The sequence below is a fragment of the Leishmania martiniquensis genome, chromosome 18 (genome assembly GCF_017916325.1).
Source record: "Leishmania martiniquensis isolate LSCM1 chromosome 18, whole genome shotgun sequence".
NCBI lineage: Eukaryota > Euglenozoa > Kinetoplastea > Trypanosomatida > Trypanosomatidae > Leishmania > Leishmania martiniquensis.
This window is the reverse complement of record NC_090153.1, coordinates 6,366-140,971: the sequence shown is the minus strand read 5'-3', so window position 1 is coordinate 140,971 and position 134,606 is coordinate 6,366. Positions and strand designations below refer to the sequence as shown.

Genomic DNA, 134,606 nt, shown 5'->3' with positions numbered 1-134,606 from the left:
CCACATCTGGGGCAATTAAGGTGGTAGTGAAGGGCCAGTTCGTTCGTAACGCCAGCACGCACCCGTTCACCCAGGAGGTGGAGTTGCGCGAGCTGGAGAGGAACACGTACGGCATAACGAGCGATAAACTGAGCTACGCGGCAGACGAGAAAGCGGCGCGATCGGCGGTGAAGCCACTGCTGAAGGCAGCAGCGCAGCTGAAGGTGATCGCTCCTGTTGATCCCGTGGATACCGAAGAGGAGACGACAACAGACGCACCTGGGCCCTCTGCCAAGGGCGCCGACGCTCGTGAGTCGGCTTCTCTGGCGAGTGCCGCTGACGTTGCCGCCGCCACCCCCGCCCCCGCGGAGGAGGCGGCTGCATCCGTCCCGGCAGCCATCAAGAAGCCTGCGAGCTTCGCAGAGGCGCTCCGCCTCCAGAAGGTGGGCGGGGGCGCTGCCTTTTCGAACATCGCGGTGCGCGTGACGGACAAAAGCGGGGTAACCAAAGATAAGAAGGCCACAGTCAAGAGTGCAAAGGCGGGCAAGGAGAGCAAGAAGGTCGCCTCGCCATCAGCCGTGGCTTTGACGCCAAAGCTAGCCAAGAAGCCGCACAGGGCGTCAGACTCGTTGATCTACTACGACATAATCCTGAAGGAGCTGCCGGAGTCGATGACAGAGGAGCAGGTGCGCGCCATGGTGAGTCCGGTCGCCGATGTGAAGCTGGTAAACCTTGTAAGGAATGAGAAGCGTCGCCGCAGCAAGGAGGCCGCACCGGAAACTATTGCGTTTGCCTTTGTGCAGCTGGAGCGCCCTGCTGATGCCACGGCAAGCCTCGTGAAGGATGTTGTCGCGAAGTTGGCGAAGCTGAACAAGGACATTCGCATCGAAGAGGTGCGCGAGAAGAAGCCGGCCTCTGCCAGGCTTCGAAAGCCGCGGGAGGGTGCCGTGTCGTCTTTGAAAAAGGTGAAGGCCTAATCATCTGGCGCACTACGGAGGGGTACTGCCGCCTCATCGCATACCGCTCAGCTGCACGGCTTGAGGGATCTCTGGACGTCGTTTCCTGTTCGACTATTCACCCCCCTTCTGGCTATGCATGTCGCCTTATCCCTTTTTTCCCTCCTGTCCTCCTGTCCTCCATGCCTCCCCCCACCGTGTGTATGTGTGTGTGTGCAGGTGAGCATGCTTGTGCAGAGGAGCTGTGACTCGCCGTCATGCAGTCCGTACAATTGCGCCGCGCTGCCTCTGACTTTCATAATATCTTGCACAGTAATGTGCGCACATGGTGCATGCATGTGTGACTGAGTATTTTGTGTGCTGATTCCCCCTCCCCCACGCTTTCTTCCCTCTCCCCTCCTCTCTCTCTCCGCCTTTTCTGTCTGTTGTTGGCATGTGCTTTAGCCAATCGGAGCCAATACAGACACACATGTATGCATATATATATATATGCATACATGTGTGTCTGCGTATTCAGTGCATCGGCGAGAAAAAAAAGCAGTGACAGAGGTTAGCGGTCGACCACTGAAAACGGAGCGAAGACGAACGCAGCGATAAACGTTTTTCTAGGTGCCAGCGAAATGCGCCGATGCCGACCCAGTGCCCCTCTCATCGTCGTTTCCTTTTTTTAATTTTTCTTCCCCCCCCTTCTCGCGCTCGGTAGGGTGCGCATGCACGTCTGTCTGCGTGTGTAGTGTACATCTGTGTGCGCAGGAGGGTGAGGGTGATGCGGATGAGGATCGAATAAGCAGATAAGGACCGCGTGACCTAATGGACAAGAGATGAATAACAGAAAAGCATCTAAGAAAGCGGGGGCGAAGCGCCCCGATAGCGAACGTCTTGTGCGGTTTTGGCACACTTGGGGGCACATCCGAGACGATGGAAGGGGGTCGAATTTACGGGGGAAGGCGAGCCGCAACCAGCCGATGCGATACTGTAGCGTACCTCATTTTTCTTTCAATTCTGCTGGCGTCGATGCCCCTGAGCACTTTTCTTCTCCTGCCGCTCTCTCTCTCTTCCATCTTCCCCTCCCTCTCCCTCTCCCTCTCTCGCTCTGTGTGTGTGTGTGCCTTTCGTGGACGATGGGAGGGTGCCTCGTGCTCCTCCTTTCCCAGAGCTGCGCAGGTCGGCTTGGCAACCTTGTCGTTTCTGTCGACGAGCAGCGGCGCCGGCCCACCCGCCCCGGTGCGGTCGACGCTTTTCTGCGATCTTCGCCAGGGGGAGTTGCAACACTGATTGTCGCGGTCGGCCTCAAAGTTATCAACGGGTGCCTCGGCTCTGTCTCTCTTTTCTGTGACTGTTCCCTCTTTTATTATTAATTTTTTTCTCGTTATTTCTGTTGAATGCCTTCGCCCGCCGCCATCGCATTCTCGCCTGCGTTTTCTCCCATCATCTGCTCGTCAACTCTGTTGCGTCCGCCGCACGTGGAGAGCACACCTCTCCCACCCCTCCCCCTGACTCTCTTCTTCGTAACGGTCAAGTAGAAGAACGAGACCCTAACATATCAAGTTTTACACAAATAAACAACGAATACGCCAACGCGCGCACTCTACTCGGCTCACGTCATCTTCGCCTGCGGACGGACGCTGGCGCTGCCCTGCGCGACGCACAGGTGAGGAGACGGGGAGGGGTGAGACGGCGCTCTTCCAACAAGGCTCGCGTCTTTCGCGCTTCTATTAGTCACCTCTTTTTCATCTCCGTCATACGTAACTTCGGGCTCCCTTCCACAGCCGTGCGAGGCACTGTATCTGGCGCGTTTTCCCTCGCTGCGAGTCTTTCTCTCTATCTCTATCATCTAGCGGCGGATTGCCGTCAAAAACGTCCCCGCAGAGGGGTGCGTGCCGTCGCGATGAAGGCCATTCGCACCATCGGCTTCACCGGCACCATTGCGAGTGGAAAGACTTCCCGTTGCAAGCGCCTTGTGGAGGTGGCGCAGCAGCGGCAACAGCATGTTAGCACTGCTACCGGCGCTGTGGAGTACAGCGCAAGCCCACCTTCTGACCTGGACTGTGATAGAGAGGTGCGCCCGCAGGCGATCCCGTCTTCCAGGGTGAGAGTGCATTACATCAACGCTGACCTGGTCGGCCATTACATCTACGAGCCTGGCAAGCCGTGCTACTACGACTTGCTGCAGCACTTCGGCACTGCTGTCCTGTCGGCGCCGGCGCCAGTTGAACCAGCGGGTCATACAGCAAGTTCCTCGGCCCCAGGGCTGTCGGGGGCGGGCCGTGGCAGTGGTGATGCCGCGCCATCAGGAAAGGCGGAGCCCCGCATTGATCGCCGTGTACTTGGTGAGATCGTTTTTTCTGAGGAGCGAAAACTGCAGGAGCTGAACTCCATTTGCTGGCCATACATCACGGCCGCTATCAAGGCCGAGTACGAAAAGGTGTGTGCGAGTCTCAGGCCAACATACCCGCCTTTTACGGAACCGGCCAGGAGCTCGCCCTCTAGTGCGAGGCCGCCCACCGCCGCTGCGCCGCCGTCTCCGTCGCCGTCAACGGCCTCTGATGCCGCCGCTGTGACAGCGCCGACCGTCGGGCTGGTCATTATCGAGGCGGCCTTGCTGTGTGAGATGACCGAGGTGCTCGAACTGACCACCGATCTCTGGATGACACACTGCAGTCCGGCGACGGCAATTGATCGGGTGATGATGCGCAATCACATCAGCCGGGAAGCCGCCGAGCGGCGCGTGGCTAGTCAGCTAGATGTAGAGCAGAAGCTGCGTAAGCTGCGCCACCTGCCTTACAAGGGGGACATTGAGGTCTTCGATACCACGCAGGTGAGTCTGGCGGAGGGGCTCAAAGAAACGGAGGCGGCCTTCGATCGGTTCTGGAGAAACAAGATCGCTGTTCACCTGTAACAGCTTTGCCTATAAGGCCCAATGTGCTCCTCTTGACCAGGCGCTGTATCGGGTTTTCTAACCGACGCCGCGGCACGCCTCCTCCTCCCCCTCTCCCCTCCGACCGTCGTCTTTGCCGGGGTGCCCCACTGGCAGCGCCTCTCTCTTTGGCTCTCTCTGTCTCCCCCCTTTCCGCCACACTTTTTCTATTGCTCTTCGTACCATATGGAGTACGTCGAAGGCACTTACCGTCAGACGCACACGCGCACATGCGCGCAGACACGCGCTGTGATGGATGCCATGGGTGTGGCACCACCACCTGCACCTTCCCCCCTGTCACAGCTGTGATAATAACCGCTTCTCTCAGCTCTCCGTCTTGTTCGTGTCTCCCTCCCTTTTTCCCTTCGGTTGGACGCTCCCGTTTTACCATCTGTGTGCGCTATCGCTGGCGTATGCGTTGCGCGCAGACACGCGCATCCTGTATCAGCTGGATGAGGATGGAGAAGTCCTCCTTGTGCTTTTCGGCCCCTCTTGTGCGTCTTTGTGCTCCCCCGTCTCCTCTTGCAGTGATTTCGGTACGCCTATGCGAGTGAATTCAGCGGCTTAGTGAGGTGGTGTGAGGGTCAAGGGCAGGGAGTCCCAGCTCTCTCCCTTGTCTTGGCTGCTGCTGCTGCTGTTATCGATTGCCCGCCCCACTTCACGGTCTCTACGCAAGCAACCCTTTACCCCCCCCCCCCCCGTGTGTGTGTGCGTGTGGGTGAGGTGATGTGCCGCATAGACCGAGACCTCTGCCCTTCGCCTCTGTCGTCTTTTCTGCTCTCCACAGTTGTAACGTCATCGCCATCTCTTTTCGCTTGGAGTTGCTTCGATGCTCTCTCCGATCTCTCCTCCTCGCCTTGCACACCCGCCACACGCCCCCATGGGGGCGCCTCGCTCTAACGATCGGCCTTTGGATACAATTCGTCCCCCAGCTGGCCGATCCTCATTCCACCTCCTCTCCCCGCGGCTCGTGGCTCTTCCAGCCCTTCGTCCACCTTCCCTCGTCGTCTCTCCATCGGTGATTTGCCTTCGCACATCGGCCTCCTCATCGGGAGTGGGCGTGGCCGACACGGCAGTGGGGGCAGGAAAGCAAGAAAAAAAACATGGGCAAAACCCTTCTGTGCATGCTGAACACACACACACACACACCGCGGAATGCACGGTTGCACTGCCACGCACCCATGCAGAGGCGGTGCGCCGAGGTGGAAAGAAAGGACCAGCTCACCCATGCCTGCATTCTTGACCAACCTCAGCCCCGCTGGATCTTCGAGCCGCCCTCGCCTCTGCACTCCGCCTTGACAGTCGTGCCATCCCGTGTGCGCTCGAAATCGTTCTCCAGCACCGACACGCGCTTTTCTGCATCTCGTTGGACTTGTGCTCTTAACTTCACTCCTCCACCTCCTTCAATATTCTTTGCTGAGTCTGTGGCGGCGGCACTGGTACGACCTTTGTGCCGCTCTTTCTCGCTTGCTTGCATCGCTGTCTTTGCCCTTATGGGCGTGTCTGTGTGTGCACTCCTGCTCGCTCTGTATCTTCACCGGACAGAGGCACGCCCGCTCTCTTTCCCTCCCTGTAGTGCTCCGAAAGACGTGCGCACACCCATTACCCGCTGCTGCAGTTTGCTCTTCATAGAAAACGTACTGCTTCCTTTATTTTTTTGTTTGTCTCGCACCTCTCTGTCGTGGGCAAGTCACAGCGGAGGCACACACGCGTACGCCCACCATTCTTGCGGAAGAAGAAAAAAAAGGACCTTGTGACGCTCGCAGATTGTCAGTTGCTTTGGGTTCGAGAGTGCTCGTGTCGCGCGTGCTTTCCTTTCCATCTCTCTCTCTCCCTGTGTGTGTGTGTCTGTCGCTGCTGCATCTACGGCCGTTGACAATGAGTGCGCCTGTGAGTGTGGAGGAGCTGCGAAAGCAGATAAAGGCAGAGCAGGACGCGCATGCAGTGGCCATGGCGCATCTGGCCGAACAAACGCGCACCTTTCAGGCAGTGCTGGCCGAGCAGCAGGAGGCCTTCACAGACCTCATCACCCGTGTCACGGAGCTGCGTGTAGCGAAGGGCGAATGCTTGGCTGCGGAAGCGGCCGGGGGCGCGCAGCGCATGACCTTCAATACTGGTTCTGACCTTCTTGACGGTTTCTTGTACAGTCTGCAGGAAAAGTTAGAGGATCCGGCGTTCTCGCTCGGCACCTCCGTTCTGCAGAAGCTGGCGGCCGCTGCGGCGCAAGCGCTGACGCCTAAGGAGCCGGGGCGCGTTTCGGCCCTCATGACCAGCAACACATCTGCCGTGCGTACTACGGGCATCCTCGTGCTGTTTCCCAATGACGTTCGCGGCGTGCGACAGTGGGCGCGGAAGCATTTCAGCAGCTGTGACTCGTGCGCCGCTCGGCAGGCGCAGGTGCCGGCGTGGACGCCGTACCGCTACGACAGCAAAGGAATCGGCTTTGCCGCAGCACCCAAACTGCGAGCAATTCCAAACAAGCAGTACGGTCGCATTACCATCTCGCTTCTCCACGAGCTCAGCGTAGCGGATCGAATAGACACCGAAGACCAGCTGGACATCATGCGCATCACGGCGTTTGTGCACGTGCAGTCGTCGCAGACGGGACAACCGTTAGCAGATGCAGCGACCGCATGTGCGCAGATGACAAGCAGTCTGCAGACCTTCTTGGCAGAGACGATGGCGGAGCTCTGCAACACAACCCGTACCTCTGCTCCGTGGAACACCGGCGACAACCCCAACGGTGAGCTCTCTGCAGCTATTGAAATTCTTCTGCACCTGGTTCAGCCACGCACCCAGGTGCGACCCGTGCCGCAGGCTGCCTTCAACTCCGCTGGCGCTCCCTGCACCCTTGCGCAGGTCGAGGCGGCGTTAAGTGTGCCGCTGCACATCTCGGCACTGGCGCCACTTCTTCAGCTGCTGGAAGACCCGGCGCAGCGCGCCTACCTGATTCACCACGTGCTCACGCCGCTGGCACGGCGCATTGGAGACGCTCTCGGCGATGGGGAATCCGCTGTCGACTACACTGCGATCGGCCTGCAATTTTTCGAGGCGTTGCATCGCATTGCCGTGCATCAAGGCCTTATGGAGGCTGGCGGGTCGGGTAGCGGCGGCTGCGGCGCGCATCATCCGTCCACCGCACCCTCTGCAGGCCGCAGGGAGGGAAAGGAGACGGCACTAGAGCCGATTTATCACATTCTTCATGCACTGGCAGTCTTTGGCACCACCGTCGACGTGGAGATGCTCATACCAAAAGTCCCCGCAAGTCATGTGTCGCCGGGACAGGGCACAAAAAGGGCGGCACTACGCTTTACTCGTGCGCTGCTGCAGCAGTTTTCAGCCCCGAATCCGCTGGTTGTTCCTCCAGGCGACGACCCCGATGCTGTGAACATGACCATTAAAGTGCTGCGAGCCCCGACAACCTTCCTCGAGATTCTGAATCGCGCCTTCAGCAGCAACCAGCGTCTTCCACCGACTTCCCGCAGCAGCGCGCTCGACACGTTCATGTCGCCGAAGTCGAAGATCAGTCTGGGCTTGAAGCTGTTCAGCGAGCTTGTGGTGGAGGTCTATCGACCCTATCACCCATGCACTGGCATCACCTTGGCAGCAGAGAACGGTGTGGGTGGGTGTCCTCGTGCGCCACCGTGCGCGCCGGTGATTGACCTTCCTCCGGACGTAGCGGCGGCCAACTTGCGTGTTGCAGCGTACGTCGCGCAAAGTTTACAGCGCCTGGAGCAGCTGGGGACGTCGGCTGTGGTTGCAGAAGAAGGGCGAATCGAGAAAGAGGGCAAGGCTTTCCTGCAGCGTGTGGGGACCGCGATGCAACGGGCGGCCCCTGCCGAGGAGTTGTGCAGACAGTGGACTGCTGCGCAGATTACGGTTTCGGCGGTGCCGAAAGTCATAGTAGATGTCTTGCTGCCGTTCGCGATGACAGAGATCGATGTGCGCTCGGCAACAAAGCCGCTGCTATACCTGCGCGTCGTCTACAACAGCTAGGCGACTTAGGTTGGATGAAAAGCACGTCGGTGTGCTACGCGAAGAGGGGCTCAAAGGCACAAGGTGAGTGAGATGGTAGCATGAGCAGAACGAGTTTTCATGCATGCCGCTGCTTTGGTGGACGGTACCGATGAGGCCGCCGTCATGCATGCTTGCAATCGCCGCCGGCGTCCTCCCTTCTCTCTCTTTTTCGTTTGCTCTTCCCTCACGATGTCTGTTCTTTGCAGGCCATACGCGTGAGAGGGCAGTGACCTCTGACCCCCTATCCTCGATTTCCGCCTCTGAATCTTCACGGGCCAGGCGAATCCTTTGCTGGGGTGTGAGCCTCTCGCTTCGCCGGCACGCACACATGCACCGGCCGGGTGCCCACTCGACTCGCCTTGAGCCTTTCCGTATTGTTTGCCCGTTTCCTCTCTTTCTGCTTTCTGTTGCTCATCGCCTGGGCCGTCCCGCCCCTTTGGCAGTAACGGCCTCCGCGCTTCTCAATGGCCACTCCTCCTACTCACGTGGTGCACCAGTGCGTGTGCGCCCCATGCCAGAGTGAGGCATCAGCTAGACAGGGACGTTTTCTTCACCCTCCTCCCTCCGCTGAGGTGTGCGGCTCCCCGGTGGCGGAAGAGCGCGCCTCCGTGCGCGGTGCCTTCCCGGGTGTCCCGGGCCCCACACGCTGCGTCTGGAGACGCCGAGCCGCCGCCTCCCCCCTCTCCTATTCCCTCCCATCCCCCGCCAGTGCCGAGCCACTGCTGGCCGTGGCGGGGCGGCAGTGCCTTGGCCGCGTGGAGCGCTCAGGGCGGTGGATCGCCGCGGATGGCTGCGGTGAGGTCGTGAGCTGCGTTGCCCTGCAGCGACCCGCGACGGAGCACGTGCCCTTGCCATCCATGTGGTAGCCGAGCTGCCCGCGTGACTCGAGCGCACCCGCCCTCCCCTCTGAAGGGGTGCGCCGGGTGGACGGCGGCCGGCGCCACGCGAGCTGCTGTGTGGCAGCCTGCGGAGCGTGAGGAGGGAAGGGGGGTGGGGGCAGCGGTGGAGGCAAGTGCCGTGCACAGGTGACGGAGTCGGACGCGCGGCTGCAACGCGCGTCTCCCCAGCTGCTGCTGCTGGCGCTGGTGCGCCCCACGCGAGGGAGGTGTGAGCGGCCGGGCGGGGGTGTGGGGAGCGGAGCGCTGCATCGCAGAGAATAGGCGTACCAAGTTTTTTTTTTAATGTGCCGCTGTGATATGTAAACGTGAGAGGCTTCCCTACAGTTCTCCGGCGCTCTTGAAATGGTGTGTAGACATGTGTGCGCTTACGTGGATGAGCTCTTTCTGCTACCGCGCTAGGCGGTGCCACACTCTCAGCCCTTTCGGTGCGCTTCAGGCGAGGGTTGGGCCCGTCTCTATGGCCCAATCCTCTCGTCGGCTCTTTCGCTCTTCAAAGTACCTTGGCGGTTTCCTGCGGATCATGAGAGGCAATTTTGCGTTTCTGAAGACGAGTCCAGCCACACGGGTGGGAAGAGCGAAGGAGGCTTGTGCACCAGTATTTGTGAAACGATGCACAGTGTGTGTGTACGAGACCGGCGACGGCATCAAGGAGATGAAAGAAGAAGTTTGGAGTCCATGGTGGTGACTGTGTCGTCCCCTTTCCTCACAACGTTTCTTTCTCTGCCTCCTAGCGTGCAGCAAAAAGCTGAAAGTGACGTGCTCGAACAATTAGGAATACCGGATGTTGAGACGGAGGCGTGAACTCACCTATCGATGCATCAACAGGCACGTATCAAGGAACGGGTACCTCCCAAAAAACTCTGCGGCGCTTCCCTCCCGGTGCGCGTGGGCCTCCGCTGCCCTTTTTTCCCTCGCTGACTGAAGGCTTTTCTCTTCCAACTCGGCCCCTCCGTCCTCTTGTCCCCCTCCATTGTGCCCTCTTCTCATTTGCTCACCACTGCTTTGGATTTGGCTGCTCAGCGCATCGAACAAGAAGTCGTTCGTTCCACTGCTGCCTGCGACATTCCGATCTTTACCCTCGTCACGCGCGCACCTCTCGGCCTTTTCCCACTCCCCTTCACATCCTCTCTCCTTTTCTTCGTCGTTTCTCCTTCGACTTGTGCCTGCACCCCCCCTGCCCGTCCCTGCCCTTCTGCCCATCTGCCCCCCTTCCTCTCTCCCTCATCTCCGAATTTCTGTGGACGTGCTTGTGCGTGTGCGTGTGACGTGCTCCCTTTCTGTTCGTCTTGCGCCTTCCTACCGCTCGAATTGATTGCCCGCAAACTCACGCGAACAAGAAATCTAAAGCTGAATCGGCGATCGCCCGCTGTCTAGAAAAGTATCCCTACACCTCCAGCGCCGGCTCTTTTTTTTTGTCTTTTTTCTCTCGTATTGGTTTCCCTCTATATCACTTCGCACTCGCCGCGTCTCTGACCCGCCCTCCGCCCCTCTCGTTCCGGTGGTACCGGTGCACGCAGATAATCGGAACCAGGAGGGAGGCTTTGGGCTTTGTGCTGCTTACAGATCAAGTAGCAGCAGAAGAGAGGCCACGTCTCACACCACTCTCTCTCTTTCCTCCGCGACTGAGTGTGCCTGCTCCGAATTTTCACGTCCCCCATTCACCGCCTCTCTGCTCCTTGTTGGCGCGCAGTGGAGGGCAGGGGACCAGCCGTGCAAGAGAGAGAGAGCGAACGACCGTCTCACCACAAGCGAGAGGTCCGCGCACTGAAGCGGCAGTGCTTTCACGCAGACAAATAGAGAAGAGCTCAACGGGCAGACAAGAAAAGGAAATCGTTCCTCCTCGGCTCACACCGAGGCTCGCATGCACCAAAGCCATTCGTGATAACACAGCTGCATACGCAAGAGGTCACTCTGGGTACGCATCGACGTCCAGACGAAGGAAAGGGCGGGCCCGAACAGAGGAGCCTTTCGCCCTCTCTCGTCTCCCTCTCTCCGCGTCCTCCAAAATACGCCGTGCCCCCCCCCCCTCTCCCCTCCGTGTGCCTTTCTGCGTGTGAGGCGGCGCTTTATCATCCTTTCGTTTCGCTCCCCCTCTTCATCTCCTTTCCACCGGCTGGCTGATCTCTTCTGCCTACCCGCTTGTGTGCTTTCGGTTGTCTCGCTCCGGCTGCCCGTCCCTTCTCTGTTGTGGGGCTCGTCGTGCCTGTGTCGGTGTGTGTCTCAGCTGCGGGCGGCTCTTCTCCCCTCCCATTGCCCCTCTCTCAGCCCCCTCCCTCCCCCCGCTCTGTCCCTCTCGTGCATGTGAAGTGTACAGGTTGACTAGGTCGTGCGCGTGCGTGTATGTGTAAGCCTGGCCAGCGTATCTCTTCACCTGTCCCCTTCTGCATCGGCGCGTAGCGCGGCCGTGTGTTCCTCGCTCTCACGCTCTGCGTTGGTGTGCACGCATCATCGTTTCCGCGCAACGAGGGGGTCGTCAGCCTATTGGTGTATACGTCCTCCTCCTCCCCCCTTCCCCTACTCTCTCTTCTTTTCGCAACAACGCCGTCCTTCTTCGAGAAGCTCACTACCAGGCTCAGCCCCAGTAGCAGGAGAAAGAATACCACCTCGTCTTCCAGTCACCCCCGAGACAAGATGTCACTCAACGCAGCCGATGCGGCTGACGAGCGAAGTCGTAAGGAGATGGACCGGTTCGTGGTGGAACGCATGGCTGGGCAGGGTACCTTCGGCACGGTGCAATTAGGAAAGGAGAAGTCGACAGGGGCGAGCGTGGCGATCAAGAAGGTTATTCAAGACCCGCGCTTCCGAAACCGCGAGCTGCAGATCATGCAGGACCTCGCCGTGCTGCACCACCCCAACATTGTTCAGCTCCAGAGCTACTTCTACACCCTCGGTGAGCGCGACCGCCGCGACATCTACCTCAATGTCGTAATGGAGTACGTGCCGGATACGCTGCACCGCTGCTGCCGAAACTACTACCGCCGCCAAGTGTCCCCGCCGCCGATATTGATCAAGGTGTTCCTCTTTCAGCTGATCCGCAGTATCGGGTGCCTGCACCTACCCTCCGTAAACGTGTGTCACCGCGACATCAAGCCACACAACGTGCTTGTGAATGAGGCAGAGGGCACGCTGAAGCTTTGCGACTTCGGCAGCGCAAAGAAGCTGTCGCCGTCAGAGCCGAACGTGGCATACATCTGCTCCCGATACTACCGCGCCCCGGAGCTGATCTTCGGCAACCAACACTACACCACGTCCGTTGACATCTGGTCTGTGGGGTGCATATTCGCGGAGATGATGCTCGGTGAGCCCATCTTCCGTGGCGACAACAGCGCCGGCCAGCTGCACGAGATTGTGCGCGTACTCGGCTGCCCGTCTCGGGAAGTTCTGCGCAAACTGAATCCGTCTCACACGGACGTGGATTTATACAATAGCAAAGGTATTCCGTGGAGCAACGTGTTCTGTGACCAGTCGTTGAAGGATGCGGAGGAGGCGTATGATCTTCTTAGTGGACTGCTGCAGTACTTGCCGGAGGAGCGCACAAAGCCGTACGAGGCACTGTGCCACCCCTACTTTGACGAGCTTCACGACTCGGCTACAAAGCTGCCGAACAACAAGGATCTCCCCCCAGACCTCTTCCGCTTCCTGCCGGGCGAGATCGAGGTCATGAGCGCAACGCAGAAGGCCAAGCTGATCTGCAAGTAGAGTGGGGAGGCGAAACGAGTTTGGGCGGGGAAGGGAGGAGGCCGTTTTCAGTGCTCGGGCCGAGATGACGGCTGAGTGCCCTCACAGCGGAACAGAAGAGGCAAACGAACGAATACGTGGGCATGCGGCGTCGGCGGTGCCGCGAGTGCCGTAGCGGGTAAGAAAGCAGCAGAAGCCGGCAGACGAAGACGGTGGTGGCGGGGTGGGGGAGAGGAGAGGACGGGTGGAAGTAGGGGGGGCCAGCGAGCGGTTTCTCTGCTGTGTTTTTTCTTTTTATTACCCCTTTCGCTTTTCGTTGTTGTCACCTCCGTATCCCTTGACGACGCCTCGGCGCTCACGCACTCGACGACGGACGGATGCAGCTGAAGGACCTTTGCTGACTAGTATCCATCCTGTGGTGCGGCGCCACACTGGCCGGGGTCGCCTCCTTCCCCTCTCCTTGGTATGCCTCATACGGGCATGCGCTTGCACTCGTTTTCCCCTTTACCGAGGATTATCGAGGCGGGGGACTGCGGGGGTACTCCCCCTCGAGGCGGCTGTCTGCTGGCCTTTGCACTTTTCCTTCTCATGCCTCGAAGAAGTGGCAAAACGTTTGTGTGTCGGTGCGTCCGCGTGTACCCCACTCCCTTCCCCATCTCGCATCCTGTCACCACCCTCCCCCTCACCTGCATCGGCGAGAGGACACGCCGCATTCTGCTCTCTCTCTCTTCCCTCTTTCATGACATGGAGAGGCGCGCAGCCTGCACGTGTGTGTTGGCGTGTACATATGTCTTTCCATCGGCCCGCTAACTTCTGCGGTCTTGTGCTTTGGCGGCTGTCTTTGGTGTACCGGATCGTCTTCTTTCCTTTTTTGTTCGCGTCTTTAATATATATATGTGTGTGTGCGCTGTTGTTGTGTATCTACCGCCTTGGGTGATTTTCAGGCACAGAGCGAACGAGAGAGAGACGCACGCATGCACTCACGCACACACACTGGCGTCTCGCCGCTTCTCTCTTCTGCCTGTGTGTTTCCTGTTGTGTGTGTGTGTGTAAGTGCGTTTCGCTCGTCTCTTCCCCACCTCTGCCATCCTGTGCACTCCTCCTCTGATGCTGGCGAGGATGGACCAAACGAGGAGGAGAAGGAATGTGAGGGGAGGCGAACGAAGGAAAAGAAAAAAAAGGAAGGAGAGAACACAATGAGGTGTGTGAGAGGGACTTGTGGGGCGTGGCGCCGCCCAGGAAAGAAGAGTGTGGGAGAGAGAAGTAGCGAAATAGAAGGGCCGCGCGCGTATGTGCACCTATGCGTCGGCTTCGGTGCACCTCGCTAATGGACTCGCTCCCTCTACGCCTGTCTCTCGTAGTCTCTCATGGGGAAGGGGAGGGGGGGGCATTGCCATCGCCTTCACCACCATCAAGAGGGTATGGTCGGGGAGGTTCGCACATACACATACACGTTAGCGGCGAAAGGGTAGCGGGAAGTCATGGGGACCTTTCGATCAGCACAGGTCCAATTTTTTTTTCGACCTGCGCCCATGAAGCTGAAAGGGGTCTATTGTGAACTCCTTTCGGCAACCATGGTGTTCACCCCTCGTTGCATCCGTCCTCATTCAATGCGCCGATGTCATGCATGTCCACACCTAAGCACAAAATGGGCCTCTCGGATTTCGAAAAGCGCGTGACGCGTGTCTCTCGATGCTCTTCGTTTGCTGTGCACAACTACCGATAGGTGTATGCCCAGTCCTCCGCTTGTGCCCTTCATGTATGCGCTCATGTTCCCTCGTTCGCATCTACATATACGTCTGCGGTGTGCCTTTTTTTTTCCACCTGCTACTCGTAGCGCGGTGCTTCCCGCGTCTGCGCTTGTGCCCCTCTTCCTCCCCCTTTCACCCCCCTCCCCTCCCCTCCTCCTCTCTTTCGGCTTGTTCTTCTTCAGCCCGATATATATATATATGTTTCTCTTTGCTGTTGGATTTCTTTTTTCAATATTTTGTATAGGATTAGATGCCCTCTGTCCGTCGTCAGACTGCCCTTTCGTCCCGGAGAGAGAGAAACAGAGCAAAACTGATGGGAACGCGAAAATGGACTGGAGCAGGGGAAATCTTATGAGTGAGCGGCCGCCCTCCTCATGATTACGACCATTACACACACACACCTCTTCCTCCCCCTCCCCCTCCCCGCGCGCCCCCTCTTTTCCTCCTTTCCGTCGTCTTTCCTCGTCCTTTTTTTTCCCGCACGTCATGTACATAAACGTGCACCCGCTGGATGCAGCTAAAGGACAGATGACCGACAGGGATGGTGATGCTGAGGAGCAAAGACCGATGACGGTTGTGAATGCACTGCTGTAGACAGACGAGTGGGGGGAAGTGCGCGCGACAGAGGATGAGAAGACAAGGGAAATGGTCACCAAGACAATCGTGATTTTTCTCGCCTGCGCGCCTTGATGCGTGTATGCCAGCTTGTGGCGGTGATCTCTTTTCTGTGTGTCTTCGAGAGCTTCTCCCCTCCTCCCCTCCTCCCTTTTTTTCGTTTTCCCCTGTGGCCGATTTCTCTGCCAGATAAGGGCCACGCCGCCACGCCAGTCTTCTCCAGGTGCCATTCCTGGCCCTCTCTCGGCCGTCTCGTGGATGCGATGGTGAGGCTGCTTCTCTGCCGTTGCGTTTCTTATCCGCTCTCCTCGTGAGGCATTTCCTAACGCCTCTTGCCGCCGCCGCCGCCCTTTTTTTTGTCTCGCCTTTGCTTCGTTCCTGTCACCCTGTTCTGGGTGATGTTGGCTATGCAGAGGCGTTCCTGTTGGGCGCTCGTCCTTTCGATGCGTGCGACTGAACCTCTGACTCTCTTTCTGTTTGCCAACGTTCTTCCTTTTTTCCTTTTTTTGTGCGGGGTGCGCATAGGTGTCTGTGTGTGTGTGTGTGCACAAGCGGCGCATCGCTTTTCCCTACTCAAAAAAAGCCAGCGGGAAGGGCGGAGGCGGCTTGAAGACAAAGAGCGCGGAGAGGAGAGTGAGCAGCCTTTTTAGTGGGACTCCTTTCTGCCCTGCCAATACATATATATATATATATATATCGACTTCTATAGCTGTTGCGCAGGGGAGGGGGGAGGAAGGGGGTCGCACTCTGGCTGAAGATGCAGAGGTGTGTTTAGCCTCAGTAGGTCGCATTGCAGCTGCTGGGAAAAAGAGGAGGAGTGGGTGGAGGGGTGGAAGGATAGCGTAAGGTGTTTGCCTGACCTCGTGCCTTTCTCATTTTTCCCACGTTGCCTCTCTGTCGCCAAGCTTCATGAGCTAAAGAGCGTGAGATGAAATGTACCTAGCTCTGCCTGCCTTGAATGCTGTTGTGTTGTGGTGCGTCTGTGCGGAGCACTTTTTCTTTCCCTTCTCCTTCTTTCGAAGTTGCCTATGTGTTATATGCATGTGCGTTTCTGTGTGTGAGGAGGGAGGGCTTTTCTTGTTGACTCGATCTTGCACCGGCTGAACGCGGTGTTTACTCGGGGGCACGCTCAACGCTTGGTGTCTCTCTGCCGGCGCCTGCGAGTGCTGGGCGTGTAATGTCTAACGGAGCTCGTGCGATTGTACTCAGGATTTGTCTGTGCTTGGTCGGCCCTGGATGTTCCTCTTCGTGTGTGTAAGTGTGTGTGTGTGTGCCCTGCGAGGGTATCGTTCTCGACTTTCGCTTATGTCCAGGTTTCTCATTCTGGCTGGAATATGCGATGAAACAGCGGAGAAAGACGAAGGAAAGAGAGCGGTGCCTCTCTCTGTGTATGTGTTGTGTGTGGTGCCTCTATGTGGTGCGTCTATGTGTGTAAGGGGTCTCATCCTCTTTCGTCTTCGTCCTCTTGTATGTACTTTTTCTTTTTCCCGTTTGTTCTATTAAATGCGTGTTGTGCGGCTTCCCTTTGACGTATGCTTTCGTTTTCTTTTTTTTGTGTCGATGGCCACGTCGTCTCTGAGGCTCACAACTCTGTCTGTCTGTCTCTTTGTCCCTTTCAGTTTGTGTGTGTGTGTGTGAGGTCTCTGTCATGTATGTCTCGGTGTGCGTTAAGCGTTCCTCTCCCGTTTTCTTCTCGTCTTTTTTTTTCGCTCTTGTGTTGTCGCTGTCGGCGTTCGTCTCGCCTCCTCTCTCATTGCCGCCTCTCTTTCGCTCGTTCGCTGTTGCTCTTTTAAGCGTCTTTTCACTCCCTCTTACCCACCCCCACCCCTTTGCCGCAGTGACAGCCCCCCTTTTTTCTTTTGTTGTTCCTCCGGCATCCATCATCAGCATCACCACTCCGGCTGTGTCGTCAAAGGCGAAGGGAGCGATGGGCAGTAATCGCTGACCCCTCCCTCTTCGGCCTATCCTCTGTTTTTAAAACCCTCTGTCGAGCGTACCTGCACGTCATTGCTCTCGCTTTCTTCCTTCTCTTCCTCCCTTCTCTCCTGTGTGTGTGAATGGCACTACGGAGAAGCGCAGTGAGGAGGTAACGGGTGGGCGCGCCGTTTCTTTCCCGTTCACTGAAACACGCGCTAAGGCGCATCCGCAAAGAGGCCACAGGTAATACACAGCAAGACGTGCGGGTGTCTTTGAGGCTCTCTGTTTCGGAAAGGCTTCCGTACGCGACGGCCAGTCAAGGCCTCTTTCTTTTACCCGTGCGTCTGCGGCTCCGGTGAGCACAGCGGCCCTCCCCTCCCCTCTTTTGTTTCTCTTGCCGCTGCGGATCGCCGCTGGAGGGCCGAACAGAGGAGCTGGACGGAAGAGAAAAACGAATAAAAAAGATGACAGGGACAATGGACCAACCTGCGAGCGGTAAGCGCGGCACGCCCATTCAAAATCGATAGAGCCGCGCATCCCCATATCTGTGATGGTGTCTCTCAGGGGCGCTGACGGTTGTGTGGGTAGTGGGCCCCTGTGTGTGCGTTTACTCTCCCACGTGTTAAGCACCTCTGGCCAATGAACGAAAATGAATGAAGGCGCGAATGGCGATGACAGCAAATCCGCGTGAGTGCCTTCCTGCACAGGTAACAGCCGATGCGAGCAAAAAAAAACAGAAGGGAAGGGGACGACAGAAAAAGGGACAGGCAAGCACATCTTGAAGTGCATAAAACGCAGACAGACGGGCGTGAGCGGACCCTATCGCAGACGCACACTCACACGTGAAGCGCACAGAAAAATCAAACGGGTAAGCTTCTGACGTACTCTGCCCAATAAAAAAATTTAGTCAAGTGCAGAAGGGCGCAGAAGTGAGCCACCACCCTCACGCTGAAGGCGCAGCCCGGTACTCAGCAATTGCCACGGATGGAGAATAGGTGACGGATCTTATGTGGCAGTCGCAGAGTGCCGTGCACGTGTGCGTCTGCAATGAGCAAGCGGGGCGAAGAGGAAAGAGAGACGTGTGACGGACAAAGAAAGAGGAGGGGAGGTGATTCGAGGGAGAGCGCACGTGAAGTACCCACCGGTGCATCTCGCTTTGCTTTCGAGGCGGCTGACAGGAGAAGGCTGCATAGGGCGCATACACACACACCAACACAAACATTCTTTGTGACTCTTTCATCGGGTGGCGAGCCGCTACTTCGTCTTCTTATTAGCTCTTCTCTCGGCGCACGTTGAATCCCCTATCCCCATCCTCTCTCTCCGTGGCGCTGTTCCTGCGCCGGCCAGCATCCAGTTGCCACCGCGCCTCGCTTGTCGTGCTGCGGTGAAGGGGGTGAGGAACGTGACCTCACGAAGCTCTGAGCCGACAACGCCAAATGCCATGCCCATTTTCCGGCCGCCGTGTGCGTCAGCCCCACGGCGGTGATCGTACCTCCACGAGTTGCCGCCGTCACGGCTGGATGCCGCGGAACAACCTGCAATCTGCGCCTTCTTCGCTTCCGCCAAGACCGTCGCCATGCTTCTACCGCTTTTAATCCCTGCCCCTTCCTCCCCTGCCCCGCTCTTCTCTGTTCTCTTATCTTCGCGCGAATCCTCCGCTCGCTCGGCGACACGCGTCTCCCGCGCCCGCTCTTTGCCGCGACACACATCCACATCGAGTCACACCCGCCCTGACGCCCGAGCTCCGCGACGGGTGGCATTTTTTCCCTTTCAAAGTGCCCCACTCTCTGCGATGCAGCGCTCCGCTCCCCACACCCCCGCCCGGCCGCTCACACCTCCCTCGCGTGGGGCGCACCAGCGCCAGCAGCAGCAGCTGGGGAGACGCGCGTTGCAGCCGCGCGTCCGACTCCGTCATCTGTGCACGGCACTTGCCTCCACCGCTGCCCCCACCCCCCTTCCCTCCTCACGCTCCGCAGGCTGCCACACAGCAGCTCGCGTGGCGCCGGCCGCCGTCCACCCGGCGCACCCCTTCAGAGGGGAGGGCGGGTGCGCTCGAGTCACGCGGGCAGCTCGGCTACCACATGGATGGCAAGGGCACGTGCTCTGTCGCGGGTCGCTGCAGGGCAACGCAGCTCACGACCTCACCGCAGCCATCCGCGGCGATCCACCGCCCTGAGCGCTCCACGCGGCCAAGGCACTGCCGCCCCGCCACGGCCAGCAGTGGCTCGGCACTGGCGGGGGATGGGAGGGAATAGGAGAGGGGGGAGGCGGCGGCTCGGCGTCTCCAGACGCAGCGTGTGGGGCCCGGGACACCCGGGAAGGCACCGCGCACGGAGGCGCGCTCTTCCGCCACCGGGGAGCCGCACACCTCAGCGGAGGGAGGAGGGTGAAGAAAACGTCCCTGTCTAGCTGATGCCTCACTCTGGCATGGGGCGCACACGCACTGGTGCACCACGTGAGTAGGAGGAGTGGCCATTGAGAAGCGCGGAGGCCGTTACTGCCAAAGGGGCGGGACGGCCCAGGCGATGAGCAACAGAAAGCAGAAAGAGAGGAAACGGGCAAACAATACGGAAAGGCTCAAGGCGAGTCGAGTGGGCACCCGGCCGGTGCATGTGTGCGTGCATGCAATCGGTGCATAGAAGTGTGATCGAGTCCTCTGCGTTCCGCTTTCTTTACCCGCTCGTTGTTTATATCTTCTCGTCTCCCATGTCCTCTGACCTTCTGAGGATAGGTTGGTGCGCGACTCGGCGTCCTTGAGAGGCACACCGCTGGTGCCTCTCACTCCCTCGTCGGCTTCGTGCCTCCAAATGTGGTGTCGCCTCTTCCACTGGTGCCGGCGCTGTTGCATCGCTTTACTTCTCTACTCTTTTGTAGTGCAACGGCATTTTCTCTGTGTGAGTGATTGTCTGCTCTCTCACTTTTTTTTTGAGCGTGGCATCTTTGCCGTCGGGTGTGGCGCAGGCGTCTGGCTGGGGCTCTTTGGCGAAGGGAGACGACGATGCGGGACACTGAGAGGAGTTAAGCCAGGGTGTGGAACGAGAGCGTTTCGCTCGTGCCTCTTCCACGTCGCTCGAAAAGCGCTCTTGGTAGCTTTCGTCTGCACACTCGCGATAGTCAGGACGCTTTCCGCCACGGGCCATCTGCTTCGGTGCTCCCTCCCCGAGGCTTCTCTTTCTCTGAAAGGGGCAATAACTGCCATATCTATTCTCGGCGCCTTTTTTTTCGCGTGACTGTGTTGGGGTTGGGTCTCTCCTCCGCGTGTTTTCTGGCGCGTGTGTGTGGGCTTGCTTCATCATCCAAGAGAAACGTGGAAGGTGCCATGCGAGGCCAAAGAAGCAACCAAAAGAGAGTCGGGGAGTCGACGAGGCGCGGACCCAGCGTGGGCGCTCTCCCCGATAGCGTCGCACAACGTCGAAGATGGAGATGCATCGTGGCCTTCTCCGAGGCGCCTTCAAGGAGCGGAAGCCAAGGGAGAGTGCACCAAAACAAACATCACCGTCAGGCAAGTGTGCATAGGCAGCGTGGCGTCTGCCGGGTGGTGGTGGTGGTGGTGGCGTGAGGGCAGTGAAGAGCACCAACTGCTACTCATCGAGGCGTAGGCGCTGCTGCGAATTAGCGCCAACGGCACATTGATTCATGCAAAGTTGGTCGTTCTCATGGCCCGTGGTAGTTAGGTCCTCGTTGCCTCTGCTGCTGCGGTGCTGCCTCCCTCGTCTCGTCACTTGTCCCCCTCTGTCCTCTCGCTCTTCTCTTCGGCTTCACCAGTGAGCTCACACGCACCTCAGCGGTGGACTGAAGAGTCACCTGTCGCATCCTCACATCGCGACACCGCCTCAGCTCGACATCTGCAAAGAATGCAGGGGGGCTTGCGCCGTCTGGCTCCCCAAACCTGGGGAAATGGTGGCGGCGCTGTGGTGTCATCAGCAATGGCCATGCAGTCGCGCGCTCTCAGTGTGCGCACGGAGGACTTTTTCAGTAAGGAGGCTATCAGTCACGCCCGCCGGATCTCTTGGGCGCCGCACACGACGGAAAAGAAAGCCGGCGCCTTCGCCAAGCTGGCGCGCTCAAACTTCAGCGATCCGCTGCCCGAGAGCTTTCACGATGAACCATATTTCGAGGAGGAGATCGAGGCGTACCGTGCTCACCATCGGCCCGATGTGTACGTGTACAAGTACAACGTCTCCCCAACCCACCTGTCTCTTCGTGAGTAGCGCAGGAGGAACCTAGATGTGGCGGGGAGGGGGCATGTGTAGCCCTGCTATGAGCACCCGTTCTCTTCTGCTCCATCGACGCTGTGGCGGCTGTGATCGGATACATGAGCGCTTCCTTTTTTTTCGGGATTCTTTGAGCTGACCATTGGTTTCTTTCTGCACATGTCAAATCTGTGCGGTGTGCGGCCACGACCCAAAGTCGGAGTTGGCGCGGTCACTCTGTGCTCTCCCCCACTCCCCGACTGCGGTTGTTGGGGGTATTGGTGTCCTCTGTGTCTGTTTGTCGGTATAGCATTATTGTTTTTTTTCGCTGTCGGCATCGGAGATATTTGCGCCGGTGTGCCTGTCGTCGCCAGTGCACAGGATGCGCTACGGCTTTCGGTGTCCCCTCCCTCACCCTTCTCTGTAGCGCCCCGAGTCGGAAGCAGCTCTGCTTACACCCGACTCCCCCCTGTTTCTCTCTGCTCCCGCCTCTTGCGCCGATGGTGCCCTGTCTGGAGGTCTTCCGACAGGGTGCACGCCGCTGCTGTGTGCCCAGGCAGTCGCCCCCGGTAGAGGCGGGGGTGGTGGATGATGTCTGTCGAAACCTTTTTTATCGCTTGCCTCTGAGTCCCTTGCATTCTCTCGCTCTGGTCAACACACCTCTCGCGGACGTTACACAGGACGGACAGACTGTTGGGGACGCGCGCGCGTGGTAACTGCCAACATGTGTAGTACACAAGATTTGATCTTCTCTGTAGTGACTCTCCGTATCTTCACCCTTTGTTTGCAGTCGGGGTCGGCAGGGCACGCTGAGCGTCATGCGCTTCTTCCGCCGGACCCTCGCAGTCCAAAGCGCGACTACATCGTTGGCTGTGTGCACTGTGACGCGCCGCCTTCGAGAAGGATGTGTGAGCCCGCCAGGCCGCACTCCTCCGCCCGATGCGACATCAAGCGGCGCAACCGACCCCGCCGCTGCGCCGCCTCCGTGTTCCTCCTCGACCTCTTCAAAGGCCGCCGCCGCCGCTGTGCAGCTGGATGATACGGACGAGTGGATCATGTCGTTTGTGCAGCACTCCGTAGACAGCGGCCGCCACTCACAGGAGGCTGCTGACTACTTCCGCAGTATTATGCACGACGAGTCAGATTTTCGGCAATGCCTGCTTGAGGCACGTCGACTGATTGGCGGCCAGGACCCAGAAAGGCTCACTCGCTACCAGCAAGGCCTGTTTGCCGATCGTTTAAGCAACTTCATGAGCGGCATCGCCAGCGATAAACTGCGCCGTGCACACGCAGAGGAGCAGTCGACGAAGCGCTACACGGAAGACGGCACCCCGACAGGGGAGAACTATTGGTTCGAGGCGGGGCATGTGCTTTCGTCGCCTGCCGTCCCTGCCGATGTAAAGGATGCCATTCTGAAGGATATGCAGCGCGACCGCTCTGCTAAGAGCCCGGCGTATCGGCAGCCGGCGGAAGAGGAGCAGCTTGCGGCCGAGGACGACGGCTACGCAGCGCATCTGCGGCGGCAGCGCCACAAGCTTCTACGTGACCCTGTTTTCAAGTAGGTAGGAAAAATTGGCGCGCGGCCGTGAGCGTGTCGGCTGCTTCGCGCGTGCGCAGGGCCCATCGGGGTCGACTTGCAGCATTTTTGTATCTCTGTGTGTTGGATCTGTGTATCTTCCTCTCCATCGCTCGCGCGGCGCGGGCATGTGCTCGACATGAACATCCCTTTTCGCAGGCAGGGGGGCTTGATGCTGTTGGCATACGCGTTGTGCCACTCGCGGGCGGGTCTCGTTGCGGTGAACGCGCATTGCTAGTCGGTCCTTAGAGGAGGAGGAGAGGGGCGGGAGGGTGCAAAGGACCTCAGACCCTCGTTACTGCGGCATCTTTTTTGTTTTTTTTTCTTTCAACTTTGCGATAGCGTGCGCAGCTCCTTCAACCGTTTCCCCCCTCTCTCTCCCACTCGCGCTACCCCACATCTCTGCCGTAGCCTCACCTTCATAGGAGTAACCGGTACATTGGGGCGCACAGGCTCATGCCTCTTACCCATCATTATGGCCAACGCACGTCACATTGCGCAGTACTTTGCGGATCGTCACACCGCTGCCATGGCGGCGGTGTTTTTTGCATACGTGCTCGCTGTTGTGTGGTGTGGAAACACAGGTGCGCACGAGGCCCAGCAGCGCATCTCGACTGTCGCGTCTCATCATCACAGTATCTTCGGTACTCCCTGGGCTGCGGAGCGTGTGCTCTCCACCACGGCGGTGGTGCACAGCGTCTCTGTGGCTATTGTTCGACTGACAGAGGCAGACGCGGAGTTGCTGCATGGCGGCCCTCTCAGCCGTCCTGCGTCACAGGCCGAGAGACAGAGACAGCTACTCTCCCTCCCCTCTCGGTGGCAATACTACTTCGCCGTCGGTGACTTCACCCTCATATCGGCTCCGCCGCGCTTGAGCGCCAGTGGGATGCTGGAAGATTGGATCGCGAAGATGCAGTCGGTCTACCCGACATGCGTCTTCGCCTCTCTTGCAGCCAGCTCTGGGAATGAATCGACAGTGAATGACGGGCGGCTGCTCACCCTCACCACCGCATGGCAGTCGCATCGGCGCGCGCTGATGGGTGATCAGCGCCAGCAGTCGCTCCGCGTCTTGCTTCTGGACAGCCTTCCGGCCCCGGAGACACTGCGAGCGAATGAAGCGGCGACGGCAAGGGCAACTGGTGAGGGCGACGGCGGCACCAAAGACCCCCTTTTTGTCTTCGTGTCGGAGGATGCGACCCGCAGTTGGTCCGCGGCCGTCGACGCTGCGGAGCTGAGGCGCCCCCCCACGAGGCGGTGGCGCAGCGGCGCGTCGAGCTTTGACGCGTGGGAGGAAATGCTACGGGTGACCTCCATGCCCGCAGGAGTGCTCCGTGACGCCGTCGCTGCCGCTGCCGCGTCACTCGCTTCGAACGACCTTTCACCGTCTCCACTCTCTCTTCTCGAGCCTCTATCCAGGAAGGAGGCGCTCGTGTCGATGGCGGCAGCGACGGACGTCGCAGAGTATATTCCTCGACTTGCCGCGGACCTTGCTGATACCTACAAGGCGCCATACATGATCTTTGCGTCATGGTGCTCCTCGGCCGGTACCTACGGCTGGATGGGTGCCAGGATGCCGGAAGGCAACACCGAGAACCGAACGCTGGTGCTTGCGCTCTGCTTGCACAACAACGAGCTGGTAGAACTCATACCGTCGCGGCGGCATATCTCCCGGCTTGTGCAGTGAGCGTGCACGACTGCGCTGCATTGGAAAGATTTCTGTGAGCCCATGTTGGCGGCTTGCCGTTCAATTTTGACACGCACTCCCCACTGCTCATCTCACCACGTTGCAGGATGGCTTAGGTGCCGCCGCCCTGCGCCCTGCGGTGCTCAATCCACTTGTCTGACAAAACAGTTGGTGAGACGTTTTGGTGGATGGAGCGGGTGTGCAGCATCCACGATTCTTCTGGAAGATGCGCTCATCACCTTTTTTTGTCCCCATGCCCATTGTGTCTGTTGCCCTTCTCACCAATCAGATCATCGGGTCTCTCGATGAGGACGGAGAGAAGCTCTGCGCGCTTCGTTTCGACCAGTTCAACCTCGCAGATGCCGGCGTCCCCATCAATCGTCTCCCCCAGTGAAGTAAAGTTGGCGATATCTTCACGTTGAATGGCTCTGTCGCTGAACGGAATGCACCACGGGGAGGCGGCTGCGTCTTCTCCCCTGCTGTCTCTCTCTCTCTCACCGCGGCAACCTCCCTTCACCTCTCCCCTCCTGGATCGAATCGACTCTGCAGCTTTTTCTTTTCCGCTTCTGTCCCTATACGAGCCTTTTCTCTACGTGGAGGAGCACGCACGCACGCGCATACACACGCGCACAGATACGCAGACATCCCTTACACCCTCATCATGGGGAAGAACCCACCGAAGTGGCTGCCGGGTGAGCGCGTGAAGGAAACGATTCTCCTTCAGCGTAAGTCGGTCGAGCAGCTGCGTGCTGATCGTGTGCTACGCAAAGACAAGCTGCAGGAGCGCCGTGACCGCCACAAGAGCAAGCTAGACGCGAAGCGCGAGCGCAAGCTTTCGACGAAGAAATTTATCTCTGCCCAGACTATCCTTAAGCACGCGCAGCGCAAAGAGAACCAGGGGCGAAAGTTTCAAAAGATTGGCGAGAAGGTAGAGGGCCGCCGCCGCCGCGTGAATTTCGGGGAGCTGAAGAAGAGGCTGCGTGAGAGCCCGGTGCGGCTGGTGGTGCGCGCCAAAGGGTCGCAGATCCCGCCGGAGGTGGCGTCAGCCTTCAAAAAGCTTGGCCTCGCGAAGATTTACTCGGGACGCTTGATGTGCTTAACTCCACGCACGGAGAAGCTTATCGAGCAGCTCACGCCCTTCTCGATTGTGGGCGAGCCGGACAGAGCACAGCTAGAGTCTCTCCTTCGCACCCGTGGCTCCCTGTACAATGAGGAGACTCAGACGAAGCGACTCATTAGCGGTAACCTGCTGCTAGAGCAGGCACTGGGTCAGTACAATGTGCTGTGCATTGAAGATCTTGTGGAGACGATTGCGACGAATGGGGAGCACGTAGAAGATATTCTGCGCCACATTGCGCCCTTCGACTTCCACCCGCCTCGCCAGCTCTTCGTCGAGCGCCACCGCTCGGTGCACCAGAAGCTGGAAATTGTCAACAAAGACTCCTTCGCCGCGTACCTCTCAGACCAGCTGCAGCTCACAGCGAAGAAGCAGCGGAAGGTTGCCACAGCCGCGAAGAAGTCTAAGACGGCGAGTGTGAAGCGGAAGGCCTCTTAAGGTAGCGGCACCACCTTCAATGCGGAAGGATGAGACAAAGAGAGCCGACTAGGAGGGGCCCTGATGGAGGTCGGCCATGAGCAGTGCTTGAAGATGCCCCCCCCCCTGCACGATGAATGCGCGCGTGCACAGACAAAAAAAACAGTGCCAGCTCTCGTGTTGTGTGTCTGGCGCGCTGGCTTATGACGTATAGATCAGTGTGGGCGAGAGGGGGGCATTCGTGTAGCACTGCCTGTCCTGCCTGCGGTGCAGGCCGAAGTAGCGCCTCGCTGGTACGTCGACGAGTTGTGGACGCGCTGCAAGCTTTGAATGCGTTGTATGGGTGGAGGGAATCGGCTTGCGCCGCTCTCTTGCATCTCACCGCCGTGTGAGGAGATGATGCAGAGTCCACGAGCGCAGGAGTGCGTCGCCGTGCTCTTCCTCTTTTAGCTGATCACACGTTTTTTTTGCCTGCCTATGACGGAAGAAAAAATGAATTCTCTCTTCTCGTGGCGGCACCCCCACCGCGGCGCTCTCCTCTGTTTCTTCTGTTTAACGCCATAACTGATGCACTGGCGACAACGCATAACCGAGCGCAGTGGACGGAGAACTTATGTGTATCCCCCCAATGCGCTCCCACTATGTGTCACCCTCATGACATCTGCGGCGGCACTTGCGACGTGGGCTCGACCATCTGGGCGAAAGCATATAAAAGCGATAGAGCCTCTCGGCTCTTGCTCCAGTGTGTCTTTGTAAGCAGTGGCTCTGACCTGCGGCACCGCCAGACAGCGTATCGCCTAGGGAGGACGCGGCGGATGCGGATCGAGAGAATAAGAAAGGGGCGACTTGGCTTTTTTCACTGGACTACATGTGTGCTCGCTCGTTGTGCATGCACGATGAGGGCGCGCCTTTGGTGCGCCACTGTGCACGCCCCTTTCTCTTGTAACGGTCTGCCGTGGACTGCACCTCTTCACGCGTCAAAGTATGCCTCTGACTAAGCGATGCTGACGCACGTGTCACAGGTGCGCGCGCGCACGCGACATAAAAAAACGCACCAGGCACCAATGGTTTACAGAGAGGGAGTATTCTCATCGGCGGCGCGCAGGAAGGGGCTGATACCCAACGGCGGCGCGCTGCGCCCTTGTCTCGGAGCGAGGTGGACCGGCTGATGGCCAGGGCGAGGGAGGGAGGAGGAGTCTCGGAAAGGGGGAGGGGCGAGAGTAGAGGTGGGGTAGCAAGTAGAGTAGGAGGGAGGAGGAGGGGCAGGCGCTGGCCAGGTGTGACATGCTGGTGCCTACCCGCACTCGTCGCTGCCTGGAGTCGGCCAAGAAGCCACAGACCTCCCCCCTGTCCACCACCCGCATCGAGTGGGACGTGACATGTACGTGCAAGTTGACTGCCAAAGAGGCCTGCATGGGCGCACCCCTCTCTCGTGCGCTCTCTCGGCGTGCGAAGGTGCTCACGCGCGCCTGCGGGGGCCTCTCTGGTGGATCGCTTGCCTCCCCACATCCTGACTTACAGCAAACACGCATGCAGCGCGCAAATCGTTTCATGCAGGCAAGCATCGTCATCGCCTCGCCCTCTCTCCCCACCTTTTCTTCCTGTCACCTGGTGCCTCCCAAGCCGTGGGCGCGCTGCGCTTACACACACTCCTCCCTGCCCAAACGCTCACGGCATGGCTCCGTGCCACCGCTGCGCATCACGAAGGACACACGCGTGCTGCCGCGGTCACTTGTCTGCCATTTCGCTGCCTTTGCGCATCTCTCTACTCTCTCTTTCGCGCGCGCCATCGCTTCGGGTACGTCCGTGCTGCGTCTGCGTTAGCTACGGCCTGCACGTACATCCGGCGGAAGCGGCTGCGCCAGGGAGTAGGACGTGTAGTGCGCTTTTCTCTGCTCCCATCTCCCTTCAGAGTCAGATACGCGGATACATGCGCACATAGGCGCGGCCACGTGTCAGGCCTTGCTGACTTCACCAGCTCTCCTCCGTTCAGCCGTTGTTACTGCGCACACAGCTTTCCTGCCATATCTCATTTCCGCCCCTTCTCTTCTCACCGTCTCGCCACTGCTCTATCGTTTATATTCATCGCTTTTCGCTCTCTCTATCGGCTTGCCTGCTCCAACTGCCCTCCTCTCCCCCCTCTTCTCCTCTCTTCCCTCCTCTTCTTTGACTCGCCTCGGCTGCTGCGGTTGGTGCGGCATTGCGTTCATCAGTAGAGAAGTGACCCTCTTTCACGGTCATCAGCACACACTCGCCACCGCGCACGCGACTCTCCGTCTCTCGCTTTTCTCTTTTCGCCTTGTCTGTGTTGGCGTTGCGCTGCTCGATCGACGCCTACGAGTCGACGCTTCCCAACGAATCCGCCTCCGCACGCACGCCTGTACGCCCCTCCCCCTCCCGCTGGCAAGATGTCAGGCACTCCCATGCAGACCCGCTTTGGGTGCTACATCGGTAACATTGACCGCTCCGTCACGATTGACATGCTGAAGCAGGTGTTCTGTCAGTGCGGCACGATCATCGACTGCTCGCTGAATGGGCGCGAGGGCGACCCGTACCGTTTTGGCTTCATCGACTTCGCCACAGAGGATGACCGCGCGCGCGCCATGAAGTACAACGGCTTCACGCTCGTCGGCCGCAAGCTGAAGGTCGGCGTGAGCAAAGGTAACGTGAATAAACCGGAAGGCTTCGCGACGGGTAACGGCATCGGCGGCGGATACTCACGAATGGGCGGCAACCGCCACCACCAGAGCGACGGCGGTCTGATGATAAATGCCAACGGCCTCTCGCCGCAGCAGCAGATGGAGGCACGGCTGCTCCTCCAGTTCCTTCAGGAGGGCAAGATGGACCCGCGGCAGCTGTCACCAGCGCAGCAACAACTGCTTATTACCTGCCTTGGCCACGGTAACAACACTAACGCGGCCAACAGCAGCACAACGAACAGCGTCAGCAGTGCGTTGGCGTCGACTCAGCCCCCGCCGATGGGGAGCATGGGCAGCAGCGCCATGCAGTCGCCACTGCCGCCGCATTCGATGCCCACTAGCAACAATATGATGGGTGATGCTACTGCGTTTATGTCCAACTCGAACACTGGCAACGGCAGTGCCGGCACGGGTATCCCCATGATGGTGGGCGGGGCCCCCCAAGGAATTCACATCAACATGGGACCCAACATGATGGACCCGATGAGTGGGGGTTACGGGATGGCGCCAGTGCGCCCACAGCAGCAGTCATGGGGTGACATGCCCATGAACGGGCCGGGCATGTACACGCCCAAGATGTGTGTGCCGCTTCACAGGCCGCCACAGCAGATGCCGATGCCGTCAGTTCCGCAGCAGCCCTACGGTATCACTGTTGGTGCTGGACCGATTAGCGCACCTGGCGCGGCAGAGCACAACCGCGGCTCCTTCATAAACCCCCCACCAGCTGCCGAGACGCTGAAGCTGCGGGAGAAGCAGCGTGAGCAGTTCTTTGAGGTGGTCCGCAGGGACGCGGAGAAGTATGAGCGGAAGCTTCGTGAGAAGAAGGCACACTCGTCGGCCGGCGGCGATGCCGAGCGCAGCGGTGATAGCTCTGCCTCAGACGATGAGGACTACAAGAAACCATCGAAGAGGTCGAAGAAGGGTTCATGCAAGTAGGTGGTAACGCCGCGGCTCCGCCAGGTACTAAAAACGGAGACGAAGAGAGCACCCCAGCGCACACATGCTCACAGAGGCAGCGGTATGTGTGTGTGAGCGCAGGCCCCTCCTCACTGGCTGCGACGGCAACAGAGCGGCGATTTGCTATCGCCTGCTTCGTCGTCGTGAGTCCTCTCGCTTTGTGTTGCTCTTGTGCGCAGGTGGGACTGCCGTCATGCCACTTCTCCCGGTAATGTCTGCGGATGCTTTCTCCATTCCAAACGCGCTCTCCAAGACGTCTGGAGGATGGGCAGCGGCTAAGGTGTGTGCATGTGTCTGTATGTGGGTTGGGGAGGGTATGTGCGTGTGTGTGGGCGATAAAAGATGCGCTCGACTGCTCTCTTTTTCGACATCGCACACGTGCAGAGCGATCAACGAGTGCGCTGCTGCTGTTTCCTGCTTCATGCTTGATGAGCTCCGCCTCTCCTCTTCAGCGGCCCCCCTTCCCCCCTGAGTGTCGCGGTGCGGTGGGTGCGGTAAAGCGGGCCCGTTCACGAGTATATATGCGCGCAAGTCGTGTGATGGACTCGGGAGAGGAGGGGGAGGGCGGCTATAAGTGCGCAGTATGCCGTCTCCTATACAGCAATATATATATATATACGTATGGGTCTCGGTGCGCCGGTGCTTCTATGTGGGCTGCCAGCAGGGGCTGCAATATGCGATACGGCGGTCGATGGCGGTGTCCGCTTCTGCGCGCGCCTTCTTCGTGTGCTTCGCGTTTGTGGTGTGTTTTTTAGTTTAGGATTATGTGTTCGCTTCCTCCCCTCTCATCTTTCCTTCAGCGCACGCGACGGATTACGTCTTGGTGAAGAGTAAAGCCAACTAATGGCATCCGCCACACAACGTAGGATCGAACTCTCAGCGAGGGAGTGCTACTATAATGTTTCCAGCGGGTGCCGTCTCTTGTGTCGCGCGCGGTGGGCGGCAGCCGTTTTGCTGCATGCGAGATACCCTGTGCGATGTGGGGCTACAGGGGCAACGCCAGATCGCTGTATGAGCCTTGCCTGTATGCAAGTGTGGTCCTTTCAAGGATGCGTCTGTGCTGACTGCCGCGGCGCGGACCTCATAAAGACGCCTGAGAAGCCGCACCTCGACTGTGGAGAGAAAGACGTTCTGGCGCTTGTCTCTCCCCTTCACTACCACAGTGCTTGCGGGAGACCGCTGTCGGGTGCCCCGCGCTGCGAATGCCATGATGTCTTCTGCGAGGTTTTTCATTGTCTACTCTCCTCCTCCTCTGGCCACCTCCCGCCGCATGCGCACGTGTCGCTTGCCACGTCGCCTTCTGTAATGCTGCACTCACCCCCCGACACACACAACACACACACACACAAACGCACTGTAGCCACCCCACACAACCGTATTTCTCGCCATTTATCAACGCAATAATTTTGTGGAAGATACTCTGTAAGCGTCGTCCTTCTGTTTTTTCTCTTTCTTTCAACCTTATTCTGTGCGTGCTGGGGTTTGTGCCTGTGTTTGTGTTTGAGTGAGTTGTACCACGACGGGTGCCACTGGTGTGTCTCTCTTCTCGCCTCTGCGTGCTGTGGCTGCTGCCGTTGGGATTTGAAAAACGAAAAAAGACTGCCGCTGCTCACCAACAACATCGCCGCTCCTGCCTCGCCTTGTTTCTAGTTCGCAGGCGTAACACGGTAAGGTAGTGCTTTGCGACCTCCAGCTGATAGCGAAGCCCCTCTCCCGCCCTGTGGTGAATAGCAGAGTTTTCTCCGACATAATGGCCAAGGTCGGTGAGGGTGATCCGCGCTGGATTGTCAGCGAGCGCACGGACGGCGCCAACGTGAACTTGTGGCACTGGGAGGAGCGCGACCTTTCTCAGCACACGCACAACAAGCTCAAGAGTACCTTTGCTGATCATGCGATCCCCGTCCCGGCGAACATGGCGAAGAGCGTCGAGTACCTTAAGATCGAGGATGTGAGCGAAATCTCTGGCGACGTCACAGTGGCGCAGCGCAAGGGGAAGATGATGTGCTATTTCGAGCTGAAGATGACGCTGCGGTGGGCAGGCAAGATGGCTGGCGCGGATCAGACGATTCGGGGCAAGATGGAGGTGCCCGAGGTCGACCACGAAGAGTTGAAGAACGAGTATAACATTCTCGTCACGTGCCAGGACAACAACGCCGCGGCGGAGCAGCTCCAGTCGGTGGTGCAGGCGGCCGGTCGCGCGACGGTTCGGGAGGGGATCGCCGCCTTCTTTGAGGCCCTCTTCGCCGAGTATCATATCGGCAAGCAGCTGAAGAGCGGGGCCGCCATGCCCCCGCCCCCGCCTGCGCCAGCAGTCCCTGTGACTGCATGCACGTCGCCCAGCCCAAACGCGGCGGCGGATGAGAAGAAGCCCACGACGCAGTCCAAGTCGAGAGACGACAGCGTTGGGGAGACATCCTTTTCGTGGAAAATGCGCTGGGGCGTGCCTGCGGCAGAGCTGTACGCGGCCCTGACGGACCCGAACAGGGTCAGCGTATACACACGAAGCCCCGCTTCCATGGACGTCAAGGCCGGCGGCCAGTTCAGCTTCCTCGGTGGTGTCATCACGGGCTACTACGTGGATGTGCAGCCCTCGATCCTGATCAAGCAGCAGTGGCGTCTCAGCAGCTGGCCTGTGGGTGTGCACAGCTCGGTGGTGCTGCAGCTGGTGAAGGAGGAGCCGGGCGTGACGACTTTGGAGTTCGCACAATGCGGCATCCCTTCTGGTCAGCTGCAAAATGTGAAAGAGGGGTGGAAGGCGAACTTCTTCGGCGCCATTAAGGCTGTATTCGGCTACACTCTCGAGTACCTTTGAGCAGTAGTAAAAAAGAAAGCAGGTGAGCGCACTGGTACATGTCTGAATGATTTGTACCTCCTGTGCCTTCACCCCACTTTTTTTTTTGCTGCCGACTCACTCAGCTACCCCACATCTCTCTCTTTCTCAAAGGCCGCATAAGGACACAGGTACATCGAATGCGCACATGTGCATCGTCATCCGTGTGTGCATGTGTGTGTATGTGTTTTCGCAAGCACCTACCCGCCCTTCCCCTTACCCGTCTCTTTCGACACTATTCCTGTGTTTCCCCCTCCACTTTCTATTTCCTCTCTGCGCGCAGCTTTTCTTTTTGATATTATTATGTGTGTGTGCACGTGTATCTTGTGTGGGCTTCTCTCACCTTGTTTGCGTCTGTCTGTGCCTCTGTGCCTGTGTGTGCCTGTGTGTGTGTGCGTGTGTCAACGGTGTATATTCGCCGCGCGCGCATCACTCTCTTCTCGTCTGGTCTTGGAGGAGAGGATGATGCGCGAACGCAAAGACACGAAAGGGTCTAAGAGAGAAAAGAGCGAAAAAACAAACACACACAGAATAAGTGAAGAACAGACGCACCCACGCGGCCCGGCGTACAACCGGCCGATGCGGCGAGCATAGTGCGTGGCGCTCATTGCATTTCTTTTCTCCCTCTTCTCGGACTAGCGGATTGGCGTTGTGGCCCGAACGGGTGCTGAGACGAAAGAAGAAAATAGTCGAATCGGGGGAGCGCATCACAAGTGGCCGTGCGTGTGGTGGTGACGAGAGTGCCTTCTCTCTCCTCTCTGATCGCACGCCGGCGTCTCTCTTTCCCGTTCTTTTCTTTCGTTTCACCCTGGACGAGAAGTCGCGTACCCAAACCTGGTTGGCCCCGATGGCTCCTTCATCGCCCTTTGGATCTTTCCTCCTCCCCCCAACGCCTTTCTCCTCTTTTTTTTTCTTCGCCATGTCGTGGGTCGCCACGGATCGAATCATAATCGAACGTCTTCTCGCCCTTGGCGCGCACCTCTCAGTATTCGCTGCGCGGCGGCAGCGACGGCCACGCCATACAACAACAGCCAAATAAAAAAAGAGCCATCCCCACTTGTCGGCTACGTTGGTCCCTCTCTTCTCCTCTTTTCTCTCTTCCGTGACTCCTTTCGACTCTTAACTGTCGCGCCTGTTTGCCGATGTGCGTCGCCGGCCTTCTTGATCTCGTTGGCCCAAGTCGTTGTTTCCACTGCAGTCTCTGAGCGAGCACATTTTTCGCTCACCTCTCCTCCCTCCCCACCGCTCTCGCACACCCCCAACTCCCTCCTCTGTGCGAAGACTACCACCCTCCTCTCGCAACCCCCACCCCCTGCGTTCCACTGGTATTTGTGTACTGCGTCCTCACGCTCGTAGCTTATCCGCTTCTCCCTGTATCTCTCTGCCTCGCCCTCTCACTCTCTCACAACCTCTTCTTGCGGAAGAAAACGGCGGCACCTGCATCAGCGGAGTTGACGCCACCGTGCGCCAGGTATCCATAATGAGCGCTGACAAGCAGGTAGTCATAATCGGGGCGGGTCCCACCGGCCTCGGCGCTGCGGTGCGTTTGCTGGAGCTCAAGCACCCCAACTTCCATCTCTACGATGGCGGCACCGCCCCTGGTGGCCTCTCACGTAGTGTGAAGGATGAGAAGGGCTTCCTGTGGGACATGGGCGGCCACGTCATCTTCTCCCACTACGCGTACTTCGACGACGTCATGAACCTCGCCATCGCCGACTGGAACACGCTCCAGCGCGAATCTTGGGTGCGCTGCTCCGACACCTGGGTGCCGTATCCCTTTCAGAGCAACATTCACCGCCTCCCACCGAAGATGCGGGACGCGTGCCTGAAAGGGATTGAGGAGGCGGAGGCAGCCCGTGCCACTGCCGCGCAGGAGAAGCCGAGGAACTTTGCCGAGTACGTCTCGCGCCAGTTCGGGGAGGGCATCGCGGACATTTTTATGCGCCCGTATAACTTTAAGGTGTGGGCGGTGCCACTGCATGTGATGAGCACGGAGTGGGTTGGGGAGCGCGTGGCGAATGTGAACGTGGAGCGCATCAAGGAGAACGTTCAGCTGAACCGCGATGACCTTGGCTGGGGCCCTAACGCTACTTTCCGCTTCCCCAAGGCGGGTGGCACCGGCGCCATTTACGAGGCCGTGTGGCGCATGATCCCAGAGACGCACAAGTCACTCGGCCCGCCGCACCGTGTCACGAAGGTCAACCCCATCACGAAGACCCTAACACTGGCGAGCGGCGAGGCAGTGCAGTACGACGCGCTTGTCTCCACCATGCCGCTGGATGATCTGCTGCGCGCCATAGCAAGTGGGCTAGAGGAGGAGGATGCAGAGGCAGCGTCAAGGTCGCTGCTGAGGGCGCCGCGCCTTCGCGAGGTTGCGGACCAGATGATTTACAGCTCAACCCACATCGTCGGGATCGGGGTGAAGGGGCGCCCGCCGATGGAGATGCAGACAGCGTGCTGGCTGTACTTCCCGGGCGACGGTATTCCATTTTACCGCGCAACAATCTTTTCCCGATACGCGGACACAAACGCACCGGCGGGGCACTGGAGCGTTATGCTGGAGGTGAGTCAAAATGATGCGTACAAATCAGTCGACGCGGACACCATCGTTGAAGACTGCATTACTGGTCTGCAGAGGGCGACGTTGCTCCGACCGGAGGACGAGGTCGTGTCTTGCTGGCACCACATCGAAACGAAGGGATACCCGGTGCCGTTCGTCGGCCGCAATGAGATGCTGGAGGAGGTGCTGCCGGTGCTGCGTGACACCCACCAGATCTACTCACGCGGCCGCTTCGGCGCGTGGAAGTACGAGGTGGCGAACCAGGATCACTCCTGGATGCAGGGGGTGGAGGCGGTTGGGCACATTTTGCACGGCACATTCGAAGACACTGTGCATGCACCAGAAAAGGTGAATAGCAAGCGCAGTGAGGCGCGCTGCAGGTTAGCGGCAGTACCCACTCTTGGAGGACAAAGTTCGTGAATGTGAGCAACGGATATCGAAGGATTTTTTCTCAGCTGCATGTCGTCTGCTTCGCCTCCTTGGCAGTTGGCGCGGCCGACGACAGCATCGCGTGCAGCTGTACGGCGCTGAGGGGGACAGAGGCCGAGGGAGGGGGAGGGATAGAGGAGTAGTGTTTGGCGAAGCGCCGTAGGGGAGCAGGGTCGTGGGCGTTGCCTCTACGTCGCCTAATCGCTCCCTTTCCACGCAGCAGAGACGTGTACTACCTTGCGCACATGGCGCACGTCAGCGTACCAGGCAGCACACAAAACACCGGATGGCGGGACTCACACTTCGAAGCGCATACCCCTCTTTGGCCGCATGTGCCGTTTCGCTGCTGCACTGCGCAGCGAGCGCCCTTCCCCCCCTCCCCTTCTCTCTCCACGGAAAAGTACGCTGCTTCTACGGTGGGCCATAGGGGCGCCGGGCTACCTGGACGACTACGTTTCTTTTTTTCTTCCCCCCACCGGCTACCACCCCAGGCTCTGTCTGCACGGCTGCCCCTCCAGGCCCGCCCCATTTCCCACCTTTCAGGCTCTTCATGTCTCTTGAGCGTCTGTGTCTCTCTTGTTTCCTGCGTTCGCGTGTCCGGGCCTCTGGCAGCAGGGGGGGTGAGGGTGGGCTAGATTGGCCTCTGCCTCGCTCCCTCCCGCGCTTCTGGGCTTTGCGCGTGAGGGGCAGAGCCGGGGACGAGGCACGCCTTGACGTGCTACACGCTAAGCAGCATGCGATGAGGAGGAGGGTATAGCCAATCACATAGGCGCACACCTGCTGCTTTGACCGCACAGCCAGTCGCTGCAAGAAGGAAAAAGAAGCGAGGAGAGAACGGGGAACTGAAGGGAACGGGGGAAGGGGGGCGCGCGCGTGTGTGTGCGTGGCGGTACGCTCGGCAGCCGAGCACACACATCACCGCTGGTACAGCATTTTCGTTGCCACGCAATGAAAACGCAACCGGGGCGCCCCCTCACCTCTCCTCCCCCATACCCCGCCAAGAGCCAAACGACTTCCTTTTGAGGAAGGGTGACATGCCCACGAGGTATGGTAAGGTTGCAGCGACGCATCGATGCTGATGCCGGTGGCCAGGCCCTGGGCATCGAGGCCTCGGCGCGACCTGCTACTGGGTATGTATGCACGCCATTCATGTAGTGTGCACGCTGCCTGTGTGGCTCGACGGCATTGCAGCTGACCTTTACTGTATACTTGTGTGGGGAGGTTGGACTGAGTTGAGAGATGCCGCATGTGGCGACATGCGAAGCAGGAGCAGGTGGGCACTAATTGCGGCAGGAACCGTGCGTAGATGACCGGGCCAGCGCGTTGCTGCAAGGTGTCTCTCCAAGACTGCTGTGCACCCCTCGAAGGGCCAGCGACAGGCAACGCAGATGCAGCTCAGCTTCCATTCTATGGCTACGTAGGCTCCGGAAAACAAGAAAATATTCGAGAGCCGCCGCCGATATCGACGCAGAGCGCGGGCGGTGGTGCCGTGATACCCTTTGGTGCGCCAGAGACAGGCCACTTATTCCGTTTCGTTCATGGCTGCGTGTGCATTTTTCGGGATCTTCTTACGCCTTAAACTGCTCCCCAATCGATTTGCTCGTCGTGCGTTTGCGTTCTCCGCCGCGTCTCCTCTTTCTTGTGCTCCTCTCCTCTTCTGTGCGCGGGAAGGGAAGCCGGGCGCGTACGAAGCTGAAGGGACGCAGGTGCCTTAGCAGACATGCCCTCTTTCCAGAATCGCTGCTTCAGACAATTTTCTTTTTTTTGCCATTTTCCTCACGGCTCCACTTCGCCGCTCATCTTCGAATGCGGGCGTTGACGTTTAAGGGCTGGAACGAAGCAGAGAAAGGTTCTTAAAAAAAAGAATGCAGTCGATGCGCAGCAAATCGTACCCGCGTGCTCACGAAAGACGTCTTCCCTCATCTCCCCCCTCTCCGTTTTTTCTTTTTTCAAGGGGGTCTTTCTTTCGAAAGGGTCACAGAAAGCGGAAGTAGTCACTTATGCATTCCTCTCAAAAGATTCTTTCTCTGTCCTCTGAGGTATTTTGATCTCGCGAGAAGACGCCGGCGCCTTCGCCACGCCGGCAGCGCTCCGCCCCGTTTCCTTCCGCGCATCTGCCGTGTGTGCGGTGCAAAGCACACCACGAGCCGAGCGCCACTCTTCTTTCTTTCGTTCCTCCCTCCCTGTAAAGGCTCTCCGTCTGCCAGGCGGATAGCCTCTCCCACCCTCTTCTCCTCTGTGCACCGACACTCCGTTGCATTCTGACAGAGAATGATTTGCTGCGAAGCGCAACGGATAGAGTAGCCGCGCACTGTGAAGCGGGGTCTACGGCGAGCTCATGCTTAGAACCGGGAGGCATGGCTGGTAGGTGTTGCTGGGGTATTTCAACGCACTAAGGGCACTCTCCGCAGGCTGGTGTATTATCCTCTTTCCCACGCGCGCTATGCCCTTCGACGCCTGAGCATGCGCGTTTCATACAGTCCTCCGTCTCTGCCCGAGTTTTTTTTCTGCACCGACTCCCCCCTCACTCCTCCTCCTCCTCCCTCTCTCTGCGCTTAACGCCCGGCGATTTGGATGTGGCGGCTCCCCTCCCTCCCACACAGTTGTCACGCATACCGCTTCTCTACTTGATCCCCAGGCTTGCGTTTCAGGCGGTGCGCTGAAATCCTTCACTCTTATCTGTGTACGCGTCTCGCTCTCTCTCGCTCTCTCTCGTTTTGATCTATTTCCCCATCGGCCCACTGTTGCGGCGTCACTGACATCCATTAAACATTTTTTTCCGTGGCTCGTTTCCTCCCCCTTTGGGCATTTTCGCTTTTCGTCGTAGTCGCTCAGGCGGCGCTTTATGTTTGGGTTTCCATTGCTGTGGAGTGCTTCCCCTCTCGTGGCCGTACTAATCGGCCTCGAGCAGCACAAGAGGCGTTCCCGCCCGCCGATTTGTGAGTGTATTTCCCCAGCATGAGTAAGTGAGCTTCTGGTGAAGAGGTGATTGGGGAAGGGCAGGAGGGGGGTGGAGGCGGAGGTGAAGCGGCGGGCGGCGGATCCCCATTCAATGACCAGCCAATCGAAACTTGCTCAGGCCTCTGGAGGTTTCTCACTGGAGCATCCCTAGCCGACTCGATAACGCTCTCTCCGATCTACGGAAAAGATACAACCTGTGTTCGGTACCGGAGCGCGCTTCTTATGCCTGGTCTCCAGCGTGTGTCGCTGCCCACAAATCGAGCGAGCGCCTTCAGAGGCGACTGGCGGTCGTGGGGTAGAGCCGATGACCTAGAGGCTGTTAAGCCGATGCCAGCGCCATGCAGACCTCGCGGATACGACACAATGGCATGTACTTCACTTTACCACCCCCTTTTTTCGAACGCCCCCTTTTTTTGCGTACATTATCACATATCAAACCTTGCAGGACGCATCGGCTCCCCTCTTTTTCTACCACACAACGCTAAGAGAATCAGGTAGCAGGTCTCACGGAAAAAGAAGCATCAACTGCACGCAGTCGCCGCATCTCAGGTGGAACGGCAGGGGCTTGGTTGTGCTTAAGGGTACCCTAAACCACATTTGTGACGCTTAGTGGCTTTAGCTCTCACCCCCTTGTGTATATAGCGAAAGGCAGACGTACTCTGCACAGCGACGGGTACACAGAGGGCACCTACCGGCGCAACAATAACAGCCACAGGCACGGCACAAACAGGAACGAAGTATTCCAACGGGGGCAGCGGAAAAGGTAAGAGCAGCAGCAGACACACCGGCGTCATTGGGTACGATTCTCTGCCCCCTCTCCTGGTGTGGCTTGATCGAAAAACGGGCGAAGAAGGTCCCGCTAGGCCGATCAACAACGCCGACCAAGACGGCGCGCAAGAACACACTCAGTCACACCCACCCACCCACACGCACATATATATATATATATAGTTCAACTGCTGCACTGTGTAAGGAGAAGAACGGAAAACAGAAGGAGGGAGGAAAAGGATCTGGTCAAGGCTGCATTGAAAAAAGGACCGGGAGAAAATTTCTTCTCTCGCCCTTTTGCTCGGCTTGTGAGCACACACACCCGCCCATATATATATATATATGTATATATTTATATGCCAGTGAGTGCTCTCAGGAGGGAAAGTAAAAAAGTAAAGCCGACAGAGAAACGACGGGAGTGCGAAAGGACACACCGGTACGGAGCATCAAACATAACAGCCAACAAGAGAAAAAGGACGACCAGAAAAAGAGAACACACAAAAATCGTACACACCCGAGCCACAAAAGAGAACGAAAAGGAGTGCTGCGGAGGAACCGAGACGGGTGGGGCAGAGAGAGAAAAAAACACACCTAAACGAATCGGAGCGAAGCGAAGGAGCCCGCCAGAAAAAGAAAACATCAGGGAAGCACTGCCACTCTCTCTCTTTTTATCTTGAACTCGTCAGGGTAAGAGGGAACAGCAAAAAGGAAAAAAAGTCCGATTGAGGCGGGGTGGTAGTGGGAGGGGTAATACGGACCACTGTCACGAAGAGGAGAAGGTTGAAAGCTCGGTGCTGTTTTGCCGGTTCACACCCAAGCTGAGGCCGTCACACAGCGCACCACCAAAAAAGGAGTTGCTTGGCGCAATATATATATATATATAACTCAGCAACAAGAGTGAAGGGGTGAAGTCGAGAGGTTCGGGTGAGCCAGCGGGTTCGTCGCAAGGGTGAAAAGAGCCAACGCCACGAGCGCAAACGAGGAAAGAACCCATTCTTGTGCGGCGTTTCCGCCACCTCACGGGACTCGTGTGGTGCTTTCGTCACTCCTCGCCTGTTCTGCGTCGACCCTTCTAAAGGCTTTTTCCCCTCTGTGAGTGGTGTGGACTGTGTGAAGCACACTGAAAGCATGTGAGGGAGCACACAGCTGAGAAGCCACATCATCATAAAAAAAAGAGAGGAAGAAAGCGAACCAGAACTCGGCAACAGGAAGGAAATAACGACGGCATTCGAGCTCACGCACCCCCCTTTTCTCCACCCGTTGCCTCTCTCCCGTCTGCCCTTTTTTGCTCTCCGGCGTGCGCGCGTCTTCTCTTGACTTTTTCGTTCTGGTCTCTCTCACCCTCACCCCACATTCACTGCATTTTTCTCTTAACGCTCTCGCTTTACGCTGCCGCGCTGTGTCAGTGCCAACGTCTGTTCCCTCTCTTGGCTTTCCTCCCCTTCTGTACGTTTTATTCTTTTCCGTTTTCCTTTCTTACTCTCTTTTCGCGAACTGCTGCGCTGTTTTCGTTTTTGTTTTGCGTTTGTTATCTCTCTCTCTTGTGCTGCCGTGCGCTCCTGTACTCGAAAGGTTTTTCTTCTTCTGCCCTCCCTCCCTGCGTTGCTGCCTGCCAGTGTCCCCTTGGAGCACTCTCTTCTCTGCACGATCTCTATCTTGTCGCCCTCTTCTTCTGCTTTTTATTTATTGGAGGGGCGCCTTTGCTGTTTGCTCTCCGTCTCTCTTCGTCTTTCCGGATTGGTGGCGGTTTTGCAGCGGCACCACTCCTATTCAGTCCTCCCCCTTTTCCACTCCGCTTTTTTTCCTGGTCGTATTTTTCAGGATATTCTTTGCACTCCTGCTTCCCCATCCGACTAGTGCCTGTGGGCCATTCGCCCTTATTTTGCTCTCTCCCCCTCCCCCTCCCCCTCTCCTGTGGTTGCTCTGTCGCCGCTGGCGCCCCATTCAGTTTTCCCACCACACCACAGTTCGCCTCCTGACGTATTCGGTGCTGCGTCTTCACTGCTTTTCAGGCCATTCTGTCTAAAACGGCGAGGAGGGGGGCGTACCTTTGGCATCCTTTTCGTTCTGTTTCCACGGCAGTTTTACTACTCCCCCCCTCTTCCTGCCTACCTCGTTTCGCCTTCCCACATCCACTCCTTCCCTTACCACATTATCTCGTCTTCCTGGCGTGGCGAGTGGCCTTGCTTTCTTTCGCCCATTTTTTTCGACCTCCTCCTCCCTTCTTTCCTTCACCGCGTGGGGAACAGCCGCTAATAGGCGAGCAGCTGACGGCAATCTTCCGCCCTTCCCTCCCTTTCGGCTCATCAGGGGACTCTGAAAAGGACCGAGCACGAGAAGAAAGAGAGCGATCGAGAGGGGAAGAAAAAAGGCGACGAAAACACACCACGATAGCCCACGTGCAGAAACGTATTCTTATATACCTTTTTTCTCGATATATGTATATATATCAACTGTTTTTTCTTTTTGTCGCCGTGTGCGTGTGTGCTGTCAGCGGCTCTCTCCCTCTCCCTCTCGCTCACTTCTCCCCCCCAACTTGGGGCGCGTATCTTTCACAGCCCATCTGTACAAACAGACATATATATATATACGCGTATATACACACATACTGCTAATAATACTTTATACACGTATTTATACGCATACAGGTTTCGATTCGCTCTCACCTCCAAACCTTTTCTTTGAACTACCGCATCAGCCTTCGCGTCAGCCACCTGTGTTTCTTTTCTTCTCGCCTTTCCCCGTTTATCGTCACGATCATCCGTGGCTAATCCTTTTGCCCTCTTGGCCTATACGCAATTCTTTATATACGCTAAGGTGTGTCTCTTGTGCGCAGGTCAGGTCTTCTCCTACCCCGTCCACTCCTTCTCTATACCATTTCGTTTCTTTACCTCTTGCTTCCTCGCTTTTTCACGCTGTTGGGCCGTTCGGCTCGTCCTCCCGTCTTCCTTCGCTCCCTCTGTTCTCTCACCCTCCCAGCTCTTTGCCGGCCACCCCCCCTGCTCCCTACCTCTTCCTTCCATCCCTCTCGACGCAATCTTATATCGATTACCTTTCCTTCGTTGGTCACACGTGCCCACTTCCTCTCCCTCACCTCTGCTTTTTTTTCTGTGTGTGCATTAATATATATATCTGCTGAGTCTCAGCACTGGCAGGTTGTTAACTGAGGCTGCTTCTGACACTCTTACCTTTCAACAATAGCACCAACGAACAATCCCACACCTTTTAAATTTATTTTGTGAGCGCCTTCTCAAGTCTATATCCACCCATCTTGTGTCACCATCACCCACTCCCTTGTCTCCTCCTTCCGCTCTGGTTACTGTCTCGACTTGCCCCTTTCTGCCTTTCGACGCCTCCTCTCCCTCTCTGCCTTCCCCTCACTCCTAACAGTGTCGTCGTCTTTCTTTTTCTCTTTCTCTGTGTGCGCTTAGCCCTCTTACATCCGTCCTCGTCCCTTCACCAATAGAAATACGTCTCGCTCTTTCTGTACATCGGCGTACAAGGAGCAGTATAAATATATATATATATACACTATATATACTTCATCTCTACCCTTTCCTTTCGCGCCCGTCTTTTTCCCTTTTAACCCCCTCTCTCTCCCTTTCCCTCACACTGTTATTTTTTGATTTTCATTTTTCTGGGTGCCCCACTCTTTCTCTCCGGTTACATTTACGTCGCTCCGCGTCGCTCATCTCTTCTTCTCCCCGTTCCGGTTTTTTTTCTCTTCACTGCTCGTCGTGCCGCGTTTTGAGTTCACGCAGGAGCTCATCTCACTGCTCGCTTTTTTTAAACTCTATTTCAGTCGTTACTGAGCTCAGGAGACGCGCCTGGTGTGTTATCACTTCCCCTATCGTCGCTTTTTCTCCTCTGCTGCTCCACCGTATTGGCCGTCAGCGGTTGCGCCCACAAAAAAGCAAACAACGGTGGAGAAAGGCAGCGCTCCCCCATCTTATTCCCACGCTCGCACCTGTTTCTTGTGACAGCTCGCGACAGGAGGGAGCCTCAGCTAAGGGCAGCGAAGGCGAACAACATACCCGAGCCGAGACGTATTGGGCGGCTGTGGTAGCAGACCCCCACACAGACGGGGAGAGAACAGCAGAGCCGCACTCCGCAACCTCTTCCTCCTTTCTTCTTCGTAAAGGGAAGCGGACAGTGAGGTTGTGTGCAGGCGCGCTGGTCCTCAGGGATTTTCATTTTGTCCATTAGAACGTCCGTCTACGACGGTGGTAGACAACGCATTCAAGGGCCGACGGCCATTCACCGGACCTATCGACGACGCCCTCTCCTCTCCTTGTTGGCTGACGCGTGTTCGCTCGTGCTGGCACCAGGAAGAAAGTTCAGTAGCTCGGCATTGTCAGCAGACGGAGCGACGCACGCGCGCACGCACGCACGGGCACACAGAAGATAGAAACGCAGAGTTCTTTCTTCGGCGCTCACCGCCGCTCTCTTTGAGCTCTTTTCATTCATTCTTTTTTTTCGTTATTCTCCTTTTGCGCTGCCCACTCATCTCCATTTTCTCCCCTCGTTTTTCCGTTTTTGAACATTCGCCCTCTCTCACCCTCTCTCACTCCCCTTTCCCCCCCATTCGGCCTCCACGACGCAACACGCCTCAGTGTGTTCTCTTCGCTCCTTTTTAGCACCTTTCTCTCGAAGGTGAATCGTTTTTTTGCTTTCCGTTATTCTGCCTCGACCTGCCGATCTCTCGCTGGCGGTTTCCCGATTACGATCTGTCCCTTTTATCGTTGGTGTAATTGTGTCTTGGTTTCTTCGGGTTTCGGGTAAGGGTCTCTTTCCCTTCTCTCTTTCGTACTTCGTCACATCTTTCTGCGATCCCTTTTGCGATCGCGAGTGTTCGTTGAAGTCTCTCAGTGTTTCACAGTTCGGGGCTCACTGCCTTCGGCTTCGTCCGATTCTCAAAGGCATTTCTTTTTAATCATTTACACGGCATCTCTGTAACGCCCTCTCCACGACTTTTTTCTCCGTCCTCTGCGTTTCGCTTGCTTTGCACGTTGCTCTCACGTATTAAGCTCTTGCTAGATTTCTCTTCAACACAACGAGCTCTCTCTCTCTGTCGGTGGTTAGCTCTGCTTGCTGCTTGCCTTTTTCCTTCTCTGTGGCACACCGTTTTCTCATCCATCCTTTTCGGCGTGTCGCCCTGCCGTCCGTCCCTATTGGTGTCTGTGTGGATCTCTTTCTTGGGCGTGTGCCTTTTCGATTCGCATTCTTTTTTTTCGCTCTCTCGCTGTACGTCTCTTCTCCTTCCTCTCCCACTCACTTGCTGCTTTGCTAACGTGTTTGCCTGCTAAGTCTCACCTCTCTCTCTCTTCCTCTCTTCCCTAGGCGCGCGCGCATCACTGCTTTCGCGCGTCAGTGAGGCTTGGGGCGAACGACGAGCTTGCGCGTGCTTGTGTTAGTTGGGCGAAGGGTGCTGAGATCGCCTCACTTTTTTTCCATATATATTTATGACTCTCTTTTTCGATATTTTCTCTCTCACTTTGTTTCTCTTGCTTGCCTCTTCTTTCAGTCTTGGCGGAAGTGCGTCGAAAACGTCTTTGACGTCTATTCCATTGCGCACTCGCTCCGTTCGCGGGCTCCTCTTTTTTTGCTTCCTTTCCTCTCTGCCCTCCCCTCCAACAGCCTCTTCACCCACAAAGAAACGTTTGTCTTCAGCCCCATTGCCTGCATTGCTCTTTCAGAGCGTGTTGCTGGCTGCTTTCCTGAGGAGGGCGCACGCAACACTCCCGAATAGCCACAAGAAGGCAAACGCAGCCGCTCGCACTCGCTGTGACACAGGACGCAGAGAGAAGCGGCCTCTTGTGCCAGAGAGAGGGGTCATATTCGTTTTTTTTACCCAAAGAAAAGAAAGGGATGAGCTACAGAAATAACGGGGCATACAGCCGTGGCCGCCCATCGGCTGCCGCCAACGCCGAAAGCAAGCTGAACCTGCTGGTCCGCTTTCTTGATCACGGCGTTGATGACAAGCAACTCCGCAGCTTCTTCGAACCCTTTGGCGATATCGCCTCGTCGATGGTGATGCGCGACATCTTCACTGGCGAAAGCCGTGGCTTCGGCTTTGTGCGCTTCGCCAGCAACGCCGACGCGACTCGTGCGCTGCGCGAGTGTGATGGTAAGAAGCTCGGTGGAAAGGCTGTCAACGTAATATGGGCGAAACGGCAGCATGACGATACGCCAGCTGGACAGGACCGGCTGAAGATGAACAAGCTGTTCCTGCGCAACGTGCCGCTGGAGGTTACGGAGGCTGAGCTGGTTGAGCTGGTTCGCGTGTACGGCAAGGTGACGCAGGCCACGCTACACAACGACAAGATCCCGACCGTACGTAACTCGCCGGCGCGCCGCATCGCCTTCATCGTGTTTGCGGACGAGGGGGCAGCTGAGGCTGCGCTGCGCGGCGTCCATAACACCTGCCCGTTTCCCACCTGCGGTGGAATCCCTCTAATGGGAAAGCTATCGGAGGACTATAAGGCAAAGAACGCTGGAAGTGACAACAGCAGCAGCAACAGCAGCTGCCAGAACTTCGCTCCCAACTATGTCCCAGCCATTCCTTTCACGAACCACACACGTGTGCCTCCCATGTTGGACTGTGCGTTCTGCAGCTTTACACCAAAGTTCGTCACTGGTGCCTGCTCCCCAACACCCGCGAGCAGCGTGCACCTCTCCGACTCCGCCGCGGATGACCTACTCTTCTCGCCGTCAGCCGTCGCCTCGGGCGTTTCTAACACAGACGGCGCCATCGCTGAACAGGAGGCGATGGCACGCTACTCGCCGGCTTTTCGTCTATCAAGTCTTCGCGCGCCTGCTCTATCGTCGCCAAAGGTCTTTCGCCACAACCCCTACGCGGCATCGCTGATCGACCCAAGGAGCAACTCCGGGTAGGCGATGGGGGGGCCCGTTGCCTGAGCGTACGGTGCTGCTCCACTGGCAGGCGCACGATCGTAAAGGATAGGAAGAGGCCCAGGACGATGTGCTGGAGTGCGGGAACACGACGCGGCCCAACGGGTGTGCCGCTGCGTTCTCTTTTTTATTATTATCCTTTTCGCCTCCCACGGCGCCTCTTTGAAAGCGGTGTCATTGTTTCCCCAAGGAAGGGGAGAGCATCCAAACCGCACGGCGGCTCTCGCGGGTCGTTCCGGCCTACTCCAGCAGCAGCCGTACTGAGCGCCAGGCGGGGGCCTTGGGGGTTGCCTGCGTGGGTTTTTTTTTCCTCATGTGCGGATATATACATATATATATATATGTGTGTGTACTGGTCGGCGCCTTCGCGTGCTCTTTTCTTTGACTGATCGGTCTTCGTGATGGCTTTGATGTATGTAAACGGAAAAGAAGAGAAAAACGGAAGTGTGCGATGTCGCCGACATTTTCATTTGTGCGCGTCTGCGCTGTCCCCTCTCTTCACTCGTGTCCCCTTTTTTGCATTGTTTTCTTCTTAGTGTGGGGTCTCTCTTCGTCTCCTCTGACCCCCTTCCCCCTCCCCCCGTCCTCCTCCTCTCTCTTTTCGCTCTGACGTCGATGTAATGCGGTAAAAACGTATTTGGCGAACCGTTCTCGGGCGAGGTGAAGTCCACCTCACCACGCACGGGGTACGACGAGGGCAAGCGAAAAAAAGCACTAATTAGCACTGGCAGGGAAAGGCACGCTGATGGCACATGCAGGCACGAAAGCACGCATGCGCATCCACGAGTAACGCGGAAGTGCTGTCCTGCTCGCCGCTTTCCCCCCCTCTCTCTCCGTGACTTTTCCTCCAACGAGTCGCGCTGCTCGCTGTTACGGCGCCGTTTTGCGTGGAGGCAGTCGCAGAGGGGGGAGACAAGGCAAAAAAAAGGAGCACAAGGAGGTGAAACGAAAAGCCTTTTTGAGCTGTGACCAAAGACAGCCACACCCAAGCGCAATGGCGCACGGGGAGAGCAGTCACAACGTGATCAGAAGTGGAATCGATGGGATGCACCCACAGCACACACGACACCTACGCGCACAAAGGGCATGAGAGGGCCATTTTAAGAACGAAGTAAAAAATGGTGGAGAAATTCATTGCGAGGCTGATTTCGTAACCTCCTCGTTTTCCCCCTTTTTTCCGTCTCTGTTGTTCGACGTAAGCGTTTTCATTTTTCAGCTCTGCTGTTTGTGCTCATCTGCTGCCGCTGCAAGAGAGCGCACTCGCCTCTCTGCTTCTTGGTGCTGCCGGTATGGGGCAGCGAAGCTCTCCTCCTGCAGAGGCGTGGGACACCGACTTCGGAAAGTAGACATATATGAAAGCTGTGACGATCGCGAGTGCGCATTCGACGAGGCAGGTACAAGATATCTTTTATGGCTCCCTTAAGCCTCTCCGCGCGTATGCTGCTCTGTCTCTGCCCTCTCCCCCTTCCTCTCACTCTTTTGTGTGCGTCTGTGGGCGCGTGCATCGCAGGAGGAAAAAAGATCTCTTCAGGCCCTGACATTTCGGTAAGACACTCGGAGGCAACGATTCATACCGACTTTTTTCAAATAGTTTTTTCAATTCTTTTTGGTTTCCACGGCTCTTTTTTTGGCCATCTTTTGCGTATATGCACACCCGTGCGCCGCGATGTACTCCGACTTCTTCCGGCGTGTGTGTGTGTGAGCACGTGTTGTAGGCCACATAAATCGACATGTGGACCACAAGAAGAGCACGGAATAGATGTATGTATAAGGACGAACAAGGCACACACCCCTCTCGCCATCTACTCAAAGGGAGCAGACAAGAGATACACACGCACACGCACACAGACACACGCACACTTGGAGGGGTGAAGGAAGAGGCATCGGCGTCCGCGCGACTTGGAATCGGACTCTCTGCAGATGAACCCGCACACACACACACACTCACATATATAAATATGCTTTCTTTTTGGCAGAGGTTCTTTTTCTTTATTCATTTGGTAACGCTTGCACACTGTATCCCTCAATTGGGATACTCTTGCTTAGTGATCCCTTTTTCACCCTCTTGTGTGTGTGTGTACTTTTCATTTTGCTGTGTAATTCCTCTCATCTCTTCGGTTACACATCGCTTCGCTTGACAGCTCTCTTCCTCGCCGACTCCCTCTTCTTTACCGCTTCTACTCGTCTTTTTTTTCGTTTTGGTACTGCTATGCTGATTAGCACCTTCTCTTACTGCTGTACACGCCCCGCATCCAGAATGCTTCTCTCTCAGTGGAGCGCAAGCGAAGGACAGAGCCTTCGACTCGAACCAACAAATAAAGAAGATGTGCGGGGGGGCTTTCCGTCTCGTCGTTTCGTTGACAGAAGTGCGCGAGGCCGCGGCATGCCCATCGCGCACAGGATCACTGCTCTTTCGATTGTAAGCGTTTTTTTGCTTTCCGTTGCGTGTATAATTTGATCGATGCATCGATCGCTTTTGTCTTCCGAATTTCCGCGGGTGTGCGTGAGTACGTTTCCACATTGTTTCTGTTGCTCTACCTTCTGTGGCCCCATCTTTCCTCCTCTTTTTTTTGTCGGAACGTTTGGCGCGTCTCTCTCTGTCTCTGTTTTCCCTGTGCTCCTTTCCTTCGGTCCCTGTTCGTGGATTTGCGTGTCGGTGGGGCTGTACCACCCGCCGATCTGTTCTCCCGCGTTCGTTTTCATGTTCATCGCAGTGTATGCAGGCGCACGGCGGTGTACGGTGGTCGTCGTTCCTCTCTCTTTCTTTTTGCTCTTCCTGGTTGCTCTCTCCTCGCCATTGTGTGCGTCCAATTCTCTTAGCCGCACTTGGCTCGCCAACATCCCCTTCCCCCTCCCCTTCCTTTCTCTTTCCTTGACCAAATCAGCTCATTTTTCTCTCCTCTCGGGTCTGTGACGGACGTAACGTGCACCGCTGCACAGGGGGTGGGACAGACGTGTCTCGTGTGTGTTGTGTGTGTGCAAGTGTGCGTGCCCGAGGTGTGCGCATCACAGCACTCGCACGATCATGCAGCTGCGCCTTTCCGCCTTTTCTTAATTGTTCACCTTTGCGCTTCTCGGCACGCGCCCTCCCTCATCCGACGCGTACTGACCTTATGCTTTTCTTTAATCCGCTTATTCACCTGAGTGTTCGCTCTCTCCTTTCGCCGTGGCTGTATCACCTGCTCTCTCTCAAACTTGCCCTCCTTGCTCCTTGGCAGCTACAAGCGCCACTGTTTGCCCATGCCATCGCTGCCGTGTAGAAAGAGAGAGCGGACGAACGCCTCCGCTCGTGGGTGAGGGGGGGTGGCCCCCTCTTCCCAAGAAGAGGGACGGAAGAAAAAGCGTGCGCACAACAACCAGCGCACTACTGTATGCTGCTGCAGTGAAGAACAAAATGCTCTCCGCGAGCGAGAGGGGGAACCACGAGTGACAGTCGGGGCCCTCACTTTTCTTCGTGGTGTTGCTCTCTCATTTTTGTCTTCCGCCTCCGCCACCCCTGCCCAATCGCCGACAGTGTTCCGCGTCCTGCTTGCTCACGTTTATTGCAGAGCGCCTTGTGCTCGAGCCGTTGAACGGTCTTTTCGACTTCTCTGCTGCTTATGCGCCTCTCCGCTTTCACAAAGCCTCTTCCTCCTCGCTGCTCTCTTTGCGCTTTATCTTTTGTCGCGAGTATTGGTACAAGGAGGGGTTGTTGTGGTGGCGATGCGTCACAGGAGGATTGCTACACCAGCAGAAGAAGCAATGGAGGTACCGCCGTGCATGGGGTCGCCAGAGTGAAGGTGTAGCAGGTGATTACTGGTTGGGGTGCCGACGGGGGTTCTAGTAGCGAGCGAGTATCGGCCACTGGCGGCGTCCAAGTGGGTGAATGGAGGACAAGCTGGTGTAACTGCACCGAAACAAAAAAACGCGCGAGCATCTCCTCTGATCCTTCCCAACAGCCTCTTCTCTTCCTCCTCGTAAAGGGGAAGCCATCGTGTGGGATACAGAACGATGTCCTTCCATTGCAACTTCGTACGCGACTCCTTCCCGTTTTTGACATACACACACACACGCACTGTATATATCTGTCATCCTTCTCACGTATTACGCCGGACGGATCCAATGAGTAATGCCCGAATTCTTATCTCTTTACCTCTCTCTGCCGTCTCTTCGCTCAAGCTCTTATTTGCGATCGTTTGCGTTGAATGAATCACTGCCTTCGGCTACTTGTCAGGCGCAGAGCACGTTCTGCTGTGCTCTGACCTTTTCCTCTTGCTCTGCCTCTCCCAACCTTTCCCTCGCGTGTTTTTGCCTTTCCGCTCGCTTTCTTGAAGTTACGGCCGCTTCTCTCACCTTTGCCTTCCGCCAAAAGTACCGCCTGTCCTGCCAGCCGTTACACGCATCTTTTTTTTTTCCTCTCTGCTGCGAACGATTACAGAAGTCTGGTGGAGTGTGCGGCGCAGTCAAGATGGCAGAGGGACCGCAAAAAAAAAAGTCGCGAAAGAGCGCAAAGGAAGGGCCCACTTTTCCAATTGCAGCGCGTCGCTCCGCAGGAAGATATCAGAGAAGTGTAGAAGAGCGTCCTTTTCCGGTCCGGCGTTGCTCGCGCGATTGCCGGCCATACTGTTTCGCCGGGAGCCTCACTGCGCCTTTTAATACGTTTTTTTTTTTTGTTGGCTTCTGATGTTTTCTTTTCCTCGTTCGCTGCTTCAGCTGACGGCTAACGCATGTAGATGCGTGCGCCTTCATGTATGCATGCATCCCTGCCGACACGATGAACCCCTTCTCTTTTTCCGGCTCCCTTTCTTCGTGATCCGACTCCCACTGGCACGGTTGATGTCGCGCACCACGTGCTATTCCTCTCTCCTTTCTCTTTTTGAACGCGCCTGCTTACACTCGTACCGTAATGCGCATTCTCTTTCGCTCACCGGTGTACACCCGCGCCGAGTTCACTTCTCTTTTTGCCGTTGGTTCGTCTTTGAGCTCTTTTTTTTCGCTGCTTCCTTCCCTTCCCCACTTCCCCCGCTTGTTCTTGGACACATACCCACGCAGGCACACGCCTGAACAGCTTTTCACACATGAACGCATTGGTGCACCATTCGCTGCGGGACCTTTGAGCAGATAGCTGCACTGCCCAGGGGAGGGAGGGGCCATGAAAAGCCGACAGCAGAAAAGAAGGTGAATGTCGACAGCCCATGAGCAATCAGTGCGCGCAGCTGCAGACCCCTCGACAACAGCAATGCGATATCTTCCCGTTCTTCCCGTGTTGTTTGTTCTAATGTGCTGACCAGGCTTCGATGTACCGTATGCGCCACGCAGAAGCAGCTGCAACGGCAACAGACAGCAGTCGCTCGCCTTTTGTTTTCTCCTTGCCCTTTTCATTCTTTAATTTTTCTCCCTTTCAGCTCCGCTGTCTGTACTGCTTTCAGTTTTTCAATTTTTCAGTTTGCCCTGAGGTGTTCCTACAATCCCTTGTCACACTTTCACAGGCGCCTTTCCGCTCTTTCAGCCCTCCTCCAACCGTGCGCTGAGCGATCTCCTAAGGCGGAGTGGCGCACCCTCGTTCGCGGGGACTGCTGCACCCCCGCCCCCACATCGCCAGTGCCTCTGACCCCCCGCCCTGCTTCAACATGAAGGCACCAGACCCGCTGCTGCGCTCCGTGTGCCACATGGAATCCACGGGCCGCTCGACGGTCAGGGTACACCGCTTCTCACGCCGCGAGCGGATTGCGTGCACCTCCATCGCGCTGCGCCGGCTCCCCTCATTGGGCAGCTATCGCTGTCTCCCGTGGCTCACCCCTCCCGGATGCCGCTTCTGGACGACAAGCTGCGCGCTGGCACATGCCTGTGCACGGCTCCCGTCGCCGCCCGGCTAACGGCTGCCTACCAGTGGTGCGCCGGTATCGGTAGAAGGCATAGTGGCCCTCCCCCTCCCACCCCTACATGCCGACAGCCACGCTGGCCTGGAGGAGCAGGGGCGGTGCGCGATCGGTACGGGGGATCCCGAAGGTGCACGCGCGCACTGCAGACGGCATCCGCTGCGCCCGAATGGGCGGGCTGCCGCTGCACAGACGCCTGGAGCGTGGCGAGTGTGCCGCGCATCGTCTCGTCGAGTCCCGCAGAGCCCCGCCGTGTGAGCGGCTGCACCCCAGATGGGGAGGTGCAGCGGCTCGCACGCACGGAGGGCGAAGCACGGCGCGCGGGCGGGGGTGCGGGGTCTGTGGGGGTCGTGACGTGGAACTGGCCCGCTCCCTCCTCGAGCCGACCCGCTGCGCGCCCGAAACACATCCTGCGAATGGCGCAACAGCCGCCACCGCGTCCGCCCCCCTGGAGGAGGGCGCTGGTGGGGGCCCGCTTGGATGAGGGCGTGCCGCCCGCCCGGGTGTGCGTCCAGCGTCGGTGGCGCGGCACGCGCCCGCCCGAGGGAGAGGGCGGCGGAGAGCGGGAGGAGCGTGGCCGACGCAGGGCACGATTCGACGGCATGGCGGCTGGCTCTAGGCGGCGCGACTGTGGGGCCGCGGTGCAGCAGAGGACGATTGCGTGATGTTGTGGGCGTCCGTTTGCTGTCGACGAAAGTGGGTGAGGGTCCGTCGGGAGAGAGTCCGGTACGATTTTACTGTGCACGCGGGTGCGTGCAATGGTTCTTACTGCACTCGTTGAAGTCGCCGCATTTTGTTTTTGCTCAGCCTGCTGGGCTCTGCGTCTGGGTGAACGCTTCTTTGGAGACGCGCACGTGGCGTTTAAGGGGACCGCTGGCGTGACCGTAGCATACTCAAAGTGCATGCGCGTGTTAGCCGGTGTGATAGTTTTATGTCCTTAGTTACACATGAAAACTCTGGCACCTGAAGGAACGCGCAACGGCGGGGGGGGTTCCATGAAGGCGCATGCGCTGATCAGCCGCTCGTGCGGGTGGATCTGCTCCCGTTGTCAGCGGGGCAGGCAACACGACGTCTTTCACTTTTTTTTCGGAAGCGGGGAACGCTTGCTGCCTTTGCTGTCTTCATGTGTTTTGTATGTGTGCCACGATAGCGAACGTGCGACAGGAAACGTTCTGCGATTTTTTAAAACTGCACGTAGAAGGGCAGAAATCGAAAGTAGGAGGAAAAGCTACGACAGTTAGAGCAGACAAGAATGCATTCGCGCTAATCGGTGTCGAGGTGTGTAAAAGTGCTGTTTGTGTGTGCTTGTGCGTGCGCACACGCGGTGCCCTCTGGATGGCGTCGCATACGCAATCGGTGAAAAGCGGCCCTGAAACGGACACTCGCCTTTCGTCTCCTTTGCTCTTCTCACGCTCTCCTTTTTTTTTTCAAACCATCCTCACTCGACCTTTTCGGGCGCGTGTTCGTGTCTGTCTCTCTCTGTTAGTGTATTTAAGCAGAGGGCTTTGTCGTGCATTTTTTTTGCTGTTCGGCTGCTTTTGTGTGCGTGTGTGTGTCAACTTCCCCCCTCCCCCTCCTTCTTCCTTTCTCTCTTGGCGCTGTGTGCGCGCATGTGCGGGGCTTCAGATTACGCGCTCGTTCCCCTTCGTTCTTTCGTTGCGTTATTCTGCCGTTCCAATCAAGGGCAGCGGGGCGTGTCTTTCACTCTTGTAGTCTTCGTATCCTTGGGCCCAGTCAAGTTCACGAACGGGGTTCCCCTTCACGGAGGGAGGAGGGCCGCACAGCAGAGACGAGGCTCAGCAGCTCGCTCTTTTAAAAACACTTTGTTCCCAAGTGGCCTTTGCTCGTATGTTTCCCCTTTTTTGGTCGTTTCGTACGGTGTATGCCCATGTGTAGATCGTGCGCGTGCGTATGCGTGTATTCTCCTTTCAGTCCTCCGCGCCACTCTTTTTTTTTTGCTTACTTCATCTCTCTGTGCGTGTGTGTGTGTGTGATGCTGGGACGGGTGTGCCTGCATTGAAGGCGTTTTGGGGCCTAACAGAGGATGCATGCGTGGAGCTGTAGCGGGTCGAGCAATGATTGCAGTGTAGGCCTCTCTGGGCGTGTGCGTTACACTGACTACCTCAAGTAGCGCACGACTGCGCGCATCCATTTCGAGAGGGCGCGCTTGCACAGCTGAGCGTCTCTCGCATTTCCGTCGCCATGTCTCTGTTCCGCAATCTTTCTCTGTGCCCCACGCTGTTCTCCTGTTCCATGTGCTCCACTCGTTGCGCAGTGTCTCACGATGCTGCTGTCCGTCTGTTTTCTATGAAGAGTGGGCTGACATAATGCGCTGTTTATTTATTTATTTTTGTGAGTTATGCCGCTGCGCCCTCCTTTTTTTCTTCTCGTTGTTTTTTTTACTGCATTTACGCGACTTTTCCCACGGACCTTTCGCCGTCAGATCGTGCGGCTGCCGCTTTGTGTTTCGCAGAGCATATTGCGCGCGCTCTTCTTGTGCTGTCCCTCCCCTCCCTCTCCAGCGATTCAGTGATGTGTACATTCGTATGTGCGGATGTGCATGCACACGTGAGGCGTATGTGTGTGTGTGTGTAAGTATGGGGGAGGGGGGGTGTCTTTGCCTTTATCGTGTCGACCACTGCATCGAATTATCTTTCCCCATCCTCCTCCTCTCCAACAGCCGTTGTCATGACTTTTGGAGGCTTTTTTTTCGTTTCAATTTTCCTCTCTCTGCCCGTGTGGGAAGGGGTAGAGGGGGAGGGCGGCGGCGGTGAAGTGGCCGCTGCGGACGCATGTCTGCGCCCATGTAACGCCGCCGCGCCTCTGCTTCAGCGCATCTTGGGAGTGTGCTTCTTAGGCCTCCCCTGAGTGTGTTGATGCGATTTAGTGCTCTATTTTTTTTCGGGCCGATCGTGGTAAGGCCAAAGTGCATTGTGGCACGACCTGGAGTGATCTGGAACCCACACGCATTAGGCTTAGCCCCTTTCGTGAGTACTGAAGCGTGCTCCCCTGTGCATCTCCCCGTCTCTTTTTGTTTAGCGCGCATTTGTGTCGCAGCGCCTGCATGCCCTCCCCCTTTTTTGCAAGCCATTCTGTGCATGTCACCACGCAACCGTCTTCAACACACACACACACACCTTGGCTGATCGCATTGCGGCTTTTTCGTTATGTCTTTCGCTCTCTGGACAGTGTTCAGGCATTCAGCCGAAGTGGAGGGCGTGCGGTATACCACACAGGGCCCTCGTACTTACGTGAGTGGTGTGATTTGTTGATGTCGCCTGCGCTGATGCTTCCTGTCTTGGCATCGCTCTCTCTGCAATGGTTGTTCACCGAGGCGCTCACCGCAGTAATGAAACCGCTGCGCCGCCTAAACGGCGCGTCTTCTCCGCAAAGTCATCGTGCATAGCGAACGTTTGGACCCCTCTCCCCTCTCCCCTCTCCCCTCTCCCCTCTCCCCTCTCCCCTCTACTTTCCCCCATCGTATCGATGTACTGCGTGCGGGATGAGTCAAGTGCCCGCGCATGCACCTCCACACACACACATGCACATATATCTATCTGTGTGTTTGTCTCAGTGCTGCTGAGTTGCATCGCTTGCTCTTCCCTTTACGTGTGTGTGCGTGTGCTCGCGTGCCGTACCTTTTCCCTTATCTCTCTTCCTCCTCTGCACAGGTTGACGCCGTCCTGAGCGCCCTTCCGCTCGCACTTTCCCCCCACCATTCGTGTCTCGCTCTCTTTTTCTCGCGACCCGAGCTTTCTCCCCCTTCTTGCCTTCTTGTTTTGGTGCGGATGGACTTGACTCCTTAGTTTTCTCTCGCCTCCTCCCCTCCCCCTGCCTGTCTAAGGGCACACCTCACTCACCCGAGGCCTCTTTCAACCACCTCGCTTGTGCCCGCTTTGTTTTTGTATAGTGCTTGTCGTTCCTTTGTGTGCAGCCGCCTATCGGTGGCCGCGGCACTTGCTCTCCTCCACGTTCCTGTGTCTGATTATGAGGTGGTGTTATTTTCGTCGCTCATCTTTAATCCTGTGGCGTATCTTGCATGAGTACGTTTGCGCACGATCTCTTGCTGGTCGAGGGAAGGGCCAGAGCACGTCCGCGAGACCGTCGGGAAAGTGTGCATGCAAGTGTACGCGCGTGAATGATGGGCCTTTTTTTCGGTGCTGTTTTTCTTGGCGTAAGAGTCGCTGCATGCGGGCCGGTCGGGTGCTGGAGGTGGCAGCGCACCCCCTTCTGTGGGGAACTTGCCTCTCCTCTCTTCCCGCTCGCCTCTGCATCTTCTTTTTTTTTCCCATCAAGCCACTCTTTCCTTTTCTTGAGTGTCGTTTGCCTATGCTGTAGCGGTGGCGCGGCCCTTTACACCTGCACATTGGGTGGGGACTGCAATGCCGGGCAGCCGCCATCTCTTCCATCTTTTTTTCGCCCTTTTCCCGTTCTTTTTCTCTCTCTCCGCCCCCGACGAATCGACGAAGGCTCAGGCACCATCGAGACGCTGTCACAGATCTGCGCACCGAGCGAAATACCGGCGGGCTCAGCTGCACAGAAATGCGGTTACTTCTCTCTATCTCGCACCGCCCGTACATCGCAAACCTTCGCTCACCCGAAAGCCGCGCGTGCGCGCGAGGAAACACCGCTCCCTTTACCAAAAGCAACGCATCCTCCTTTATCGGGATGGTGAGTGCCAGTGCAGTTGTAATGGCTAGAGGCCGTAAACAGCAGCGGAACATGCCGGAACAACACCACGTATTTCTGTGAAGAGCAGAGGCGAAAGGTGAGGAAGCAGCGCATCTGTTTTTTTTTTGGTGGCATGAGTGTAGCGAGTCAGCGATTTTTTGAGTTTCAGGTGCGCGGTGCGCACCTCTCTGCCCAGCGTGTTTTTCTTACGCTTGCCTTCTCGGTTGGCTGCTGCTCTCCCGCACTCTCTCTCCGTCCCCTCCCTGACGCCAGCCGAGAAGCGCAAAGCGAAATAAAAACAGCAAAAACAACAGGAAAGCACAACGGAAAAAAGAGGTTAAAAAGTGTTCTCTACAGATGCCATGTTAGTGTATTCCTCTCCTCCCCCCTCCGTGGACATCATGTGTCGCATCCTCCCCTCTCTGCCCGCCCCCCTCCCCTTCGTCTATCCCCACCTTGCCCTCACCTCGCTCGTTTTTATTTTTGCCAGTGGCGCACTCGCGTGCTCCCTCGCCTCTTGTATGCTTCTAGAGACGCATGCTTCACTTGTGTACTCCCCATATCTAGTGCGTGGCCTCTGCTGGTATGCACACAGACGAGCGCAGCTCTACCTGTATGCTCGCTTGTGTTGGGACACGGAGCAATCCGTGTCTCTGGCCCGTCGTACTGCTCTGTGTGTGTGTCCTCGCCGGTCTCTCTCTCTGTTGAGGGGTTCTTTTTTCTTTTTGTAGGTGACGCGGCTTTCACTTTCCTCGGCAATGTGCCCAAGTGAGGGGCGTGCCAGAGATCTCGGCGACAACCACACACACGCAGAGGGCGCGAGAGAGAGTGAAGGCCACGACCTTGATGAGGATGCGCGTAAGGATATCGCTCTTGTGTGTGTGTGTGGGAGGGCTCCCTCCCTCTTGGGTGTGTCGGTCGCCATACCACAGAGCGGAAGGATTTTCCTTCTCAGGAACGGTTCGGGTGCGAGGGGCGAGACGTGGGCTGCGCTGCAGCATGTCGAGGATCGCTTCAAGAACAACAAAAGCATTCAATAGGAAAGCTCTCCCCCCCAAAAACAAACAAACAAACTGTCGTGGGAATTGGTGATGACAACGTCTGCAGCAGACTCACCTGTGGCTCCGACGACACCTACCCGACGACAGCGCATCGCTCGGTCTTGCTGGCGCTTTGGTCTAGAGGTGCCGTCACCTCCTCTCCTGGGGGGACCAGCGGGCTACCAGAGCATGGGAGTCGGTCCGTGCACCGGGTGTAGAACGTCCTGTTTGGCGTGCAACACTGAGCACCCCTGAAGAAGGGCAGAGAGGGACCTTCCACGTGATGGTGGGGCGAGTCGGTAGTGGGGAGCGCATTCGTGAAATCCCCATCCGTCTGCGCCAGCGATCTAGTCTCGCCCCATCGACAGAAGGGACGAGCGTTTTCACGTAGGATGGGGCTCCGTGTGCTACTGCAGCGCCGATGCGACACTTCGCTCTCTTCGGGACATTCAGCCCATGCGTGTCGCGATCGAGCCTACTCTTCTCACGGTGCCTTCGTACCCGTTTGCGTCCTTACTCTTCCCGCCGCCTATTCACGTTCTCTGTCTTCCACTCCCTCCCTATCCGACGCTCTCATTGACTCGGCCATGCTCCTCATGCGCTAATGCGCGACTTCACCGCCTTGTTCCCCTTCAGCTGTGCTCTTAACGTCATCGACCCGCATGCATGCACACACGGATACCCGCGTATAGGGCCAGTCCTCTCTGCCCCCTGCAATTCCATCAAGGTCCCCTTCACCTTCACGCCGAGCAGCACGAACCTCTTCATCCGCTACCTGCCGCGCGAGGTGGACGACAACCGTCTGCGCGAGATCTTCTCTGTGTTCGGCAACATCACTTCGTCGATGGTGATGCGCGACATCCACAGTGGGCAGAGCCTTGGGACGGCATTTGTGCGCTACGAGGCGCATGAGGAGGCGGTGCGTGCGCTGCTGTTGCAGAGGCGATGTTTGCTTTCCCAGTCGTTTTTCACGGGAAAAGGTGTAGTTCGAGACTATTTTGCCTCGCTATCAAGTTGCGGGGTTCGTGGCTGGCAGATCCTCGTGTAATTCCCAGTGTATACTTAGCTTGTCAGCAAGATTGAACAATGGACGGCGCTACGGCGATATCTGCCATGCAGCGAGGGGTCGTAGCCCACCGCCGGGGTGCAAAGAGTGCCGCGAAGGTGCTCAGACTTTGTGGAGGAGAGAGGGCTGGAGATAGCGCAATGAGAGGAGAGAGGCGGCGGTGCTTCTTAGCGCCGCACTTATGTACGTGCATGTGTCTGCTCAGCCGCGCATGCTCACGCTCATCTTTCTCTCTCAGCGCGTAGGTGGGACACGTGGAGGACACCCCTTTTTTGGTGAGACACCTCTTTTTTTTCTTGTCTCTTTGGCTACACTCCATCTCGATTACTTCTCTGTGCGCCTGCATCGTATTGCCCAAGCTGCTCCCTCACTCTCGTCTCTTGCTCCATCCGCGAATGCGCGCTTCTATGTGTGCGCGAACGTTTGCGCAGCGCGTATCGATCGCCCCGATTCTCCGCCCTCCCCCTCCCTCCTCTCATCACATGCGTAGTCCTTTGCTTTTTGTCTTCGTTTTAGTGCACGCCGTTCGTGTCGCTGCGCACCCGTTGAAAGGGTGCGTGTGCGTGTGTGAAAATAGCTTTCATAATTTGCAGCCCCTCCCTCCCTACACACACCAAACATTGCACCCATCTTTCCAAACATGAACACCTTAATCTGACGATCTCAATTCTTTTTGTTTTTCGTTCTCGTAACGTTTGCCTCACGCTATCTATTGCTGCCCTCCCCCTCCCACCCCTACATGCCGACAGCCACGCTGGCCTGGAGGAGCAGGGGCGGTGCGCGATCGGTACGGGGGATCCCGAAGGTGCACGCGCGCACTGCAGACGGCATCCGCTGCGCCCGAATGGGCGGGCTGCCGCTGCACAGACGCCTGGAGCGTGGCGAGTGTGCCGCGCATCGTCTCGTCGAGTCCCGCAGAGCCCCGCCGTGTGAGCGGCTGCACCCCAGATGGGGAGGTGCAGCGGCTCGCACGCACGGAGGGCGAAGCACGGCGCGCGGGCGGGGGTGCGGGGTCTGTGGGGGTCGTGACGTGGAACTGGCCCGCTCCCTCCTCGAGCCGACCCGCTGCGCGCCCGAAACACATCCTGCGAATGGCGCAACAGCCGCCACCGCGTCCGCCCCCCTGGAGGAGGGCGCTGGTGGGGGCCCGCTTGGATGAGGGCGTGCCGCCCGCCCGGGTGTGCGTCCAGCGTCGGTGGCGCGGCACGCGCCCGCCCGAGGGAGAGGGCGGCGGAGAGCGGGAGGAGCGTGGCCGACGCAGGGCACGATTCGACGGCATGGCGGCTGGCTCTAGGCGGCGCGACTGTGGGGCCGCGGTGCAGCAGAGGACGATTGCGTGATGTTGTGGGCGTCCGTTTGCTGTCGACAGTGGCGTGAAGGCCGCTCTGAACGGGTGTGAGGAACGTGCAGCGTCACATCCACTCTCGTTCATCAACGGCGTGGGCGATCACGTGGGGGATTTGAAGAGTTCGAAGCGCATCGGGGGGCATCTGAAGCGACGATTGCTGTCGTGGTTCTTTCGAGCTCGCTGAAGTCATCTGTGCCCTTTTAGCCTGTGCCTGTGCCTGGCGCTGAGGCTCTCTCCTTCAGCTAAGGCGACCCCGGCCATATGTGCGCATCATTGCAAACTGCCATGCTGCAGACGTTTTCGGTGTTGGGCGCATCCTTACGGAGGTACTGAGCGACAGCCTTGCCCTGGATAGGGGACACGATCGGCAGATGCAGCGGACCTTCCGCGGTGGGAATTCGAAAAATCAAGACGACTGCGATAACAACTTTGATGCGCTAAGAGGGCATCACCAGTTGCGATACGAAACGCCCTCTGTGCGGAATGTTTGTCACTGGCCTGCGCTATACGTCTTTTTTTTTGCTATTCTTGCGCGCTGTCGCAGAGAGGGATCGTTGCAGGCCCTCTGAGCGAAGGCACAGACGCCTTCCTGACTTCGTCTCTGCCGCTTCCGGTACTCCACTCAAAAAAAGGGCATGCGCCGCTACGGGTGATGTTTGCTGAGGGCGCCTTGGCAAGGAACGCGAGCCCACCGGTCATCCTCACCTCTCTCTCCCCCTCTTCTTCCGCTCCTTTGCCCCATTGGCGGACAGAACTTGCCGGAGACGCATACGTTCCCTCGCACAATCGCTCCCTTCACGCCAACCCGCCGCTCTTTCTGCGGATCAACGCCGTCACTACCGACACCGCACCTGAGCAGTGGATGCGCAGGAGTGAGCGGGCCGCAGCCTTCAGCACCTCTGCTCTCACCTTCTTTGCAGAATCCGTTCGCCTTTGTGAAGCTCAAACGTTTCCCTCCTCAGGTGACTCTTTCCCCCCTCCCCATCCTCTCTTTTCCTCGACTACTGCTGGCCTTCACCTTTGCGTCTGCGCACGTGCCTGCCTGCATGCGTTCTTTGTATGCTCCCTTCACCTTTCTGCTCCTGTGCGTTGTGCCACCTCCCTCCTCCCCTTCGTTTGCCGCGCTGCTGCTCGCTCCTACACAACTTTTTTTTTGTTGGCAGCGGCCCCCTTCGCTGCTCATTGGGTCTTCACACTTCTCCTTGCGCCGCCGCTGAAGCTCTCATCTTTGTCTTTTGAAGCGTCCACATCATCCTTCGCCGCTGGCCCCACGAGAGCGTAACGCCCAGCGATGAACTTGCCCACCACGGCGCCATACTACACGCCGAGCAGCACGAACCTCTTCATCCGCTACCTGCCGCGCGAGGTGGACGACAACCGTCTGCGCGAGATCTTCTCTGTGTTCGGCAACATCACCTCGTCGATGGTGATGCGCGACATCCACAGCGGGCAGAGCCTTGGGACGGCATTTGTGCGCTACGAGGCGCATGAGGAGGCGGTGCGTGCGCTGCGCGACGCCCACGGCATGCCGCTGTTCGGCAAGACGGTGTCTGTGCAGTGGGCGAAGCAGCAGCACGACGGCACGCCGGCTGGGAGTGACCGGCTGAGGATGAACAAGCTGTTCCTGCGCAACGTGCCGCTGGAGGCGACGGAGGGGGACCTTGTGGATCTGGTGAGCAGCCACGGCTCGGTGGTGAGGGTGACGATGCACAACGACACGGCGCCGCTGGCCGACTCGACGGAGCGCCGCCGCATTGCATTCATCACGTTTGAGAACTTCGGCGCGGCGGAGGCCGCCCTGCGCGCGGTGCACAACACCTGCGCCTTTCCCCAGTGCCGCGGCATCCCGCTGATGGGCAAGCTGTCAGAGGACTACACCCAGAAAGTTCGGACACCACGCAGGTTGCGTAACGCCCAGTATGTACAGAAGAGTCTCTCGAAAGGCTCACGTACTGACGCGTACTCGTCAAGGGTGCCTCGCTTGGAGGATACGATGCATTTTGCCGTCGAGGAGAGTGTAAGTGGCAGGAATGCATCCGGGAACACGAGTCTCCGCATTTCCTGTGTTCCGTCGATACCGCTCAGCCTTGGGAGTGTGCGGGCTATTCCAGCGAACCACATAACTCGCTGCGCTAACGTGGCGGAGGAGCGGAGATTGCCGCGCATGCTGCGTGTGAATGTGTCAGGTGCTGATTTCGAGGCGCTGCCAGGAAGTACTTGCGAAAGGGCTGCGGCACCAACGACGATATGTGCTTTAGACAGCGGCATCACCGTCACGGTGCGCCTACGCACCTCGGCGCGCACCTCCAAGAGCCACTAGTAGGAGAATTTCTGCAACGCCTTCTTCCTAGTGCGCTGCTTTAGGGTTGTGCTTGCAGCGCCGCCGGCTATGCACATGTAGTTGGCTCTGGCTCGCTCCGCCGTCTCGACTCGTGTAGCAGCAACGTATGTGACTTCTCGAAGAGCTCGGGGCCACCGCTGTGCGTGGCATCAGGGCCTCAGGCTCTGCTCTCTGTGGGGGCGGAAAACAGCTACCGTAGCGTTGCCAATGACGCACTGTCTTTGCTGAGGAGTGGGTGAGACGCTTACGGAGCTGAAGGTCGGTAGAGCGGTCATAGTGCGTAGCGTTACTATTACTGGCGGCCATTATTCCATGTCGCGGCTTCCAAGGCCACTACGACGGTGCCCACCCACCACCCGTGGAATAAATGGGGTCCCAGCGAGGCCCGAGCGTATGTCAGCCTACCCCTACCGCCCCCTCTAGTGTGGGGCACCTTGATCCAGGCCGAGAAGAATGGACCCCATGGTGACTGCCATCATGGGAGCTTCGTCGCAGCGTTTTTTGGGGCTTTCGATGCGCTGAGCTCGAGGCAGACGTGGCGCTCGTCTCAGAAAGCCGGTATTCCTGTAACGTCTCTCTACCGCTGCTCCACAGCACTCGACGGGGGCCCGCCTCAGGCAGGATAGAGTGAGGTTGCGTTTTTGCGTGAGATGGGGCGCGCCGAAGGAATACTGAGTGCCGTCTCTGGTGGTGTTGCTTGGGAGACGAGTGCGCAGGGCGGCGAGGAGAAGAGGAGCCCCTGAGTCGAGGTGAAACACCCGATGGGGGGTCGTCTTGACTTGCGCCGCATCTCTGCTGAGTGAAGGACGGGTGAGTGGGTGAGGCAGGCAGACGGAAGTGTCACTGTGCAGTTCGTTATTAGTTCTGCCGTGATCTGGGGGAGGGTAACGCGTCTGTGAAGAAGCTTAGGGGCGCATCTATACCGTCACCCCACCGCGCAGGCGCGAGAGGTCGTGCAACGGGGCGGACTCCAGTGGCTGCGAGAGGGACCGCCGACTTCATTCTTTTACCAGCGCGCCGCCCTCCAGTTGTGTTCCCTTCATCTCCCTCTGCGTTTGGATTCTGTAGCTCTTTTTGTCCTGCTTGGCATTCATGCCTTACCTTATCACCTGTGCGTGGTGGCAATGTACGGCCCCGTCTCAGGCTTGTTGCTTCGTTTCGAGGTCGCGCCTTTCTTCTGCTCCTCATTCTCACCTGTTCTGCTCTCTTTTTATCCCTGTGCGTGTGCCCTCGCATTGGGCGACGGCGCTGCCACTGCCAGGCCTTTCGCCGTTTTTTTTTTGCTTTTCATACTGCTGCTGTTGAAGCTTCCCTCATGCGTGTGTTGTCCATGATGGAGAGGCCATTCCTACACATATACACATTGCAGACGAGGCCCGCGTACGTCGCATCACCTACTACAAGGAGGGAAGACGCGACTCTGTTATGTGCTTCCCCGGTCGCGGACTGGGCAGTCGTCTCTTCAACCTCGCACGCGCACGCGCACACATGAGGAAGAGCGCACAAAGGCAAAGAGATAAAAAGGTGAGAAGGGCCTTCACGTGTGTGTGTGTGTGTGTCTGCATGTGGTGTTTTCTTGTTTGATTAAACGGAGGTGGCCGGCGAATTTTACGCGGACGGAGGGCGCTCGTGTGCCTGAGTGCCGCTCTTCTTGTCACATTATTCTTTCTTTTGAGTTTCTCTCTGGATCTGTCCCTTCACATCGCTACTTGCCCACTGCCGAGTACCTAGGACCCGCGTTTTGGCTTTAAAGCAGTGCTGGTATTGCTTGTACTTACAGGCGCAGGCGCACTGAAGACCCCCTCCAAAAGGAAAGAGCGCGTCCATCGCGGCAAGACGGTTTCGAAGACGAATGGGTGAGCCGCTGATTTGGTTTAAGTGCGCCCCAGCCTGCAGAGGTGTGCTCGCTGACTCTTCATCGCTATTCCTTCTTTTGTCTTGGCTCGGGGAGCTGGCTGGTGAAATGCCGTCTTGTTTTTTTTTCTCGCTCAAGAGGAGTGACCGTTCTCTTTTTCTCTCGCAGCTTCTTCGCGCGTGTGGTGTGCTCGTATTCGCTTTAACCTCTGTCCTCTCACCAAGACGCCGCGCGCCTCTCCGTTGCTCAGATTTCCCCTCCCTCTCCCCCCTCCCTCTCCCCTCCCTCCGCCTCCTCCTCCCCCTCTCTCTCACGTTATCCGCGTTTGTATGGTCTCACTTTCTGCCGTTTTCCTTTCTTCTCCAGTGCCTTTGCGCGTCGATGCCGGACTCTCCCTTTTCTTCGCAAGGAACGCGCATGCACACACACACACACATGCATACAATCATATATTTGCCCTTTTTTATATTTCTGTCTTCTCCTTTCTTTTCTGTAGTGTTAACTGTGGTGAGGGGTGTCTCTCTACAGAGGCCGTCTGCTGAGCCGCTTGTAGCTTACAGAAGAGTTGACTGATGGCCAATCACCGTCTTCCTCAAAGCTCTCCTTCAAGCTGCTCGGCATGTTGAGGAGGTATCTCCTCCGCGGGCATAGTTGACCCGGTCGGGAAGAGACTCCCCAGACGCTACGTGCACGGCGTTTGGTGCATTTGCTTTTACTGCAGCTGATGGCGCTATGCGCCTTGAGCTGTTGCTGAGTCCTCCTCCCGCTCCCCCCTTTCCTCTGTCTCTTACCTTCCGCTTGCAGCTTTCTCCACTCATTGCGACGCATTTTTCCCCTGCAATCTCTTTTGCACACAGTTTTTTTTTTCGTCTTCTGGGCCTTTTATCGCGGTCCTTCCGGCGTGCGCGCGCTCTTCTCAGCGATGCTGGCAACTGTCCTTGTACACCGACAAGCAGCTGCAATTTAGCCGGCCCGATTGGAGAGCATACGGGGAGCACAGGCACACTGGAGGCCTGCACTCTCATCTGCACGTTCAGCGTGGCATTGATGATTTACTTTCTAGAGCTTGCGCTCCCTCGACGCCGCTACCTTCGTGTGATAACACAGCTTTTCTCCCTGCGGTATTGGTGCCTCTTCCACCTCATTGGCCGTTCCCCTCCCCCCTTCCCAAACGATCTTCCCCCCTTTCGCGCCTCGACTCGTTGACTTTCCGTGGTTGTCAACGTTTCGGTTGTTTCTGTGCCTTTCCCTCCCGCCTTTCGTTTCTCTGTCTGGTCCCTCTCCCCCATCATTCTCCTTTGCGTGCTTCAGTATCTCAGCATCTTCCCGCGGATCGACACGCACTGACGCACTCCGTGAACCGCCAATGCCCTGTGCCAACTCTTCCAGCTTCGACAAACGAAATGTTTTCTTGCGAGACGGGGAAAGGTTTTACACCCTTCTCTCTTCCTCTTTTCCCTTGGGGGTGGGCGCTCGCGCTCGTCGTTCTCCCCCTCTCAGGCGCTTCATCATCCCCTCTTTGTGATGCGCGTGCGTGCTTCTTCTCCCTTTTTTCCTTGTTTTCTCTTTGATGTGGAGGGCGTCTCCGCGGCGCCCTCCCTTCCTCCCTCCCCACCTCTCTTCATCTTTGGGCAGCGCCCTTCTCTTTATTTTTCTTTGGCACCCTCGTCGGCTTGCCAAAAAGTCGACGTACCTTTTTGATCGGGAGGCCAATAAGGCTCTTTCTTTTTCGATTACTGCCGCCCGAGATGGGCCGTTTCTTCCGCCTACGCGCGTATCAGCACCTTGCCGGGGGATTCTCAGGGAAGGTGCCTGCGGTGCTTCTTCCAACGTATGCCGATTGCTTTGCCTTGTGCCCTCGCTTTTTCTTCTTTTCAGTCCGAACCCCACTACCACCGTTGTGAGCGTCTCTTTCACTGACGCACTGCACGCTCGGGGGAAATCATGCAGAGACACGTATTCTTCACTTTCTCCTTTCCGGCCGCCATGGTATGCTGACTGCGCCATTTTTTTTGTGCTTCGAAGGGTGGCATTTTCCCAGCCGTGGAAGGGAAGCAGAGGCTGTCTGTGATCAGGAGGTGTGTGTATGCGTGTCAGGGGGGGAGTGGGGCGAGGTAGAGATATGTTGTGTGAGGCGGGAGACTGGTGACAGCTCTGGTGGTGAAAGCTCTGACCTCTGTTGTGGTCGCTTTTTGCTCTCGAGACGAAAATTTTTCTTCCTCTGCAGATGCACGTCGACAACGACCCCCCACCCCCATCCCCAAGATCCGCTCCCACACGAAGGTGCGATCGACGCGTTAGAGAGACAGCGGAACAAGCGTTTTATCTACTTGTGCGATTTCTTTCCTTGCTTTCATCGTTCATCTTCCTGAAACATTTTTTCCAGTTCTCGCTACCATTAGTGTCATATCTGTATACGCTCGTTCAATCATGCTCGTGACTGTCTTCTCTACTCGTTCAGCCCCCTACCTTGCGTTGCCCCGTCACTTTCTCCTGCCTGAATGCCCCATCTCTCTGTGCCTCTGGCGGCTATCCTCTGATTTCCTCTGCATGGCGCTCGTTGCGCTTTGCGACTCTCCCCCTTTCCCCTATTCTGCTGTGGACGGCAGAGGGGAGGAGAGGAGCTAAGGCTAAAAGGCACACACTGCTGAAAGCATGCAGCCATCGCTTCCTCCCCTCTGCCTCCCCCGCTGCCCTTTTTTTTCTATCTTAGAACCCACGAGAGCTGTGGCTTTGTCGGCTCGCTTAGCTTGCATGCAGTTCTCACGACTGACGCAGAGCACTTGTGCGTTAATCACCGCGACACTCCGCACATGTGGACATCTGTGTTTCTCGTCGAGTATGTGTATGCCTGTCTCGATCGTCATAATCTTTTTATCCCCTTTCTCTCCCTTGGCTGATGGCACCCGGCCGCTCCAATGCGCGGCATCACCGGAGGCCCTGCGCGCACTCTGTCTGGGAGAAGCCACAGAGCGCGCCGCCGGCGGCCTCGGGCTACTGCTGCTGATGGTTGTGGTCGGTGTGCAGGCCTACGCTGGTGCGCCGCCGAAGAGATGTGCGGTCTCGATCACGTGTCCAAACAAGCTCGGCACGGATCGCATCTACACCTCAGCAGGGGTGCCCGCCCTTCTACTGCTGTTGCCTCTCTTTTCCCTTCAGCCTGTGCGGCATGCGGTGGAATCGCAAGAGGCGGCGCGACGCCAGACAGTGTTTTCGTGTCCGGCTCGTGCGCGTAGACGTCGTTCAGCATAGGCAAATAACCTGTGGTTGCGTGCTTCTACGCGCTGAGCTGTTCGTGAGGGGTGGACACTTCAAAATGAATCGTTAAAGAACGTTTTGTTTCTATTTCCATTGTCATCTACCGAACGTTTGTGTGCGTGTGCAGACCATATATAGTCGTGTGCGACTCTCATCATGGAATTGATCCCCCCTCCCCGTCGCGTGCGTGTCTCTCTGCCTGCCTGTGCGTGTGTGCAGATATATACATATATATGCAGATGGATGTGTTATCTCCGTTTCGCGCCTCTGCGCTCTTTCGCACCTCTTTTTCGCTTTCCTATTCCTCTTTCGCACTTTGAACGCATTGGCTCCCTTTTCTTCTCGCTCCCTCTTTTTGTAGTCGCTCATCGTTTTCGCATGTCCGTCATCGGGGTTGTCCTCCGCTATGCGTGCGTCTCGCTCTGCTTAGCACGCCGAGGAAACTCTGCGCAAGCGCATGCGTTCTCGCCGGGCTTGACGGCTTCTGAATGTCGTGAGCGACATGGCCCGGTTCGCGCTGGCACACCTCTCTTGTCCCCCTTCTCTCCCAGTTTCCTCCCGGTCATTTCGCCGTATTTTTTTTTTTTCAAGCTCTCTCCCCCTTCGCTGGATATCGCCCACTGCTCACATGTCTGTGACGGATGTGCTGCCACATTAGCGCGGCGCTTCTTGGGGTCTGCGCGCTCTCTTCCCTAAGCATTGTGGTGCCTTTTTTCCGATGGTGCGGCTGCTTTACTCCCTTCAGTTTTTGTGCGTGAGCCCCGAGGCGCCGACGAAGTGTCCTCACATTTATGCTGTCATTTCTTCTGTTAGATACCGACGTGTCTGATGCCGTCAACACAGAGGGCCGGGTGCTAAGGGTAGGTTGGCAGGGGAGAGACGAGAGTGCCGTCTAACGGAAAGCGATGAGGGGATGTGCTTTCCTTATCCCATTCCTTCTCTGCTTGAGTCTTCCTCAGGCAAGGGGAGGGGGAGCTGCTGCTGCAGCTGTTAGAGCGGCATGAGATCTCTTCTGTGTAGAGCCTCTGTGCCCGTTAGCTGGCGCGCTTCCTCCGAGGACGTTTGCAGTGATGTGCCTACGTAATCGCAGCGCTTTCTGTGTGCGCGTGATACCTGCAGATGTTCAGTGGCATGGCCCACATAAGAGAGTTGAATATATAAAGCCAAACTAGTCGTTCTGAATGTCTACTTGGCGAGGGTACAGCCGCATGCCATAGCACATGGCAGTCCTGCGCGTACGCTGGCCCGGCAGCGCCTCTCGGCTTTGCCCTCGAGACGGTGGCGTCGCGTTTTGCTGTCTTCGCACCGCGGGAGGTGCAAGCGACGGCCATATGAGACACTCTGGTTAGGTACCCGCTTATCGTGTCGCGCTCTGCTCGGTCCGAAGCGGAGTCTCTCTCTTTCTTTTCGCAATGACCAGTGCGACACCTCCTCCCCTCTCTTTTCTTTGGAGTGCTTTGGCGTTCTTTTTGGTGTGGGAGCACTCTTTGTTTCTCTTTGTGCCGCATGTTCCACATTCGCTGTCACTCCGTCCCCCACCCCCTCAAGCACGTTTCTTCGTTGACAAAACAACATCAGGGTCATCTGCAAACGGCTTCTCTTCTCTCGCGTCTCATCGTTACCCCCTTCTCACATCCCGCACCCCTCCCCACCCCCACCCTACAACAACAGGCCTTGCCGATACTGTGGGCCGGAATCGTTCGACGCTGCGCTTCTCTTCCGCTTGCTCTCTTACCTTTGCTTCCTCCTCACGGGCCGCATTCCTTTATAGGGGTGTCTTCTGTGATCGGAACACAGCAGCCCGCAGCCCACTTCGTTGATCTGCCGCTGCTCTTTTTGCGCGTGTGTCCTCATCTCCGACGCGCCAAAGACCGCTGAGCAGCACGGCAACCGAGGCGAAAAGGATTTCGGGCGGTGCGGAGAGCGAAGAGGGATTCCAAGCGAGCAAAGATACACACAGAGATATTTCGGGCGAAGCGTACCCTTTTAGGAACCACCGAAAGGAGCGTTTCCACGCGCGCGCGTGTGTGTGTGTGTGTGCATGTGCCTGTGAGGGCGAGAGGAGAATGTAGAGCCGCCGCAAGAGACGCACGTAAGCTGAAACATCAAGATTCGAAGAGAACGGAATCCAAAGACGGTGAATGAGAGGCCCTCACACCGTGAGAGGCATCAAAGAAGTGTGTCACCACTCATAAAAAGGAGAAGAAAAAAGGGCAAAGAGCAGCGAAAGATATCGAACTGACGATCGATAGCCTCAACTCTCTCACACACAACTTCTCTTGTAAAAGATATACATATATCTATATATCTATCTTTTGGCTTCCTCTGTGTCCCTTCCCTCCTTTCTCAATAGCGCCCTTTTTTCCTCCCCCCTCTCTCTGCTTTTAAAGGGATCCCCTTTCCTCCTTCAGTAACTTCCCATCCTCCCTCCCCCCACCGCTGCAATCCAGGCCTTTTCACTCCTACCCCCACTTTCTCTTCCTCCCCACACACGTTGTCTTTTCTCACCCTCACCTTTGCTCTCTGCTTCCACTCTTCTGCCCCGTCTCCCTTTGGCGTCGCCTGTATATCTATACATATATATTTGGGGGCGGGCGGGGATTGTTAATCGCTGCCGCACTTTCGCGTTCATCTTTCGTCTTCTGCTTGCGTTTCGCCGGGTTTTTGTTTTCCCCCCTTTTTCCTCGTCTCCGTACGCGCGCTCCTCTTTTGTTTTCCTCATACGCTTTTCCTTGACTGACTCTCTTGGCGCTCTCCGACACTTAGGAGTGAAGCCATTTGCCGTTCGTTTTCATTCGCTCACGTCTCTGTGTGTGTGTGTGTCGTCCGGCTGTCGTTCTCAGTGCGCCGCGGCACGAAGAGAAACGCCAACTGACGAAGCGTACCTCAAATTTGGGGTAAAAAGGGGGAAGAGGAACAGAGACAAAGCAGAAGCGGGGAGGAGACAGACGTCTCGTCTCCCTTTCTCCTTCTCTCCCGCTCTCTCTCGCTCCACCTTTCTTCTGGTATATATATATATACATAATTAGCACCCTCCACCTCTCTCTCCCTCTCTTTCGCCCCTCGCCTTCCCCTTCAGTGACTGCCGCTCTTTCTTTTTTTTTGTATGTGCGTGTTGAGTGAGTTCTAACGAAGCATCCGCTTTTTTATTTTTGTGTGTGTGTGTGTCCCCTCTCATCTCTTCTTTTTTTCCTTTTCGCTGTTGCGGTTTCCAAGTGTCCCACAGCTTCATCATTCGCTCGTATCTGGTCCAATCTGCACTCTCCCTCTTCTCTTCTCCTTTTCTGTGCCTTTCATATCTGTTTCGTCACTGAAATTTTTCTCTTTCCGCTTCTAATCCACGTCTCTTTCCCCCTCTCTCCTTTTCCTCACTGGTGATTTCCTCTCTTGTCCACTCACAGGTGTCCCCCGCCCCCTCCTCTCTCTTCTCTTCGCTCTGCGTATGTGTGAGCTCTTTTTTTTTACCGTCTTCATCTGCACACTCTGTGGTCTTTTCTATTCGAATCGTTTTTCTTTCGCCAAGTGCCCTGTTGTATGAGTGCTACTCCTCGTATCACCGTGCTCGATCGTCGCTGTGTTTTCGTGCCTACGCCAGGGCTGAGACTCTTTTCGGCGGTTGCCTCGCTCGTATATTGGTCTCATCTCTCACACACATTTTCGCCAGCTTACTCTTGCAAACTTGATTGCGTGACACGTTTTCAGTTTTCTCTATTGGTGCGTCCTCCATCCTGTGCGTCTGCGCATTGGTGACCAACCGATTTTCTCTCCATATTGCGCCACGCAGCAGTTATTCCGAGTAACCGCTCTCTTCGCCCTTTTTTGTGTTTGCCTCTTCAGATTATTTTCGTCCGCTTTCTTTTTTCCGCTCTCACTGTGTCCCATCGCCTCACCTGCGCACGAGTGGTCTCCCTGTCCCACACAGCCCCGCCGTCGACAATGCAAAACGTTCCCGTCACCACCATCGGCGCGTCCCACTGCCTTACTCAGCTGCAGTTTTACACGCCGAGCAGCACGAACCTCTTCATCCGCTACCTGCCGCGCGAGGTGGACGACAACCGTCTGCGCGAGATCTTCTCTGTGTTCGGCAACATCACCTCGTCGATGGTGATGCGCGACATCCACAGCGGGCAGAGCCTTGGGACGGCATTTGTGCGCTACGAGGCGCATGAGGAGGCGGTGCGTGCGCTGCGCGACGCCCACGGCATGCCGCTGTTCGGCAAGACGGTGTCTGTGCAGTGGGCGAAGCAGCAGCACGACGGCACGCCGGCTGGGAGTGACCGGCTGAGGATGAACAAGCTGTTCCTGCGCAACGTGCCGCTGGAGGCGACGGAGGGGGACCTTGTGGATCTGGTGAGCAGCCACGGCTCGGTGGTGAGGGTGACGATGCACAACGACACGGCGCCGCTGGCCGACTCGACGGAGCGCCGCCGCATTGCATTCATCACGTTTGAGAACTTCGGCGCGGCGGAGGCCGCCCTGCGCGCGGTGCACAACACCTGCGCCTTTCCCCAGTGCCGCGGCATCCCGCTGATGGGCAAGCTGATCAACGACGCCGTGAAGTCCAAGAGGCATCACCTAGAGACTTCTCGTTCGGACGGCAACGCCAGCGAAACCACAGCATTCAATTCGTTGGCCATCATTGCTTGCTCCTCTCTGCCGGCCATCGCTCCACTTAGTGCGCTGGAGGTGAGTGCGCCGAGCAGAAGCTGCGTGGAGTCGCTCAGTCTATCGCATGCGCCACAGTTCATCTCTTCCTCTGAGGACTCCGTGGCAAACACACCAAGCCGCTCTTGCTGTGGTTCGCAGTTGGACGTCGCAGCAGTGGCGCCCACGCGTCCCTTCCCCGCATTGGTGCCCCGACCGATCTGCTGCGACTCATCGAACTCGTCGCTGCCGCGCAGTGCCAGTGACGGAAGCCATAGCGGACGCTTCTGCCATAACCCGTACTTGCTGTGGGGTGGGAAGGCGTATGTTTGACGACTGCCTGCGCCTCGCGCTGCCCTTGAAGTGCCCCTGCTTCTCTCCATATTTTGTTGGGATCGTTGCGCCCGTGCGCAGGTGCTCGTCCTTCAGGGTCGACAGCGAGGGCGAAGGCCGATGAAGAGGAGGGGGGAGGACGCGGGGCAAGAGGGATGACGGAGCGGCAGGCAGTGGCTTGGGGGGTCCCGACGTCTGATTCGTAGTGCCTCTTCTTTCTGCGCTTGTGAGTGCCCCTCGACCAGGGTTCTTGATGCGGTTGCTGGCCCCCGGCAAAGCAGGTGAAGCCCTCTGTCTATGCACGCCACTATGTCCTGCCTACTTGGTCTTCATTTCTGTTTCTCCTCACGTACGTGGCTATGCAGAAGTACGCCCCCCCTCCTCCCTCGCCCCTCGCAGCGCACCACTGCACGCTAGCACATGAAAAGGGCTCATTGCACCAACTGCTGCATCTCGAGGCGGGGTGGCCACTCCGGTCCTGCATGGATGCACCAACCGCCGCACAAATGCACTATTCTCTGTTTACCCTTTTTTCATTTTTACTGCCGTACAGGCGCTCGCAGCAGAGCATCACGCGCACGGCCGATCCCTTTTTTCTCTCGGTCGTTTTGTCGCGTACGGGTCATTGGCACTCGCGCCCCTCGCACCTTATGCAACGCCTCTCTTCTTTCCTCTTCCCTTGAGTGCCCCCGGTCCCCCAGTAGGCCCCTCTTCAGATCACCAGTAGGGGCCCTGCACAGCTCTGCTGGGCTGTTGCGCGCCTGTGTGTGTGTGTACCCGAGTTCTCCCGTGTGCTCGTGTGAGGAGAGTGAGGGCGCCATGTGGCCTTGTCGGCGGCGTTGGTCCCGAAGCGGATGTGCGTGAAAAAGTGCGTGCCTGCACGTATGCTTTTATTCTTTGCTCCATATGTTTTCCTACTCCGCTCTACCCTGCACCGCCCCCCTCCTCCTCCTTTTTTTGAATTTGGCATTTGCTTTGGGTTGGTGTTCGTTTTTTCTGTTTCAACGCACACGCAGACACAGATGCGCATGGAGATGGGTGTACACATATGTATACGTAACCACAAATTGAGAGTGAACGAGGCATTTGTTTGTGTGGCCGTCACTGCTCGCTCGTTCCACTCGCCTTTTTTTTTCGTCTCAGTTTTTTTTTTCCGTTGGGTTCCTCTGATTGGGTTTCTCTTATCTCGGGTGCACTGGACAAATGTGAGCGTACCGAATTCCTCCGCTTCCCCACCGCTTCTTCTTGATGGCCTGCAGATGGGCTCTCACCACCGACATCGCCGGTGGCACTTACCACCCCACTGTATTCCCCCTCTTCTCCCCCCACATCCCCGTGCGGCTCCTCTTTTCCCCTCCTCCTTCTCCTTTTGGGCCCCGCATGCCGATTCCTCTCTTTGATAGAGGAGAAGCCGCCAGGCAGGACGAGATGAAGCACAATTACGTGACGCCACTGTTGCTTCTTTATCCCGCATATACACACACGCACACACACATACACAGCAATCTACGTGTATCGTCTGCCTCGGCGAGGTCTTGCGTAGTGAAGTAAACAGGCGCATCTGTGAACTGCCGCAGTAAAATACATGTTGAAAGGGCGATGAGGGATATTTTACGCGTGAGGGTTGCCTAGGAAGGGTAGCAGGAGAGTTCGGTAGGGTTGCGTATGTTCGTAGTGGCTCCTATGCATGTGCGCGTCCCTCTGGTTCCACGCGTCTTATAGTTCGAAGTTTTTGGCTTTTTCCTTCCCCTTTACCGGGGTCGTGCGCGCTCTCCCCAAGCGGGTTTTACTGGTGGTTCTCCATGTGAGCCTGGCTTCAGTTTGTCACGCTCTTAGTCCCCTTCACCTCATCTCACGTAAAAAGGCACCGTTTCTATCATCTAAGCTTGGCTACGGCACCTTCTTTTTTTTTCTACTTCTCAAGTTGCCCGCTGTATTTCGCTTTGGGCTACTTTGAGGCTCCGCCCGTCCATTCTTTCTTCCCCCACCCCCTTACCTCTTTTTTTTCTTGGTGCGTTTTGTATGTATGCCTAAGCGAGCGGTGTATGACCTCTCTCCCTTCTTGGCCCGACTTCTCCTTTCCCCTTTTAATGTGTTCCATAGAAACATGTACGCCCATTCTCATCCTCCGCGCCCCACGCTCGAATCTTCATCGCCCTCATGCCCCCTGTGTGAGCGTTGAAGAGGAAGCAGTTCTTTTATCCATCCAGTACGTCTTCTCCGAGCCTCATCCTTGACTGTCTGAGCGCCATAAATCCGATTTCAAGAAGGGGCTCGAGAGAAGCTATGAAAAGGGGCCGAAAGACGCGTCCACACACATAAGCGCACTGGGAATGAAGAGGGACAAAAAACGGATAAAAATATGCTGCATGAGTCAACCGAACAAAGATGCATGAAGTCTGAGGCACGCACATGCACAAACATATGTATTTATATGTATTTATATTTATATACATTTATACATGCACACACAGACACAAGCAACATCGTACACATCCCTCCCCTCTCCCAGGTACGGGCTTATTTCTTGACGAGCGGCTAACCCTCTTGCATCTGTCTTTCTATGCTAATGTGCTCCAATCTCTCTCTTTTTTTTAAAATTTCGTCTGTTTCTTCTGGTGCTGTCACTTGCGCTCCCCTATTCGTTTTTTTTTGCCCCTTTCCGTGTGCGCGCCCTATCGCCTGTTCTTTCTGTTTCTTTTATTTTTTCCCTTTGCCCCTTTTTGCTGATAATCAATGTAATGGCCGTGCCGCATAGGAATTCAGTGCCTCTTCAGCTCGAAGACACGCAGGCCCCTCTCCCGCTGCCAATACGAAAGCGCCGCTGACGGTGATAGTGTCGAGCAACTAAGACGCTCGGAAGGTGGGCAAGACGTACTTGTAGGGATGCTGGTATCAATGGCGGCGCTTCGAAGGGGCCTCCGCTGGAGAACGCGCTCAGGTCCTTTATTGGATATTCAACGTATCCAAATCGTGCCAACGCATCTCAAAGCGGCCTTCGCTTTTCTTCCTGGTGTTGGTTGGCTGAGCCTCACGGTGGTGATAGAGGGAGGCAGTCTAGTGCCTAGCGGCATGATGGAAGTGCCTCTGGAAATGCGTACAGTGCAGGTGGGCTTGACTTGGGGCACTGGCGGTCGTGAGCTGGCCGAGTCTTTGCATTAATGCAAGGCATCTCTGCGCAGCTGAGTCGATCCACGCGGCGGAGGCTGGATGGCGCAACGCTTCGATGTCGTTCTGCGCGACAGGTGGGATAGTCCGAGCGAAAAAAAGTGCACGCAAGGTCTATGGGAGTCGCGCTCGTGTCCGCCGTCTACACGAGTCACCCTTCTTGCTCAGTCTCGGTTTTTTTCCCTTCATTATTGTTTTCGCATCCTCCCATCCGCTCTGTTCGTGGATCCTCCGGTCGCCTTCCACCTCTGCCCTTCGCCCTCTCTCTCTCTCCGCAAGATGGCTTGTGCAATTTTGGCATTTTATTCGAAATGATCGAAGCGTTCCGTCTCCTTCCCCTCCCCCCTCTCCTTGTTGTTTACTTCCTCCAGTCCTCCTGACCTTTTTCCGCAGTCTCTGTCAGTGTCGAGCAGAGTGAAGATGAGGGCTGCACAAGTGGCGGCTCTGTCTTTCTCTCTGTGGGCTCTGTCTGTCCTCAAACCGGGCCAGCAGAGATTCATTTCCATAGTCTCGTGTATTTGTCCGTCGATTCAGGTTGCCTTCGACAGTATCAGACGGCGCACCACTTTCGCCGTTTCTCGTCTTTATTCGTTTTCACGTGTGTGCTTGACGTGTGTGAGTGTCTAGACGCCTCTGCTTGCTCTCCTCCTTGTCTTTTTTTCTGCCTCACCTATTTCTCATAATCGAGGCGCATCTAATGGAGTCCGCGTGGGCCTGGGCGCTAGGAGAGGCCATTTCGAAGGGAGGCAGCAGCGGGTAGTTGTGCTGTTGTGCAATGCGCGATCTGAGCCGTATCCTAGCCGCGCGTAAGAAGCCATACGCGAAGCGACGTGCTGCATAACTTCATGGAGCCGGGTGTTTTCATGTGGTGGACCTCTTTTTTTTTCTTCCGCTTGTCTCCCTCGTGTGTGGGATGCCTCCCTACCCTCCCGCATCATAACCGTCTTTCCTCCCAAGCCCCCTTGCCGTCGTCCTTGTTTGCCTCTCCGGACCTGCCTCGTTGACAGTCACCGCACACAGCGGGCATTGGGCCAGAAGCGAAGGTGTGATGTGCACGTTGATCGCTATTAGCTGCTGAGAAGGCAGAACCCGAGAGTCCTGATATGCACGATGCTGCCCTGCTGCGCGGAGCAGCAACACAGGATGCGATCGTAGAAGAGGCGCAGAGTTTCCTTCGTGTGATTTTACATCGTCTTTCTTTGGGTGTGCTCAGACGTTTTTATCCGCTGTTGTACCATTCATTCGCCCTTTCCTCCCACTATCACGAGTTGGAATATCCAATCGTGTGCTTTTCCCTTTTTACGCTTGCGCGGCTGCGCGTCGCTTCGCTCGTCAATGCCTTTTCTGCTCTTCATGTATGCGCGTGCGCGCGGTTTGCGTAGAGCTCTTCTTCTCTCCTCCCTCGCCGGCTTTACGGCGCTCACTCTCCATTGGGCGAAAGGAAGCGTGGCCGTCGAGCGAGCGTGAATTCAGAGGACAGGGATACGCGCATGCCTTCACCTTATGACGCTCGTTTTTTCTGTTGGCTCGATTGCGTCGTAGACGGCACTCCCTGACTCTTCTTCGCTCGACACGTCGGTCATGTTTTTTTTTATCATAGTTAGCATCGTCTCTACCCCTTTGTTCCGCCCACCCTTCACCTCTGCATGGCTGCGTGACGGCGCTTTTCGGCGCAGAAGGGACTCCGAGCCCACCGCGCAGTTCTTTTTTCAAAGTCCATTAGGACACACCGACGCAAACACGCCCCGACACGCCTTCTCGAGCTCACCGCGTGCACCCCCTTCCTGCCATCCCGCGGCGCGGCCGCGTTTCGCTGGCGCGGTCATTGTGTACAGAGGGGCTCAGGGACACATATGGGAATGTCACGGCCCAGAGAAGCAGAGTTCGAAAACGGGAGAGCTGGCGCGCGCACCGCCACGCGAACACACTCACAGATAAGAAGGGAGAGAGAGGAAGAGTTACACGTGTGCAGGTAGGGCTTGGGAGGGTGACTCAGGTCTTTTCGGGGCGGTAAAGATATTTTGACATCGGGCGTCAGAATACCATTCACGGTAAGACGAAAAGTCAGCTGCTCATCTTGATTTCTGGTCACCCTGAGCCGCTGCCCCTCACATGCGCTGTCGGGGACCCCTCTTTCCCTTTTTTCTGCGTGCACGTGAGTTTGTGTGTGCGCGCACTTCGCAGCCTTTCTTTATCTCACCTCTTTTCGTTACGTGCACTGTGGGCTCTGTTTGATGCACACTAACATACACTTGTATACACTTATACATACACACATATATATATGCAAATTTACACATCTGTATGACTGTTACTGTTCCTTGAGATTTTTGTTTCTCCGTCAAAGTGTCTCGTCCTCGTTGCCGTCCTCGCATCTCTTTAGTGGCGTACCTCGTGGTGTTTTTTTTATGGCTGCATTACCCTCCCCTAATCAACCGCTCTCTCTCCTCCTCCTCCCCCTCACGCACAGACGCACGGTTTAGCCATCTCAAACTCTTGCAGTACCCCCCGTTAGCCTATGGTTCTCTTTCTTGGATGATAGACGCAGCAGTTGGCGGTCACAGAAGAACAGAAAATATCACAGCTGGTTGGTGGGTGCTCCTCTTAACAGAAGAGGCGTACCATTTTGTTGCTGCGCGCCGCCGTTTGCATGAGGCTGTCTCACATCCTCTCGTGATCTGCATCTCCTCCTCCTCCCCCCATACGCCATAATCTATTGTGCCTTCTCTTTCTTCGCTTGCATCCCTCGCTGTTGAGCTCAGCTCCTTCTACTCGGCCACAGTGTGGTCACTATTGATCTCGTTTTTGCCGCTGCCAGAGGTAAGTGGGCTACAGAAACGGCGACGCTGGGGTCAAGGTAGCGAAGGGGAGTTAGAAGAGAGAGAAGGCCTAGTCATCAGGGCATTGGATACGTGTTGGAGCAGTATAAATTCACTTGTCTGTGTGATACTCGTCCATTGACCCCTGTCAGCACCGGCTGAGCCTCTTGCCTTCTCCGCAAGCACCTGCAGGAATCAACGTGCGTTGCGTCTTTTGGGATGCTCTGGCATCCGCGCATCTGCTCTGAAGACCATTACTGCCCTTTCTCTTCTCTCTCCTAACTTCCTTGTTTCTGCTTCTACCTTACCTGTGAGAGTAGGAGATGGTGCGCAACACCGAGCAGCTGTCTACGGAGGGGAGGTGGCGGTGATGGCGATGATGCGCAGAATCGCAGCAACGCTCGGTAGCCGCTGCTCTTCTGGGGGAAAGGAGATGAAGCACAACCACCAGCGGCTTCTGCGTTTGTGTCTTGTACGTTATTTGCAGGACTGCACCCCCCCTTCGCCCCTCCCCCTTTTTAACCTATTCCACCCGTCACGTCTGTTTTCGGTGCTTTTTGGGTTCTCCGCATTACACCCCATGCTGAAATCTTTGCTTTCGTTGACTTGCCTTTTCCTTCTGTGTATACATATAAATGGACATCGAAATATGTGGTCTCGCACTCTCCCGAGCGCCTCACACTCCCGCCCCGCCCACACCACCGCGGAATGAAGAGCTAACGTGCTTCCCTTTTCTTCGCCCTTCCGTATTGCATTCCCCTCTACGTCTCTCTCTCGCCCTTCTCTCTTTTTCGCTTTGGTGCGGTCAGGTATGCTCTCTCTTCTCTCCCCGCCCCTCTTTACTTTCTTTCTTTTCTTTTCCCATATGAATGACGCTTTCTTCTCTGTTTAGCTCTTGCGTTCGCCCCATATTGTTTACTAGCTGCCCTCCCTCCGTCTTCTCTCTCCCCCTCCCCCCTCTCCCTTCAGATTCCTCTTCTTGTATGTTTCTCGATTCTGTCGCGTCGCTCGTTTCTCTGCGTGCGCGCGCTTGTTTACCCCCCTCCTCCTCTTCTCTGGGTGTTTTTAAGTGCATCGTAACTCGTTCGGATCTTCCCGTTTCGCTTGAGTTTATTATGTTTCCTTCCTCTGTGTGTGCTCAGGGCAACTCGTTCTCCTCTCGGCCCTTCTCCTCCGCACCTTACTTTTTTTTTTGCTCTCCCGCTTGACCACTACGTTCGCGGTGTTGTACACATCCGCGCTCATCGGCTGGGGAGGTGTGATAGCCCACTAATGGCGGTCTTTTTCAAAAATTGCTTTCTTCGTTGTTCCCGCTGCCTCACAGCTCTGCTCAGGTCGGCTTCGCCTTCTCGCTCGCCGGCCCCTCTTTCTCTCTCTCTCTTTCTCTTTGTGTCTGCCACTGAGCTTCTCTTGCTGTCGTTGGCGGCGGTGGGAACGCGCTGCGCGTCGCAGAGGGACATCTGGGCACGCGTGCAGGCTGGTAGCATGGCCCCTATTTCGGCCCTTTCTGTCTCCCGTATGGATGTCAGCGCCACAATGCTGCCGCAGTTTTATTCCCAGACTGGTGCGCATTAGTCCTTCCATCGGCTGAGATAGACGAGAAGGCAAAAGAAGAGAGCTCTTTTAAAGCATAAGAGGGACCACAACGAGAGAGTTAAAAAGGTGTGACGAAGCACGCATGAGCTTATGTTTTCTCTGTCACATCACGCCTACCATCAGTCACGGTTACGTCAACCTCCTCTACACACTTTCTCTCCTCTATCCTCCTTGCCCTCCTCCCTCTACTCCTGTGCACATGCGCTGCACCTTTCAATTCTTTTTGTCGGTTCTCGCTCATGAGCAAATGGACGCGGTGTGACTCATGCGAGCGCCTGTGTGCGCGTCTTTGTTTGTGAAAGGGGAACACGAGGTTCGGCCAAAGTTTCGAAAGGGCATAGGCGGCGAGGGCGGGGGCAGCGGTGACGGTGGAAGAGAAGTTAAATAGTTTTTTTTGTTTTGTGCCACATACGAGAACAGAACCGCTGTAGGCAAATGAGCGTGATGGAGAGCGAACCAAAGGACAGCCGTCGGGGAAAAGAAAGGCTACGCATGCAGAAAGGGAAGGTACGCCTTCCCTGCTAAGGGGGGAGAGAGGCAGACGAAAATACAGGCACCCCCCGAAACGCAGCGCAAAGATGGAGAAGCATTCGGTGACAAGCAGAGGAAAAGACGTACGATATGATGTGCTACAGAAGGGAAGAATGCTGGGGCCAGCGCAGGGAGCTTCTCGACGACTGCACATGTCTCTGTTGTACTGCCCTCCTCACCCTCGTCAGCGCTGCTGTGCGATGCACTTCCTTGCGATAGTTTTGCCATCTGCCTGCCTTCTTTGGGTTTGCCCTATCAGTTGGAAGATTTTCTTCGCATCGGCTCCTCTGTTCCTTCTCGCGCCTCTCTTTCACTCTCTCACCCATTGGCTCACTGCTCACCACCGCCGCCGACCATCTGATTTTTGTTGAGCGCTTTCCCTTTCTTTTTACGACCGCACGTGACTCTTTTCGACTGTCTTTTTTGCATATACCACGACGAGCACGAGTGAAGGTGCCGCGAAGATAAATATACAACGTATCTGCACCCCCTCCCACGCCCTCTTCCGTGACGAAGAGAAAAGGGCTCGCAGTGATTCATTCTCGCTTCACAGCGGGAATATCTTGCCTCGGAAGCACTGCACATCTTCAGCATTTCGCTGCCCTTGTGAGAATCATCTATGCTGTGCTGGGGAAGGGGTCGTGGATCTGCACAGTGTGCCCTCTGCTTGCCTCCTCTGGTATGTGGCACACGCCGCGCGAGGCCCCTCCCCCGCTCCCTCGCCCCTCGTGGGACGGTTGCGCCCTTTCACGCGTGAACGCATTTCCCATTGCTCGTCTCCTTTTCGCCTCGCATTTCCCCTTTTGCTGTGGTGGGCCCCGCCTCGACACTGTGGAGGCTATGACGGGTGATGCTCACTTCTCTTACGGTCGTTTCTCACAATCCCCTCAGCCGTGCGAGCGCGCTCTCTCCTCTCCAGCACAGCTGCGATTGGTGCCACCTCTTCGCCTGAGGACTTTCGTGGCGTTTATTGATTCACGAGGTGGTGCCATGCCGTCCTTGATGTGGTTGGGGCGGTCGTGGCGGGTCGGCACCGATGACTTCGCTTTCTCCAGCGCCCTGCACGCCATGCTGCTCGGCGGAAGCGCCTTCCTTATAGCATGTCGGGTGAACACCGATCGATTCAATTATCTGGACGAATGCGACACCGCCAGCGTCGCGTGGGGGCTGTCTATGATGAGACTTCTCTGCACGAACATTGTGAGCGCGGTGCTGTTTGTGTTTACAGCTGCTTTCAGTATGCGCGGTGGCGTCTTTGAGGTCTCCAAGCGCAAGGCTGTGCCCTTGATGCTATACATCAACACCGTCTGCATGGCGGCCATCTTGGTGTTTGCTTGCATCGCTGCGAAACTCGCCATCTTCGACGCGGAGACGACGTATTGCACCCGGCCGTCGACGGTCCATGTGCTGCGCGGCACTATTCTCGCCAACTTCAGCGTTTGCGCGCTCTACCTCGGCTTCTTCGTCATCGCCTTCGACCCCAGAGGGCGGCATGTGTACCGCAACAGCAGCGACTATGTCAACGCATGGTGGGATCGGTTCCGCATTTTCTGCTGCCATTGTGGTAAGCGGAGCCAGGCGGAGGAAGCCTACACAGACCTTGCTCACGTGTTCGCCATTGCGTTTCGTGGGTTCGACATCGTGCCGAGCGACATTGCAGCAGGCGCCCTTCTCTTGCACGGCTATCAGAGCCGCTCTCGCGAATTGCTCTCTCGTGCGGTCAACTACGGGCCCAATCCGCAGGGGTACCCTGAGCGCCTGTCGAGTCAGGCTATACCGGCGCAGCGCCTCACACCAGAGCAGCGCGCCTGGGCGCATGAGCTACAGCAGTATAGTCGGTTCTTCGTTGCGGCCTACGGATGGCTTCTCTTCGAGTTCCAGCACCTCGGCACCGGCCTCGCACGGCTTTGCTACTTTGACCCGTGCATGTGCTGCCGCAGCCACCCTGGCGAGCACGTCGGCCAAAGGTGCTTCTGCGACGTGACAGCCCTGCTGCAAGAGACGCGCCTCCCCGAGGAGGATTTGCTGCTCACTAACTGGGACAACAACGTCTTCAAACCCGTGCACTATGTCGCCTATGACCGCAGCAGCGACGCCGTGGTCATCGCCATCCGAGGTAGCATGTCCATCGAAGACTGTGTCACGGATTTTGCGGCTCTGCCCGTGATGCTGGAGCTGCGCGACACGCCACCTCGCGTGCCTGCGAGCGAGTACTACGCGCACGGCGGCATGGTTCGGTGCGCCTTCAACATGCTCGATAACCTCCACCAGCACGGCATTCTGCCGGAGCTTCTCTGCGGCCGCTTCGCTGGCAAGAAGGTGGTGCTCCTCGGACACTCTCTCGGTGCCGGCGTGGCTCTCATTTTGTCGGCGAAACTTTGGTCTGATCACCCGATGCTGCGCGGCCGCCTGCGCTGCCTGGCCTACGCACCACCTGGCGGCACCGTGTCTAAGGCAGTGATGGAGTATCAGAAGAGCTTTGTGGCGGCTGCGTGCATGGGCTATGATATGGTTCCTCGTTTGGCGCAACACACCTTCGACTTCTTCCGCGAGGCCATCTTTGACGTCCTGGCCGCCTCGAACATGAACAAGAACGTCATCTTCATGAATGCGCTACGTACTGGTGAGATTGCTAAGCCCTTCCACCCTTCCACCTCGGCCGACCTTCAGGGAAGGCGGTCAGCCGAGAGCACCTTGTTCCGTGAATTCTTGCAGCACACCCCATGCATGGCGATAGGTGAGACGCAGAAGATGTACAACTGTAGTCTTATGATCCACTTCGTCAAGGTTGTCGAGGTGTGCACCAGCACCTGCCCCGTATCAGGATGCCGACGATACAACGAGGAGGTGTTTATTCCCGTTGTGCGTGACGTTGAGGCAGTACAGATGTTGTTGGCGTCTCCGACAATGCTTACGGACCACTTCCCTGACCGTTTGTTCCGCATTATGCAGAAATCGATGGAGCTTCTCGATAAGGGGGAGCTCGATCGCTTCTACACCGATGACATCTCGGCTGTGGCCCCATTCCTGCAGGAGGCTCCTATGCACTACGTGGAACGCGCACCGACTTCGGCGGCTGAGTCGAGTACCCTCCTCAACCGCGGCACCCTCGTGTAGTGCTGCGCTGTCCATCCGTGCTTCGGTGCGCGATTCGTCTCTCTCTTTTGTGATGAGTGCATTCTGTGTTGCTGATCGAAAGATCTGTCGGGCTGCCCTGCGTAACAACCGCACGCTCACCCCCTCACAAATTCGATCCCATGCCCACCCCACTTTGAAGACGGCTCTTCCACTGGGGGGGGACTCTCCCTATGGAGGACGTGGACTGTAGCGAAATGCCTCACTCCCTGCTCACCTGCTCACCCGCTCTCTCTTTTGGATCGACGCAGCGTCATCGCAGGCTCGTTTGTAGGAGGTGTGCGCGTGTGCCGCGAGCAGCTGCCGATTGTATGGGTTGGAGCCCCATCAGCGTGTATGTGTATTTGTTGTCTTTCCCGCACACACCAATCTGCCTGGGGCGGCGCTTGGCCGCCTCGACTCATATTGTGACCGTCTCTCCTGTGCGTCGCGCTCGCCGTGGTTTCTCGGAGTCGCCCTTTCTCCTACCATAGTTAGGTGAGGGCGCCACTAAAAGCGGTCAGGCCACCCGTCCTCGTCCTTGTGTTTGATCCTCGCATTTCCTGGGCCTCAAGGGGTTCTCCGCCAGTCAGGGTGTTTAGCCCCATCACCATGCTCGTCTGCACTCTCCTCCCTCCCCCGGCGTCTTGGCCTTCGAGCCGTCTGCCCTTTGCTATCGATGTCTCTCTCTCCTCTCTTTTCCTCTCGCCGCCCCCCTTTTTTTCACACCTCCTAAACCGCGTATGCGGCAGCACCACAGACAGTCACACGTGCGGAGGTGAATACATCCGTGCGCACACATCTTTGTAGAACCCTCCCGAACTGCCGCTTTGTGGGCATACGCAAATCAGATTCCGCTACTCTCTCCGATCCTTTCCTGACCCACGATGGAGGAGTCTGATCGCCTGAGGCAGGAAGGTAACGCGTACTTCCAGGAAAAGAAGTTCCAGCATGCGGTCGACTCGTATTCACAGGCCATCGCAGCGCATAAAACGCCAACACTGCTGTGCAACCGTGCCTTTGCCTATCTGAAACTGGAACTCCCCGGCGCCGCACTTTTAGATGCACAGGAGGCGATCGAGATCGAGCCCGGCTTTGTAAAGGCGTACTACCGCAAGGCGTCAGCCCACCTGCTGCTTGGAAAGTTCAAGGATGCGCAGAAGGAGTTTGCCGCCGTCCTCAAGCTCGTGCCAACGGAGAAAGATGCCCAACAGAAGTATGACCTGTGCGAAAAGGAACTTAGACGTATTCGCTTTGAAAACGCCATCAAGTCTAAGGACGGCGAGCCGGTGTCGGCGACCATCAAGCTCGGCACCATCGCCGCGTCATACAATGGCCCGCGCATCGAAAACGACGCAATCACGGTGGAATTCGTTGAGGCCATGCAGGAGCACTTTCGCGTTGAAAAAAAAATAGACCGCCGCGACGTCGTCTTCATACTTCTGGAGGTACTGAAGCTGTTCAAGTCGTATCCCAATTTTGTGGCAGTTACGGTGCCTGACGCCGAGGACATTACTGTCTGCGGCGACACACATGGCCAGTTTTACGACCTTCTCAACATCTTCAAGCTGAATGGCAAGCCGTCACCTACGAATCGATACCTCTTTAACGGCGACTTTGTCGACCGCGGATCGTACTCGGTTGAGAACGTGCTTACCCTCTTTGCGTACAAGCTACTGTACCCGGAGCATGTGTTTCTTTCCCGCGGCAACCACGAGGGACTTTCCATGAACCGTGTCTACGGCTTTGAGGGGGAGGTTCGGGCCAAGTACTCGACTGAGGTATTCGACTTGTTCTCAGAGGTCTTCAACGCCCTCCCCACCGGGCACATTCTCAACGAGCAGGTCTTCGTTGTCCACGGCGGCCTCTACTCGCGCGACGACATCACCATCGCCGAACTGCAGAAGCCAAATCGGTTCCGCGAAATCCCTGAGAGCGGGTTGATTTGTGAGAGTCTTTGGGCGGACCCGCAGCCGATGCCGGGCCGTGCGCCGAGCAAGCGCGGCGTGGACTGCCCCTCTTTTGGCCCCGATGTCACAGAGACCTTTCTGAAGAACAACAATTTGAAGCTTCTTGTCCGCTCGCACGAGGTGAAGGAGGAGGGTTACGAAGTGGACCACAACGGCAAGTGTATCACGGTGTTCAGTGCCCCGAACTACTGCGATCAGATGGGCAACAAGGGTGCCTTTATCCGCTTCACAGGTTGCTCGATGACGCCCAAGTACACCACCTTTACCCACGTGGCTCATCCTGGCAAGCGGCCAATGCAGTACGCCTGTGGTGCAGGTCTATTTTAATCCTTGTAATGGTAAGAGGCGCACGAGCGCGCGCGTCTCTCGGTGGGTCTCCGCGCTGCGGAGCGGGTGCGGAGGTGGGGGAGGGACGTGGCCAGAGGGGGCTCGGGCGACGCAGTCTCGCACGTGTCTCTGTTTTTCTTTCGCTTGTTGTTTTGTTTTGTGTGTGTGTGTTCACCCTTTGCTCGATGCGTGTTGGCGCACCTGTGAAGGCGATAGGCGTGTGTGCGTCTGTGCACTCGCCTACTCATTTGCATGCGCATGATGTGGGGGCAGCTGAGATGATGGGACGCATGGGATGAGGATCTGTGGAGGATCGGTGCTACGGTCAGCGTGGTAAGGGGCGCGAACATTCGCCGCATTTAGGGGATACCCAGGCGGGGGAGCGTGCTTGACGCGAAACCGACACGGGCGAGGTGACGGCCGGGTGGATACGAGACGGACGGGCAAGATTCTTTGACGAGGGACACGAAAAGAGATGGATGTAGAGCGTGAACAGGAGCTTTGGTGCAGTGGCTGCTCTGGCTCGCAGAGCCTCCTCTCTCTTTCGCTTTGTTCCTTGGGATCAGCCCGTGCTACTCTCTTCGGGAGATGCTCACTGGGTCGCCATGGGGTATATCTGCTGGCCGGTAAGCGCGTGAGGGCACCGTGCCTTCTGCTCACCGCTTCGCGCCCCTTTCGCCTTCTTGAACTCGTTGCCTTTTTTCCCATACGAGGTCTGTGCGTGCTCCTGTAGCGGCATTATGTGTCGTCCACTCGAGGCCCTTCCTGGCTTTACGTCGCTTGATGCCAACTGTGTGATCGGTGGGAGTCACCTGTCGTCGAGAAATTGCGGCCTTCACTCCCCCTTTTTCACTTGCTTACTTCCTCTGTTTCTCTCTCTTTTCATTGCTAATATCTAATCCGCATCTTGTGCCGCGTTTCTTCGTGCTGCGATGCTAGATGTCTGGAGAGCACCGAAGTCCCTCACTGCACTGCCGAGCAGGCGAACAACCGCCAAAGCTTCACACTCTACAACAGCCAAAAAGAATTGCAAGCACAGAAAAAATGGACATCATCGGTCCTCTTCGCCTTCGCGGGCGGACCAACATGCCAGACGCGCTGTTCGCTTCTCCAGTTGCACTCGCTCTATGTGATCCTTAAGGTGAGTGCGTCTAGATGTCTCTAACAGGGGCTGTAGAGTGGCCAATCCGGGCTTTCGTGGTGCGCCAGTCGCACTTGCACAGCTGTGTGAATAAGAGTGTGTTCTTCCTTCTTCTTGCAGCACCCCTCTCTCTGAGTATCGACCTTGTTCACTGCCCCACTCTCTCCTCCCTCCCCCCTCTCTCTCTGACACTGCTTTCCACCGGGTGGACGCATGCAGTCTGTCTTGGGACCGATATCGATATCCGTTGCTGCCGCACACAACGCAGACTTCGTTATAAATCTCTTTTTTTTCGCCTCGGTATTGTCACTCGTCGCCCCCTTCCGCTCTTTCGGTCCTCTCCCCTCCCGATTACTTCTCGTACTTTCCTTCTTATTGCTCACCGTCTCTCTCTCTCTCGCTGCTGCTGCTGCTGCATTCCCCGCGTGGGCACGCGGTAAGCGCTCGCGCTCAGCCACATTCAACAGCGTCGGCCACGAAGTGCAGTAGCGAACACCCACACGTATGCAGCGCACAGGTGACCTCGCACAATCGCACACGGACAAGCACCCATTACGTGGTGTACACCCAGGCCGTCTCCAGTACTGCTGATACACAGCATTGAGCACTCTTTGCAGGGGCTTTGTGGACGGCGTTTCGAGTGCTGCGCTTGGCGTAGTTTTCGCCCACTACACACACCACCTCCCCAAGCCTTAAATAACTTCCCTATTCCTCCGTCCTTTCTACGTTCCTCCACGTACTTGTGTGCATTGTCTGCTGTGTTTGCTGTGTTTGCTGCGGCAGCACTGCGGGCCGTACGAAAGCGGCGGTGCCTCGACACACACACACACACTCAGACATACGCACAGCTGCAGGAGTTCTCATACCGCGATCAAATCACGCTTTACCGACCGATTTTCTCTCCCTCTCATTGCGGCTTTCCCTAGCGGTATCATTCTTTTTTTTCTTTCCAGCTGCCTTCACAGATACCTTGGGCGCATCTCTTTTGAGCCGTTGTTTCCTGTGCCTGTGCAGCAGAGGCGGTGAGCACGGCATAGGGAAAAGAAAGTGAGCGTCGTCTGCAAGTGGCAGCACTTGCGCTCCTGGGCGATTCTTGCACTCCTCTGTGAGCCTCGTCGTTCAGCCGCGTGTACAGCGCGTGTTCGGGTTGCCCTGTTCTATGTGCGTCCCACGCTTCCCTCTTCTCGTTGTCTTTATTTTCGTGCATGCGCCTTAGAAGGCCACACCCTGTGGGTGTTGAATGGTAGAAAAGATGAGTGAGCACACTACTGCCTCTCCGTCAGTCTCGACGATGAAGGCAAAGCGCCCTCGCGCCTCGGCGGTGCGATCGATTCGGATGTGCGTCATGATCGCTGTGTACGGGATTTCTTTGGCGACGACGCTCAGCGCAAACGGGATCCCGCTCACCAAAGAGCCTTCGCAGGTGATTGACCGGGAAGTGGCGAACGCTAATCGAAGGCAGACGATGCGCGTCTACACGTTTCTCGATCACGTGCTGCGGATTTGTCTGTTTGCCTTCCTGTCGGCGGTCTTCGCAGGTCTGACACTGGGCGTTATGTGCGCCAATACCTTTACGCTCGAAATCATCGCAGAGAGCGGGCCCGCGCCGGATTCGACATACGCCGCGACGCTGCTGCCTCTGCGCAAGCACGGGCACAAGACGCTCTGCACCCTCATCATTTCGAACATGCTGTGCAACGTCCTCATTGTGCAAGAGTTCGGCGACGTCTTTGATGTTGTGGAAGCCATCCGTACGCAGGGCTCGGTCGCACATGTGGTCGACGACAGCGGCTCCAGTCTTTGGAAGTTCGTCGTGAGCACATTAGTCATTGTACTCTTTGCAGAGATTCTGCCCATGTCCATCTGCCGTTCCAAATATTCGCTGCGTGTCGCAGCGGCGGGCTCCGTGTTTGTGAAAGTGGCGATGATCCTGACATACCCGCTGTCGGCCTCCCTCGGGTGGTTTCTCGACATCGTGGTAGGTAGCGAGGAGACGGGGCAGCTGTATGACAAGAAGGAGCTGCGTAAGCTGATGGTGATGCACTACGAACGTTACGGTGGCGAGGACGTGCACATGCCCAAGTCCGAGCTGAACCTGCTGCTGGCAGCCATGGACTTCCATGAGCGCAAGGTGCGGGACATCATGACGCCGATCGAGAAGGCGACGTACGTCCGCGGCACGGACCTCATCACTCCGGACTTTTTGGAAATGCTTTGGAAATCGGGCCGCTCTCGAGTTCCCGTCGAGTCGTCGCCCGGAGTTTTCGAAAGCATTCTCGTCGTTAAGGATTTGATGTTGGTGAATACGTCCTTGGAGGCGTCGCCGCTGACGGTCGCGCAGGTGGTCAAAGCGAAGGACCGCGCGTTCGCCATGGTGTGTGCCGTCACCTCGCTTCCGTCGATGCTGAAGTTTTTTCTGGAGGCGCAGACACACATGGCGGTCGTCTTCGAGGAGGAAGCAAATACAGTCGGCGCGGCGATTCCAACGATCGTGACGGACTTGGACGCAACATGGCGGGTGGAGTCCCCGATATCGCGCAGCTTTGCCTCGGCGCAACCGAAAATTGTCGGGATTGTGACGATGGAGGACGTGGTCGAGGAGCTGCTGGCATCCGAGATCTACGACGAGTATGACCGGTACGACACGGTTGAGCAAGAACCGCGCTACGCGGCCGTCGATATTCCTGGCGACGACCGCTACCCTAACGCGCTCCGCCTACCGACAGAGCCCGAAACAGCACCGCGCGTGAACTTCTACTCGTACTTCACCCATCCCACCGAGAGCATTCCGCTTACGGACTCCCAGGTGTGGGCCGTCGCGTATTACCTGAACCGTACGGTGCCTTGCTTCTACAGCTGGCAGCCTCCGTACATCAAGCTGTTGCTTGAGGAGTGCAAGGACCTGCAACTGTGCGCCACTGTCCCCAGCCTGCCGAATAACACAGCGGATCTGCCAGTGAACTCGCAAGCGGAGCAGATGCCTGACGAACCCAGCGTCACAAGTTCGCAGACGGGCAGTGCGCCGGCGATGCCGCCACAGTCACAGCTTTTCTTTAAGGGCGGCCACTCCCAGTTCCTGAACGCAGCGACCGACAAGGCGCACATTTTGTTTTCCCGTGGCATCCACTCCGACCGCTTCCTCCTCGTGCTCGGCGGTTGTGTGGAACTCCTCGTCGGCGGTGAAGCGTTCTGCTCAAAGCTGCAGAGCTTCAATTATATCGGCGAGGAGGCCCTCACGACGCCGTTTTTTGTGCCGGACTACAGCGCCATTGTCATTACGGCAGCGCGCGTGTACAGCATCTCCAAGACACTTTTCGATAAGTACCTCTACTACCAGTCTATTAACCGTCATCGCAGGAACAACGTGCACATCCTTGGCCCTGGCTCCTCATGCTCGCTGCATCCTTCCTCATCTCGGCAAGCTTTGGCCACCATGCCCAGCAGCGAGCGTGATAGCCTCCTTTGTCAACGCTGCGATCATACGCAGGCGCTTCAGCGGCAGTATGGCGCTACCAGCAAGAAGACGACATAGCGCAAAGCCATTGGGAGGGCGAATGCAGGGAGTCAGGCGGCTCCAGCCAGAGAGGCACGTCTACGGATGAGGTGAGAGCAGTTTCTCTGAGAATCTTTCTTTGTCTTGGGCGTTAGGCGAACAGCTCTCTCTCTTGAGATTATTTTCGATGTGTGCAGCGGTGCTGTGCAGGATGGGGGCACATGGCCCATTCACGCACAGTCTTTTTCTCTGCTACCCTTGGCCCGCTTCTCTCGCGCCCTTGCACCGCTTTCTCATCAAGCCGGCGGCGCCTGCAGATAGCTCACGAAACTAGTGAAGGCCGAAGGAAACAACGGCAGTGCGTGGCATTTCTTTGCTCATGACAATTTCACTGGTGGGGGGACCGGCACTGCGAAGTCCGTGTGCTGCCTACTTGAGACATGAGGAGAAGGGACACAACTCCAAACGAAACAGCAGGGAAGACACAAGAGGGGCCACCCGAGGAGGGACTTCACTGAGGGGACTGGGCGCCCCCCCATCGACTGAGATAACGACAAGGAGCCTGCAGAGAAGACACAGCGGAGGGTCAAAGGCACGTCACCCTCGCTTTGGGAAATTGCCTTGGCGACCTCATTGTGGCAGAAATGGGGCGTGGGTCAACCAGCGGCTGCTTTCTCAGAAGTACCTTTGCCTTTCGCGCCTTTTAATCAGCTGTCCATGAAGGAACACAGTGAGAGTGGGAGGTGACGGGGGGAGGGAAGGGGCGCCGGAAGCAGTGCGCCCTCTTACTATCCATTCCGCCTAGGCAGGCAACCTCTCTGCGGCTCTCTCCTCTTCCACTGTCCCCGTCGCCACCTCATATCAACCGAATTCTCTCGTTTATCAAACAAGCGCAGCTCACGTTCCGGTGTGCAGGTAAAGGAGCAGACGCTCGTCACATCAGGTGAGCGTCCTCTGCTGCACCGCGGCCCCACGGTCGCGCCGCCTAGGGCCAGCCGCCATGCCGTCGCATCGTGCCGTGCGTCGGGCGCGCTCATCTCGCTCTCCGCCGCCCTCTCCCTCCGGCCGGCGCGGTGGCGGCTGTTGCGCCATTCGCAGGATGTGTTTCGGGCGCGCAGCGGGTCGGCTCGAGGAGGGAGCGGGCCAGTTCCACGTCACGACCCCCACAGACCCCGCACCCCCGCCCGCGCGCCGTGCTTCGCCCTCCGTGCGTGCGAGCCGCTGCACCTCCCCATCTGGGGTGCAGCCGCTCACACGGCGGGGCTCTGCGGGACTCGACGAGACGATGCGCGGCACACTCGCCACGCTCCAGGCGTCTGTGCAGCGGCAGCCCGCCCATTCGGGCGCAGCGGATGCCGTCTGCAGTGCGCGCGTGCACCTTCGGGATCCCCCGTACCGATCGCGCACCGCCCCTGCTCCTCCAGGCCAGTGTGGCTGTCGGCATGTAGGGGTGGGAGGGGGAGGGCCACTATGCCTTCTACCGATACCGGCGCACCACTGGTAGGCAGCCGTTAGCCGGGCGGCGACGGGAGCCGTGCACAGGCATGTGCCAGCGCGCAGCTTGTCGTCCAGAAGCGGCATCCGGGAGGGGTGAGCCACGGGAGACAGCGATAGCTGCCCAATGAGGGAAGCCGGCGCAGCGCGATGGAGGTGCACGCAATCCGCTCGCGGCGTGAGAAGCGGTGTACCCTGACCGTCGAGCGGCCCGTGGATTCCATGTGGCACACGGAGCGCAGCAGCGGGTCTGGTGCCTTCATGTTGAAGCAGGGCGGGGGGTCAGAGGCACTGGCGATGTGGGGGCGGGGGTGCAGCAGTCCCCGCGAACGAGGGTGCGGCGTATCATCTGCACTTCCTACTGTCACTGCCACGAAGGCATAGGCACGGGCAGCACACAGAAACCGCATGGGTGCCCCTCTGCTGAGATGCACGAGGACGGCCGCCTGTGGCATTGAGAGCACCGCCCTCGTGCTCTTGCGATGTGGGAAGACTCCTGCGACGGTGCTGATGGTCACCTGGAGAATGATGGTGATAGAGTGGAGGCGACGAACACCGCGCTCTGATCCTCGATTCGGCTGAAGAGTGTCCTCCTTGCACCTCTCCAATGATTGCTCAGTTGGCGTCGTTTGGGTTTCTGTCTGCGTCTGACTTGAGTTATAGCAAAGTTGAAGGAGATGGGGCGGGCTCAGAAGAGTTGAACGAGAGGCCAGTAGTTGTGCCCATATGGGTCGAAAGACGCCTTGAGCTCTTCGGCTGATTTCGCTTGGAGCGCCAAGAGGAGTAAGGGGAAGCGTGAACTGCCAACCGGGTGTCTTCGCTTTCGAGTAGGTGATGCTGTTCTGTTAGCAATAGTCTAGGCTTCGCGGTTTTACTCTCGCACCAAGGGTGCTGGCTGTCAAAACTGTACGCATGTGCTTGAGGATAGGGCTTACCTCTTCATTGGGGGGGGTTGAAGACCGAATCTCGCTGAGGCGTGAAGAGTGTCTCCTGCACATCACGTTGACTTGTGAAGCTCTTTGAACTCATGAAGTTTCCGTCTTTTTGTCTTTTTTGTGCTGATGCACCGCCTCCTTTGCACCATCGCGGGCGTGCCTTGAAAGAGAGGCCTAAAAGGCTGAGAGGTATCCGCGATCTTTAGAGAGCGCTGGACGGCAGGGTGCTGCAGGGCCGCATCCCTAGCGCGCAGCGGATGTGTCAAGTGGCTCAATGGATTCACTGTGGAGAGGGCGGCGCGCAGGGGCGTCTTCGAGTAAAAGCGGCCTGCTGAGTCAGTCTGGGCCTCCTGCCCGCTCTCTTAGTGGCTACACAAGAAGGCAGAGGTGTGGCGATCGCGGCTGGTGCTCGTGCAGTATTGAGAGTTTTCCTGCATCCTGGAGCGTGACTTTGCTGTGGTACAAGTGTGGTCGAGGGGTGATGAGTGCGTGACCGAATGGGCGATTCGCTGTCCTGCCCTGGCGGCATGTCGGGTGGTCGTGTTGTAAGGAGTCAGCACAACACCCGAAGGCTTCTCCGTCATCTTTTCTGTTGCTGTGGTACGCACAATCTTCATCGACTGGATAATTAGGAGGTTGTCCAGCGTCCAGCTTGGTGTGTAGTAACGAGAAAGTTTGGTGGCTGCATTTACGGACGGCGCCGGGCTGCATGGCACTGCAGCGTGTACGAGCATCTGGAGGGTACGCACGAACTCGGCATCGTGACGCCCGTGCTTCGATCATAGAGGAAGCTGTTGCGCGCCACGGTGTCGTCTCGATGGAACCGCTTGTCGCGCTGAGTTGTTGAGGCATCGTCATTGGTTGCGCAAGCAGAGTTTTTGCTACTTAGCAAATCGGGTGCAACGGACTCAGCTCGGTCAGTCCAGGTTTTCGGCTCGGCTTCCGTCCCCAGAGCTCGGGGACTCAGTGCCCCGTCGCGTGGAATGGGGGAAAGAGCACCGCCTGCCACCTGCTCCCTTTCACGCTTGAAGCCCCGCGAGGAGTGCATTGGCCCACGAGAACTGTCGCAGCAGGTCCCGGCCGCCACACTGCTCCAACTCCATTCCTAATAGCGTCCATGTGCGTGTATGTGCATGAGGGGCTTACATCCGCGCTCATATTCTGGGGCGTAAGACAGAGGTGCCGCCGCCGTGCTTCTCTTTCCACGCCTCAACGCTGAAAAGGCGGGCAGGCGAGCTGCTGGGCAGGCATTGGTATGGACCTGTGTCTCGTGCATAAGTTTGCCTGGCAGCAGCGATTTGTAAGGAGACTGGGCCAGCCGACACTGTCTGGCGTCGCGCCGCCTCTTGCGATTCCACCGCATGCCGCACAGGCTGAAGGGAAAAGAGAGGCAACAGCAGTAGAAGGGCGGGCACCCCTGCTGAGGTGTAGATGCGATCCGTGCCGAGCTTGTTTGGACACGTGATCGAGACCGCACATCTCTTCGGCGGCGCACCAGCGTAGGCCTGCACACCGACCACAACCATCAGCAGCAGTAGCCCGAGGCCGCCGGCGGCGCGCTCTGTGGCTTCTCCCAGACAGAGTGCGCGCAGGGCCTCCGGTGATGCCGCGCATTGGAGCGGCCGGGTGACATCGAGGAAACGCCCACATATGGAGGAAAAGGAAGAGACTCGTTGCGCGCAATCTGTCGTGTACGTGAGGACTCTGTTGTGCGCTTACTCCTATGCGCCTTCCAAAAGCTCAGGGCCGAATTCGTGACGCTTTTTTCCCCGGGAGGGGCTGGCGGTGCTCGGGCGTTTTCTCTCACCTGGCCTCTCTTCACATCATTAATCTTATGGGCCATAGGTAAGAGCCGCCTTCGCAAGCTGTTGCGATGATAATTGGCGCATTTCTTTGCATTTTCTGCTTCTGCTGCTTTACAATTGGCCCCCGCCTCGATGGTTCCCACGCTTTCTGTCATCGATTGCGGCTTCGAACGGGGCCGCTTCACCCCTCGCCCTCTCCTCTCTCTCTGTACTGACACTGCGTTGTGAGCACTCGCTGGCGGACTCGTTATCATGCCGGCACGCTCTCCAGAGGTGCGTCCCTCCCCTATTTTCCCCCTTACCCTATCTCCCTTCGCACACCTCCTCCTTCATTTTTTTCAACTACCGCCACCGCCACTACACGCTCATGTCGAACTTTGCTGCTTTCTGATTGACCCTCACGCCATTTTTTTTGCCCACCATTCGACCTTTGGTTGCTTGCTCACCGGCCTTATGCATGCGTGCGGGACGAGGTCAAACAGGCGCTCGTCTGATCCGAGGAGGCGTGCGCAGCGCGCGCTCTCCCTCTTCCTCCTTTTTATGGGTGTGCACGGACCTCCGTTCTCTTTGTCGCACCGACTCGGACACGCCACAGTGCTTATGCGGGTGCCGGTGCCCTTCGCTATTGCAGCGAAGAGCACATCACCATTGCTATTTCTACACGCCGTCGAGCTGCTCGCGGGCGTGGCGAGAGCGGACGGTGCTAATGAAACGGAGGCCACCGGATACCAAGTGTGGCCAAAATGGGCCCTCTTTTTGTTCTGCTTCTGCAGTGTACTCCTCTCCGCCATGTACTGCGGCCTGACGATTGGCCTGCTTGGGATGGAGACCATCTATCTGGAGATAATAGCAGATGCGGGGCAGGAGCCTGACCGCACCTACGCGCGCAAGATTTTGCCGGTGCGCATGCTGGGTCACCAGCTCCTCGCGACTTTGCTAGTCGGCAACATGCTGACGTTGGTGCTGACTTCGCAGCTTGTCGCTGCCATAGTACATGGGAGTGAGCTCGTGAACTTTATCTTGGGTACACTGGTGTTGCTCATCTTCGGTGAAATCATTCCCATGAGCTTTTGCAATAACCAAAACAACGCACTTTGGGCTGGCGCGAAGAGTCTGCCAGCACTAAAGATCTCGCTGTTTGTGCTGTGGCCCATCTCGAAGCCCTTGGGACTGATGCTGGACTGGATGGTGGGGCACGAGGCGGGACAGATGTACGACCGTAAGGAGTTGAAGAAGCTTATCAGCATGCATTGCGAGAAGTTCTCGGACAAGTCTGGCATCGACGGGGATCAAGTGCGCATGATGCTGAGCGTGATGGACATGAGCGAGATCACCGCAGAGGTTGTGATGACACCGATGGCGAAAGCCGTCATGCTGGAGGCAAGTACCCGCCTCGACGCGGCGCTCGAGCGCCGCTTGTGGGAGTACGGTATTTCGCGCGTGCCGGTGTACCAAAGGTCCCGTGAAGCCGTGATTGGGGTCCTCTACGTGAAAGACCTCATCAACATTAGCTACCTCGGGCGCGAGAACGACATGACGGTGCGAGATTTTGTGGCTCAGCATCCGCGCGACATGCTGGTAGTGAGGGCAGACACCCTTCTGCAGGAAATGTTGCACATCTTCGAGCATTTTCACTCTCAGCTACTTTTCGTGGAGCCGGCTGAGCCGGTGGCTGCGGCGGAGCGTGGCACCATGACGGGGAGCTGGCGGCAGCAGGTGAAGGGTGCGCAGCTGAGTCGTGCCGGAACTGCGACCACCGCTGAACAAGACGGGCTACACCAGGGCGCAGATCGTACGCGGCACGGCAGTGAGCATGCCGTGTCTGCGCAGCGCACGCCGAGGATCATGAAACCGACGGCGCATTTCTCGAGTGCGACAGAGCCGTGCGCTTTCGTCGGCATCGTGACACTCGAAGACGTCATCGAGGAGCTCATTGCGTCGGAGATCTACGATGAGGACGAGTACTCAGGCGAGAGGAATCTGCTGTCTGACTCGGAGTCCCTCGATGAGTTCGCGTGCGAGCTGCTGCCGACGAGACCGCCGCGGGTGAACTTTTACTCGTACAGCGTGCCATCAGAAGCGGAGGATCAGCATCTCTCGGATGATCAGCTGTGGGCACTTGCGTACTACCTCACGCGGGCGTACGTGCGCTTTGCAACTTGGAACGCGGCTCATGTGAAGTTCCTCCTGCAGGAGGTCGGTGACTTGGTGGTACGCGTTGATGATCAGAGGGGCGAAGGCGAGGATTCGAGCAGGGGCACATCCGCCGCGGGAAGTGAGACTGCATTGCCAGACCCCCACACGGTCGATCCAGCGCGTGTACTCTACAGAGCCGGCGAGCCAAGTACCGCTTTTACGCTGGTTCTGAGTGGTGGCGTCGAGGTGATCGTTGGACGTGAGGAGATACGAACGGAGTTGCGATCCTTCGCGGACCTCGGCGAGGATGTCCTCCTATCTGAGTGCCCCTTTTTGCCGGACTACACCGCGGTGGTGTCACGCACCAGTCGTCTTATCCGCATCACACAGGCTGATCTGCTGATGATAGAGACGAAGCTGAGCGAGCAGCAGGCGCGGAGGCGTCGAATGGCGGGGGACCTTTCGCCAACCATTCGGGCCGACGCAGCGACGGCGGTGATGGTGCCCCCGTCAAGCGTGCTGCACAAGAAGGCCAAGGAGCGCATGCGCGGAGAAGGAAAGCGCGTGACGATTGAGTAGATGTTTCAGTGTAATGTGCATCGCGGAGCGGAAAGCAGGCGTGAATACAGCGCCTGGTGTGTGTGTGGGGGGGGTTTGTGGGGCGGGGAGAGGAGGAAAGCTCACATGACCAAGCCTTCCACTGCCTGACTCTTACAAGGTGTCCAATCATAGAATAGCCGCGCTCCTGAATGGTGGGAGCAGCTGCCTACGGTGATGTACGCCTATGATTTCTCCCGGTCAGCGCACGCGCCTGCAGGCACTGAATGCGTGACGGCATCTTCTCATTCGTATCTTAGCTTTCTTTCCCCTATTTTTTTGCTGAGACTCGTCTCGGTACGGGGCGCTCTTCTCTCCTGCTTCTCCCAAGAAGGTTCCTCAGTGGCTCTGGACGTTCAGGTGCGTCGGCGCTACGCGGAGCGGGGAGGTGTTGGGAGTCTTTCTGCTGTGGCGGAGCTGACCTCATTTTTAGTGTTGCTGTTCCTCATGCATTCATGCGTCTTAGGCCGCAGCGGCGCGAGAGTCAGCGCTGTAGTGGCGCGTTCTCTCTACGCCTTTCTGCGTCGATTCATCACTCTCACTGTTCACCGCATGATGACGTAAAGAGTTATTCATGGTGGCGCAAATGCTCCTCGTTCAACTGCTAACTGCACTGGACATCCTGCGCACAAAGTTGTGCTTGGGGCACTATAATCGACAGTGTGAAGGTGATGACCATCGGAAGAGGGCGTGATCATCGTGAATGGGGGCACGCGTCTCCTCTGTGACCTCTCTCTCTCCCCCTCTCTTTCTCCACTGGGTGCGCCAAACTCTCTCCGCGACCTCTTGGCTATTCGTATTTCCGTTTCTGTTACCTTCTCGCCTTTCGCGTCGACTCACACTTCCCAGAAAAGGAGCGTTTTCACGTCGACTCGAAGCCGAAAAGATTCGCTTCATCACGCACACCTATAGCAGCCGACCATTTGCCCCCCGCCCCCCCACCTCTCTGTCCCTCGCCCTCTCCCTTATCACTGTTTCCAAAGGCCGTCTTGATGGACACGGAGGACGGCGAGTTCATCATTCACGGCAATGGCGGCTCTCCCGAGGACGTGGCTTTTGATGGCCTTGTCGGCGTGATCGAAGATTTTATGATTTCTTTCGATGTGGAGGAGCTGTGGAAGTCGGTGCCATTGCTGCACACGATTTCGAGTGATCACGATCAGCACACGGTGTACAGATCCTTCGTAGAGAAGGTGGAACGAGCGCTTGACGCACACGTACTTGCTGCATGCCCAAATTATAAATCCATCGAGGAAGTTGGGACGCTGCTGCAGGGGCGTTACGAGGACATCACAGAGGAGGTGTGGCGGTTTGTGAGCGAGGGCTGCTTAGACTATGACGCGTTTATGGAGCAGTGGAGCGAAAAGCGACCTTAGCTGTTACCGGGTCGTCTCTGCCTTATCATGCTCCCCGCGAGTGTGACGAGTTGTTCACCGCCTCCCCAAGCAGTACAGCCACAGGTCCAGCAGAGATGTGCGCCAATCACAGTCGATCAGCGGGTATCTCTCGAGCATCACGAAAAGAAAAAAAGCCGGACACGGGCCGACCACCGCACAGACTTGAAGATGCGTGAGAAGTTGCTGGCGCCTCGATCTCACTTTACCCTTACCATCTGGCGCTGCGGCTGGGCGAGGGGCCGTCTTATGGAGTGCCCCACCATGGCCAGTATTGCCTCCATAGACCTGAGCGAAACGACAGATGTGTGCTGGCAGTATACCTCCGCTTATCCTCTCCCTCGTCGGTGTCTCTGGCGCCTTTGTCATTTCTGCTGCATTGACATCTTTTGCTCTCTGTTCCGCTCGCACGTCTTTTCGACTGCCTGCCTATGATGGACGCTCTCCATCTCCTCGTCTTGGCTGGCGTACTCGGTCTGTTCGGTGCGCTGACGTGCTCTACTGTGCATGTGCGATAGGCGGAGGTGCGATTCTGCGACCTGATCAGGCGCATTTGGCTTGCGAGCCGGCATGGGCTTGGAACCGGGCTTGATGCCGTGCTTGAGCGTCCGTACGATTTGTTTGTATTTGGAAGGTATCGGTGGGTATCGTGCCGTCCTCCTTTCGGTGCTATGTGCGTCCTCTCTTCGTGCTCTGTCGCGGGAATCGCTGCATTTCTCCTGCACACCTCTACGCGCGATCTGTGGAGGAGTGGAGGAGAGGGAAGCAAACAAGTGAGCGGGGAAGAGTAAGTCGCACGGTCCACATGTCTTCTTTACTAGACGCCTACTTCCACTTGTGCACTTTTTTTTCGTAGAGGCCCCTCCTGCCATTTGCCCCTTGTCGTCGCTAAGAGGCTGTCACCACAGCCACATGCACACATTCCCCTCCATCCCCGACACACACTACTTGCTGTCCATTTGGTGACACATGGATTTGTGCCCTTCACTCGGCTTTACTGCTACTTCCTTTTTTTTTGTTTCCGTCGCTTGCTGGCCATCACTCAGGCGCAAGCGCCTTTCACCACGAATTCCTGCGCACCACATTCATCCAGTCACTACCGCGCTTCTTTACCCCTGTAGAACTCTATTGCTGCTTTGACCCACACGAGCGCCTCCGTCGCCGTGCGCACACCGCCGACGTCAATATCAATTGATCGGCCTGTACAAACGTGGATGTTCACGAGTAGAAGTGCATATATATATATATATATGCCGACACATATCGACTGAGCTGCGCAGTGTCATTGCGGCGGTGCATTCTCCCTCTGGAGATTTTAGGCCCCGCTCTTGCAGTTTGATCACGCTATAGTCAATCCAGTTGTGCCTGATCTTTGTGTATGTAGGGGCGGTACAATCCTCAAGGCAAGATGGCATCGCAGGCTGCTCGGCTCAGCGCATCTAGCTTCTTCGACAGCTACCAGTACCTATGGAGCCCGCAGCGTCCGCCGCGCTCCGCGGAGGAAATTCAGCGATTGCGCCGGAGCATCGGTGCTCCTGGAGCGGAGGTGCTTGGTCACATCTCTTTTGAGGATCGCGTTGCGATTCGGTCTCTCTTCTACGCCGTTGTGGACGATACGAACCTGCGCAACCTTTTAGACGGCTTTCTTCTACCGCCGCCATACGCCTTTTCTGATCTCCATGACAGGCGGTGGACGCAGCAGGATGTGCGAACGCTGTGCTCCGTGCTCAATCCCTCCCTCGACTGGCTCGTCGTGAATCTGCCCTTCAGCCTGGCACTACGACTAGGCTCCTATGACGCACGACTGCGATCCGCAGCGCGGCGGCTCTCTTGGATTTTGTCAATTCCATTCTCACTGGTGGAGGGTGAGGAGAACTCGCTCGCGCAGGCGCGCATGACTATGAGCCGCGACAGCGCAGCCGAGTTGGCCGACGTGGAAAAGCAGAGGGATGTGCAGAGGAGCAAAGAGGAACAGAAACGCAGCCTGATGCGCTTCGCGACCGTCGGCGGCTTTTCTGTGCTTGGCGGCGCGGCTCTTCTTGTGACGGGTGGGCTGGCCGCTCCGTTTGTAGGCTCTGCATACGCCGCGCTTGTGACGACAACGATGACAACTCTTGGCGCGATTGGGGCGGTTGGCGGCGCGGTACTCGGCACTGGGGCCTTGGCCACCGTCTTTGCTACTATTGTGGGCGCCGCTACCCACGCCGCCGCTCTCGCCTCCATTCTAACTCCGGCGTTGACGGCTGCTAATATCACGGCCATCTTCGGTGTGACGGGTGCCTCGCTCAGCGGCTACAAAGCCTTCCGCCGCACTCAGGACTCCGATATCTTTATGCTGCGCTCCGTGGATGAAGTGGAGACGTTTGAAACGGCTGCAGCACCGTCAGCTGCGACTGTGGCGACAGCGGAAGAGGTGGAGGCCGATCTAAACAGGGTGGTGGTGCATCGCCTCGCGTGCTCGCACCAGTCCGTGGTGAGTGGCAACGGTACTGACGGCACCTCATGGAACCTCTCCGGAGTTCTCGAGGACGGCACACGGCCCGGCATCGTCGTCCCGTTGCACACGAGGATGGTCGCCATGTCGTACGCTGGCAATATGTCCATTCTTCAGAAGCGTCACCGCCACGTCGTTTTTGCGTTGGAGAACCATCTAGAGGGCCTCCAGCTGCGCCTGAAAGCCGTCAAGCTGATCTTTGGAGTGTGGGCAGTGGCGCCGCCGGCCGTCATTGCGCCGGGACAAGCAGGCATCTTCGCATGCGTCAATCGGTTCGCCCACCCGACCGGCGCCGGATTTATCGTGTGCTACGTCGCTACGCCTACGCCTAGAGCCGCCAACGCGACGTCGAAGCGGATCTGGGCGCGTGCAGTGCGCGACTTCTTCGGCTCCTGGGCACTTTCTGCGGCGTGCGAGAAAGATGAGATGGAGTTTGACCCGATGGTTGCGGAACACTGGATGGAGGAGCACCTCACTAGCTCGGACTTTACACGGCGGCAGCATGAGGTGGCGCTTGAGCTGCACGTGGCGCCGCATACGTACCTGAAGCTGTATCCGGCGAACGCAGGCGGTAAGCCCCAGGCGCGCAAGATAACGTTTCCTATAGAGGAGTTGCCGCAGAGGCAGCTGGAGTATGGGCACGATGTGAAGCAGCGGCGGAAGCTGGGCGTTTCGCTGGCGAATCTCTCCTCACACGACGTCTTTACACGTGATATGGGCATTGTAAACGGTGTGCAGTGGCCCGAAACGCCCTCGCCGATGAGCGTGCACCCTGCTGAGGCGTCGCTGACCTACTTCACCAGTGCTGAGTGGAGCCTCGCGGGAGCGGAGGGGTTCTATATTGTCGAGGTAGTGAACAACTACAGCACGCCCGTCACGCCGCGCTTCTACGTGCGGGTGCAGTTTGAGATTAGCGCTCTCAACAACGCAAATGTGGCCTTTGCCGCCGCTTACAACCTTGCCGAACTCACGCATCGGTCGCTTACTCCAGCTGCGCCGGCTAGAACGCAGTTTTCGGTCGATCTTCCGCCGGGGCTGTTCTTCTCTCTTAGCTGTGTTGTCGACGTCGCGCTCTATACGGTGCAGTTTGTGTTCCAGGACTTTGTAGAGCGGCCTGGAAGCGCAGGGGCGCCGCACATAGAGAGGATGACGCTCGCCATTGGGGTGAGTGGCTACTCCGCCATCTTCGACCCGCGCCGGCCCGTGCGAGACCAGCAGGTGGGCCTCTGGCAGTCCGTGTTGCGCCGCGGTGACCTGCTCAGGTCAGCGGAGCTGTACGTGCTGCAATGGGAGGACGAATACCTCATGAGGTTTGGTGAGACGATCCAAGTAAACCTCGATGTTGCAGACAAGCTGGTGGCGAGGGCAATGCGCACGGCAACAGCGACGGCGACAAAACTCGTGCAAGGCGCCATCCTCACCAGCCTCCAAGCCTTTGCCTCTCTAAAGGGCGCCTTTCAGCTGCCACTCTTCACTGTGTGGGCAACTGGCGTGATCGACAACACTTTCGCGACGCTGTCCAACCGCTCTACCTATACAGGTAGGGACTTGGCAGTTGCATTACTCGACAAGCAGCGCGGCAACCGTCCGGTGACGTTGGTCGGCTTCAGCTTTGGCTCCCGGGTGATCGTGGAGTGCCTCCAAGAGCTGGAGAGGGTAGATGCCTGTGGCGTGGTGGAGAACGTCTACTTACTGGGCTGTACGTGCAGCACTGATCCGGAGCTGTGGCATCGTCTGCGCCGAGTCGTCGCGGGGCGCCTCGTCAACGTCTACACGCGCGAGGACTGGACTCTGTGGATGATGTACCGATTGAACAAGACAGACTTGAAGCCGATGGCCGGCATTAGTCCCGTTAATGTACCAGGCGTCGAGAATGTGGACGTGACGCCGCTGGTGTCGGCGCACGGTGACTATGCGGCGAAGCTGCTGCTGGTGCTGGAGGCTATTCCGCCAGAGCCAACAGCGACAACGTGGAGTCCGCGACAGCACTTGGGGTCGCCGGGCGTAACGGTACCTCTGAGAAAGTGTCGCGAAACGGTGATGGCGGTCGGCAAGTCACTTCACTCCTATATGACGACTACAGCCTATGTGGCTGTAGGGGTGAAGAACTGCGTCATGTCTGACATCCCCCAGTATGAGTCGCAGGTGGAGCTGCTCACAGTGCAGCTCTATGAGTGCTTCTTCGACTTCATGCCGCCGCCGCTGACAGCCACCGGAATGGCCTCTGTGGCGGGTCTATTAGGAGACACGGAAAGGCCGATGGGCGCTGTCGTGGCGTACCGGATGCGACTACCCGCACCATCGCCGCGAGACCTGCTGGTTCTCCTGTACGTCTGTAGAAGCGCAGACGGGAATGTGCAGGCGTGCGCGCAGCCGAAACTGGTGGAACGGCGCTCAGTGCCGACGGAGACGGAGGAGCAGGCGTACCAGCGATACTGCGCTGTTGTAGCGAACACGTGTCAGAACCTGGACGACGTTCAGCGCGTATGTTGCACTCACGGCGTCGAGTGGGAACAATGCGACGGTGAAGTGCACGTGCAATCGATCTCAGCACCCATGCCGAATGTGTTTGATGACGCCCATCAAACGGCTACACTTCGTCTCGTGCTTGAGCGGCTGGACAAGGCCAGCCTTACGATGACGTTGGCTGCGCTCTTGATGAAAGGAAGCGCGCACTTGCAGCAAGAGATGTTTGATGAGGCGCAGTTCACGACCGCCGTGTCTTCCATCGCGACTTTCGGTCCACACCACCAGGGCAGTGACGGTAGGATGCAGTGGCCTGTGGCGGCTGAAACGTGCAGCACCGACGACTTGCAGCAGCGTATCAAGGCCCTCGCGGCGCAGCTGGAGGATCCATACAGGTACCCGTCCAACACAGCGCCATTCATCCTCGTCAACTACGGCACCTCACCGCTTTACTTTTCAGAGCCCTTTTACAACGCTGGCAGAGGCGCTGTCGCACTGGACATGCCTTCATACCAGTGCAAGCTGTCCCAGTGGCTACGGTTTCCGCCGCGCGAGCTTCCGCCAAGCACGTTCGCCGTGGTGCTCCTGACGGTGCACGATAGTGAGGGCGGCGCAGCGGGGTACGTCCCGCCTATTCGGTACGAGACGAATAACGGCGAATGCGGATTCGACGTAGAGTTTTCCGTTAACATCTTTGCTCACGGCGGTGATCACGAAGGCACCACCGCGCCTGCTGCCGCGAGTTGCACGCCAGTAGAAGGAAGACCCTACCTTGGAGACGCCACTGTGTCCAGCAGCACCATTCACGCAACGCCGTTTGTCACTGTAGCCATGATACCTCGCACTGCCCCTGAGGATGCCGTAGGCGTATGGGGGTCTCAAGATACGGTCGAATCTCGCCTGCATGCATACGGCTGGTATGTTATGTAAGCCGGTGCATGCGCAGCGTTTTCTTTTTCGTCCCACGTGGCGCATAGTGGTGTGCAGCGGCTCACCTTGGTGTGCTCTTTCCTTCGACGCACGCGTGGATGCAGCGGCTCATGACGGTCACAGAGAAGGGACGATCGATATATACACATAAACATATGTCTACGTACACGCATATATATATATATGTGCATGTATATGCATACAGATCTCTTATGACGGGCTTCAGCAGAAGAGATGGTTGACGGTCCTGCAAGATCGTATGCGGCTGAGAAGCTTGCAGGTAGACTCCCGGGCTCGCGCAGCTGGTTCTTGTGCGGCCAGGACCTCAAAAGCACAGGAAACTGCCGCTGGGCCCTTCCACTGCATACTGCTGTGCGCATATGACTGTCAGCCGCCCCCTCGAAAACTCTTTCTCCGAGTCTTCCATTGCGCCCCGTGATGTTCCACAGTGTTTCAACCGCTGCCCTACGCTGCTTTCCTGCGCCTCTCCGACCCCATATACCCCCTGTGCCGTTTTCGTTCGTGGTCCACAGCGATCTCCCTGATGCTTCTGCCACACCCGCATAGGCATCATGAGCCTACTTTTATGCCGCGAGGAGTGCAACCTTGCCGATTTTGCTCAGACGCACCAACTGCAGCCGCACGCTCTCTGGCTTCCACTGAGGGCGGCCCTTCCGTCACGTGCGAGTCGGAAGGCAACGGTCGCGATTGAGCCTTGCACGTCCCTTGCCCTGTTGGAGACCGACACGGACACCCTCCTCCTCGATAAGCGTGCCATCTGCGTCAAGCTGCAAGTTGCCAATGCTCTCCAGTCTGAGGAAACGACCGTCGTGGTCGACCCTGCCGCGATACCCAGCGGCTGCGAAGTGTTCGTGCGCTGGAGTCGATCAGGCGGGAAAAAGCTGCGTGCCAACACACAAGTGCTTCACCACGACATGGAGGCCGCACCCAGCGCATCGTCTCAGATTTCGGCCACTAAGCTGAAGCGAGGTCGACTAGGCGACGAGGGTAGCGCTGCTGCGTCCTCCCTGGCCGGGTCGCTGCGGGTAAAGCAGAGGAGGCTCTCTCTCTTTCATCGGAGCACAGAGGACCTGCAGAGTCGTCTCGCAGCCGCTGTTGGCGTCCAAGGCGACCAACGCAGTCGGTGCGCTACACATATTCTGCAGTCCACGCTGGCCAGCATGTGCCACCGCCTGACGCAGCCGCCGCTGCACTTCGTGCTGCCGTCGGACGCGAAAGAGCTCGAGGCGGCAGGCGTCACATGGGCCAGATCGAACCGGCGCTTTCTATCCTACGTATTTCGTGCGACCACCTCGAAAGAGAGGTCTGGGGCGTGTAAGTACAGTGACGGCTCGCGCCTGCTGCGATTTTACTTCATCGAAGATGTGCTTTTGCGTCGATCACGCAGGTGGACCGAGGCGGCAGCGCAGAGCAAAGGCGACGAGCTTGGCGACATGGGAAGCGGCGCGCCCCCGGACAAGGTCGAACTCCTCCTCACGGATGAGCTTCGTGCTGATATGAACACCTTCGCCGAGCGCGGCTTCCGCATCGTCTTCATCGAGCACTACTCTGTACTTCACCACGGCAGCCGCTACGCGGTAGAGCAGACGCTGGCGCCCGTGGTGAACTTGTGCCGGAACTCGTGTCCGCACCTCACGGTAACAGTGCTTCTTTCCGCCATGTCTTGTGTAACAGCAGCGCGTAGGCAAGGAATGGAGATGTCCATGGTGCCCCCGCGCACCGGTCTGCTGCAGTTCTTCATTTCCGAGCTGAACACGTCGCTCTTACCCGACCCCGAAACGGCGGCTGTGGTTGGGAGCAGTGACAGGGGCTCTAAGCTTTTTAGTAATGTGCACGCTGAGTTCGCGCGCCATGCATCCCTTTCCTACGTAGACGCGAAGCAGCTTGGACATGAGCGGCATTAGCGCATGAGTCCAATGCTAGGAATACACGAGAGACATTTAACTTCCTGCGATGAGTGCTCGTACAGCGTGCGCCACTTCTCGTTGCGGGCAGTCGCCGGCAACCTTCTAACCGAGAGTACCTAGCGGCTCTCCTTGACCAACACGAGTTTTGCTGCTTGCGCACTCCTGCACAGAAAGAGAACAAGAAGAAAAATGAGCGATGGCACCGCACCACTGCTGTGACGTTAGCTGTCGCCTAGACCTCTCCCTATCTCGGTTTTACTGGCGTCCTGATGACGGCACCCTCCCTCGTTCACCTCCTTCTTTTTGTGGCCGTTGTGGCGCCGCTCGTGTTCTACTCGCATGAATGTCGCTGTCTCACGCAATGCCGTGCTTGTATCTCTCTTTTTTTCTTTTGAACCCTCTCCCTCTTCCCCTCCTCGTCGCTACACTACCCACTCGAGCGGCATCAGCTGTTACGGTTGCGTGCACGTCATCTGTGAAGAGTGGGCTCGTTTGCCTTCTCTCTTTCTATCTCTGCAGCACACTGTCTCATAGTGAACATTAAGTGATTTGGTGTTACTCCTCTCTCACATTCGCCCTCGCCTCCAGAGCGCATTCCTGCCCTCCCTCGCCGGCCCCACACCGTTGGTAGTGCACCCCAGAGGTCTCTGTATCTGTGAAGTCCCTCCTGCATCATTTGTTGGCGCGACGTTTGACTTTGTCTTGGCACACTTTTCGTGCATCTCTCACTCTCCCTTCGGCTGTTTTGTGTAACTCCCCTTTGCCCTCTTCTCTCTACGTGCGCCGCTGATGCTCCATAGCGCGCTGCGGGCAGTGATGGAGAACTCTTCTCTCCGTCTGATTCTTTTCTCGGTGCTGCTGCTCCTGGCAACGGTCGCCTCGCCCATGGCGGTAATTAAGACAGAAGGGGGTCTGGCGCTGGAGGCAGTCGGCTACCCCAACGATGTTGTGCGCGTGACTGCAAAGCCAGCGAACCAGTGGACATATCTGCCGGAGGGTATCATCCTTCCCGCTGGCACGGCGCTACTGTTCACTAAAGGAGCCAGCGGCTCGCAGTGGAGTGTCACGCACGGGAAATGCATCCTGGCACTGAGCGTCGAACCTTCGCATGTTGGGCTCAACTTCTCATGCGACGGGAACCCGCTCGTGGAGGCAACCGCTCTCTCCGATGCCACGGCACCACCACACGTCAACTTTACGTTCCCTGCTGCGCAGACCTTGTACGGCCTGCCCGAGCACGCAGCGGATCTGCCGCTGCGTGGTGGAATGGATTACGAGATGTACAATACAGATGCCTTTCAATACCCGTTGAACAGCACCAGTGCGCTCTACGGCGCCATCCCCTTTGTCATGGCGTACGCACCGATGTCGACCTGCGGTGTTCTCTTTCCTAACCCCTCTGAGACCCACGTGAAAGTGGGCGACGGCAGCGCGGCGCCGTCGTGTTGGTGGCAGCCCGAGGTCGGTGCGATTGACATCTTTTTCCTACCGGGCCCTACCCCAGCAAAGGTTCAGCAGCAGCACGCGACGCTCACGGGGCCGACGGTGATGCCACCGTACTTTAGCCTGGGGCTCCATCAGTCTCGCTGGAACTATATGAGCACGAAAGACTGCCTCTCTGTGGACGAGGGCTTTGACACTCACAATATGCCGTACGACGTGCTGTGGCTGGACATCGAGCACACTGACACGAAGAAGTACTTCACCTGGGACCCGCACAGCTTTCCTGAGCCCAAGGTACTGACCGACGCGCTAGCCTCTAAGGGCCGAAAACTGGTCACTGTCAAGGATCCACACGTGAAGCGCGACACCAACTACTACGTTCACACGGAGGCCACGGAGGGTGACCACTACGTCAAGAGCTCCGTCGGGAACGACTTCGAGGGCAACTGCTGGCCGGGGAGCAGCTCGTGGCCCGACTTCCTCAACACGCGCACGCGCGACTGGTACTCGCAGTTCCTCCACGACGACCGTTACCCGGGCGGCAGTCGCGATATCCACACCTGGGTGGACATGAATGAGCCATCAGTGTTTGGGGGCGAGAGGGGAACGCTACCGAAGGAGGTGTTGCACAAGCTGGACAATGGCCAAACCGTCACGCATCGCTTTGTGCACAACGTGTACGGCTTTTTCTCGGTTCAGTCCGTTTACAAAGGAATGCTTGAGGCTGGCGGCCCTGACGCAGCCACCGAGCGCCCTTTCGTCCTCACGCGCAGCTTCTTTGCTGGGTCGCAGCGTTATGCGGCCATGTGGACGGGAGACAACTCCGCTCACTGGGAGCACCTGGAGAACAGCATCCCCGAGCTGCTCTCCTTGTCCATCTCAAACTACCCCTTTTGCGGCTGCGACATTGGCGGCTTCTTCTTTGACCCCGAGGAAGAGCTGTTTGTGCGCTGGATGCAAGCTGGCATCTTTCTGCCCTTTTATCGGGTCCACTCCCACCACGATACGAAGCGCCGAGAGCCGTGGACCTTCTCGGATGAGGCCCAGCTGCTTATCCGCAACGCACTGGCGCTGCGGTACGCCATGGTGCCGTACCTCTATACCACCTTCTACCATGCACACACCGAGGGCAATACCATCATGCGCCCTCTCTTCTACGAGTTCCCTACCCAGCCAGAATTGCGCGAGGAGCAGGGGACGTACCTCTTTGGCCCCTCGATCCTCGTGCAGCCTGTGGTTAAGCCGAAAGTGACGGAGGTGACGGTGCCCCTGCCCAAGGGCACGCTCTGGTACAACTATTTCACGGGCGCGCTCGCTGTCGATCAACACACCATGCCAGTCGAGAAAGACACAATACCAATGTTCCTACGCGGTGGCCACGTTGTCCCGATGAAGTTACGGCTTCGTCGGAGCACCTTCGCTGCCCGCATGGATCCATTCACGCTCTTCGTCGCCTTGAACGAGAACGGCAACAGCTATGGAGACCTTTACATGGATGACGGCACCACCTATGATTACAAAAAGGGCGGTTTCGTCCACCGCGCGTTCTCCTACTCGAATCATGTGCTGCAGAACAGTGCCTACCCGGACTCCCCCGGGGACGCCTTGCTCTACCATGCCGTTAACGCTGTCGAGCGCGTTGTCATCTACGGCTACGTTGGCAAGGTCGGCAAGGTGGTCTTGAATACGCTCGTTGACCATACGGAGGTTGCCACGATGCTCGAGTTTGAGCAGCATGGACAGACCGTGACAGTGCGCAACCCGAACGTTCTCGTGGCTTCCGACTGGTTCATCTCCTTCGAGAGCGAATAGGCTTTTCCATGCTCGGATACGCAGCTAGTGCTGGTAGAGGGGCTGCTCGAGGTTGTGTTATCGCGCGTTAGGACGCGAGAACGCTAGGAGATGAACAGGATCGCAGGCCCTTGCACGACCCCTTTAAGGGGATGCGCTTCTTTGAACAAATGGACCAGAGCGTCTCTCGATCACCACTCCGGCCCCTCACGTGCGTTTCTCCACCGAACATTTACCACTCTTTTGTTTTTCTCAGGAAGGCGTACCGCTATCTTGCCCCTCTTCGTATGTGTGGCAAAGATGCTGCTCGGGCGCATCCACTGTGCTAGGAGATCCGCGAAGAAGACGATCTGGCAAGCTGTGTATATGCGCTCCCCGTGTGCACGTGTGTGTGTGTGTATGTGGGCTTCTATGTGCTGGTGAGGGGCGCCGCTAGAGAGGGTAGCGCAGTACGACTTACCCGGGACGGCACACAACACTACTTGTGGACATACTGAGCGACAACGCAGACATCGCTCTTGAGATGCGCAGCTTCATGAAGAAAAACCGACGAAGAAACACTTATTGAATCTGAGCTCTATCCGCAACAGACCTGAGAGTTAAGGAGCCGAGATCATATTACCTATCTTCGTGCCATACGGGAAACATTGCAAGCAGCACTTCCAGCATCCGACACCCCTCATCTTCGGCTTGCGCATAGCTTGCGGCGGTGTAGAGTCATGAGTTCAAAGGCGCTTTTCAAGCATAGCAAGGATGGGGGTTGGGTAAGAGGAGGCCGCTCAAAATCATAACTCCGCCATAGGATAGTTTTCATTTCTACTTTTGAGTGCGTCGCAAGCAAAGCTGTCAAGCTGTGCATACAACCACAGGTTATTTGCCTATGCTGAACGACGTCTACGCGCACGAGCCGGACACGAAAACACTGTCTGGCGTCGCGCCGCCTCTTGCGATTCCACCGCATGCCGCACAGGCTGAAGGGAAAAGAGAGGCAACAGCAGTAGAAGGGCGGGCACCCCTGCTGAGGTGTAGATGCGATCCGTGCCGAGCTTGTTTGGACACGTGATCGAGACCGCACATCTCTTCGGCGGCGCACCAGCGTAGGCCTGCACACCGACCACAACCATCAGCAGCAGTAGCCCGAGGCCGCCGGCGGCGCGCTCTGTGGCTTCTCCCAGACAGAGTGCGCGCAGGGCCTCCGGTGATGCCGCGCATTGGAGCGGGCAGCGTCTCGAGGGCGTGTCGAAGGAAGGCTATGAAGAAAGCCGTGGCAAAAGCGTTGGGGGCGGTTTGGCTTGTTTTGGCCGTGCTCCATGTGACAGTTGTCCAGACGCCTTTGAAAGTGACTGGGGTCTTTTTCTTCTTTCACCGAATGAATGGCCAGAGCGCTGCCTTGGAAATGACCACACGCGCCGATGCACACGTGCCAGTCTTCCTGATCGATGTACTGCCATCTCATTCCTTCTTTTTTTTTCTGAGCGAAGCGCTGGTGCCACTGACTTGTGTGGCTTTACTCTGACTGTCGCAGCGGTTAAGGTAAAGTGCCACAGTTTACCGTCTTTTTCTTCTGCCCCAGTGCTCAGCTACTTGATCAGGACAGCCTCAGGAGCGGAGGGGCAGATTATCGCTTCGTTGCCAACACGTGGACGAAAGTCGAGGTCTACACACACACACACACACCAAACGCAGGAGAGAGGCGCGCGCCGACTACTGCGTGGGGCACTTTTTCACACATGTCCGAATCTTTCCTCAGATCTTACACCTGACAACGAACTTAAACAAATTCTTTCGAAAAGGACCACTGTACAGCAGCTTTTCCGGTCACGCTGCCGATAACCATGCGGCGGTTATTAGTCAAGTGTTCTTGCGCCGCCGCCACCCTGGGCGGCGCGCGAACCTTCTGGGACCCGTTTGGCCACCAGCCCGAGTCTATGTTTTTAGATCGAAAGGACTTCAGCCAAATGTATCCGACCCAAAAGCCTGTAACCACTGGTGGTGGTTTTGGCTACGAGCGTGGGCCTTACTGGGCTGCGATGCTGCTGCCTAACCCTGCTGTGCGTCTGCCACACGAGCGGCGCCGCCTCAACCCGAAACCGGCGAAGCGCGTCACTGTGTTCGGCGCCAGCGGTTACCTCGGGGCTGAGATAGTTCGGGAGCTCTGCGAGCACCCGGACATCGAGAAGGTACGCGCCACCACTCGTTATCCCACACTCATCCCCCAAGGGTCCGATCTCGACGTACTTATGCACGCTTACCCGGATAAACTAGAGCTGCACGAATGTGACGTTACGGACCGCATTCAAGTTAACGTCGCGTCGAATGGGAGTGATACCCTCATCTTCGCTATCGACTACCACGCTGAGTACGCCAACAACAGCCATCACGACGTGTTCTTGGTTGGGGCCACGAACGTGAGCTGGACTGCGCGCAGTGTGCGAGCGGAGCGCGTCATCTTCTGCAACGGTCTCGACGCTACCTTCGCCTCAGAGTCAAATTACGTCGACTTCCGTGCGCGCGGCGAGGACGCCGTCGGCGCTAACCACCCCGACGCTACGATCATCCGGTTCGGTCCTCTCTACGGCAAAAACTACCGCTACCGTGGCTTGGGCCGCTATATTTACCCAGCATGCTTCCCCAACACGAAGGTGCAGCCGACATGGGTCGTCGACGCCGCCCGCGCCGTCGTCCGGTGCTCCATGTCTCATCGTGCGGTGCGCTACAAGTTTGACCTTGGTGGGCCACAGACTATGAGCCACGTTGAGGCGTTCCGGGAGATTGCGCGCTATTTTGAGAGGCGCCTTGTTGTGCCGTGCTACCGAGGCTTAGGTCGTTTCTTTGGCAAACTCGCCACATGGACGGTACCGAACCCGTGGTTCGACGACAACTACATCCTCACGTTTGAGCTCGATCAGGTTAACCGTCGCAACACGCTCTTCGACCGCCTGGCGACTTGGGACCGTATTGCCTACACGCCACACACCATCCGCGAGGCGGCCGAGGTCGAGCGCGGCAGCCGAAAGCTCGCTCCCTTGCACGAGCTTGATCTCGCTTTCAAGCAGCTTGAGGCAGCAGATAAGGCTGCCTTTGAGCAGGAGGAAGAGGCTGCGAAGAAGTTTGGCATCTATCGCGCAAAGGCAGAGCCAGGCTTTGGCCGCACCGATGGCCTCGAGGCCCTCGCACAGGAGATCTACCCGGGGCAACAATTCCGCGTCCAGCCGCTGAAGGGTGCCACCTACCCATCGAACGTCAAGCATCCCGGCCCCACAGCCATTCAATAGACACCGCACCATTCTGCCGTTCTCTGCGTCTGAATAACATGAAAGATATACGGGACAGGGAAACGGGGGGGAGGATGATACGTTTGAGTCTGTGACGCGTTTTGGCCTGCTGCTCCACTGATGGATGATATCACGGTCCTGCACTTTCAAGGCGCTTGAAAAGGGTGAATATCCCGCTTCCTCCCGTTCGCGGGCTGCCAATGCGTGGCATTAGCATTCTGTCCCCCCTCTCTTCTCATTCTCATCTCCTTCTTGAGCCAGCTCGGTGATATTACGGAGGGGTTTTCTCTTTGTTTTCCATCTTCATTGAGACGCGTGTGCACCTATCGCTTGTGTGTCGCTCTTGGCTGCTGTTTTGCTGGCTGCGGCGTCTGACTGCTGATGGATGAGACATCTATGTGTGTCGCGCCCCATCGCTCTTTTCTTTCTCGATTCCCTCTTCTCCGTTAGCTGTACTCTATCATCTAGGAAACTGGCTGTCTGTTTATTTTCCACTTTTTCTTCCCTCACCCCCGTATTCTGGGCGCACGCGCCTCGGCGCGCCACATACGTTGTGCGTGCATATGTGCGCACGCATGGCACAAACTGCATCGCGAAAAGAAAAAGGGGCGAGAATGCAAGCGCATGCCCAGCTTAACGGCCGCTTTTTATGTAGAGCTTTTTCTGTTCTTGTGCTGGCGCTTCCTGGCTGGTATCTGCTCTTCCTGGCCCTCCCCAGGGCTCCGTTTGTATGGCTCCCTCCACTTTTCTTGCTGAACGCTCCCCGCCAGCTGATTCCGCTCGCCTCTTCTCTTTTTCTCACGTCCGCTTCTCTGGGTAGGTGTGATATCACAGGGTGGACAGAACCCTGCCACATCGCAACTGCATTCCGGCCACTTTGACAACCTCTCCAACTGCACACCGGCGTTGATGACGCTCCGCTGCTCCCTCACCCCTCACTCCTCCCCCGACTTCTCCATTATCCCACTGTTCTTCCCTCTTTTTCTCGACTTCAGCCCAGGAATCCGTAGCCAAAAGATCCCTTCGGCCAAAGTCCTGCGCGCCGGCAGCTCTGCCGCACGAGTCGGCATTTTTCTCAGCTCAAGAGCACAAAGCGATGCCTTCTGCATTCGCAGAATCAAAGACGGTAGCTCAACGCCCCCAATTCCGCGTGTGCTACCTATGCGGCCAGCAGTTTGGTAGCGCCTCCATTGGCATTCATATACCCCAATGCTACCAAAAGAAGCTGAGCCAGTGGGAAGTTGCTGACCCGGCTATCCGCGGCCCAAAGCCAAAGCACCCTGACACGGTAAAGTGGAAAGGTAGTAGCGGTGCCACGGTCGAGGCAGCCAATCAAGAGCAGTACCAAGAGTTCAACTCCCAACTGGTGCCGTGCCCGCACTGCGCCCGCACTTTCCTGCCGGACCGGCTGTCGGTTCACCTGCGCGGCTGCAAGGCGAATGGCAAAGATGCCACTCCACCCTCTAAAACGAAGGCAGGAGGTGGGGGAAGCAGCGCATCTGGAGCCGGAAAGCACAAGTGCGAACAGCAGCGCTCAACAACCAATCGCTCGATGCCCTCCGGGCCCCCTCTTCTTCCGACGTGTTACCTGTGTGGTCAGCAGTTCGGCACCGCCTCCATCGGGATCCACGTGCCGCAGTGCTATGAGAAGAAGCTGGCACAGTGGCAGAACGCCGATCCGAGCATGCGCGGTCAGCCTCCGAAGCACCCCGACACGGTGAACTGGCGTGGCCGCCCAGACGCCTCGGCGCGCGAGCAGGCCGAGGATCAGTTCCAGGAGTTCATCAACAACTTGGAAGCATGCCCGAACTGCAGTCGAAATTTCCTGCCAGATCGTCTAGTGGTGCACTTGCGCTCATGTCGCCCCGAAAATCCAGCTAAGACCATCTGGGCGCGTTCAACTAAGGGCGGTGGCGGCGCCAGCCCTCGCAGCACCGCAACGACTACGACACGAGCGGAGCTGGTAAGCACAAGGTCAAGCGGTGACGATGTGACACTGGGAAGGGAGAAGCGATGCGAAAAACTGCAGCGACCCACCTCCTCAGCGAGCGAGGACCGACTTCATCCAAAGCGCAACCGGCTCCCCCGCGACTCCACCCTCCACGCTGAGAGTCGAGTTTGCTTGCAATGCGAAGCGGTCGAGTACGACGCCGATGCAAAGTTCTGTCGTGAGTGTGGCCGCAGCTTGCTGTCAAAGCAACCTTCCAGCTATTGCCAGCACTGCGGGGAGCGCGTTCCGCAAAAATCGAGATTTTGTGGCACGTGTGGTCGGCCGGTTCAAGGCGCACCAAAGTGCGAGCGTACCCCGGGCGGACCGAACGAGAACGTGCCGACGGCGCGGAGTGTCGTGTGCCCTGCGTGCAAGGTACTCAGCGACGCAGACGGTAACTTTTGTGACAATTGCGGCGCCGCGCTGGGCGATGCTGACTCTGCTTCAGCCCCCGCATTATCAGCCGCTGCGTCATCTTCCCGTACAGGAGTTTCTACAGCGGACATGGCGGCGCTCTACTGCGCCAACTGCAAGGAAACGGTAGGGGATCCCACGGCGATTTTTTGCGAGGACTGTGGCGGCAGGCTGGAGACATTCAGAGGGCCCAGCACTCCTGATGCTGATCTACCTGGTAGTACCAACGCTACCCTAACACCGACCGACATCTCATGCCTGACGGCTGCCAAAGCGGGCAAGCCGCATCAGCAAGCGGTGAACGAGGCGACGAAACACCTCGCACCGCACGCGGCCGGCGATGTCGCTCCGGCCGCACCTGCAAAAGGCAGCGCGTCGCCCTCTTCAGAGAAAGGTAATGGTGCTGATCCCGCCTACGCTGAAGAGGATGCAGAGCGACTGCCGTGCAGTAACTGCGGCCGTCGCTTTGCGCCTGAGTCTCTCGAGAAGCACGAGCGCATCTGCAACTCGCAGAAGAAGCGGCGTGTCTTCAATGCAACAAAGCAGCGGCTGGCAGAGGGCGCCACCGCCCCAGCGAAGAACTCTGGCCCGCCGCCGCCTAGTGCTCCGAAGCGTGACTGGAAGGCGGAGAGTGAGGCGTTTCGGCGCGCACTGCGCGAGGCTCGGCAGGTGGATCAAGTTTTGAAAGCCGGCGGAACAGCGAAGGACTTGCCGCCGCCAACGTACTCCACCAATCCCGATTACGTGCCCTGTCCGCATTGCCAGCGACGCTTTGCGCCAGACGTGGCGGCGCGTCACATTCCCCGTTGTGTGAACACCGTGAACCGTCCTAAGCCACCTCCACGCCGCAGATGAGATTCTTCAGGTTCGCGAGAGAGAGAGCGCTTCTTTTCCTCCGCCCCGCTCACCCATGTACATTAGCGTGACTCTTCACTTGACGCTACAGTACCAAAATCTTATTTTTTTGGTTTCTTTTTCTGCCAAGAAAAAAAGTATAAACACGTATGTGCTTCCCCTACTTGGCAATGATAGGCAGGAGTCTTCCCACATCGCAAGAGCACGAGGGCGGTGCTCTCAATGCCACAGGCGGCCGTCCTCGTGCATCTCAGCAGAGGGGCACCCATGCGGTTTCTGTGTGCTGCCCGTGCCTATGCCTTCGTGGCAGTGACAGTAGGAAGTGCAGATGATACGCCGCACCCTCGTTCGCGGGGACTGCTGCACCCCCGCCCCCACATCGCCAGTGCCTCTGACCCCCCGCCCTGCTTCAACATGAAGGCACCAGACCCGCTGCTGCGCTCCGTGTGCCACATGGAATCCACGGGCCGCTCGACGGTCAGGGTACACCGCTTCTCACGCCGCGAGCGGATTGCGTGCACCTCCATCGCGCTGCGCCGGCTCCCCTCATTGGGCAGCTATCGCTGTCTCCCGTGGCTCACCCCTCCCGGATGCCGCTTCTGGACGACAAGCTGCGCGCTGGCACATGCCTGTGCACGGCTCCCGTCGCCGCCCGGCTAACGGCTGCCTACCAGTGGTGCGCCGGTATCGGTAGAAGGCATAGTGGCCCTCCCCCTCCCACCCCTACATGCCGACAGCCACGCTGGCCTGGAGGAGCAGGGGCGGTGCGCGATCGGTACGGGGGATCCCGAAGGTGCACGCGCGCACTGCAGACGGCATCCGCTGCGCCCGAATGGGCGGGCTGCCGCTGCACAGACGCCTGGAGCGTGGCGAGTGTGCCGCGCATCGTCTCGTCGAGTCCCGCAGAGCCCCGCCGTGTGAGCGGCTGCACCCCAGATGGGGAGGTGCAGCGGCTCGCACGCACGGAGGGCGAAGCACGGCGCGCGGGCGGGGGTGCGGGGTCTGTGGGGGTCGTGACGTGGAACTGGCCCGCTCCCTCCTCGAGCCGACCCGCTGCGCGCCCGAAACACATCCTGCGAATGGCGCAACAGCCGCCACCGCGCCGGCCGGAGGGAGAGGGCGGCGGAGAGCGAGATGAGCGCGCCCGACGCACGGCACGATGCGACGGCATGGCGGCTGGCCCTAGGCGGCGCGACCGTGGGGCCGCGGTGCAGCAGAGGACGCTCACCTGATGTGACGAGCGTCTGCTCCTTTACCTGCACACCGGAACGTCAGCTTCAGGTATAACAACTGCTTGTGGCCGAGGCAACACAGTGTTATAGCACTCGTAACACTTCGGCGGTCCGGTTAAGGGAAGCGACGAAATGCGTTCATAGTACAACGAAGAAGCGATGCAAGTGTGTGTGCGGGTCGGCTCTCGTGAGGGACTGGATGGGGCGTGCAGGAAGAAACAGATACGCCTTTCTCGTTGCTGAGCTTGCGGAAACCCTCGTAGAGGGTAGGCTATGTCTCGTGGCAGTGGAGCAAGTGTTGCGATCTCGGTTCAGAGCGCTCCTGTTGCTGCCTTCGTCTGTCGCTGTTACGCCATCGGATCGTTACTACCTGCGCTGCTCCTTTCTCTCTGATCTTAATGTTCGTCTTGGACGTTTCGCAGGTGACCGTCACCTCTTCCCTTGTGTTCCGTGGTCTTGTCTGCTCAGCTTTCATATCGATTCTTACGGCCCAGGCCCGCACTGAGCTCACCAAAATTTTAAGGGGTAGGCTGTTTCTTCACGGAGCGACTGTATACATACTGGGTTTTCTCTCCAGCGGCATCTCACCTACGTTGTTGTGCTGGTTCACGACCGCGGGCCCTAGCAGTCAACACCCTTCAAAGGAAGAGGTTACGATGTTGCGGCGCTGTACGGCGGCCCGCATGAACCGGGGCCATTTGGCCCCTACACCATCAAAGTTCTCGGACCGCCCAGGAATGTGGGGGCCTGGGGCGGGCCCGGTCAAGGACACGTTAGCGCGTCGGACAATGTTCTACCGCATGCTCCTCATGAACAAGATAGGTGGTTGGACGAAGCCGTTTCGTACCAACCGGGCTCGGTGGATCTGGCGAAAGACGCAGATGCAGTTGTGGAAGACGTTTGTGATGTCGATGGTGTTTTTCTGCGCAATTCTCTTTGGTAACATTTGGCTATCCTTTGTGTACCACGCGTACACTGTAGGCCCCACAACGCCGGTGCTGGAGCGCAAGGTGCGCGAGCACCGGGTGTCGAAGCAGATTATGCAAATGGTGCGCGAGCGTGAGCGGACCGTAGCGCAGGAGGAGGAAGTTGAAAAGGCACGTGCTACTATCGAGTCACAAAAGTCGTAAGCGATTGTCAGCCCTGCTGATCCGAGCGAGGCGGCATCTTTTGCGTGGCCTTTCATCCCTTTGTGTGCCTATGCTCCTCTATTGTCGGGGTAAATGACCATCATGCTTGCTTCTTTTTATTCCTCTGATGTGCATGCTTGCCAGGCTGCAGTCGGCATAGCGACGTGTGTCGGTGGGCTTGTGGGTCGCATCCGTTACGTAAGTCGTGCTCAGGAGAGTCGTGCTCAGGAGAGTCGCGCTGGATAATGTCAGAAGGGGAGGAGAGAGAGTTCGGAGGCGCCCATTTCGCTCTTCTGTCGTGTCGATCTAAAGAATCAGTGTTGCCGTGTTGCACGCAAGTCATCCAGTCAGTACAGCAGCGCCCCATTTGCGCGGGCTTCCTCATTTTCGTCACCTCCCTCTGTTCAGACGTTGATGGGAGACGACGTGAGAGGGCCCTTGCGTCGTGGCTGCACTGCGTACCCCTCCCTCATCCCAGACTTTTGCTCTCGTGGCCCTCTCGCCAAGTATAGGGAAAGGGAATATGGGCAGCTTCCTCAAGACATACGCTCCTAAGGGCTGCGCAGTCAGGCACGCGCTCGCTCTCCCATGCCTGACTGCTTCCCCTTTTCTTCCGTTCTTCTGTTTCTTTAATAGTTCTGTTTGCCCCCACCCCTTCTCCCCCTCTCTATTGTGGTGGCTCGACATTGACGGCATCGGCATCCTCCTCCCTCGGTTTGCCTCTTTCGTCCTGCAGGGCAAGCAAGGTGTGTCATCGCCTTCAAATAGAAAAGATACCGGTTCAGAAAACGAAAGAGGCCCAGGCGCATATGCCGGCAGCAACGGATGACAGTACATCTGGCATTCTGAGCTCCGCAGAATGGCTGCACAACGTGGCTCCCTGCTGGCTTGACGCGGATGTTCCAGTGGACGTCGGCGATGTACTCCGGGAGTTAGCGCATCGGTTTGATCGCGTCTCCGCGTACGCTCAGAAGGGTAGCCAACTTCCTCTGAAGGCGGCGCTACGCGTACAGGTTATGGCGCTGGATTGCTGGAACGCCACTGCGTTATCTGGATGGCCAGCAGAGCGCGACAAACTCAAGGCGCAGACGCGCCTTCTAGTTACACGTTTGTTTCTTTACAGTCACTGCGTGTTTTCTGAGCGAGAGGTTCGCGAGGCGCACCTGTCGCATCATCAAGAGGACGCAGAAAAATGCATCCTAATGTGCCTGAAGACGAGCAAGGAGCTCCTTCGCACGTCCAGCGTTGATGCCGCTGAAGAGGTGTTGACCTGGGCAGCATCTGTTGTTCAGTCGTGTGCGTTGGCAACGGGCTCCTCTGTACGCAGGTTCGCAGCTGAGGTTCAGTTTGCTCAGTTGCGCGCAGCCTGGTTGGCTGGTCGGCACGACTGCGCGTGCGCCATTGCGGCCCAGTTGGCCGAAGAAACGCGTTTTAGCGCGACCTACAAGGAGGCGCTGTTCGAGTTCATCTACGACACCGGCGTCAAAGCACTACAGGAGACCGACTTCAGTGTCGTGCTGCAATCTAAAGATGAAAAGGGCGAGGTGGACGAGGGGGCAGCTGCACTTCCTTCAGGCACATCAGCGCAGCCGTCGCACGCAGTACAGGCGGCTCTGCAGAGGTTGCTGCTTCTCTCCCTGCGACTGCAGGGGGCCATGAAGGTGCGCACAGTGAAACAGCGGACGTTTCTCGGCATGACCTATTTGCAGTACGCATATTCTTTGCTTTTATGTGGCCAGTACCACGCCGCGGCTGAGGCGGCGACAACTTCTTCTGAGCTTCTTCAGACCCTGGAGCCGATTGTAGTGCGCTTCAAAGCTGAAGTTTACCGCCACGATGTGGAAAAGGTGGTAGTTTTGTTCCGTGCCCTGTGCGATGATACCGCTGTCGATGTGGGGGATTTGTGCGCCATGGCAAGCCTTGCCATGGAGAACATTCCTGCGGTGGAGGAAACCTTGTTTGTAGAGCTGCATCGGCGCGTAGCGGCCTCCGAGGGCGCTACCGACCACTTCCGACTGCTCTGTGTTCTCATTCGTCATTCCTCTGAATGGAGTGTTGCGGAGCTGCTGCGCCACCTCACCAGCGGCGATACGCCATCATCGACATTCCACCGCTTTCTGTTCTGCTGCCTTTGGCAGCTGTCGACGAAGGCAGAGAAGACGGAGCTGCGCTGCTTGTCTACTGCGACTCGGTGGAGCTGCCTGGACGTCGCGCAGCGTCTTTTTGGCGAGGTCGCCTCAGAGGAAGAGCTCCAGGCCGTTTTGCTGGATATGGCGCATCTCGCCCTTGCCCTTCACGATGATGGCGTAGAGGCCATGCTGGTGCTCGATGACACGCTACGACTGCTTCAACGGTTGGATGTGGTCGCTTCTCCACTGGAGGCCTCTCTGTTGCTGGTGCACGCGCAAGTAGCTTTTTTACTGGGAAAGACAGAGCATGGAATGGACCGCGTGAGAACGCTGTTGGCATGCACCGCAGAGGCAACGTCTGTGCACGCCTGCAGCGAGCTAGTCACGTTTCTGATCCGCCGGTCACTGCTTCTCGTCGCTGGTTCCGTTGCGGAGCTGTGCATAGCCTCATTTCACGAGCATCAGTCGCCGTCCTGTATCATCGAGTTTGCCAAAGTATTTGCTATGGGCAGCTTGGTAGACCCGACAGAGGAGCGCCGTGCTGAGATTGGAGGCGTGCTGGAGGCACATGTCTGCCCCATCCTGCAGCACGTGACGCTCACCTTGCCTGACGCTCTTTGGTGGAGTCGACTTCTATGGTACACCGCAGAGGCACTTCTTGACAGCAACCCCGTGCGCGCCGTTCGACTTCTTCACGCCGGGGTGGAGCTAGAGGCGGATCGTAGAGACACTAGGGAGCCTGAGGTGTCCGGGACAGCAGCGAACGAGATTTTGCGCAATCGACTCTGTCTGTTGCTTGATACAGAGCTCGACGCCTTTGCAGCTGAGCAACCGGCTCTCTCCACTGCTGAGCTTCGCCGACAGAGCGATCGCCTCGCAAGCCTACTCACTCAGTGCGACGATGAGGAGGATAGAGGAGGCCCGTGCTCAACCGCCCGGCAACGAGTAACACTAGCTCTTGCACGCATAGAGGCTGCGCTGCGCGCGATGCTGGAGCGTCAGGCCTCCACGCCCCTTGACGTGGAAGCGTTGCACCTAGCCGAGCTTCCCTGTATGGCTGATATAGGCTGTTGCGATTTCGAACAAGTGGCAGCAGCCTGCCACCATGTTGCAACGCATCTTTCCCCGCCTGATTCCCATTATTTGTGCGATGCGGCGCTCAACGCCATGCTGGCCTCTGTCAAGCTACAGCTCGGCAGCGCCGTCACTTCTGCCGCTGGGCTTGCGGCCTTCTTAGCCACTCTCTATGCAGCGTTCAAAGTTGCTCGTGACGTCGACGGCCGACTGCGCGTCTGCGAAGCGCTCACTGAAGCCCTTCCTTGTATAACCGCCGGCAACGCGTCTCTGCGCTCTTCTTTTTCTCGGCCACATCCTGATGGGGGCGAACCTTTCACCGCACACCGGGACCTCTGTCTTTGCGAAACTGTCGTCGAGTTCTTTGCGGTGGAAGCATGGAATGAGTCTGTGCAGTGGAATGTTTTGCAGCGGCGACCGCTGGTAGAGCGATGGCGTGCCGTCGCCGCTGCTCTTACGAGCGTCCTAGGCGACACAAACGCTTCCAAGGTCGCCATCGATGACCTTGCTGCACAGATGCCTCTGATGTGAGGACTACGCAACGCTGCTGCGTACATCTCACAACATGGGTGTCCTCTCGTCCTGCTGCCGTGTATGCCAATGGTGAACAAGCACGCTGGCACTACTTTGGCGACTTCCTTCATTGTCTTGACTCGTCACCGCTATTTCTACTGCTCTTCTTTACTCGCTTTCATCGCGATGCTGATCGAAAGATTTAGGCCTCTGGACTGATCGCCATCACTGAGGCCGCCTATCGGGACCAATGGTAGACGGGAGTATCAGCATGAGGTGTTCTGTCTGGCGCCTCTCTCTTGCTCCCGTGCTGATTCTGATATGGCATGCTCTTGCACGGCGATGGCGCCTCTCCCCCCTCCCTGGTAAGGGACCCTTCCCCTATCTCAATGCAGGGTGAGGATTCCATGGTCTCTTGGGCTGCAGGGGTCCTCACCTCAAGCGCAACATCGGGGAGGAATGCTTTTCATGACCTTCTACTGCGTCTCTTCCCCTCCTTCGCCTTCGTCGTGCTTGGCTTCCCTCTGCGCTTCTATTGCCTTCGAATGGAATCTGTTTGTTTTTCTTCTTTGCAACGTCGCACGGTGGCACGGACGAACGTCTGTTGCGGAGGCTTTGTTTTGTCAAGCGTCCTCTGAGAAACCTGTGGGCCCCTACACGCTTCGCGATCTGCAGAGACCCTCTGCGCAGCCCAGTTCAGCGCCCTCTTCTGCGAATCATCGAAGGTGGCTGAGTCTAAGGTAACATTTTTCGAAAACGCCAGCTTCACAATACGTGGTGGATAGGGGATAGCAGTAGCGTTTCATAGTGAGCAAGGGGCCGGCAGTCAGCATGGTTGTGGTAGATGCACCCGACGAAACCACGCTGATACCGTCGGACGCAGTGCCCCACATGACGAGTGCAACGTGTGCGGAAAACGCCATGCATGAATCTCAGATGTTGCCTCGCACAGTCTTATGGATATTGACAGCGATGAATTTTCTCCTCTACTTTGATCGCGGCGCGACAGTCGGTGCAATCTTCTCCATCCGCAGTGACCGAACCCTCACTGAGCACGGATCGCCGCTCTCCGATGCGCAGAGTGGCTTCCTCGCTTCTGGGTTTGTCATTGGCTACTTGGTTGCCAGTCCCATCTTGACTTCCTGCGGCAGCGCGTGGGGCTCTAGGACGGTCATTCTTTTCGGGCTGGCGCTCTGGGCCGCTGCGTGCCTCGCCTGCGCCGTTTCATGTAGCTACGCAGCTTTGTTGACCTGCCGCACCCTCGTAGGTGTGGCGGAGGCTGCGTTTGTCGGCTTTGTGGTCACCATTATTGACAACATTGCTCCTCCCGTGAGCCGAACGTCGTGGATTGGCTTCTTTTACTCGATGATTCCCATCGGGACGGCTGTGGGAATGGGCTGCGGTGGTGTGCTCACATCGTACCCCACGCTATGGGGCATTACGCCATGGCGGGTGATATTTGTGGCTCAGGTGGGTGTGGTACTACCTCTTGCAGCGCTTTTGTGCCACATCCCCGCCCGCTACCACCTTCCTCCCGCCGTCCTGTCCGTCTCGCGAACGTCGTTTCTCACTGCCACCACTGATGTTTTAGGCAACACAAACTATATGCTGCTTGTACTTGGGTTTTCCACACACTGCTTCGTGACAGGTGCCCTCTCGATCTGGAGTATTCCTTTCTTGCACGAGGGTCCACTGCAGCTCGGCAAAAAAGCGGCGGCGGCCTTTATGGGCGCGGCGACGGCTTCCAGTGGGGTAGTGGGCTCGCTGCTGGGTGGCCTTGCTGTGGACCACTGGGGTGGCAGCGCCGGCCCCGCTGGGGCAACGCAGTGCCAGAAGTTCAATATCTTGATGATTCTCATCGCCCTCCCTAGCGGCGAAGTGGCACTCTTCAGCACCAATGCTTTTGTCTTTGCGCTCTCTTTCATTGTGGGAGTTGTGGCCTTGTTCGCTATCACGGCCCCCATGAACGCCTCCATCCTGACCATTGTGCCAGCTGACATCCGCCCGTATGCCGTGAGCTATTCTGTTTTCATCATTCATTTTCTCGGTGACTTTCTCTCGCCAACGTTGACGGGGCTTCTATCAGACTACTTGGGGCGACACTGCCGTGACCGCTCCATCGACGCCTGTTACGGAAGTGAGGAGCCCTTTCAATGCGCATGGATAGCCGAGGCAGACGGTCAGGGCCGCTGCCTCTCCCGCGTTCAACTGCGGGACGCTATTTCCTTCGTCTTCATGTACCTACTTGTTGCTTTACCTTGCTGGGCAGCGGTCTGGTGGCGTATACAGCGTAAAGTGAAGCTCGCTGATGTCAGCGTCGGGAGCACCGGTGAGCTGCCGCCCTCGTGCATGCCGACCGCGCCGGCCTTTCTTGTCTCTGCTCCCAACGGGGCACCAAATGACCCCCACTGCGCCTCTGCGTGTGACAAGCAGCCGCGACATCCCTAGCACTTTTCCTTCGCGCTAGTGCTTGCCGGGATGCTCTCGCTCCTTTCGAGGTCGTTTTTTTTTTGAACTCTACCGATCGGTATATCGACAGTAAAAGGACGATTGTCCGAGCCTTGCTACGGAGGCGAAGTGAACCGAACGCGCAGCGTCGCCGAAGAACCGCACGCACACTTCTCGACACCTACATCGCTCCGCCTTTTTTTCGGTGAGCAGCCTCCCCCTCCCTTTTCGGTCCGTCGACCGACGTACACCCCGCAGGGAGCTCGAACCTCTATGATGCTGTCTTTGTCGCCATGTTCACTTTACAAGCCATTCTCTCCTTTGCCCTCTTTGACGGTGCCGCTCGCTTCTTTCTTCCGCATGCTGTTGTTTCGACCTGCCTTGTCTCAAGTGAAGCAGCACTCACCCACTTTCGGCCCGTCATGGTGAACCCTGCGGCGGTTGTGCACGTCTTCCTAGATGACGCCAGCAAGGCTGTCTCCATGGAGGACATGAAGGAATGGCTGGAGATCATGAACGAAGTGGTGGAGATCAAGCTGCAATTCGATGCGGCGACAGGAAGGACGTGCTACTACGTGGAGTTCCGTAGCCCCGTTGCGGCGCAGCAGGCTGTGCACTACCTGAGCGGGGCGCGACTCAAAAACTGTCTCGTCACCATAGAGTCTCGCGTGTACTCACCGCTGCCTGGGGCTCAGGGGCATCCTAGCACCGCCGGAGAGGCTCTAGAGACAGCCAGTGCTGCACCTACACAAAGCCGCAAGCGCTGCAGAGAGACATCAGAGCTACCCTCTAATCATCTGCTACCGTCGGATCTGCAGATGGATGCACCCCTTGCGGAGTGCCTACCCCACCTGGAGAAGGTCGAACCTTTCTCCGCAGACGGCTTCGCCATGTGGCAGCAGTTGCGAGAGGCGCAGAAGGAGCTGGTCGGAATATACAGCGAACTAGAAGCTATCAAAACGGAGGTCGAGAGCACAGACGCGCAGCTGGCGCGGCTTCTCCACGCGCACAGAAGCGAGTCGGCGCATGGTGGCGCTCTCCTAGCTCACCCACCGTCGCTTCTCCGTGCGCGCAAGTCTACCTTGCAGGCTCACCACTGTCTATGCCACCAACGTGCAATCCCGTTTAATGCCCATACCCCCACTCGAGTTGTGGCCCTGCTAACAGATTCTTTTGGGCCTCTTTCACTTTGCTCGGAGGTGTTGACACAGGATGGATTCTTCCTTGCCGTGAGGTTTCTCTTTGCCGCGGACGAAGAGGCTTTCATGTCGGCTGCGAGCGCATCGGGACTGTCAAAGGAAAGCAAGGAGAGGGCACAATACCGAGGAGCGGAGTGGAAAAATATTGTTCAAGGACTCGGTTGGAGGCCAGCAGACAACTTGGTTTCTGTGCATCATCTGTTTCCACGGACTGTGGACGCACATCTGGAGCGCGCCTTGCGCGAGCTGCTAGCGTGAGCAGCAGTGCAGAAAGGATGGCAGGACTTCTGTATGTCTATGTGTTTGTGTGGCGGCTTTTCCACTTCTTGCCACGGTAACCGTGATGGGTCTACGCACTTCAGCGAGGGGAGGGGGGTAGGGTGACCTTAACCGTCGTCTGAGAGGAGAGGCCTGCACTGAAGCCCAAGCATGAGGGAGAGGGAAGCGGTGGACCGCCGGATTTGGTCTCTGTAGAAATGGAGGCACATGGGCGTGTGCACGTGGAAGGCGACACCGCCTTTACGAGACGATCACGCCCTCGAAGAAAAAAAAACGGCATAAGACTTGCACCCCGCGTTTCGAGCATGACCGCCTCATTTCCTCCCGCCGAGCCACTCACATGTGCTTTCTCTTCATCACCTGAATCCATCCTCCATGCTCAGCCTCCGCTGCCTTATTTCCTTTGCCGGACCTTCGGCTGTGCTGCTCCTCGTCTCTTTTGTGGTACATATATATCATGAACGTGCGCGGCACACTTCTTGCGCTGGTTTCATGTGGGCTTTGGTGCTGCACTAAACATGGCTACCATCTCTTTCCGTTTTTTTTTTATCATATCGTTTTGTCTATGCGGCGCATTCCTAAACTAGCTTCTCATGTGCCCCTGTCATTTCTTTCCATTTCACATTGTTTACACAGGCTTTCCTCTCCTCCTCACAGCGTCTTTCACTGCCACACGCCCACATACTCCGTAAATCCTTTCAAGGAAAAACAACAACCCGCGCTCACACACTCCTTTGCTTGTGTTTCCACAACACACAGAGAAAAAGTAAAGCATGCCTACGCCCATTCGCGTGACGGTCGAGGCACCGATTAACATCGCTTTCATCAAGTACTGGGGAAAGCGTGAGGGTGGCGAGACGCTGATTCTTCCCACGAATGACTCGTTTAGCATCACGCTCTCAACCAAGCCCTTCCGTTCTAAGACATCCGTCGAGCTCCGAAGCGACGCTGAGGAAGATGAGCTCTGGCTTAATGGGGTGAAAAGCAACATTCATGAGACACCGCGCATCCAGTCGGTTCTATCGTGTATCCGGGAAAACTGCCCAGCAGAGTTGAGGAATCTCAAGGCGTATGTCGTATCTGAGAACAACTTCCCAACAGCTGCTGGGATGGCTTCGTCTGCCAGCGGCTACTCGGCGCTCGCAGCGGCGCTTGTGAAAGCGTACAAAGCCACCGTGGATGTGTCGATGCTGTCACGTCTAGGCTCAGGCAGCGCCTGCCGCAGCACCTATGGCGGCTTTGTGATTTGGCACATGGGTGAAAAGCCTGACGGCACTGACTGCATCGCGACCCAGTTTGTCGACGAAACTTACTGGCCTGAAATGCAAGTGATGTGCGCGGTTCTCAAAAGTAGAAAAAAAGATGTCTCCAGCACTGCCGGCATGCAGCAGTCCCTCAAGACATCCCCAATGATGAAAGAGCGCATCGAAACGATCGTGCCGGCGCGCATGAAGGCCGTCAAGGATGCCATTCGGCAGCGAGATTTCAACAAGTTTGCCGAGATCGCGATGGCGGACTCCGATGACCTGCAGGAGATCTGCCGCACGACACAACCCCCCATTCAGTACGCAACTGAGGACAGCTATGCCATGATTCGTCTCATTCGTGCCTTTAACGCCAAAAAGGGCTCTAACGTCATGGCCTACACCTTCGACGCCGGCGCGAACTGCTTCATGTTCACCCTCAAGAAGGACCTGCCAGAGGTGGTGGCGATGCTGCGCGCGCACTTCCCCACGATGTGGGAACAGATGTTTTTTAAGGACGTGGACCTCTTGGAGGAATGCAAGGCATACGAGCTGCCAGCATCGCTCCAGAGCCTTATCGACTACCCGAAAAAGTCGTTTGAGATGCTTTTGCAGTCTCCTGTGGGGCAAGGCGTCGTTTATCTGGGCGATACTGAGTCCCTCCTACCTCCATAAAGTTAGCGGACTCTCTCAGCGGATCAGCTCACCTCGCCCTTTCTCCTTCCTTTGCCATAGGGCAGTGACCCTTTTCCGTTCGGAGAGTAGGAAGAGACATGCGCGACGCGCGCAGAATTCGTGTGCAGGTGCATCTCACCCCCCGCCTTATTTTTTTTCGGAACTTTGCCCTTTACCATTTTACCTTTCTCTTCTTTCACCGGTGCCTGTGTACGTTTCGACACACTCATTTAATGTTCGGCTCCCCTGTGTAGCCGTGCTGGACGCCGTCTTGGATGAAAACTGTAGGAGACGTTGCATCCAAGTGTGAAAGCACAAGTTGACAGGACGGGCGAAAGGTGTTCCATCAGCACTCGTGCAAGAAGTGCATGGCGCGGGTTCAACCAGCAAAGCAGGCGTCGAACTGCGTACGACCTCTCCGCAGGACGTATAGGACGCGTGAGGCGGGTAAGAGCTCTCACGCGGCAGCTTCGTGCGCGTTGCGAGTTTCTAGGCGAGTGCTCTTGCAGGGGGGGGGCGCCGTGCTCGCTTGCTGCCTGCTGCACGTAGCGCGACCGTGTCGCTTCACCCATCTTTTTTTTTGGGCGTCTGCATAACTTTTCCATTCCCCCTCCTCTCTCGATCAAGAGGCGCCTGTGAAAAAGGAAGTATGCTTTCACTATCAAATCGTCGCCTCCACTGCACCCACCCATTTTTCGGTTGTAAACGCGCTCTGCGCGCAGGCGTGCATTCAGTCAAGAGCGTATTAGCGCTCTTCTGCGGCGCCACTGGCAGGAATGGTACCATGGTGACGTGCCCTAGTGCACTTGTGCTGTCTAAGAAGCACTGCGTCAACAGCCCAACCATATCCTCGCACACCTGCGGGAGGACACTTTCCGGACCAGGGAGCGCATCGACCTTTTCCGACACAAACATCCTTTTGCTGGGAAGGAGCGCAGGCATCTGAATCAACTCCATAAGCCCCTGCGGATCCGATGCGTCACGTACACTGAGGAGCATCTCTGCGGATCGCTACTCCGGGTACAGAGTGTTGGCACTGCACTTTGTGCTCTTATGGACGCATCCTCGATGCAGTGCGAGCACCGACAGCAATCCATGTGCGCAGGAGGAGTGCGAAACAACTCCGCAGCGAGCCTGCTCAGCTTTGTCTTTGCTGTGCTTTACGCGCTACACCATTGCTCGAAGGACCACAGGTCTTCCTGCTGAGAGGCCCCCCTTCATCGTAAGGGGGCAGAAGTGGCGTCGCGCGCGGTTTCCTGTTTATGCACGGATCGCCTCTGATATGCAGGGGGTTAGTGACACAGTACCTTGCTTCGTGAGAAGGCAAAACGTAGCTCTCCTACACCGCCGCTCACAGCGCCTCCGCGGAGTGGATCTTGTGGCAGATACTCATCAAGACGACGTGAAAAACTCGTCTTTTTTGCTATCCAGTTTCGCGATGAATGACACGCGCACTATTGCGGAATGCTGCGTGGCGTTGTGTGCTCTTGCGCCACCGCAAGAACCTAGTGAAGCGTGGCCCTCTCCTGCTCATACCAGCAAAAAGAAAATGGGCAGCTACATGTACCATCGTGCGGGCAACCATGTTCTCAACGCACAGACGGGAGAATCGCGTCCTCCGGTGTCACGGAGCCCTCTCTGCAGGCGGTATCGGATCTCCTTCGTGGGTTTGCGGCCTGCCTCTTACTCCTTCTCCTTCCTTTCCCTCATTACACTATCTTGTCGACCTGCCGTATTTCCGCACGCTCCTTCGCTGCGTGCTTTGTCGCCCCTTCTCCTCTGCCGGCGGCTCCTTCCTCTTAGCCGCGACGCAGATCCTCTCTCTCTCGCTCCGCTGTATGGTTGGTATCCGCTATTTCCATCGTGCGCGTTGAACAACAAACGGTGTTCGTCTCTCTCTCTCTGTGTGTTGGTGTGTGCGCGCGGCGGGGAAAGGGGTAGAAGGAGGAGACCAGCTTTGTGCAGCTGCGCGATTCCGCCTCGATGCAAAAGCGTATCTGCGCGACCGTCTGTTTCTTTGTGAGATAGCAATCGTTCCTCTCCCTTACCGTCTCACAATTTGTTTGGGCTCTCCTTGCTAGCCCCGTGCTGCCATGCTACGCCGTCCACCGCCTTTTTTTTTACGGGCACGCCTCGCGGGTGCGTTGGCCTGGACAGCTACACTTCATGCCCGTACCGGCACCTTTCACCCCTTCTCACAAAAGGACGAGGACGACCTCTTGCAGGTGGTGAAGACGAAGCCGCGGCATGTTCTTCGGCATGTCCGTCAGCAGGTCTGGCGCTCGCGAAAACGCGAGTTGCAGTTCCGCAACACGGTGACGCACCTCATGATCATCCTGCAAGAGTTTCTACGTAAGCAGCTCATCGACCCAGCACATGCATCCCACATCATGGAGGGTATTCTCGAGGAGTGTGTGAAGTACGCACAGCACGATATGGCCCACCTCCTCTTCCGTGCCTTCCTCCGCTTCCGCAAGTATGGCTGTGTGATGACGGTCAACTCTATCCGGTGCTTGTTTGAGTCCTACCGCAACAATGACAGCAGCGACCTGATGCTTCAGCTTGCACAGGAAATGAAGGATGTCACGGAGCTTCGATCGCTCTGCATTGCAGCATATTTGTTTTCGAACCACGAAGCGGAGGCCGAAGCGCTTCGCGAGGGCCTCTCCTTGACGGAGCTAGGGTCGGAAGACGTTCTGGCGCTCATCTCTGGGTACGAGAAGCTGAAGTGCGTCGATAAGCTCCAGGAGATACTAGATGCCACCCCAGGTATGTCCACCCCCGACATCCGTGCCAACGCCTGCGCGGCGCTGTTCCGCGCGTTTTCCAGGCTAGACAACGACGATTGCTTCACGCGAACGCTGCAGCTTGCTCTGGAGCAGAAGCAGCCTCTGTCTGCTGACGTCTGCACAACGGTTCTGCGGCACAAGATGCGCCACGTGACGAGTGTCGAGGAGATCGCAGCAATCGAGGAGGAGCTGAAGGAACTCGGCTACGTGGCGAATGCGACCTGCGATTCCATCGTCATCACCGCCTATGCCCGTCTGCTGCACTTTGGTGATCGCGGTAGCGAAGAGCTTATGCTTGCCAAGGTCGACACGCTGCTCTCGTCTATAGAATCCCGCCTGAAGCAAGGAGACCCTGACATGGACATCAGCGCGGCACACATACGGGCCGTTCTTCGCGGCTACGGGGCCGCTGGCCGCCCCGATGCGATGAAAAATGCGTGGCAGCGGATGCAGTTCCACTCCCTAACGAGCGACGTGCGCCTGTACAATGAGCTGTTCAAATGGTTCGCACTGATGGGCAATGTGAAGGATGTGCTGGCTACCAAGCGGGAGATGGAGAGCAACAACGTCCATCCCGACGCGGTCACCTATACCTGGCTGTTTCGAGCACTTGGGAAGTACTACCCGAGGCATGTGCAGGAGTACTACGCCGAAATGCGGGAGCGGCGCGTCCGTCCTGACATTCACCTGTACACTACCCTCCTCGGCATCTTTGGGGACCTTGGGCAGATGGACACCGTTGAGGCTCTTCTTGGAGAGCTGCGAAAGCGTGAGGAGGCGGGCACTATCCAGTTCACAGCCATCACGTTCGCGGTGCTCATCCGCGTGTACGCCGGCGATCTCGACAAAGCCAAGTCGCTCTACGCGGAAGCACAGCAGAGAAACATCAGCGATCACCCGCATGTCCAGACAAGCATGCTCCACACCCTTGTTGTCAACAAGAGGGGCACCGCCAGCGATGTCGATGAGTTTGTGAAGGCGATCCCGTCATGGACGACGGATGTGTACAACGTCCTCTTGCACATGTACGGCAAGCGCATGGACCGCGAGCGCTTTGATGCCACGCTGGATAAAATGAAATCGGAGTCCGTAGAAATGAACGACGTCACCTTCGGAACTCTCATTACCGCCTTTGCCCGCTGGGGCGAGGCGGAGAAGGTGAACGAGGTGATTGAGCTGCTCAAGTCGCACAACGGTGAAATCTCCGCCACGTTCTACTCGGTGCTCGCGTCGTCTCTCAGCCGCATGGGCAACCAAGAAGGTGTCTCGAACGCCTGGGAGGACCTTCTAGCCTCTCGCCTTTTCCCCGACACGGAGGTGTACAACCAGTTCCTCTCGCTGTATAGCCGCCAACACAACGTGTCACGGATGCAGGGAGTGCTCGACAACATGATGAAGCAGGTCCCACCAAACCCAGTCACGGCCACCACTGTCCTCGACATGCTCGGCAAGTCAGGTCGCATGTCCGAGATGGAGTCTCTCTTCGACGACATGAAGTCTACTCCTGACACCGCCCCCACCTCCGTCACATTTCACCAAGTCATGAACGCGTACGCCAAAACTGGGGATGTGATGAAAATGGAGAAGGTTCACGATGAGTTTTTGCAGAAGGGCTATACAGATAACAACGTCACCTACAACATTCTCATGGATGGCCACGGCCGCGCGAAAGCGTTCGAACAGCTGGAGGAGCTGCGCCAAAAGCGCAGCGCCGCCGGCATCCCGATGGACGACATCACCTACTGCATCATGATGTCTGCTTACGGGCGCTCCCGTCTCGAGAAGGACGTCCAGCGTCTTTTCGACGAAGTGAACAGGGAGGAGAACCGCGCTTTGCTCACAAAGCGAGTGGTGTGGGCGGCCATGGACGCCTTCTGCCGCTGCAACTCCCTCTCGGGCATCGAAAAATGCGTCGAGCTGCTGCGCCTGCTAAATGGCGAGGGTGCTGCGCTCAGCTCATCCGACTACTGCGGCCTCATTCCCTACTACTGTCGCATGGGGCAGATGGACAAGGTGGAGGAGATGGTACGACTTGTCCGCGAAAAAGGCGATGAAGACGCCCTCACATACACTGCCCTCAACGCCATTGCACGTGGCTATGCACGCGCCGGGCGCTTCGAGAAAACAGTGGAGACGCTGCATCAAATTCGCGATCGCAAGTGGGTCCCTGATGCCGCTACTGCGCTGCAGCTCTCGGCAGCCTTCCTCAAAGCCGGACTTCATGAACAAGCTCAGCAAATCATTCAATGGCGTCGGCAGTACGCAAAAGTTGCGGGTAATGCCGCCGCCACCACTACCCTGGAACATGGTCACAGCTAGAAACCTGTATCCGTCAACGCCAGAGGGGCTGAAGGAAACTGCTGCATCACTGTGACAGGCACGTCTTGGACCTAACAGGCGGTGCTACACTGGGGTTAATAAGAGAAGGGCGCTACTTCGTCGCGGATGGTCTCGGCAGAGGAGCCATTCTTCCTTGCACCACCTCCAACATTGCCGCGCTTTCTTTTTTTGTCAGCGCCGCTGGGGGGCGGAGGTTTCCTTGTTGTTTTTCCCCCTCGGTGCTCGACGGATAGTGTTTTCCTGAGCGCGGTGCCGCCTTCCTCGTCAGTGCACCGAGCGCATCTTCAGATAGCAGCTGCACTAGCTACAGTCGTCGTCCGACGGAAAAAAGAGTTTCCAGTCGGCGCTACCACAGCCATTAAGAACGGCACGGCGCACCCAGGTGCATTCTGCCGCCACGACCCTCGCAGAGGGAGCGAAAGGGAGCGTGCTGAAATCGTACATGGGAAAGCGAACATTTGAGACTAAGGCTTGCCATCTTAATCGCTGGAGTGGGCAGATGGCGTGCAGGTGAGGGTATCCTTTTCCTCCCACTCACCCCTCCAACACCGCCAGAGAGCTCTCTCTGCCCTTTCTCATGAACCATGTACATCTCTTGTTCAGGGACCCACTCGTGCCGCATTCTTGGGCTACCGTACACCTCGCTTACTTCTCTCTCGAAAAAAGAGAAAAACGCCTCTTTACTTTCCATTCCTATGCCCTATAGCACAAGCAGTGATCAACCAAGAAGATGTCTTTATAATCCATCTTACCCAAAGGAGGTGGCTGTACACCGCCGAGGCGCTCTGTACAGCTCATCGCTCAACGAGAAGACACCGACCGACCTTTTTTCCGCGCTAGTCGACACAAAGCACGTCAGTGGATTTCCGCAGTCAGCGCCGGCCATTTACTGCGACAGGCTCGTGCAAGTAGCGACACGATAGGAGCACGTGCTTCTACTTTAGGGTGGCTGCAGCATCTTGTGTCGCGCTCGAACAAAGGTCACACTGTCCTTGCGGGAGGTGTTGCCTCTACTCTTGTCTATGACCTCACCTTGAGCGACCAGAGAGACTCGGAGAAAGGGTGCTGCCGCCAAAACAATGTCGGGAGCGTAACGCACGATGTGGAGAGTCGCTACGGTAGGACGCTCTCCCTTTGAGAACCAGCTGTGGCCTGATCTCCTGTGGAGCTGCGTGCGCGTCGCTAGATGCGCGTTCGGGGCG

The 134,606-nt window shown here is 57.3% G+C and overlaps 30 protein-coding genes across 30 annotated transcripts in view; all 30 read left to right on the top strand.

Annotated features, from left to right (window-relative positions):
- The window catches only part of LSCM1_06675 (uncharacterized protein), a gene marked incomplete at both ends in the record, with an annotated part of 1,194 nt that extends 238 nt beyond the window's left edge, over positions 1-956 (top strand). The window contains one exon of the mRNA XM_067324086.1: positions 1-956. This exon is cut by the window's left edge and continues 238 nt beyond it. Coding sequence (XP_067179433.1) covers positions 1-956 — 956 coding nt within the window.
- A 1,867-nt stretch (positions 957-2,823) lies between these two features.
- On the top strand, positions 2,824-3,834 carry LSCM1_06674 (uncharacterized protein; the record flags this gene model as incomplete). The annotated part of the gene is made up of 1 exon (XM_067324085.1): positions 2,824-3,834. One exon carries the CDS (start codon positions 2,824-2,826, stop codon positions 3,832-3,834), a length of 1,011 nt encoding a protein of 336 aa, XP_067179432.1.
- A 1,896-nt stretch (positions 3,835-5,730) lies between these two features.
- LSCM1_06673 (uncharacterized protein) lies at positions 5,731-7,848 on the top strand (the record flags this gene model as incomplete). The annotated part of the gene is made up of 1 exon (XM_067324084.1): positions 5,731-7,848. The coding sequence occupies one exon, from the start codon at positions 5,731-5,733 to the stop codon at positions 7,846-7,848; it is 2,118 nt and encodes a 705-aa protein (XP_067179431.1).
- Positions 7,849-11,399: 3,551 nt separating this feature from the next.
- LSCM1_06672 (uncharacterized protein) lies at positions 11,400-12,467 on the top strand (the record flags this gene model as incomplete). Its single annotated transcript, XM_067324083.1, has 1 exon — positions 11,400-12,467. The coding sequence occupies one exon, from the start codon at positions 11,400-11,402 to the stop codon at positions 12,465-12,467; it is 1,068 nt and encodes a 355-aa protein (XP_067179430.1).
- A 9,273-nt stretch (positions 12,468-21,740) lies between these two features.
- LSCM1_06670 (uncharacterized protein) lies at positions 21,741-22,484 on the top strand (the record flags this gene model as incomplete). Its single annotated transcript, XM_067324082.1, has 1 exon — positions 21,741-22,484. The coding sequence occupies one exon, from the start codon at positions 21,741-21,743 to the stop codon at positions 22,482-22,484; it is 744 nt and encodes a 247-aa protein (XP_067179429.1).
- Positions 22,485-22,973: 489 nt separating this feature from the next.
- On the top strand, positions 22,974-24,182 carry LSCM1_06669 (uncharacterized protein; the record flags this gene model as incomplete). The annotated part of the gene is made up of 1 exon (XM_067324081.1): positions 22,974-24,182. The coding sequence occupies one exon, from the start codon at positions 22,974-22,976 to the stop codon at positions 24,180-24,182; it is 1,209 nt and encodes a 402-aa protein (XP_067179428.1).
- A 661-nt stretch (positions 24,183-24,843) lies between these two features.
- Positions 24,844-25,737, top strand: LSCM1_06668 (uncharacterized protein; the record flags this gene model as incomplete). Its single annotated transcript, XM_067324080.1, has 1 exon — positions 24,844-25,737. One exon carries the CDS (start codon positions 24,844-24,846, stop codon positions 25,735-25,737), a length of 894 nt encoding a protein of 297 aa, XP_067179427.1.
- Positions 25,738-28,124: 2,387 nt separating this feature from the next.
- On the top strand, positions 28,125-29,351 carry LSCM1_06667 (uncharacterized protein; the record flags this gene model as incomplete). Its single annotated transcript, XM_067324079.1, has 1 exon — positions 28,125-29,351. The coding sequence occupies one exon, from the start codon at positions 28,125-28,127 to the stop codon at positions 29,349-29,351; it is 1,227 nt and encodes a 408-aa protein (XP_067179426.1).
- Positions 29,352-31,122: 1,771 nt separating this feature from the next.
- LSCM1_06666 (uncharacterized protein) lies at positions 31,123-32,184 on the top strand (the record flags this gene model as incomplete). Its single annotated transcript, XM_067324078.1, has 1 exon — positions 31,123-32,184. The coding sequence occupies one exon, from the start codon at positions 31,123-31,125 to the stop codon at positions 32,182-32,184; it is 1,062 nt and encodes a 353-aa protein (XP_067179425.1).
- Positions 32,185-33,682: 1,498 nt separating this feature from the next.
- Positions 33,683-35,182, top strand: LSCM1_06665 (uncharacterized protein; the record flags this gene model as incomplete). The annotated part of the gene is made up of 1 exon (XM_067324077.1): positions 33,683-35,182. The coding sequence occupies one exon, from the start codon at positions 33,683-33,685 to the stop codon at positions 35,180-35,182; it is 1,500 nt and encodes a 499-aa protein (XP_067179424.1).
- Positions 35,183-44,788: 9,606 nt separating this feature from the next.
- Positions 44,789-45,814, top strand: LSCM1_06664 (uncharacterized protein; the record flags this gene model as incomplete). The annotated part of the gene is made up of 1 exon (XM_067324076.1): positions 44,789-45,814. The coding sequence occupies one exon, from the start codon at positions 44,789-44,791 to the stop codon at positions 45,812-45,814; it is 1,026 nt and encodes a 341-aa protein (XP_067179423.1).
- A 12,191-nt stretch (positions 45,815-58,005) lies between these two features.
- LSCM1_06663 (uncharacterized protein) lies at positions 58,006-58,449 on the top strand (the record flags this gene model as incomplete). The annotated part of the gene is made up of 1 exon (XM_067324075.1): positions 58,006-58,449. The coding sequence occupies one exon, from the start codon at positions 58,006-58,008 to the stop codon at positions 58,447-58,449; it is 444 nt and encodes a 147-aa protein (XP_067179422.1).
- A 2,657-nt stretch (positions 58,450-61,106) lies between these two features.
- Positions 61,107-62,135, top strand: LSCM1_06662 (uncharacterized protein; the record flags this gene model as incomplete). The annotated part of the gene is made up of 1 exon (XM_067324074.1): positions 61,107-62,135. One exon carries the CDS (start codon positions 61,107-61,109, stop codon positions 62,133-62,135), a length of 1,029 nt encoding a protein of 342 aa, XP_067179421.1.
- A 9,070-nt stretch (positions 62,136-71,205) lies between these two features.
- LSCM1_06661 (uncharacterized protein) lies at positions 71,206-72,246 on the top strand (the record flags this gene model as incomplete). Its single annotated transcript, XM_067324073.1, has 1 exon — positions 71,206-72,246. One exon carries the CDS (start codon positions 71,206-71,208, stop codon positions 72,244-72,246), a length of 1,041 nt encoding a protein of 346 aa, XP_067179420.1.
- Positions 72,247-81,350: 9,104 nt separating this feature from the next.
- Positions 81,351-83,477, top strand: LSCM1_06660 (uncharacterized protein; the record flags this gene model as incomplete). The annotated part of the gene is made up of 1 exon (XM_067324072.1): positions 81,351-83,477. One exon carries the CDS (start codon positions 81,351-81,353, stop codon positions 83,475-83,477), a length of 2,127 nt encoding a protein of 708 aa, XP_067179419.1.
- Positions 83,478-84,361: 884 nt separating this feature from the next.
- On the top strand, positions 84,362-85,771 carry LSCM1_06659 (uncharacterized protein; the record flags this gene model as incomplete). The annotated part of the gene is made up of 1 exon (XM_067324071.1): positions 84,362-85,771. One exon carries the CDS (start codon positions 84,362-84,364, stop codon positions 85,769-85,771), a length of 1,410 nt encoding a protein of 469 aa, XP_067179418.1.
- Positions 85,772-88,203: 2,432 nt separating this feature from the next.
- LSCM1_06658 (uncharacterized protein) lies at positions 88,204-90,444 on the top strand (the record flags this gene model as incomplete). Its single annotated transcript, XM_067324070.1, has 1 exon — positions 88,204-90,444. The coding sequence occupies one exon, from the start codon at positions 88,204-88,206 to the stop codon at positions 90,442-90,444; it is 2,241 nt and encodes a 746-aa protein (XP_067179417.1).
- Positions 90,445-95,239: 4,795 nt separating this feature from the next.
- LSCM1_06657 (uncharacterized protein) lies at positions 95,240-97,354 on the top strand (the record flags this gene model as incomplete). Its single annotated transcript, XM_067324069.1, has 1 exon — positions 95,240-97,354. The coding sequence occupies one exon, from the start codon at positions 95,240-95,242 to the stop codon at positions 97,352-97,354; it is 2,115 nt and encodes a 704-aa protein (XP_067179416.1).
- A 1,010-nt stretch (positions 97,355-98,364) lies between these two features.
- LSCM1_06656 (uncharacterized protein) lies at positions 98,365-98,748 on the top strand (the record flags this gene model as incomplete). The annotated part of the gene is made up of 1 exon (XM_067324068.1): positions 98,365-98,748. The coding sequence occupies one exon, from the start codon at positions 98,365-98,367 to the stop codon at positions 98,746-98,748; it is 384 nt and encodes a 127-aa protein (XP_067179415.1).
- A 1,426-nt stretch (positions 98,749-100,174) lies between these two features.
- Positions 100,175-104,656, top strand: LSCM1_06655 (uncharacterized protein; the record flags this gene model as incomplete). The annotated part of the gene is made up of 1 exon (XM_067324067.1): positions 100,175-104,656. One exon carries the CDS (start codon positions 100,175-100,177, stop codon positions 104,654-104,656), a length of 4,482 nt encoding a protein of 1,493 aa, XP_067179414.1.
- Positions 104,657-105,228: 572 nt separating this feature from the next.
- Positions 105,229-106,581, top strand: LSCM1_06654 (uncharacterized protein; the record flags this gene model as incomplete). The annotated part of the gene is made up of 1 exon (XM_067324066.1): positions 105,229-106,581. The coding sequence occupies one exon, from the start codon at positions 105,229-105,231 to the stop codon at positions 106,579-106,581; it is 1,353 nt and encodes a 450-aa protein (XP_067179413.1).
- Positions 106,582-107,400: 819 nt separating this feature from the next.
- LSCM1_06653 (uncharacterized protein) lies at positions 107,401-109,839 on the top strand (the record flags this gene model as incomplete). Its single annotated transcript, XM_067324065.1, has 1 exon — positions 107,401-109,839. The coding sequence occupies one exon, from the start codon at positions 107,401-107,403 to the stop codon at positions 109,837-109,839; it is 2,439 nt and encodes an 812-aa protein (XP_067179412.1).
- Positions 109,840-111,653: 1,814 nt separating this feature from the next.
- Positions 111,654-113,093, top strand: LSCM1_06652 (uncharacterized protein; the record flags this gene model as incomplete). The annotated part of the gene is made up of 1 exon (XM_067324064.1): positions 111,654-113,093. One exon carries the CDS (start codon positions 111,654-111,656, stop codon positions 113,091-113,093), a length of 1,440 nt encoding a protein of 479 aa, XP_067179411.1.
- A 1,096-nt stretch (positions 113,094-114,189) lies between these two features.
- LSCM1_06651 (uncharacterized protein) lies at positions 114,190-116,352 on the top strand (the record flags this gene model as incomplete). The annotated part of the gene is made up of 1 exon (XM_067324063.1): positions 114,190-116,352. One exon carries the CDS (start codon positions 114,190-114,192, stop codon positions 116,350-116,352), a length of 2,163 nt encoding a protein of 720 aa, XP_067179410.1.
- Positions 116,353-117,982: 1,630 nt separating this feature from the next.
- Positions 117,983-118,714, top strand: LSCM1_06650 (uncharacterized protein; the record flags this gene model as incomplete). The annotated part of the gene is made up of 1 exon (XM_067324062.1): positions 117,983-118,714. One exon carries the CDS (start codon positions 117,983-117,985, stop codon positions 118,712-118,714), a length of 732 nt encoding a protein of 243 aa, XP_067179409.1.
- An 809-nt stretch (positions 118,715-119,523) lies between these two features.
- LSCM1_06649 (uncharacterized protein) lies at positions 119,524-122,448 on the top strand (the record flags this gene model as incomplete). Its single annotated transcript, XM_067324061.1, has 1 exon — positions 119,524-122,448. One exon carries the CDS (start codon positions 119,524-119,526, stop codon positions 122,446-122,448), a length of 2,925 nt encoding a protein of 974 aa, XP_067179408.1.
- Positions 122,449-123,261: 813 nt separating this feature from the next.
- Positions 123,262-124,878, top strand: LSCM1_06648 (uncharacterized protein; the record flags this gene model as incomplete). The annotated part of the gene is made up of 1 exon (XM_067324060.1): positions 123,262-124,878. One exon carries the CDS (start codon positions 123,262-123,264, stop codon positions 124,876-124,878), a length of 1,617 nt encoding a protein of 538 aa, XP_067179407.1.
- A 422-nt stretch (positions 124,879-125,300) lies between these two features.
- LSCM1_06647 (uncharacterized protein) lies at positions 125,301-126,335 on the top strand (the record flags this gene model as incomplete). The annotated part of the gene is made up of 1 exon (XM_067324059.1): positions 125,301-126,335. The coding sequence occupies one exon, from the start codon at positions 125,301-125,303 to the stop codon at positions 126,333-126,335; it is 1,035 nt and encodes a 344-aa protein (XP_067179406.1).
- Positions 126,336-127,129: 794 nt separating this feature from the next.
- On the top strand, positions 127,130-128,275 carry LSCM1_06646 (uncharacterized protein; the record flags this gene model as incomplete). Its single annotated transcript, XM_067324058.1, has 1 exon — positions 127,130-128,275. One exon carries the CDS (start codon positions 127,130-127,132, stop codon positions 128,273-128,275), a length of 1,146 nt encoding a protein of 381 aa, XP_067179405.1.
- Positions 128,276-130,368: 2,093 nt separating this feature from the next.
- LSCM1_06645 (uncharacterized protein) lies at positions 130,369-133,383 on the top strand (the record flags this gene model as incomplete). Its single annotated transcript, XM_067324057.1, has 1 exon — positions 130,369-133,383. The coding sequence occupies one exon, from the start codon at positions 130,369-130,371 to the stop codon at positions 133,381-133,383; it is 3,015 nt and encodes a 1,004-aa protein (XP_067179404.1).
- Positions 133,384-134,606: the final 1,223 nt, after the last annotated feature.